This window comes from Halichoerus grypus, chromosome X (genome assembly GCF_964656455.1).
Source record: "Halichoerus grypus chromosome X, mHalGry1.hap1.1, whole genome shotgun sequence".
NCBI classification, from domain to species: Eukaryota; Metazoa; Chordata; class Mammalia; order Carnivora; family Phocidae; genus Halichoerus; species Halichoerus grypus.
The window spans coordinates 2,721,572-2,823,868 of record NC_135727.1 but is presented as its reverse complement, the minus strand read 5'-3'; the positions used below and the strand labels follow the sequence as shown (position 1 = coordinate 2,823,868).

At 47.6% G+C, this 102,297-nt stretch overlaps 1 protein-coding gene across 4 annotated transcripts; it reads left to right on the top strand.

The window, feature by feature from the left end:
- Positions 1–5,751: 5,751 nt before the first annotated feature.
- Positions 5,752–79,818, top strand: ZNF185 (zinc finger protein 185 with LIM domain). 4 transcript variants are annotated; one of them, XM_078063893.1, is made up of 23 exons: positions 5,752–5,830; positions 31,889–31,967; positions 32,094–32,217; positions 32,611–32,676; positions 34,663–34,701; positions 34,804–34,881; positions 35,488–35,577; positions 36,455–36,541; positions 37,508–37,591; positions 37,903–37,944; positions 39,191–39,274; positions 44,864–44,950; positions 47,712–47,816; positions 48,875–48,973; positions 53,271–53,360; positions 58,419–58,616; positions 68,061–68,258; positions 71,003–71,107; positions 72,115–72,195; positions 73,901–73,972; positions 75,601–75,703; positions 76,521–76,619; positions 77,539–79,818. In XM_078063893.1, the coding sequence occupies exons 2-22, from the start codon at positions 31,934–31,936 to the stop codon at positions 76,617–76,619; spliced, it is 1,965 nt and encodes a 654-aa protein (XP_077920019.1). In that variant the 5' UTR covers positions 5,752–5,830; positions 31,889–31,933; the 3' UTR covers positions 77,539–79,818. The 4 variants fall into 4 exon arrangements, with proteins under 4 accessions (XP_077920019.1, XP_077920020.1, XP_077920018.1 ...); XM_078063894.1 differs by lacking the exon at positions 5,752–5,830 and adding an exon at positions 18,226–18,382 and having other exon boundaries at positions 37,906–37,944; XM_078063892.1 differs by lacking the exon at positions 5,752–5,830 and adding an exon at positions 18,226–18,382.
- The last annotated feature ends 22,479 nt before the right edge of the window (positions 79,819–102,297 follow it).

Below are 102,297 nucleotides of genomic sequence, written 5' to 3'. Positions count from 1 at the left end.
CAGGATCCATGGACATTTTTTTCCATATGAGTACCCAGTGAAGTGATGTTGTGTCCTTGTAAAGGTATCATCTAGGGGCACCTGGGTGGCTCAGTCGTTAAGCGTCTGCCTTCGGCTCAGGTCATGATCCCAGAGTCCTGGGATTGAGCCCCGCATCAGGCTCCCTGCTCAGCGGGAAGCCTGCTTCTCTCCCTCTCCCTCTCCCCCTGCTTGTGTTCCCTCTCTCGCTGTCTCTCTCTGTCAAATAAATAAAATCTTAAAAAAAAAGGTATCATCTAGATGATGTTAATTTTGATCACCTAGTCAAAGTGATAGCCAAGTTCTCCCCTGCGTAGTTACATTTCCCCTCCATGCAAATAATTTTCACAAAACTTGCCCCCTCCCCTTAGATCCAGCATCCATTGATGATTTTTGCAGTGATGATTGCAAAATGACAAGAAAAGTGTTTTTAATATCATGTTATAGATAATGTTTATTGGAAAGTCCATCCTCTTCTGGTGGTGCTAGCATTTCATTAGGTTCTCCAACACTTGGTAAATCTTCTATTTTCACAATAAGAGAGCAGGTCTCAGCCTTAAAGCATTCATAAAACTACAATATTTTAGATAATGTGTCATATTATTCTCTTTTTATTGTAATGTTTCTTTTTATGGCTACCTTCGATTTATGACAAATGCCTAGTTTCCTATTTGCAATAGCAATATAAACTTTGCCTTTTATTTAAATATATATGAGTTTTAAAGAGAGGCAATTTAAATAACACATTTTAAGTAAATAATTATATATGTGGTACTTAGATATGGCAAAAATTGGTGAAGATAGCACACAAGTAACTAATGGGTGGGGAATACTGACCCCCTGGTAACATGTCCTAGTTCCACAGGTACTTTCCCAGGCTCACCTGTGACACCATTCCTTATCAGACACATACTATAAAAGAACTACATTTACTATGTTTCAGGAAATGAATGAAAAACTCAAAAGATATCTACAGGGAACAAGATTGAAATCATAGAGAGTGTACCCTCTGACAAGAGTGCAAATAAGGTACACAATGATAATAAAAACATAGCTGGAAAATCTTGGCATGTTTGGAAATTAAACAACATACTTCTAATAACTATAGGTTGAAAAATCATAATAGAAAGTTGAAAATATTCTGAATATTTTAATACAGAAAATACTACATATAAATTTTTTTTTTTGAGTGGAGGTGTATCAGTCAGGGTTTAAGCAAAGAAACAAAATCAGTAGTAGCTGTATAAAGAGATTTATTACCAGGAATTGGTTTACATCATGGTGGGGGCTGACTAGGAAGCCTGAAATGCATAGGACAGGCTGTGAAGAAGGGCAGGCCTCCTGGGAATGGCAACTTCAGCTCCTGCTAGAGAGTTCCAGCTCTGCTCTTAAGGCCTTTCAGTGTTATTGAATCAGGCCCACCCAGATTATCCAATGTAATCTCCCTTAAAGTCAATTGACTATGGCTTTAATCACATCGATAAAATGCCTTCACAGCAGCACCTAGAAGAGTAACTGGGGATGGTAGCCTGGTCAAGTTGGCATGTAAAATCAACCTTTATGGGATAGATGACTTTTAATTGCTGATTCAATTTTTAAAAGGTTATAAGACTAGTTGGACCTTTCTAAGTTGCATTTTTTTCTATGAATTTGTATTTCGTTTCGAACTTCTAGATTATCCTGCAATTGCAAACCAAGTCTTGCAGGGTCAGCTCATATTAATGTAAATGCTGAAATTCAATTTGAGAACAATAACACACCAACAGTCAAACTTTCTAATGAAATGCATTTCAAATAACATCCTTCAATTACCTTCATATCCTTGGTGTCCTTGACACCTTCATGCCCCAGGACCCGAGGCTGACAAACCGGGTTGAGGAAGGTTCCCAGCCCTACAACTGCTCTAGCCCCACCCCTGCATTATTCTCCTGAAACTCCCTACCCCACCCTGGTGCCTTACTCAGGAGCCACAGTCCTTAATCTTTGGAGTGCACCTGAGTCTCTGGGGACATTTGTTATAAATGTCAATAGTCAAACCTCATGTCAAAGAATTTGGAGCTCTAAGAATAGAGCCTGGACATGTGTATGTTTCAAAGGTTGTCCCTGCCCCTCCTGCCCTGCACCTTCAGAAAGGTTCCTCTCAAGATAACCTTTGACCTTCTGTCTGACAGAGGAAGTAGAATTTGTCAAATATAAAGTCTCTTGGCACCCCACCCACACAAGAGGTGTGCATCCATGTGTGTGTACTGTCCCTTGTAGGGCTTTCAGAGCCAGGCCGCTGAGTTTCCTGGGGAAAGTTAGTGGGACCCAGCAGAGAGTTTTTTCTGAAGGACTCTGGCTACCTTGGATTGCTCTCCAGGCTCACTCACTCCTGAGTGGAGTGGCCTTGGGCAAATGACCTCATCGCTCTAAGCTTCAGTGTCATCTGGACTATATGTAGTTCTCTTTCTCCTTGCAAGCAGCGAGATGGTCAAGGTTGGGCTGCCCAAATGCAAGTCATCTGATCTTTCTAGAAATACCCAGCTAAAATCCAATTACATGCTTTCTTTCAAATGTGGATTTCTGCAGATGTTTAAACTCCGGCATCAGCAGCAAGTTGCATCAGCCTCTCTTCTATTTAAAGCCCGTACAATTCCAATAATTTAATTTTGACCAAAGGAAGAAAGTGTCCTTACAAAGTGGCAGAGAAAAGGGAAGCCAAGGCCCTCAAGAGGATTTCCCCAGGACATCTAGTAACAGAAGCACTTAGCATTGTGTCTGGCACATAGTAACCCTTCAATAAATATTAGTATCACTAGTGGTATGACTAGTGCAGCTCCCACAAATGCCCCCAATCTGGTTCCGCGTTTACTGGCTAATCGAGCTAATAGAAGTGGAGGTTAGGAGTCCAGCTCCACCACTTGCTAGCTGCGTGACCTTGGGCCTTTATCTCCTCACGTGTAAAATGAGGACAATCGTAGTGTTTACCTCACAGGGTTGCTCTGAGGATGAACTGAGATGATTTCTGTACAGCTCTGGGCACAGTGTCCAACAGAAAAGGCATTAAATAAATGTCAGCTATTGTGTACCACTGATCACTCTCATCAAGCAAGCCTTGCCCATCCATTAACAGCATCTTGGGCAGGTTTCAGAAGTTTCTCTTCTCTTTCAGTTATCAAAACCGAAGCAGATTCAAATGCCAGTCTCAGACTCAATTTAATTCTCCCTTCCAAGTGCAGCCTCCCTGAGGTCCTCTCGCCACTACATCCTCTTTGAGAAAATTAGGGACACTGGCTCAGGGCAGAGTTGTGAACTCTTTTGGGGGTTCTTTGGGAGCCTCTCCACTGTCAGTCCCCTGCCATGCACCAACCAGCTCCTGCTCTCCTTCCTTCCCTAGTGGGGGGAAGCAGCAGGGGCTAGTGACAATGGCAAGGCCTGTATTGCCATCTTTCGTACATCCTGGGCATTTTTAGCTGGTGGCTAAAATAGTGCTTGGCTCTTAGTGGGAACAAATCATTCGGGAATTGCTCCTGGTGCCATTTTGGGAGCAAGCAGGTGAAACCTAGTGGGCATCCTATTCCCTCTCTGCCATACTCACTCCCTCCCAGATCAAGTTTCTGTTCCTTGCAACAGGATGTGTTTTGGAATATGTGACTCCTGGTTCCTGATCTCTGACCTCTTCTTCTCAGGCTCCTTCCTCATAAGGAATTCCTTTTGGTGGAGCTGGTCAGGGCTCCTCCCTGACCTTCCTTATCATTACATGCACTCAACCGTTATCATACTGCCTAAGTGATGCCATGTCTTCTGTGGCCTCCAGGGTTCATTGAAAATTGCCTCTACCCCAACAGGCCTCCACCCTGGACAGTCCTTCTGAGCCTCAGCCCCATAATATCCTGCTGTCAGCTCATCTTCTCCACTTGGCTGTCACATGGGCCCTTCAGTCTCACTATCTCTCAAGCCATGTTTATTATGTGCCCCTCAGAAAGGCAGTCCTAAATTCCTACCCCATTCCCTTCCCATTCCCTTCCTCAATTATTTCACATGAATAAATCTAATTCCCAAGTAAAAGATTAGTCCAAATAACTGAAGCAAGTAGGCACCCTCTCTCTTTCTCATTCGTAGCCCAAACTCCCTCCCGGTTAAGCCCATTCCTTATTCTAACGAACAACAAACATCCTCTTTGTGCATAGGCCTAACAGTTTAACCCCTCTAAACTGAGGGAGGAGAGGGCTACTGGGGGTCTCCCTTGTCCAACCTGGGAGTGGCAGCCAGGGAAAGGGGAGATGAAAGTATATCAAAGTAGCCACAGATGAGCTAATAAAAGACAAACGAATGTGAGTCCACATTTACTTAGCTTTATGTGGAGTTCTGACTTCATGTGCCATTTTCCCGATCCCCTCCCCTCCTTCCCAAGCTCATGGAGCAGGAGGGCCCCCTCTCTCACCCACCCCCATTTAGGATTGGTTTATGGCATTTAAGATTCTTATCTCTTCTATCATTTTTTTTCTTCCTTCTATTATTTTGAAACACATGCTGACCCTCTCTCCCTCCCCTGCCTTTTTCCCTAGGGAAAGATAATAAATGAACAAAGATGTATTCATCCTGAAAAAAACTGCTGTTGAGTCCAACTTTTACACATAGGGAATGAGCTGCAAAGAACCTTGATCTGATGGTGGCATTTCACTGATAGGAGATTCGCTCCTTCCTTCCCTCTCTCCCTCTCCTTTCCCTCTTTTTGCAAACATTGACAGAGCAGCCTGTGTCCCCTGTGGGCACAGCCAGGAGCTAAGACCTGTGACCTGAAGGAGGTCTCAGCCACCCCAGGAAGATATGACTTCACCTTCTACCTCTGCCTCCTCCTTCCTGAGGCCTGAGGCTCTAAATGGGTATGGTCTCTGCCACATCCAGGCTCCACTCCAGTCTATTCTTTCCATTTTCCCCAAACATCCCTCTGTCCTCTCCCCACTGGCTCCCACTACATCCTTGCCCTAGTCTTCCAGGACTCAATGGCTTTTTAAGCCTCTTAGGCACTTTTGTATCCCCTACCAGACAGAGCCACCTGGGACCAGGGCCTGGCCCAAAGCAGGCACTCAGAACATATGTGTTGCCACGTGAAACCTGCCCCTGGATTCATTACCCTCTGTCCTGTATCACGGGGAGAGGGGCTAAGGGATGAAGCTCACGGAGCACCTTCTGGGGTGACTTCATACAATCCTATACAATTTTGTTATTTTACAGCAAATATGTATGACTTTTAAAAGAACTTTAAAACACAATTGAACCTGTTTTAAAAACACACCAAGTCCTTACTGGGCTCCTACTTGTGAACAAGTATTATCCTCATACAAATGTTAAGAGTGGCCAAATGTAATCATGGAAGGACAGCTAAAGGCTGGTAGAGGTGGGGGTGCTCACCATGAAGTCCCACCACTGGATTTCAGTTTTTGTTTTGTATGGCTGTTTTATTAAGGAGAAAGTATATATTCAAGAGCGTCACCTCCAACAAGCCACTCCCTGGAGAGGGACCCACTTGTCAAAGGAGGTTATCTCGGTATAGAACCCAGCAGTTTGAGCCAAGCCCTTGTGTTACCTGCTTGGTGGGCATACTGGGACAGAGCAGATTGGGCAGTGATGTTGGGAGGTATCCAGCTATGACTGTCTACCTGGAGTTTTGGAACTTGGGTGTTTGCAAAATGGCATCTTTGTTTTCTTTCTTCTTCTTTCTTCTTTTAATGTAGGCTCCACACCCAGCATGGAGCCCAACATGGGACTTGAACCTACAACCTCTGAAATCAAGACGTGAGCTAAGATCGAGAGTTGGACGCTTAACCAAGTGAGCCACCCAGGCCCCCCTTTGTTTTCTTTCTATATTGGAGATGATCCTGTTCCACTGTCCCAACAGTTACTGAGCACTTAGTGTATGCTAGGCCCCATGCCTGTTACAAAGAGGCAGGAGAGGAATGGGAGCTGGTCTTTGCCTTCTGGAGCTTGTGGGCTGTGGGGGAGACAGAGGAAAACCACATGATGACCACATGATACACCCCATGGAGGGACTGAGCTACATGTGTTGACGTGGTAGTCACCCAGAGCTCAGAGGGGCTGCCGTGAGGAGGAAGCATCCCCTTCTGGTGGCTTTCAAGAAACTACAACTGTGGACAGTCCCATTGTAGATCCAGTCCCTTTGTGAAGTCTTTGTTTGTTTTAGGTCAAATTAATTCTTTCTCAGTTCAGGATGATTTCTGATTCTGCCATCCAAGTGTGCTGTAAATGAGTTCATGTTCACCATCTCTACATCTTTCTGATTTTGTAGTATTTATTTCTTCCTAGCTCTGATCTTTACAGACTTAAAACTGCTTTGTTAGAGACACAGGTTTTCATTATTGGAGCTTGCCCACCTCTGACAGTCCGTCATCTCCTTGGCTGTGTTAATGATTTCTCTCTGGGCCCTCTAGGGGGCTGGCCTCTCCTTCCAGCACAGAGGGTGGGGGAGCCCACAGCCACAGGCTTTATGGGGGTGACACATTACTTTTGGCTCAAGGCAGCACCCAGAAGCAGGAGGAACTCTTTCTTGGGCAGCCCAATAACTGGCCCTGGCTCCACAGCTTGAAAGCTCCCTGGCCAGAGGAGGTCTGGCACGACTTAAGTAGGTTCCTTGTGGAGTCTTTGGAACCTCAGCAGAGCTAGGTGGGGTGGGCTGGGCTGGGCTGGGCTGGCAGGGCTGGCTTGGGTGTTAAGAATAGCTCTCTTTTCTTTTTTGTTTTTATTAGTGTTTTTTTTTTATTATTGAAGTAATACACTGTCATAAAAATCAAAGAGTACAGAATGGAATAAAGAGAAAACTCAAAGTACCTTCCCACTCGGCCCACACAAACCCATTGCCAAGAAGCACTGGTTCTGATCAGTTTCATGTGAAACCTCCAGATACTTTCTGTCATATACAAACAGAAATCTAAGAATGTATTTTTTCAAAATCACTCTTTTAAAGAAAAAGGAGATACGTACACTTAAAAAGAATCAACATTACAGAAAATTTAGAAAACAAAGTAAAGGTAACCCCAAATTCATCTCCTAAAGATAACAAGTATTAACATTCTCCAAGGTGTTTCTCAATTCCTTTGAACAGTTTTACAGAAATGAAATCACACTATACATGCTGTCATGTACCTTATGTAAACTGCTTTCCCCCTCTTGTTTAACAATATATTATAGGCATTTTCCATGTCCATAACTAGAGACCCTATAATCATCATCTTGATCAGTCATATATTATCCTGTTGTAAATTTTGAAAGTACCCATTGATGGAAATCTAGATTGTTACTGGTTTTTTCATATCATAAACAATGTTACAACAAATATACTTCTACTTTGTCCACCCCCCCCAATATCCCATGCAATAGCCACCTGAGGATAAATACCAATAATACAATGCAAAACCACAAAAAGCTAACACTTCGTGTCTACTACTTTGGCAATACTAATACATCTGACAACATCAAGGGTTGGCAAGGATGTGAAACACTAGGCACTCTCACACACTGCTGATAGGAATAAAAATCAGTGTTCTCTTGTCAGGTAGAACATGTGTGTATCCTATGACCCAGCATTTCCATTCCTGGGTATAATATACCCTAGAGCTATAGATCTCCAAGTGTAATTTCCCCAACAAGTAGCATCAGCATCACTTGAGATCTTGTTAGAAATGCAGATGGATTCCAAACCAAATCAGGAACTCTGGGGGTGAGGTCGAGCACTCTGGGTTTTAACAAGCCTTCCAGAGGATTCTGATGTCCACCAAAGTTTGAGAACAGCTCATATAGAGAATTTCTTGCCTGTGTGATCAGATGTGTACACGAATGTTCAGAGCAGTATTGTTCTTAACAGCAAAACAGCTAGAAACTCACCAAATGGTAGAAATGAGAAGTAGCCAGATTTCTGGATATATTGAGAAGGTGGGAGAAGGTGGGGCTGAAGGATTTCCTAATGGATTGGATGGGAAGAGTGAGAGAAAGTGAGGAGTCAAAGATCACACCAACGTTTTTGGCCCGAGCCACTATGCCTAATAGATATTTAAGTGGAGATATTGCCTAGGTCTTGTGATATATGAACCTGGAATTCAGGGGAAAAGCCTTGAGTTGGAGATGTAAATATGGGAGTTATCAGCCTTCAGATGGTGTTTAAAGACATGAGAGTTCTGGGTCCCTCCAAAGTTAAGTTTGACAAGGTAGGGGTGATGGGGAGAGGTCAAAGGAAACTTAAAAGGAGCCAGTGAAGTAAAAGGGAAACCAGGAGAGTAAGGTGTCCTGGAAGCCAAGAGAAAGTGTTTCCAGAAGGAGTGTTTCTTGTGTCAAATGCTGCTGACATGTCTGGTAAAATGAGAACTGAAAACCGTTGAATCTGGCAACATGGAAAGCACGGGGAGCTTTGGCAAGAGCCATCTGTGTTTAGTGCTGGGAGTGAGCTAGAAGGGAATCAGACACAGGGAGTGTGGGAAGAAGGGGAGAAGGGCAATAAGTGGAGAGTAGCTGAAGAGAAAGATGTGATCAAGAAAAAACTTTTTTGTGGTGGGAAAAATTATAGCATATTCGCATGCTGATCAGAATGATCCAGCCAAGAGGAAATAATTGATGACCCTAGAGAAAGGGTGAAATGTTAGCGGGATGTTCCTGAGTAGGTGGCAGGAGATGGGATTAAGAGCACAAGCAGAGAAGTTGGCCTTTCATCCCAAGCCAGCACAGGTCATCCTGAGTACCAGGACTGAGGACAGAAGGCATAGATATGATGCTGGCTAGTGGATAGATGTTTATCAGCAACACATTTTATATAATTTACATACATACATATGTACACATATGTACATATGTTCAGAGCAGTATTGTACATATGTACATATATACATATACACCATTATATATATCAGATAATAAAAGGGATTTTTGAATGTTAGTATTGCTGGGTCAAAGGGAGTCTTCATTGTTCATTTTGTTATATATTTCTAGATGGCCATTCCAAAAAGGTTGCAGCAATGAATACTCTCACCCCTAGGGCCCCTGGGGCCTGAGAGGGACCATTTTCCCATACCCTGTTTTCACTTTTCCATATCTGAGGGAGGGATTGGAATTTCTGACTACATTTGCATATCCTTCATATGTTAATGAACTTCTTTTGTGAATTGTTTGCTCCCTTCTTTGCCCCCTGTTTTCCTATTGCTTGCTTTGAAAGGAGTCCTTTTTTATTTTAGGAAGATTAAGCCTTTGCCTGTCATATGTGGTGCAAATAGCAAATAAGTCTTCCTCATTTGTCATTTGTCTAATGACAGTTCTAGTGGGTTTTGCCATACAGAAGTTTTCAATTTCTCTCTCTTTTCTTTTGTGATTTCTGGTTTTCATGACATACTTAGAAAGGCCGTCCACACCCCAGGATTCCTTCTAGTACTTTTATGGTTTCAATTTTTTTACATTACATTTCTGAACCATCTGGAGTTTATTTCAGTGTGGAGTGCGAGGTAGGAAATCCAGCTTGTTTTTCCACACGGCCAGTTATCCCAACATCATCTATTGAATGATATACTTTTAATCCACTGATATGAAATGCCACTCTGATCATACATTGCATTTGAAATTAACCTTTATCCCTTCCTTCATTTGGCAAATATTTCTTATGTGCCCACTTGGGCGCTATACCAGGTGCTTGGGTGAGACACTTAACTGGGTCTTGGAGTGACAGAAGGAAAGAGGATTCTCAAATGGCACCCCAGTTTCCAGCTTGGACAGCTGGGTGAATGGAGTTACCTTATCACTCAGACTGACAGCATACAGGGACATGGTTCTGGATGACTTGTGAGTAGAGCAAGGGTGGAAGCTGGGAGACATGGAGGAGGTGAGTGAGGACACTGGCTTGGACTAGCGTGGTGGTGGCAGTAGAAATGGGCAGACATGCTCAGGGTTTGGGTATATTTTCATTTTTTTAAAAGATTTTATTTATTTATTTGACAGAGAGAGACAGTGAGAGAGGGAACACAAGCAGGGGGAGTGGGAGAGGGAGAAGGAGGCTCTCCCCAGAGCAGGGAGCCTGATGTGGGGCTCGATCCCAGGACCCTGGGATCATGACCTGAGCCGAAGGCAGACGCTTAACGACTGTGCTACCCAGGCACCCCGTGGGTATATTTTCAAAGTAGAGCTGCAATCAGAACCTACTGACTGGTTGGATGTAGAGATGAGGGAAGGAAGAAAAATCAAGTCAGCCACCTAGTCCTTTGACCTGCACATCTGGAAGATGCCACTGATGAAGATGAGGAAGACTTAGAGAAGAGAGATTTGGAGGGCATGGACCTTTGTTTGAACATGTTTAGTTTGCGGGCGCCTGGGTGGCTCAGTCGGTGAAGCATCTGCTTTCAGCTCAGGTCATGATCCCAGGGTCCTGGGATCCAGCCCCACATTGGGCTCCCCACTACGTGGAAAGCCTGCCTCTGCCTGCCACTCCCCCTGCTTGTGCTCTCTTGCTCTCTCTTTCTCTCTCTCAAATAAATAAATAAATAAATAAATAAATAAATAAATCTTTGAACATGTTTAATTTGAGTTGACCTTCAGACATTGAAAGGGAGGAAAAAGATTTCCTTGGCCCTTTTAGGGTCTTTTTTGGGTCTAGAAATTAGACTGACACAGACAGAATAACAAGAGAGAAACATACACACTTATTTAAAGTTTTATGTGACATGGGAGCCTTCCTAAGGAAGAGAAGACCTGAAGAAATGGTTAAACCTGAGTGTTTCCATACCAGGTTTGGTGAAGAGTGGAAAGTTGTGAAAAGATATGATAGGATAAAGAGTTGGAGCTAAGTGCAGTAAACTGCGGGGAAACTTAGCAAGGCCTGTTTGTTCAGATACTTCTTGGGGTCCGCCTTCCCCTTGGATGTTGTTTTCCTCAGGGTATATAGGGAGGGCACCTCTCACATGAGGGTCTTACAATCTGCTTCGGGGGTAAGGGTGGGGCGGGGGAGAGGGGGAAGGTCAGAAAGCTTCCTGCTTATGCTGTTCTCTCAAACTCCATCTTAATATTTAATATACCAAGGTGCCATGTTTTAGGGTAGCATGTCCTAAACCCCATCCACAGCCATATGGTGATTTCATTGACATGTTTCCATGTATATATACCAAGAATAGAAACTCTATTTTTTTTTTAAGATTTTATTTATTTATTTGAGAGAGAGAGAGAATGAGAGACAGAGAGCACGAGAGGGCAGAGGGTCAGAGGGAGAAGCAGACCCCCCGCTGAGCAGGGAGCCCAATGTGGGACTCGATCCCGGGACTCCAGGATCATGACCTGAGCCGAAGGCAGTCGCTTAACCAACTGAGCCACCCAGGTGCCCGAAACTCTATTTTTAGTACTTCCCATGTAACCTTTACAACCCCAGGAGGCAGATGCTGGTATTCTCACCTCTATTGTATAGGTTAGAAATGGAAACCAGAGAGGGCAAGTAATTGGCCCAAGGTCACACTGCTATTAATTGGCACAGCTAGGATTTGCACCCAGACAGTCCAGTTCCAGAAGCTGTGCTCCTAACCTTCAATACCTCCAGATAAGTGGAGTGTCAGGGAGGCCAAGAGCAGCATGTTTTTCCAGAATGAAGGTGTGATCAACTATGGTTAAAAGGTTAATAAAGCAAGGGCAGAGATGTGAGCACTGGGTTTGGCAACATGGAGATCATTTGTAACCTTGACATTTTAGGAGAGTGTTAGGGTTGAAATCCTAATGGAAATGGGTTTATGAGACAGTGGGAGAAGTAGAGACTATGAGTCTAGACATCTCTTTCACAGAGATTTCCTCAGTAGAGGAGCATAGAAAAGGGACATGAACTGGAGATGGGAGTGGGTTAAGTGAGATTCTTCTTTTATTTTTTAATGTTGATGGGAATGCTCCAAATGATGCAAAAGAGAAAAGGGATAATTACAAAGAGGGGAGTCCTTGTGAATGTGAGAAAGGGTAAGATCCAGAAATTTGTGTTGATACTATTCTGCATAGTTGTGTGACCTGTGCCAGCAGCATCATTGTCTTGGGGAAGGTATGAAGAAAGCAGATGTCTACATTTGTCCAGATTTAATGCCATGTCAAGTGGAGGTCAGAGGGACAGTGCAATAAAGGATATTCAGGTGTTGACAAGAGAGTTGTCAAAGTGATGGGCCATTGTCTCTAAGCTGTATAGGGAGAGAAGTGAACAGAGGAAAGGGCTAATGAACGGGGATAAGGTAGAGGAGCAAACGGGTGGGAGGTCCCTGCGATCTGGAAAGATAGTTGTTGCTATCTTTCCTCGAAAGTCGATGAACAAGCCTGTTGGAAAGAGAAGAGGTAGGGGTCAGGAAGTGGAAGATTCCAGAGGTGACAGGATGCAGGCTGCAGTGGAATTGACAGGGTCTTCAGAGATGTCAAGGTCAAAGAACTGGGAGGCCTGAAAGGTGCTGACGAATGGTCCACAGGCACGGATGCTGAAGTCACACATTTATTACTCACATCCAAGTGATCTGGGTGGAAAAGCAGGATGAGCCAGGTGCGAAGACTTGCCTGAAGGTTGAATGGTGTGTTAACCAGTTGGCCTGACCTGTGAAGGAGAACTTTTCAGCCAAGGGCAGACTAGTCTATCTAGAGGTAGATGGGGTGTGGGAGAAGAAAGAACCTCCACAGGGTGGGGCTGCAGGAAGACTTGTTTCAGTTAAGGAGGTAGGGGAGAGCTTCCTTCTAAGGAGAAGTGGAGCACCTAGAGTGGCACCGTCCAATACAGAAAGTTCTGTCTACAGGAGCTGCTAGCCACATGTGGCTATTGAACACTCGAAGTGTGGCTATTGTGACTGAGGAACTGAATTTTCAATTTTATTTCATTGTGATCAATTAAATTTAAATAGCCACATGCAGCCGGTGGCCACTCTAATGGCCAGTGAAGCTCTAGGAAATGTGCTGCTTAGGGAGCTGCAGTCCTCAAAGTCACGTTTGGGCAGGTTGGGAAGCAAGGGAAGGGAAGGGAAGGGAAGGGAAGGGAATGGGCTCAGGACACGATGCCGGGGAGCCTAGAGCCATTTGGTCAAGGTATAGGTACAGGTTACTGGGGCCAAGTAGAATGGACAGGGGACAGGTATGCTCCACATCCTGGCTTTTCTGATCCCTTGTAATGAGAGCCAGACCCTTCCCGCTATGCTGAGAAGATGTGAGTTGCCACCAAAGAAGGCTTTGGCCAGCAGCACCTTGATCCTGCTCAGGCAGCCTCTGAACTTTTCCCTCCAGTCTCTCAAAGGCTGTTCCCCTTGAGGAGATCAAGTCAGCTAAGCGTCCAGGGAGGTTTCCAGAAAAGACTAATAGAGAAGCATACATCCTGAAAGAGGTGAGTCACAGTAACCTGGCTCTCCTGTGTAAAAGAGTTTCAAGGATCCACTGCATTTCCCCTTCCCAGGTGGGCATTTCCCAAGTGCAAGGGCAATGCTTAACCAAAAGGAACAAATCAGAAACTCTTGGAGCTGGACAGACCCTCAGGTTGCTGTGGCCTCAGCTCTGCTGGCCAGTCGTTTAGCCAGGCCAGGCTTAGCAAGGTCCCTGAGTGAGCTCCCATCCTTGCCAGACAGATCTAGCTGTTCAGAGGCCAGTTTTCCCTTGCAGCCTGCATCCCCCTCTGCCAGGTCTCCCAGCCCTGGGCACCAGTCAAGTCAGAGGCACTCCACACACCCCAACACCAACTCTGGCCTTCCCGTTTTCTGAGCAGGTGGTAGCTTCCACACCTTTTTTCTTCTGGGCCAGTGCTCACAATGCAGTGGAAATCGGTCTTTCAAGTGGGTCCTGGGAGCCTGGACTGCTTCTGGGGCATCAGCATGGCTTCTAGGGGGCAGGGCTTGGGACTGGCTTGGGGGAGGGGCTCCCAGCAGGGCCAGACAGCTTCCAGATTCCCCAGTCACTGGGACCCTCAGCATGGCCCCTTGCCCAGAGTAGCTGAGCTTGGGGATGAGGGGGGACTGGGCAGGGAGCCCACTGTCTCCTCCTCATGACTTCCCTTCCTCCTCATCCCAGGAGCCTCCTTGCCGGCCAACTGTACTAAAACTCCGGAAAACCATGGCGGGGAGGTTTTCCAATTAGAACATTCTTTTTCCGATCTGTGGATGATTCTTAAAGCAGCAAAAAGCCATTCTTCAGGGCATTCAGGGATTATCTGCCAGCAAGGCCTTGGCTCAGCTTGTGCACTCGTGCTCTGGAGGCCTGGCCTGGGGCTGCTTCAGAGCCAGAGATGAGAAGCAATCTGAGTTCTGGGGCATCAGGTCACATAGGCCAAAACTGATGGCAGAGTGTTTCCTGGACTTATTCAAAATAGTAGATTCAAAGGGCAGTGGAGAGTCCAGCCTGTAGGGGTGGGAGATGTCAACTTGACCTGACCTGCATGACCTGACCTCCCTGCTCCCGGTGGGGCCACTGTCCACGGAGCAAGAAATCCCAAGGCATGGATTCTGCCCCTTGGAACTGAACTGGTCTGCCTTTCCCATCAGACTGGGAGCTGCTCCAAGACAGGACTGGGTCTGACTGGTCTCTGAGTGGGTGGAGGGTGTGGCAGTGTGGTGGGGAACAGGAGGCCCAAAGGGGACACTTGGTGAGTGAGAGTATGCATTTGTGCCAGGGAAGGGGACCAGCCCCTTAGCTGGGAATACAGGCCGAGGGCAGGGCGGGCCCCTCCCCCAGGGGCAAGACTGGGCAGGCAGGGTCTCACCGACAGATTGGATCAGCTCCCAGTATCCTGGAGAGCTGGTTACAGATTCAGAGGTCTGGCCTTACAGGTTCGGAGCTCCGTAGGGGCTGCTGTGGGTGCACCCATGCCTGGGGACCCCTGCCCTCAGGTGACCCATCCTGCTCGGAGCTGGCAGAGTCACCCAGCAAGTGGAAACTGGTTGAAGAGCTTAGGAAGATGAGGCAGCAGGGTGAGCACTGGAAGGAGGGAGGGAAGAAGAGGATTAGGGCGCAAACAGGAGCCCAGCCCTCCCCACACGTGAACCTGAGCACCCTAGCTGGACAGGAGCTCCATCCAGAGTAACTGAAGACCTGGCTTTAGTCCTAGCTCTGCCTCAGACTGGCTGTATGGCCCCAGCTAGATGCCATCCCTGCCTGGGCCTATTTCCCTATTTATACAATGGCAGAGTTTGGGTCAGTGCTTCGTCTCCAGTTCCCTCCAATATGAGGACCCCCTGCTTGAGGGTTGGCTTTGGGGCCTGACAGCTTTCAGAACCCCACCCATTATCCCCCTCCCAAGCCTGGGAACTCTTTGGCTACAGTGGTTTGCCCGAGTTTTGTTCCCGGCCCTGGAGCCTCCCTAGAGCTTAGGAGCACTGCTGGCCCGTTCTTTCCAAAGAGCCACTTATCCCCCTACTCGTCTGCTTACTTCAACCTGGTCTCCTAGAGAATCTGTCTTCTTGCCTGCTCATGGGCTGTGACCTCCCTCCACTTCGGAGGGGTTGTCACCTACCCTCTCTTGCCTCTACCTTCCAGGCCTCTTGCCTCCCCAAACAGCCCAGCCTGGCCCCACTCTCAAGCCCACCCTAGTTAAAGGCTTGAGCTGAGAATAGAAAGGGACAGGGCCAAACTCAGGCCAGGCAGAGGTAGAGCCCAGTCTGGAGGCAGCCAACAGTCACAGGGTCTTGGCCCTCAAGTTGTAGGCTAAGGTGAAGTTTATGAAGAAGCCCTCAAGTTGTAGGCTAAGGTGAAGTTCATGAAGAAGCCAGTGTTGTGGCTGAGAGCGGGTAGAAGGTCACTACCAAGGGGACATCTTGTGCAGGGGCTCAGTGGTATGAAAGCACTTGCTGTGTCTGGGCCCAGGTGTCTGAGGACAAAGAGTCAAAGAAGAGGCTGATGAAGTTGGCAGGGGCCTTGAAGCCTGGCTGAGGTGGCTGGGGGTGGCCCTGGCAGGAGTGGGAGTTCTGTTGGGGCAGTGAACAGGGGGGGCAAGGCAGGGCAGGGTAGGGCAAGGCAGTTGCCATTCGAGTCAAACCCGTTCGCAGGTGAGATCAGCTGCAGGGCCTGGCAGTCTGGGAGGGAGGGAGGAGTTGAGGAAAGGCTGGTCTCTTAGGCTGGCGCTGTTGTGGCATATCTGGCCTGGGCAAGGGCTGAATCACCTGGGACATGGGAAGAGCTCAAGGCGCCAGGGCAGCCCAACCCAGGACAGCACTCACTGAGTGGCCATTGGTGTCCTTGGACCCCACTCTTGCTTGTGCTCTCTAGCTGGCCCACCCACACTTAAGGCTCTGGACCAAGATTGCCCTTTCCCACTGGTGGCCTTGGGAGGCAAGGGCCACCCTCTTCCTCACCCTTACATCTAACCCATCACCGTGCCCTCCACATTCTACATCTTTAGGCTAGGGGTTTTTGAAAGGGAAGGGGGCCCAGAAAGGGGATGTGACACACCCTAGGTCATACAGTGGGTGTATTTAGGAGTTCAGACACCAAGCCAAATCCATGGCCACCAGCAGCCCAAGGTGGGGGACGAGAAGGCGTTAGATGCTGGTCACCAGACTGGAAGCAGAAAAATGCTGACTGGCAAGAGACGGATGAACCGAAGTGACTTTATATACAATTCCCCCATCCCCACCCTCACACACATAGTCACACAGACACAGGGTCACCTCCTTCCCACCTGACAAAGCCCAGGAAGAGAACATAAAAATAGATTCCAGAGTTTCAATCACCTCTCAATCCCCTCCTTCTGTAATTCCTCTCTGACCCCTTGTGCTTGTCTCTATGCCCCAGTGATGACTCAGATGGGGCACTGCCCTCCTGGAGCTCACCATCTAGAACAATAAAGGGTGATGTCCACTATGCTAGATCAATGTCAGCAGAGGAAATGGGGAAGGAAGCAATCTACTTGCCTGGGTGGCCCATGCAGTCAGAAAAGGATCTACAGCCACTTGAGTGAAGGTTTGGAGAATGTCTAAGACAAGGGGACAAAGAACATTCTAGGGAGTCTGAGTGCCAGGAGCAAATGCCACAAGGAGATAGGACTTGTGATATATTCAAAAGGCAGAAGGAAGGGAGTGTGGCTGGAAATGCAGAGAGAGGCTGGCGCCACCTATCCTTGGGCTCTCTTAAAGTTTGGCTTTTATCCTGAGAGCAATGGGAAGCCATCAAAAGAGTTGCAAGCATGTAAACTACTAAACTGACTTCTGTGTGGAGACTGGATGGAAAGGAAGGCAAGGCCAGAGGCAGGGAAACCAGCAAGGAGGCTGGCCCCATAGTCCAGGCTTGGACTAGGGTGGTGGCAGTGGGCATGCACAGAAGTCTACAGATTGGAGGGCCATTTGGGATATAAACTTGAGCCTGTCATCCTGATAGGCCAACTTTTGGCCAACTGTATACCTCTGTTGGACTGATTTAACTGTCTCTTGTATCGGAGGCATTCCCTGGACCCACAGGTAGGGTTGGGGCTTCCTTCCTAGCCCCTAGCCCCGTGCCTTGCACGTAGCAAGTACTCAGGAAGCATGATTCAATGACACAAGTACTCAGGAAGCATGAATGAATGACACTTAATCAGACTGCACTGGCCCTAGGGGTCTGGGTGTGTCACCTGTGAGGCGGCCCGGCTTGCTGAGAAGGTGCTCCCAGCGTGGCTTTTCAGGCTGAGAACTTCCCTAGTGCCGCCGGTGAGCCGGGCTCCCTCACTTTCTTCTCCTCCTTCCCAGCCTCTGGGACTTCCTGTATGATCTCAGCCTCTGGCCCCTCGGCCCCCCTCCCCGCCCCTGTCTGGGATTTTCATCTGTAAAATGGATCTAGGAACAGTAGTTCTCAACAGAATTAACCCGCAGCATCTGTGGAAGTCATTGGCCCCGAGTGGGGGCCAGAGCGCGTCGGGTGCGGGCAGGGGCGCAGTGGGCAGCCGGCGCCCTTCACGTGGCGGAGACCTCCCGGCCGAGGGCCGCAAGCCCGCAGGAATTGGCCTGGAAGCTTTCCACCGTGGCAGAGCCTTCTGGAGCTTGCTCTGGGCTCGGCGTGGGGAGCCCCGGCCTTGATTTCTCCAGCAGCCCCGCGGGGCGGGGCTGGGAAGGGGCGGGCGGGCCGAGGACACTGGCGGGAGAATGTGCGGAATGTGCCAGGCGCATCTACCTACCCCAAGAGCGGGCAGAGGAAGGGGGCCGGCCGAGGGGAGGGGCGAGGGGCGAGGCGCTGGGCGCCGGTGAAAACCTGTTTGTTCTCCTGCGGGTGGAGCCCAGTCCGCGCCTTCTCGCTGCGCTGCGCGCTGTCCGCTGCGCTCGGCGCCCGCCGCCCCGCACCCGCCGCCCCGGCCCGGCCCGGCCCGGCTGGGCGCTGTCCACCTGAGGGAGCCCGCGCCCCGTGCCCGCCCTGTCCTCTGCCCGCCCCGCGAGCCGGGCACCTGTGCCAGGTAGGGCTGTCGAGTCGCCGTTGGTGTGGCCCGGTGGAGAGGCAGCGGTGGGGGGCGGGGGGCGCCTGGCCCATGCCCAGCCAGGCGGCAGGGACAATTCGGGGCCTCAGTTTCCCCTTCCATAATCCTCACCCGCGCCACGCATTTCTCCCGGGCTTCCATCAGGAGGCAGTGCCCTTGGTTTTCTGGTTTTCACTGTAAGCAAAGATACTAACCTAGAGAGGCAAAGAAGTCTGGCCTCCTCACCCCTTCTGGAGGAGAAGGTTTGATTGTTAGTGAATGGCCTGGAGCCAGGGTGCTCTGAGAGTTGATTGCAGGCAAAAGAATCAGGACATTTCAGATCAGCTAGTTCACTGTGTCCATTTTATAGGTAAGAACACTGAGATCCAGAGGCTGGCTCACCCTGAAGCCCAGAGCAGGGGGCTTGAGGGTTGTTTGTGACGAGGATATGCTGGGCACAGGGCAACCTCCTGGAGGGCTACCAGAAAGGTAGCTGCCCCAGACAGAAGGCGCCGAATCAAGTGTCACTGGGTGTTATCAACAGGATCTGCAGCAAACTGGCTCTGTGGCTGAATTGTTTGGATGGGGGCAGGGGAGCCAAGAGCCTTGTCCTCTTTGGAAAGGCACAGTGATACCTGGCCTCAGGAAGACTGAATGCTCAGCATCTCTGACTGCTCTGCCCCTTCTGAGCTGGGGGCATCTGGGCAGCTCATCAGTCCAAGGAGGTAACACATCAGGCCTCCTCCCACCCAGGGCTGCTGGGGGCTCAGATGTGTTCAGTGTGAGTGGGACTGGGCTCTGGAACATCTGAGGTATGGTAGGAATAGTGTTCTCACTGAGCTGTTGGCACCTAGCTTTGACATTGTGGAAGGCTGTGCATCTCAGGATCACACTCTGTGAACCCTGAGAGAGAGCCCCCTCACACCCCATTCAGCGGTGGTTGAGACCTCCCTCCCCTGGACCCACTCTTGCTTTGGTCTCATGGCCCTTTAGATTTCTGGTCATGGTACCTGGCTGGGGACAGGAAGCAGGGTCCCATGGGCTGATTGATTAGCCTGGGCAGTGGGGAAGGGCTCTGGGTTCCTGCTCCCTCTTCACCAGCTCACATCATGCAGGGAAGGGGAAGAAGGGGACGGTCCTGCCTTCCCCAAGCCTCCACTGCCCCATCTGAAAAATCAGAGGCAGCCCAGGGGCCAGCTCAGAGGCCCTGCTTGCCACTTAGAAGCGTCTGGCCAGGACTAGATGCACAGACCAGGGGCCTGTGCTGTTTGTCTCATTAGCCCTGGGCCATCCCAGGATGGGAAGGAGCAGATCCACCTCACTTGCCCTACGCCCTCCTTCCACCAATTATGAGCCCCAGCCCTTGTGCCTTCCTGGCCTGGACTTCAGATGCTCTGGCCTGCCTGGAGGCTCTATACCCAGCTGTGGGAAGCTGATGGAAGGTACCCAGATCTGTTCATTTCCACCCTTTGGACATTCAGAAGTCGGCAACAGAGGTGGCCCATGACCATATTGGGTGCTGCAGCTCTGAGTGGCATAAACACAAGGGGCTGTGGGAGCCTGGAACAGGGAAGCAGCTCTGACTTGGAGGATCAGGGAAGGCTTCTTGGAGGAGGAGGGCTTGGAAGCAAGGGGAGGAGCTCAGCAGCTGTCAGGTCAAGGTCTCCATGTCCTTTGAGGCTGCATGGGTCTAGCCTCCCTCTTGTTCCTGAAAAACCAAAACCAGTTCTTCCTAAGCCCCTATATGTTCTCCCCAGAGCTGGGCAGCAGGGGCCTGGAGAGAAATCAGATGCAGGCCTTGCCCCAAGGAGTGACAATCTGGCTGGGAAGGTGGACAGCCACTCAGTAGGGAGCTACCACCAGCATCGAAAGTATCCACCTCACTTCCTCCTCAGTCAGAGTCCAGATTTCAGACAGTCCCCCACCTGAGGGCAGTGACCCCAGGGGTGGCCAGTGTTTCACCTCAGCCTCCCTTAGCATGCCTAGTGCCCCTTGTGTTTCTGCCTAGTGCCCCTGTAGCCTCCTGAGATCTAGCAGGGCAGAGAGGCATCAGCACCTGGTCCCCGAACTGTCCTCAGTCTCATGCCAAGAAAAGTCCCAGATCTGGCTCAATGTACTCTGGAAGCTGGAAGCCTGCCTTCTTCCTTCCCCACTCAGCTTCCACGGGTGACTGACCCCTTTGGTCCGGATCTTGCTTCGAGCCACAGCCCATAAGGTGCCAGCTCATGCATAACACCAGCTTGCTTTCTGCTTGCTGAGCCCTGAGGCTGCCCCCACCGCCGGGCCCTCCTGCGATGGGATAGAACCATGGCTGGAGAAGAGGAGAGCTGTTTTCCATGGCTTCAGAGCTCTGAACAGCAACCCACATGGTGCCCCAGGCCTTTGGGCTCCTGTGGTTGGGAATCATCAGGGACTCTGCATTCATGTCCACTGTGCCTGCAGAGAGCTGGCTGATGGCAGGACAAGGGCAGTGCACGCGGGGGACCCACGTTTCTGAGAGTGACGTTCGGGGGAAGCTGGCTGATTCGGGGAGTGTCTTCTGATTACTTGCCTGTGTTGGGCACTGGGGACAGCAGTGACTGAGAACTGAGAAGCGTGGGGGTAGGAAAGCAGGAGGGACAGAACCGTTGCTTCTGAGAGTCAGTGAGCTGGCAGGAGACTCATGAAGTGGAGCAGGGAGATGAATGGTAGTAGAGTGTGTGATGGAACAGGGAGGTGCCTCTACAGCCTAGTGGTAAGAGAGCAGCTCAGAGGTCAGATTGGGTTCCAACCCCAGCTCAGCCACCATCCAGTTGTGCAAACCTGAGCATATCACACAACCTCTGGAGGCCTCGGTTTTGTCACCTCTACAGAAGGGAGGCTGAAGCTGGGAGCACAGATTGAGCCAGGACCACAGGCCCCAGGGTCCACGGTGGCCAGGGTGAGGTCGGGGCCAGGCTGGGAGGAATGTGGGCTCCCCACCTAAAGACAAATGGTTTAAAAACCACTGCTAGTCTGTTCCAGTGATGTGGATGGTGTCTACCCACAGTTAAATTATTTGCCACAGAACACTTAATTCTTAGATCATTTCTGGATGCGTACTAAAATCTGATTTGCTTTCTTTTTTAATGTTTGCTGTTTTCATTTTTAACTGTTTATCTTGGATTGATTTAAAACTCACAGAAAAGTTGTGAGAATGATACCAAGAGCTCCCTCAAAGCCTCATCTGGATTCCCTGTTGTGAACTTTCCTGATGGTTTTCTTTAGGAGCACTTGTGTGACGGTAACATTCGTTGAGGAGTGGCCATGGAGGGATCAGGAAGTGGGCAGGGCTGGCGTCAGTTCTTTTTTCCAAAAGGGAAACTGAGGCACAGAGGGGCACTCACTCAAGACTCATTTGAGGATTAGGAATGGAGCCAGGTTACCTTGTCTCACAGACAAGCATGTATGCATTTGGTGAGTGTTTTCTGATTACTTGCCTGTGTTGGGCACTGGGGACAGCAGTGACTGAGAACTGAGAAGGGTGGGGGTAGGAAAGCAGGAGGGACAGGTCTGGGTGGAGAAGGGCCTGGAAAGTGAAAAGTTAAGAGGCCCATTGTCAAACTCTAATGTGGGGAGACAGGAACCTACAGCTTAAGCACATGTCCCAGGAGTTTTGGATTCTAGAGGGACCCAGAGGCCACTTTCAGAAACACCGTCTAGGTTTTTCCCATTGGAAACATGCTCACTTCCCACTTCAAGAGAGAGCCAAGAAGCGGAGCCATTGGTGGTGATGATGGAGGTGGCTGTGGGGCCCCGTGGCCCTGCCCTGGGTCAGAGAGGAGACCTGGCCTCTGGGGCCAGTGGTGGGCAGGCCCCACGCTCCCACAGGTTGTCGCTGATGGTCCTGGCCTTGGACCCTTTAGTCTGGTTCCAGTGATCATTGGCTCAGCACACCACTTTTTGATGACTAGGTCAGTTTTCCAGAGAGCTTGATGTGACAAGGGGCTCCAGGCACAGGAATGGGTGAAAATGCTTACGTCAGGCGGTGCCTGGTTTAGGCTAAAAAAACACAACAAAGACCCAGGATTTGCCTCACCACTTCTGCCTGCTGAGTTCCTACTCATTCTTTCATTCTTTTGGGAGGGCCTGAGCCAAGGGCACTTCCTTGGGAAATGCAGCAGTCTGGCAGTGCCCTAGAAGGGCTGCTCTAGGTTCCTGTCTGTCGGTCGGTCTGTCTGCCCAGCACCCAGGCTGGCTGCCAACTTTCCATAAATGGTTGCTGAATAAATGAAAATGTGGCCTTGGGCAAATGCTTTCTCCTCTCTGAGTCTCCGTATTCTTATCAAAAAATGGGGACAGTGATAATAGGTGGGGGTGGAGTGCAGGAGACTCTGGGTCTGGGGCACACAGGAAGGGGAGAGAACAGCTGGGAGGAGGCCTGTTGGAGCTCTGCTGGGGTGGGAGGTTTTGTTGGGTAGGAGAGGGGGCTGGGTACCTCTTTTCCTCTTGAGCTTTACTCATGATCACCTGTAACGAGGACAAAAGGAATTCTTTGGCCAATGTTAGTCAGGAGCAAGTTGGGGGGGATTTCCCTGCCAGGCTGACTAGGGGGCAGCAGTGAAGGTACAGGGGTATTCCTGAAGAGGGAGTTGGTTGAGCTGGGGGTGGGCTCCATGACCCCTGAGTCCCTTCGGCTGTCTGGGTGCAGATTGGGATAGCATCTCTGCCCCACTGCGATAGGCTTAAGACCAGCTTGGTTCCCAGGCTACAAGGGTACAGGGAGTGGAGGACAGAGCCAGCCCAGGCCCTGAAGGAGAACTCCCACTGTGGGAGGTGGAGGCCCTGGGATCAACGGGAATAATTCATATAGGTGGTTCTGGAACGGGGTTCTGTTTGGAGTGAGGCCTCCTGGGCTCTGCTATCCCCCATCATTTTAGCCCTGCCCAGACCCCTGGTCTCTACAGAGCATCTCAGAGGACCCTGCCCAGAAGCCCTTGCTGGCCCTTGAGGCTAAGCCATCTCTGAAATGGCTCAGTCACCCCAAGCAGTCACTTGTGTCCAGCCTATAGAGAACTAGAAAATGGGCACAGGAGAGCCAGGAGAAATCCCAGCCCCTCAGGAGGAACAGGCGGCCATGGCTCTCTTTGCCCCCTTGGGGCTTGAATTCTTCACTGCCTCTGGAAAGAGCTGGCCCGCCTCAGACCCTCAGACAGCTGCCTCCCAGGGCCTTCCAGCACTGACGCCGAGAAGTCTAGATTCTGGGATGTTGGGGGTGGGCTGGGGGGGAGGTGAAATTCCAGACTTTCATGTAGAAGTCATTTACCTGTAAAGCACATTTACAAATACTCCCCCCCACACACACACATGCATTCTTTTTCCATATTACATTTTTCCCTCTGTAATCCAAGTCTCCTCCAGCTCTTTCTTCCACGTGGTGCGCCTCCTTCCTCCTGCCCTATTAGCTTCCATGCAGGAGTCCCTGCAACTGCAGCATCATGTGCAGGTCAAGGTCCCCTGCTCTTCTGGGCTCCTGGGAGCTGCATGCTGAGCAGCAGACTGGGGGCTGGGGGAGCTCTGACATGACCCAGCCACTCAGCCATCACTCTGGCAGGCCTCTGAAGGGCCCCCTAGTCCTGAATTGCTGCTGAGACCCTCTGGATCCTGGGTATCTTTGGAGCAACAGCTCAGTGCCTGCTCCACCCCTCCTGGAGGAAAGCAACCTGTCTGCGTACTGTCGTCTGGCCACTGAGACTGGGAATCAGGATGTCCTCATTCATGAGACCTGGCCACAGGTGGCTGCTTCATAAAACATTTGATCATTCCAGCCCTTGGCTGCCTGAGTGTTGGCCTGGGTCTAAACTTAGACATTAGGCCAAGTACCTTCAGAAAGGATCGGGTGAGGGCACCCAGGCAGGGGGTGGGGGTCACACTCCCTGACTTTTGGTGTCCCCAGCTCCTTCACACTCCATGCTGTATCCTGCCTGTGGTCTCACTCCATTCGTCTCTTTGTCCAGGCCTTTTTCAGCCTGGCATGTGGAGTGCCTGCCAGCTCATCCTTGGACTTCCCACTGCAGCCTCCTGGGAGAGCCTGCCCCATGGCCTGGGCACTCCCTGAGATGCTGGGCTTTCGACTCCAGGTGATGTTCCAGAGGGAGGACAGAACAGGGCGAGAAGCTCCCTGAAAACAGCACTACATGGGGTCCCATGCCCTGGTGATGAGCACAGGAGCTGCACTGAAACTCATGCCTTCCCCTCCATGACTAGGGACTTCATCTGCAGCCGGAGAGTAACTGACATGTCCAGTGACTTGTTTTGACAGAACTAGGACTTGGACTCCTTGTCTAATGCTCTTTCATTTGCACCTGAGTTAGAAGAGACATCATGGATGTGTGGCTTCTTGGCCTTGGCCAAGTCCTCCACATCTCTAACAGCATGAGTGTGCCCCTCCCATGAAATGACACATAATGAACGCAGCTGGCTTGGCTCTACAGCTTTCTGAACAAGCATTATCTCTTACCCCCTTCTTAGCTTCTGTTTCTGCTGCTTAGAGGGAAAAGGTAGGAGGCAGGGTTCTCTAGCAGGCAGGTTTCGACTACTTCAGCATTACCCTTCCCCCGGTAACCCAGATCACCCCAATCTTGGTATAGTTCATTACCCTGAAGAAACTTGAGTGGGAGGCTCTCATGGGCATTTATGCATAAGGGAGGAGACTTACCTGGAAGCTCAAAGGCATTTGCTTGGAACACACCCAAAGAGGACCCAGATACCCATTCTGGAAGGTGGATCTAAGGCACAGGGTCTTTTCTTTGAGTCTTTCCCCCCATCCTGGGGCCACTGATGGCGGTTTGTCCAAAGGGAACATTTACAGTGAGAATGAGCAGGAGCCTCGTCCCCATGCTCAGAATCCCCCATCACCAGTTGGGCCAGAAGGGAGGCATGGAGGGACTCTGGTCAGGGGAGCTATGTGGGCCCTAGCAGCCCAGAGCCTTGGGGTTGTAGAGCCCAACTCAGGCTGTTATAGGAAGGCAAGAGGGGACAGGTGGGACAGGTATGACAGCTGTGGTCCTCCTTGCAGGCTTTGTCTTTCCATAATTTAGTCAGTGACACCCTCACCCGATGATGGGGAGCCAAGGTTCCATGGCAGAAAGGAGTCTCCTTCCTGCTAGGTCAATTGTCTTCTGTGAGAATGCCTAACAGTGCCCAGTGGAAGGACCACAACTGGCTGGGTTTACCCATCTTAGGAACAAGTTGCTGGGAGACAAGGGACTTTTCATCATTTTACCTCTTCCCTCATGACCCAGATGGGAGCACTTATATTTTTATTGAAGTGACTCTTGGGTTCTGCCTCTATTAGGGCTCCCTGCTTTGGAGCCCCATGAAAATGCTCACAGACAGAATTTTACTCAAACGTGGCCTGAAGTTGGCCCAGCAACCGGCCCATGCACTGGGTGGTGCAAGGCCTTGATGCCTTTGTCTAGATGGCACTTGCCACATCTGTATTTGGTCACTGGACTTGACTGTATGGGCCATGTTTTGGGTTGTGCCCTCTTGTCCTGTCCCACTGCTTCCTCAGCCACCCCTGACTTACACTTAAGGGGTCAACCCAGAGTTGAGCTGTGGGCTCGGGTTCCAAAAGACAGAACTACATGGGATCCCTGCTGGCCAGGGATGGGGCTCACAGAAAGTTGGTACACATAGGGAAACACAGCCGGGCTCCCTCTCAGCCCTCTGGGCACAGATTGTCAAAACTCACCTCTGGGGAAGAAGTCATGCCCCTTGCTCTTGTGTCTGTGGTGTGCCCACTCATGCTTGCTCACTGTGGCCAGTGCCCAGCGCACACACATTCAGACAAGCCCCCACACCTGTATCCTTTGGCTGCGGCTCCTTTGTGTGTGAAGCTAAGGGTGTTTTGTTCCAGCACTCCACCAGTCCCCAGCCACCCACTTGCTCAGCTTGCTGTCTTCTTGCACATAAGCCCTTGGCACAAAGATCCCGGGCCAGGGTCCCCGGGGCTGGGGTGGGCCCATGGGGCCGAGGGCCGGGCTGCCTGTGTTCGCAGGCCCAGCGGCCTTGCCCCCTCACTGGTGTTCACCCAGTTGTCTGGAAGAGTCCAGCCTGTCCCAGCTGTGCGGGGGGCGGTGGGGAAGGGCATTTCAGTCCTGGGCAGGCCGGCATGGGGGCAGCTGCAGCACCGGAGTAAAGGCTCCAGGATGGGTGATACTCGGGGTTCAGAGACAGCCACCAGGGCAGAGGCTGTGCTCTGATTGAGGTGGGCTCTGTACCTCTACACCTTCCTCTCCTATGGTTCCCTTTTCCTTCCAGGCTAGTGGGAAATGCGGACATTTTTAGTGCAGTGTGACTGAGAATGAGACCAGGCTGTGTTCCTCAGCCAAGGAGCTGTGGGACTTGAGGGCTCCTCTGGGACATGCTGCCTGGGCTGAGGCTCAAGGCCATCTGGCAAGGAGGTAGCTGCAAGGGCAAAGACACCGAAGTCTGTTTGAGAAAAAGGGCGTGCACAACATGGAAAGTCAAGCAGGGTGGCAATTCTAGAAAATTTTCTCTGAATTAGCCTTCTCATCTATGAGGCAGAGCACGCCCTGTCCTTGGGGGGTGATGGGACACCCCTCCTCCTGCTGCTTCTCTCTCCATCTCTGTCTCCTTGTGCATCAGCCAAGCCTTTGCGTCACTGTCTTCCGATTCCCTGGCTCCCTCCCTCCTGCTAATCTGCCTGCATCAGCTCCAGCTCCACTCCCTGACCACACCGGGCTTGCTGTGGCCTGGGGAAAACAGGCTCCTTGCACTCCCTCATTGGCTTTTTGCTTCTCTCTATCTAATCAGGGCCAGAGGCCCCTCCTGGGAGGTTGCTGGAAAGCCTTTGAGAGGCTTCAGCTGTAGGAAGGTGCATTTGGAGGCCATCTCCATCAGGGAGGGCCTGTCCCCATCTCCCCCACTCATTCTTGCTAAGGATGCTCCCCCTGGTTGCCCCAAGAGACATCTGTGGGCTAATGGGAGGGTAGAAAGAAGGATGTGAAGGGCCAAGCGGTGGGCTGGAGGCACCCATCTAGTGTCTGAGGTGGCCTGGCCTGCTCAGGAGGATTTTGACCTAGTCCTGAGCTGCCCTGGGACAGGCTGGTGTAGTCTGAGTGTAGGGCCTTGCTTGGATTTGGCACAAGGAGTTGCTCTATGAGGGATAGCTAGGGTGAAAGGTGGCAGATAAGCCACCTGTTCCTTTGGTGGCCCAGGCTAGGCCCCTAAGCAGGGCATATGGCAATTCCTAAGGTACCGGCAGACTTTTTGTATCAAGGTAGAAACAGGAGCTGTAGTACTGAAAAGGTGCAGAGTGGTTGTCCTGACCGGAAATGCACTCACACGTGCCATTTAGGAGACGAGGACACCCACCAACATCATGACACCCAAACTGTGGGGTAGAAAAGAGCTGGCACCAAAGTCTAGGCAATGACACGTGCTCTGGCTTAGTAGGTCCACTTTACAGATGAGGAAACTGAGGCCCGGACAGTGAGACAATGTCACAGCCATGTGAAGCCACTTAGGGATGAGGAGCAAAGATGTGAGCTGTCAGGCCAGGTGGCCCTTCTGGATGGCAGGTCTCACGTGCCAGGGGGGCCTAGGAGGGTCTGAAGGAAGCGCAAGTGCCCAGAAGAAGAGGAAGACTAGAAGTGGGGTGGGAACGTGCCTGTTCTCCCCCCCACGGGAGCTGTGGGCAAAGAGGACCCAGGATCCTAGAGGAGGTCGTGTGTGTGCCTGCAGGTGGCAAGGCTCTGCTCAGAGCAGCACAGAGGGTCCCTAGAGGCCCAAGGTACACCCCCCCCCCCCGCATCCAAGATGCCTACCCTGGGGGAGGGAGAGAATTCCCGCTGCATCCGTTGGCTCTCCTCACTTCCCAGTCCTTCCTCAGCACTGCTCACCTGGCATCAACTTCTGAGATCCATCATTAGATATCCAAGCAGCCCCAGCTCCCGTTTCCTTTGGTTAAGCCACTGTTTGTTTAGTCTTTATCACACAGGCAATGCACATCCATTATAGGAAAAATAGAATACACAGAAGAGCAAAGTATTTTGGTATATATCCATCCAGATGTTTCTTTCCCTGTGCATCGTAATGTACATAGATTTTTAAGTAAATGGCACCATCCTTCACATCTTTTTTTAAAGATTTTATTTATTTATCTATTTATTTAGAGTGGGGGAGGGGCAGAGGGTGAGGGAGAGAGAAAACCTCAAGCAGACTCTGCTCTGAGCATGGAGCCCGACCTGGGGCTCAGTCTCACAACCCTGAGATCATGACCTGGGCTGAAACCGAGAATTGGACGCTTAATCAACTGAGCCACTCAGGTGCCCCTCTACACATCTTTTTTTTTTAAAGCTTTCTTTCACTTAACGATATAAGGAAACCATATATAGGAAGGTTTGTTAAATACCACTATATATCAATATCATTTGTAATGACTACATAGTAGTTGCTTGAATAATGGATCAGAATATGTTTAAATATGACTGTTGGGAATTTAGATTATTGCCTAATTTTCACCATTATACTCAGCACTGGGATAGCACCCCTCTAGTATACTTTGTTCTCCTTACTCATTTGTGTCCTTAGGAGAGATTGCTGTGACGGGGAGCTGAAAGACCAATGGTCTTACCCTGTCTCAGGCTTTCAGTACATATAGAGATTTGTCCTCTGAAAAGATGTGTTCATTGACCTGTCCGCCAACAGTGCGTGAGAGCTGCCTGTCTGTAGTGAGGGTTTACCCAGCTGTCCATTGACTGGGGATGAAGGGGATGGTGGGTCTGAGAGGAGACCTGGGTCCAAGGAGGGGTGGCAATGTTTGGTTAGCCAGAAGCATGGCTCCTGCCAGCTTTCAGTGCAGAGTGTGTTTTGGTGGTGTGAGGGGGGTGCCTGGGTTCTGTCCTTGCTGAGGCTGGTAGAGGGAGTAGGTCTTGTCTGGGAAGACTTCGATCAACAGTACCAAGGCACTCAGGTCAAAAGAGGGGAGAGCCCAGTAGGAGCAGGAACAGGCAAGACAAGTGGGCCCTCCAGGAAGGGGCAGGGCTTAGCTCAGCAGGAGGAGTTGGAGGGCATTCTGGGCGGGGGGGGGGGGGTACCAACATAAGCAAAGGCATAGGGATTACCATGGCAGGGCCACCTTCCAGGTATGTTGAGAGACATTGTCTTCTTGGAGCACAGTGTCAACATCGAGGGACACTTGTGAGAAAAGTGGCTGGGTCAGGGGACTGGGGAGTTTGCCCCCAGGCTTAGAGACAGTGGAGAGCCAGCAGAAGTTGAATGAGAAACGAGGGCTGATGTGGGCCAAGGTGCAGGAATGAAAGCAGGGGTTCAGGGCTGTGTGGGGCAGGGAGAGGAGGGAGTGGTGAAGTGGAGGGGAAAGGCAGCTCTGTAGTTGGGACATGAATTCAAACCGCATGTGTCCATCTGTCTGTCTGGGGTTCATCATTTTAAAGGCTCTCCAAAGAGCTGCCTTCTTCAATCCCATGGGAAGACACTATTTCCTCCCTCTTTCAGATTTACTATCCTATCAAAAAAGGACATTAGACTTCTGAGATGTGGCACAGGCCTGCTCTTTGTCTGGTGAGGTGGGGGCAATAAGACTTGAGTCTTGTGATTGGGGTCTTAGCTGTAAAGATGGGACCTAAGACAAGTCCAGTCCTCCTTACTGTGGGCTCTTACACGTGTCCCTGCCCTTTTGGCCAAGGAGTTCCCAATGGCCCCTCTGCCTCTGTCATTCTGCATGTGTGTGCATCTGTCCTGATTTTGGAGGTAGCTGGTTTGGTTCTGATTTGGCAGAAAACTTCTAGGCAGTGTGGGCAACAGGTTTGTCAAGGGGAAACTGAAGACTTCCTGAAGGAACCTAAAGACTCAGCCGTAGGAGAGGCCCTGAGCTGGGGCCCAGAGAAGGTAAGGGACTTGCCCAAGGTCTCACAGTCAATCAGAAGCACCGGCAGACTGAGGGGCCAAGATCCCAGGTGGCAACTCTGTCTGTGTGCCCGGCCCAGTGGAGCTACTCCATGGGCTGCTGGGATGGGACAGTTGGACCTATGAGGTCCACAGATCACCTATGGAATGAGTTCCGCTCAATAGAAATCTGACGTGGCAGCTTTGGGCAGGGGCTGGGCAGTGGGGCAGTGATGAGGTGCCGCTCCTGGCAAGCAGCAGCCTTGGGCCTCCTGGGCTGCTCCTTCAGTGTGGTTTATGGGAAAGCCAGTTCTTGCTGATGCGGCAGATTCGGTTTGCTCTTGGCCCTTGCCTTACCTATTTTCGTGTGCCCCTGACCTCTAAGGAAACATGTCCAGGCCTTGCCAGCTGGCAGCAGGGCCTGGCCACTCTGGGCCTGGCCCTGGAGAGGCCCCGAGGGTGGCAGGCTCCTAAGAGGGAGACTGCTGTGCCTCAGGACTGTTCTGGCAGGGCCACGGCCCCTCCTTCCCATCATGCCCGCTTGCCTGAACCTCCAGCCCTTCTCTTGAGCTCCAAGGGGCCAGCTGTGGCAGGCCAGGGCTGGGATTAAACTCACAACATGGGCCTTCCATCTCCCCGAAGCACTGTGCCAGTCCCAGCTTGGAGAGTTGGCTTCCTCACCCCAGCCCCTTCTGGGGCAAAGACCTTCACGGTGCTGTGAAGGCCTCAGAGACCACTGTGGTCCACCCCTCGCTGGCCACAGGACGGAAGCACGTGGCTCAAGGGCAGAGAAGAGGCAAGGAGGGACAGCAGCGTAAGAATACGGAGAGGAAGAGAAAGAAAGCAGAGCGTAGCAGCAAGTCCTTACAACTAGCCAACCCCTGAGCCCTCAGGCTGTGCTTATACTGACTGAAGACCACTGACGGTTCCCTCTCCCAGCGAGGACAGGTTGAGAGTCACTGCTGCTTGGCTCCTGTCCAACTGCCCTGAGATCTTTGCCGTGCCAGGTGGTGCCAGGCATTTGTAAGAACATTGGTGCATTCTGCCTTCATAGCAGTCCTGAAGGGTAGACTTTTTACAATCCCGTTTTACAAATGAGGACACTGAGGCAGACTGGAGAGGTGAGCTGACCAGCCCAAAGTCCGTCAGACAGCAACTAATGAGTGAGAGAGATGGTCCGGCCCCAAAGCAGCTGGTCTCCCAGCCCCCACCCTTCCCCTAGTCCCTCTTTCGGAGTCCACCAGTGCCAGCCCTCAGGAAGCCTGACTCTGTGGCGGCCCCACCGCTGCCACTCTGTCCCCTGCACTCCCCTGGTCCTGGAATCTGGCCATCAGAGCTCTCTAGGAGGGTTCGTGGCCTGCCCTTATCAGCTATCTCTTGAACAGACAGCCCCGGCAGCCCATGCCGTGTTCCCCAGGTGAACAGCTCTGGGCAGACAGGGGGATGCACCACCTGACAGTGGCAGATCCAGTGTGTGCTCACTCCCTGGCCTCTGCCCACTACCCAGAACTGCACCGACTCTTGCTTCCCAATGCCGAAAGGACAGTCTGGATGGTCTTGCGAGCCATTATAAATGCATCAAGTGACAAGCCATGTGCTTGCCTTTGCCCCCAGGAGCCCTGTCGAATCAACTGAGAAGGGATCTGCAGAGCAAACACCATGAGTATCTCAGCTCTTGGAAGCAGCACTAAAGGTGAGGCCTGGGCTCCCTCTTGTCCCAGGCTTTGGGGGAGCGGCACACTGGGAGGACTGGAAGGGAGGCCTCAGGGTTCTGGGGCTGGGCTCCCCTTCTGAGGCTGCCTGGCCTTGCTCCTTCCAGGGAAGCCCCTACCACCAGGTGAGGAAGAACGCAATAATGTCCTCAAACAGATGAAGGTTCGAACCACACTGAAGGGGGACAAGAGCTGGATCACCAAGCAGGATGAATCGGAGGGCCACACTCTGTAAGTCCAGGAAGCTGGGAAGCCAGCAAAAATGGGGTCGGGTGGGCCTGTGATCCACAGGGGCCTGTCAGTACCTGGGGATGCTGAGGGACTTCTACCACTCAGACCTCTGCCGGGCCACGTGGCCACAGGCCAGCTGGGGAGGGCGGAGCGCGGGAAAGCAATCCAGCTGAGGCCACACTCACCCTGTGACTTTGGGTGCTGAGTGGGCCTGTGGAATGTGAAGGCAGGGCCAGGGAAGGCGAGCGTGAGATGAGAATGGTGGGCCAAGTTACTGAGGTGCACATGCTGCACCCCACCTCACCTGCTTTGAGTCAGCAGGCAGCCTCTAGGATGGAGGCTGCAGGGTGGCTGATGGTAGGGAGCCACTTTTTCACGACTCTTTTTCCCCAGAGAGCTGCCCTCTGGTCGGAGTCGTGCCACATCTTTTTCATCAGCTGGGGAAGTCCCGAAGGCCAGGTAAGAGGTGGTGCCCAGATGGCTGGTGGGTGGACCTCATGCTGCAGTCTTCAGGGGATAAGGAGGATCCCAAGCTTGGAAGAGATGTCAGGGTCTGCAGTGAGTCATTTCAAATGCATAGGAAGGACAGGCTTTTCTGCTCTGGTCCCCCTTGGGAAAGGGAATGCAGGAGTCACTGGGTTCAGGTGCCTGGCCTTGCTGTGTGACCTTGAAGCTGGCTGCCTAAGGGCCCTCCATGGTTCCAGCTGTCTACTAGACATTGAGAAGCCCCCGCAGGGGGTGAGACAACATCTCTGAGGTGGTTTAGGCAGCTTTGAGAGTCACACTTGACTCTCTCCCATGGGGAGCCCTGACTGCTGAGGATACTTGGTAAGCAGCATGTCACGGGACACTCACACATTTGTTCCAACTGTCTCCCAAGTTCAGGATGACCTATTTTGACAGCTAGCCAAAGGGAACAGCCCATCACGTCTCTACTCTGAGGACTTCCACATATCGGTGTCTAGGGATGCTCTGGAGCTCCTGAGAAGCAAGAAGGTTGGCAGGTCGTGGTAGAGGCAGTGGTCACTGTTAGGTCCCAGGGGCTGCCTCTGATAATTACGGACTTGCCCATCACCATTGTTCACTGACTCAGCACCCACTACCAGCCAAGTCCTGTGCTTGGCACACAGGACACAGCTCTCCCCTCAGGGAACTGACATCTTAGCGGGGAACACAGGCATGACCCAAGTAGAGAGATGATCATAAAAGAGAGAATTATGGATTGTGATTGCTGCAGTTGGCAAAGTTGCTGAAGACCTGAGGACGGTTCGAAGATAGTCTACTCACTGGGGGGCTTGTTTACTTTGGGTGGCGCAGTTCTCACCCTGAGCCTCTGTTTGGAGGTATGTTTGGAAAGCACATCCCGGGGCACTGTGACTCAGGGCCTAGAGCAGGGATACCTGAAAGTCTACATAAACTTTGGCTCTCATTCTCTCCTAGGCACAGGTATTTTAGCCAAAAATGGTTGTGTGGCTAGATGGGGGGAAAGTGACCTTTCTTTCTCAGGTCCCACCCCAAGTGTTCTTGCAACTTTGTCACTTCCAGGAGAGGCTGTCCCTATTAAGGACAAGGATCTGTCAAGATGGAGAACACTGGGGCTCTGGGCTGTCCTTCCCACCTGCTTGCATGGGGTTCCCTTAGACCCACTCCCCCCACCCCTGCTCCAGCACTAAACTCTGTTCCTACACAGAAGGGCCATCTGCCGAATCCTTGTCTCCTGCCCCTGCACCCCAAACTCACAGCTCTTGGCTGCCTGACACTACCAGTCCTCTGAGCCCCCCCAGTTGCTCCCAAGGAGGAGGTACCCAGCATGTGCAGTCTGTTTTCCAGCCATGCCCTCCAGTCCCAAACTTTCATCAAGACAGTGATGTGGGCGTCTTAGGAGCTGCAGGAGGGAAGCCCCAAGGAGCAGGAAGGAAGGGGTATCTGGCTTTAGTTCTACCCCTTGGGCCCTCGTGAGCCTCTCCAAAGGAGGCTGTGCAGAGATATCAGGTCAGAGACCATGGACTCTCCCCGCCATAGGCCTCTGACCACGGAGCCTCCAGTTCTGAGAGTAGAGGGTGAGAGGGCTGTCAGCAATCCCAAAAGACCTCTCACGGGAGTGTTGGGCCCTGGCAGGCCAGGAAAAAGCTGGAGTTTGGAGGAGAACCCTCTTCAGCAAATGCTCAGCCATGGAGTACAGCTTCCTGGGCCCTTGGTGTGAGCCAGGACCATACTGGGCCAGTCCTGGAAGAATCAGCCATAGGTACCTTTCCTGCGGAGCATGGGAGAGATGGGCAGAGCGGAACAGGCACCCTGGCTTGGGGTGAAGGGGTGGCTGCCCCTCTTGCTGCCCTCATTCTGACCACACTTGGACACCCACCAGCCAATCCACTTTGCTGTCATTGGGTGCAGGAGAAAGTAGGGCATCTTTGCTTCACTTCATACCTTCTTTTCCCTCGGCAGGCCTCCAAGCACGAGGGCTCCCACTGGCTATATCATCCGGTAGGTGACCACAGGACCCTGCCCACTTCCCTATGTCTACCCGCACTGTTCCCAGGCTTCTCACAGGGGAGCTCACTGGACTACTTCTGGGCTCTCTTTTAGGGGAGTGTTCACCAAGCCCATAGACAGCTCGTGTCAGCCCCAGCAACACTTCCCCAAGGCCAACGGAGCTCCAAAAAGGTGTGTGTCCATGGGGTGAGGGCCTAGGCCAAGCAGCAGGTATGAGGGCCTATGCCAAGCTCGTGGCAGAGAGATTACTCTTCCTGTCACTAAGGGGAGCGGGCAGGAAGGGTGGTAGGTGGGAGCTCTCTGCCTGTGTAGGTCAGGGCCCTGGATAGCAGTGCTGGGACAGAAAGCCCCCAGGTGGATGTGTGGTCCGGTTTGGACACTTGGGTTTCCCAGCAGCCATGTCTCTGGGAGACCCTGCGCCACCACCCAACTGGCCCTGGTCACTGGGGCAGAGACACAGGGAGGAGGCTGGGCAGGCTTCACAGCCGACCTGCTGGCTGACCGCACCGAGCTGTGTGCTTTAGTCCACCTTCTTCCCAGCAGACTGAGGTGACACATCATCATCAAAGCACCCTGGTGTCAAGTTGAACCTGGGCTCCATCAGAGAGGCAGGGCCAAGGGACCTGGGCCTACCCATGGCAGGAGAGCCTGGGTGTCTGGCAGGGCCGAGAGAAAAGAGGAAAGGCCACCGGCCACATGCCTCCTGGGCCATGTGGGCAGATTTGGAAGCAAGAGGGGGCCTGGGAGTGGGCACATGGGAACTCCTTTCCTCTCCAGTGCTACCGGTCTACTGAGAGCAGCTCCTACTGGGCCTCCCCGCCCCTCCTCCTCTGGCTATAAGATGACCACTGAGGATTACAAGAAGCTGTAAGTACGCAATTGCAGACCCAGCTCAGTTCCCTCCTCCAAGGACCAGCCCAAACACCAGGCCAGCTGAGGGCAGCTGGTTGCTTGCCTCTGAGCATGGCCCAGGAGTGCCAGTCCTGCCAGCCTGACATTCCTGCCAGTTGCCACTGTGACCTGGAGCTTACCAAGGAGGTGACAAACCCCAGAAAGCCGGACAGCTGTACACATTGCACTTCTGATCTGAGGCAGAGCACGGGCTGTAAAGAAGCTTATTGAAGGGGCCAGTGGGTCTGGAGAAAGCGTCACGGATCATGGCTCTGGGGCCGCTGCTGGTTGGCTCTGTTTCCTGGACATGCCTCTGCACCCCTCGGGGGTTCAAGCTAGGCTGGGCTGGGGCCTTATGAGCCCAAGCGTGCTGATGGCCCTGGCAGCCTATCCATTATTGGCATTTTGTGCTGAAATCTGAGCTGCTTCTTGGATATAAATCTTTGGGGCTCCCCTTCTGGCCCCTATCAAAGAAGCCCCCCACTATGTGCCCAGGGAGGGGGGATTCTGGACAGAAGTGTGGGTTGTACCTATAGTTCCCAGGGGCCCCCCATTTATATATTGCTTTCTATCCCTTGTCACAATCATCCAGTGACATGGAGCAGCTAGGAAATCTTTCTGGAGAAGGGGAGAGGCTTGAACTGGGTCTTGAGGGACAGTTAGGGTTGGCATAAGGAGAGAAAAGAGGGCTGGCTCTTGAGGAGGAAGAAGTGGTGTGAACAAAGGCTCAGAGGCAACAATGCTGTAAGTCAGGAAGCCTTACTGGGGGTGGCAGCCCGTGACAGGGAGCAGGGGCAGAGGTGGGGGGAGGGGCCACAACCAACAGTGTGCTCAACCCCTCCGCCTCCCCCAGGGCACCCTACAATGTCAGGCGGAGCTCAGCATCAGGGGCTGCTGAAGAGGAGGAGGTGCCCTTCTCGTCTGACGAGCAGAAACGGAGGTAACGGTGCCTGCTGGCCGTCCCACGGGCAGGGCAGGGGCCCAAGTTTGCGTGGACCAGTGACATGGGCATTGTGCCAGCTGGGGTGACGAAATGCACAGCATGTATAATATCAGTGCCGGCCTGTTTCCTGGAGAAGCAGCGGCCAGCAGCAGGTGTCATTTACTGAGTCCCAGAACCACCTCCTCAGTGCTGGGCCAGCTCAGAGGACCCTCTTATGAACCTTTTAGGGAGCAGAACCTAGGTAACGAGGGTCTGGGGACAGCCTCAACTGTGGGTGGACAGACTGGAGGGAGGGAGGTGCTTTGAGACTTTATATCAATTTGTTTAAAAAGGGTCCTGAGCAAATTGGATCCAAACCGTCCATGCCCCCGGGAGGGGCTGTTGGTGTGTGTTGTGCGTACAGAGTCCGGGCAGAGCTCCAGACGTGCCGGTGCCCCTCACCCCCACATGAGGCCCAGGTGCTTTGGCAGCAGCTAGGCCCTGAGGAAATAAAACCCCTGTGGGCTCAGCCTGACCCCGATCCCAATGTCTGTTGGGCTTCGTGAAGCTCCTGTGCTGAGGGTCTGGCAGATGGGCAATCCTAAGGGCAGAAGTCCCCGGGCCTGGGAGGTATAGGGGAATAGCCAGAAGCTCCAGAGCCAGGCTGCTGGGCATTGACTGTCCACTGTGCCACCGGCTAGGAGTGTAGTCTCTAAAGTCACTAAAGCTCCCTGTGCCTCAGTTTCCTCATCTGTAAATTGTGGGTGAAACTAGCACCTACCTTCCTGGGTTGTAAGCGTTCAATGAGACACCATGGATGGGCAGCATCCAGCACAGGGCCGGGCCTCATATGTCTCTCTGTTTCCTTTGAATAGTTCTGGGAGCAGGTGCTAATTTGGCTTCATGTGCTTGCCTCTCTGGGCTATGCTAGCAGACTGAGTCCTGCCTTATGCCATTAGATGCCCCCTCCCTGTGCCACCCCAGGTCAGAGGCTGCAAGCAGTGTGGTGAGGAAGACAGCTCCCCGGGAGCACTCCTACGTTCTGTCGGCAGCCAAGAAGAGCACCAGGTGAGTTACACGGCAGGAGACACGGCAGGGCCTGGCTTCTGGGCCGGCTCAGCTACCAAGTGGCTCCCTTCCCGTCAGGGCTCCAGGGTTCCTTTGGCTAGTCAGGGGTTGATCGAGAGAACCCTCCTAGCCGGACATTCTGGGATCCTCAGATGTACTTTCTGGAAAACTGAGAGGTCTGGCTCCTGCCATCAGGAATAGTGAGGTACTAGGAATGAGAGAGAAGGCCAGGTCCCTGTAAAGCAAAGTGGTCATGATATCACCTGTCCACGGGTTCTGTCCAACACATTGCCTTTCTGCTTCCTTTTCAGCAGCCCTACCCAGGAGATGCAGGCCCCATTCATGGCGAAGAGGTAAATGTCAGCAAGCGAAGCCTTGGAAGCCTCTTGCTGGCTACAGAGAAGGTCTCCTGCCGGCAGGGGTGGATTATGGGCGCCATGGAAAGCAGGCGCAGAGTGGGAAGTTCTGAGGGGCTGGTGGCTTCTGTTTAGAGGCCAGGCGAGCAACTGGGTGGCTGTGGTGACACTTCCATTTGCTAACAGGGCGAGGCTGCTGACCCCCAGTAGAGTCATAGTGTTTCCAAGGGCCTCTGAGGTTTCGAAGGAAATGTAGCTACCAGGCTGGACAATGCCTTGGCAGGAGGGATTATTGGGCTGGGGTCCAGAGGTTTGTCACTGGGAGCCTCTGCCTGGCCAGGCCCTTGGAAGTGACAGTAACATTAGAGATGGGCCCTAAAGGGTGAACAGGGTTCAACAGGGAATGATCAGGATGTTACGTCACTCCAGCTGAATGAGGGAGGAGTGTCACCATTAGTTGAGACAGAACATCTTCTGGGAGAGAAGACTATTTGGGGAGCACAGGGAAGAAACTTCTGGAAGGTTGAATTTTAGGGGTATTCCCTGAGGTAAACAAAGAAGGCATCTGTGATGAGGTGGCATAGCGAGCTGAAGACCGGAATATACCAGGAAAGGGCAGTGACAGATAAATGGTGTGCTCTTACTGGCTGTATTAGGTTCCCGGGGCTGCTGCAACAAAGTACCACAAACTGGGTGGCATAGGCCCCAGAAATGTATTGTCTTCCAGTTCTGGAGGCTAGAAGTCCAAGATCAAGGTGTCAGCAGGATTGGTTCCTTGTGGAGGCTGTGAGAGAGAAACTGTCACAGGCTTCTCTCCCAGCTTCTGGTGACCACAGGCAGCCCTTGGCATTCCTTGGCTTGTAGACACATCATTCCATTCTCTGCCTCTATCATCTTATGAACCTTTTCTCTGTGTGTCTGTGTCCAATATCCTACTTCTTATAAGGACACTGGTCATTGGATTTAGGGTTCACCCTACTCCAGTGTGACCTGATCTTAACTTGATTACATCTTCAGAGACCCTATTTCCAAATAAGGTCACATTCACAGGTTCAAAGCCACACTATTCAACCTGATATGCTGTCCTTATGCCAAACTGGAGTTGCTAAGCCTCCAGGCTGAACCACCTCCTGGCCATAGACACCACTGAAAGAAAGCATGTCCTTCACGAGCCGCAAGTTCTAGGGCAGCTGAACACACCACAGGGGACAAGCAGTGCATCTGTTTTTCTTCTTGCCCCAAGGGTTGAGGTGGTGGATGAGGACAGGCCTTCTGAGAAGAGCCAAGACCCACCTACTCTAGCAAGATCCCCTCCTGGCTCAAACAGGTAAACAATCAGTCATCTCTGCCTGGTGCTGGGGGCTTCAAGGCTTGCCCTGCTACTGTCACTGTAGAGCTTCTGCCAGGTTACCGCCTTGCAGGGCCTCAGGGTCACTGTCCCTATGTGCCCAGTGACAAGACGGGGCACAGAAATCAGTAAGAGCCTGTCTAGCTGGATGTCCTAGGGCTGAATGGAGCGAAACAGTCTGGTGTCCAGGGAGAGTATGTCACTCTTGTCTGCTTGATGCAGTACTAATCGTAGGGTTTGAGAGGGCCTACCATCAGGGTCCTAGCCCTGCCATTCTTGGGCCTGTTTATAGCTGCGCTGTAAGTTGTCCAAGTTCAACCCGCCAACTGTGTCCTCTGCCTCCTCTGGAGGAGGAGGCTCCACAGTCCCCAGCCCTGCTCACAGCTGCCTTCTTTGCCAAAGCGTCTCGGGCGATTTGGATTGAGTGCATGCCGAGTCTGCCCAGCCCTGCAGGGAGCTGGGAGCCCAGGTGGGTGCTGTGAGTGGCTCTGGCCTGGGAGCCATTCAGATGGGATGGTCTGGGACTGGGGTGACAGGGCAAGGGCAGGCGCTCACTGGTGATCTCACTACATACGGGGCCCTGATTTGCTCTGATTTCTGAGCCCTGAGTATCTGAGCAAATTATGGTGCTCACTTGTCTGCAAATAGAGAGCAATCAATACCTCCTTGTACTTTGCAGTGAATTGAGCTAAGTCCTGTTGAGAGCAGCACTTCCCAATTGTTGCTGCTGTTTGAAGCTCCTGCCTAGACTGGGGGCTTTGTCCAAATCCAAGTCTGCTAAGTGGTGTGTCTCCATGACACCCTTGGAAGATCCTGTGGCTAGAGGGGCAGAGCACCTGTTCCTACAGGTCACTTTCAGGGACCCCATGGACTGTTCCAGCTCTCATAATGCCAGTGCAAGCCCCTATTCCCCTCCCCAGTTCAAGTCCCACAACCATTTGTATGTGACCATGGTCCCTTGGGGCCACCTCCTCTGTGCCAGGAGGAAGGTAGGGCCACCTGCCATAGCACAGACTGGTGAAGAGAGCAAGGCTGCAGACCTTCTCTGCCCAGAAGGAGCTGGGAGTGTGAGGCCATCCTGAGGTCATAGCCCCAGCAGCAGGACTGCCCCCTCTTCTTCACTCCCTCGCTCTCTTGCTCCTATTTGTGTAAACTTTTGTCCGTAAGAACTTTTAAACAAGTGGAAGATTTGAGAGCTCTTCACAAGGCAGCATTGATGGGACTCGGGGGCTGTCTTAGTTTGCTAGGGTTGCCAGAACAAAGTACCACAAATTGGGTGGCTTGAAGAACAGAAATGTATTGTCTCCCAGTTCTGGAGGCTAGAAGTCCAAAATCAAGGAGTAAGCAGGGTTGGTTCTTTCCGAGGGCTGGGAGGGAGGCCTCTCCTTGGTTTGTAGATAGCCGCCTCTCCCCGTGGCTCTTCACGTGCTCTTCCCTGTGTGTGTGTCTGTGTTCTGATCTCCTCTCCTTATAAGGACTTCGGTCATTTTAGATTAGGGGCCCACCCTACTCCGGTATAAACTCATCTTAACTAATTCCATCTGCAATAACCCTGTTTCCAAATAAGGCCCCAATCTGAGGCACTGGGGGGTTAGAACTTCAACATATAAATTTTAGAGGGGACATAATTCAGCCCCAAACAGTGCAGATCTCTGATTTTTCCTTATTTGTGTTTTGTGTTAAAAAAAAAAAAAAAAACAATGAATGGTTTCAGATGTTTTTTAAAAAAGAGAACATAGAAGAATTAGGTTGTGCTGTAGTATGTATTTGAGAGGCATTTTAACATTTATTCCAGAAAATTCCTTTGGATGTTTAATACCCATCAGCTGGCTGTCATAGCTAGGGCAACAGTAACAAAGTCCCACAAACTGGTGGCTCGAACAACAGAAATATATTGTCTCACAGTTCTGGAGGCCAGAAGTCCAAGATCAAACTTGCCTGTGATGCCCAGGAAACTGGGACCAGATTATGGAATGTTCCAGGCACCAAAGATGTCTCACAATGGGGCAGCCTCCAACGGGAAGGAAGGAGTTGTCATCAGAAGTGTGCAAAAGGGGCTGGTCAGGGAGGCTCAGTGTGCTGCTTCTCATAGTATTTCTTCCCTCAGATTCTGCAGTCACAAAATATCTGCAACCCCCCAGACAGCTTCCACGTGAGCTGCTGGCTGGTCCTGGGTTGCCTTCCTTTCTGACCCCACTGGTCAGGTCAGGCAGCCACCATCAGTTCCCCACACCCAGCTTTGCTCTGCTTGGTTATTTGAGAATTCCAGGCCTGGATGTGTCCTTGAAGGAGCCCAGCCCTGTGGGACACTTACTCAACCAAAGTCTGGGTTCTGTAGCACTTCAGAAAAAGCTGGTTTATGGCAGAGTGGGGCAGGAGAACATCACAGCCTTGTCCCCAGCTATGGCCCTGCTGAGGTTGCCCCACACCCCTTGGCTCAAGTCTGAGGTAAGTTCCCCATCTCACACAGTGGGCCAACCAGGAGGGAGGCCCTTGTTTTAGGTGCCAAACCCTTTAGGGCCTTCAGGGAGGGCTGAAAGTTTGGGACAGAAAGAGTGCCACACAAGGACACCCACAGGCTATATCCTTGGGGCTGTCCAGCTGTCACTTTCCTTCCATTAGATACCAGACCTGCCTAGCATCCCAAAGGCCTCTCAGCATCGAGTATCCACATCTGAACTACTTGTCTCTACTGTCACCCCCACCACCTCCCTGCACAACTGTGGAAGGGGCCTTCCCTCATGCACCCTGGGGCTTGATTTTCTTGGGTTCATCTTGTCTTTAACCTTGTCATTATGGGTAACTCTTACCCACCTTCTGGACTGAGCTTATTGAAATACCCTTTTCCAGTGAAACTGGCTACTGTCCCCATTACAGCACTGGTCAAGCTTCCTTGGCTTTCTGCCTCAGCCAATCATGGCAAGGCCTGTAGGCTGTGCCCCCGCATGCTGCCTGGCAGAGTAAGCTAGAGAGCAGTAAAAGCACAGCTTCTGGCACAAGGCCTTGTACTTTAACCCCCTGTGCCTCAGTTTCCTCGTATATACAGTAGTGAGTAGTAATACCTACCTCCTGAGGCTGCCCCAGATTCTAAACGGGCTAATGCATATAAAGTCCTTGGCACAGTGCCTGGGTGCTCCCAGGTATAGGCTTGCTGATTTGCAGGGCCTTCTTCAAATGCAGAGACCAGTATTGCCACCTTTCTGGCCTCTGAAAGGAAAATGTGGTTGTGGGTACAAGAGAAAGAGGCAGCTGGGGCCACACTAGATGAGTGCCCGTGATTTCCAGCAGCTCTCAGGCTAGCTGGCAACTGAAGATTGGACTACAGAGCTGTCTGTGGCTGAAGGTCTGGTAAGGGGATGGGGCTGGTGGGCTGCTGCAGGGGAAGAGAGGCTGGAAGGCTCCTGTATGAATTTGCTTTAATAAGTTATCACAAACTGGGTGGATTAAACAACAGAAACTTAATCCTCTCACAGTTCTGGAGGCCAGGAGTCCTAAATCAAGGTGTCAGTATGGCTGTGTGTTTCCTCCAAAGGCTCTGGGGGAGAATCTGTTCCAGGCCTTTCTCTTAGCCTCTGGTATTGCTGGCAATCCTTGTTGGTTCTTAGCTTTTAGATGCATCACTCCAGTCTCTGCCCCTGTTTTCACATGGCTATATTCCTTCCATGTGTCTGAGTACAAAGGTCCCCTTTTTATAAGGGCACCAGTCATATTGGATTAGGACCCACTCCTCTCCAGTATGACCTTAAGTTAATTACATCTGCAGTGGCCCTATTTCAAAATAAGGGCACATTCACAGATATTGGTGGTTAGGAGTTTAGCATATCTTTTAGGGGAACACAATGCAACCCATAACAGCCCCCCTGGAAAAGGTGCCATTTGAGCTGGGTCTTCAAGAAGGCATTGAAGGAGAGGCACCAGCTTAGACAGGCTTGGGTGATACTTTGTTCCTATTTCCTCTCTGACATAACAAAAAAGACCAGTGAAGAAGTATGTTTTATTTGCCTGTGATGTTCTCAAGTGGGGTGTGTCCCAGCCAGGTGTTTTATGCTGTCATCATTTTGCTATCATTGGAGGACACAGAGATCAGAGCTGCCCCTTGTGCACCAGGCACCCTGTCCCTGAAAGCCCTTCCATTTCCCTCTTGTCATCTCCAATGTGCTAGGTCTCAGCCAAGTCCGAGGAGGGACATAGACAAGCAGCCCACTGACCTGGTCTTCTAAAGCCTCCTAGTTTAGGTTGGAGCCAGATGTCAGAATCAATTCTGAGGTGACTTTCCAAAGAGAGCAGCCAAACCACCATGGCTGACCCAAAGTGAAGACCACCTACCTCCCGGCCTTCACCCTGGCTCCTCCTTTCCTCTTCCTGGGACCCCAGAGGGGCCTTTCTAAAGTGCCAGTCTGATCATGTGAAGCCCTTCACCCCCCACGTCAAGCGCATTCTTTGGCCGGATCTGATTTCAGCATTTAAGTCTCCTGCCAGCTGGTCTCCAGTGGGGCTATAGCTCCGTGAAGCTTCTCAGGTGTCCTTGCGCCTGGATTTGTGCACAGTCTTACACTTTAGTAGAGTCAGGACCCATGCCACTGTGCCCCCATTTTGCCCCCCACTGGGCTGGGGGCTTCACCAGGGCAGGCCTGGGCCCCACCCCCATCTGGACTCCTTGTCTCTACTGTCCTAGTACCCAGAGGCAGCTGAAGAAAGGAATTAGTTGCTATAAGTGGGCTGGGTCTTAAAGGATGGATCTTAAAGGGTGGGTCTTAAAGGAGCTGGGGAGGTATAGTTTGGGATGCAGAGGACCCCCCACAAAGCCAGGGATCTCTAGATTCTTTCTGGTTCTGCCCATCACCATTGCCCAAGCCTACTGGGTATCAGACCCTGCAGTGGAACCAAAAAGTACATCAGACTTGGAGGGATGTGTGTGGTTACTTGGGGGCCAGGTTCTGAGCACAGGAATCCTCAAAGGGGCCCTCTGAGTGCTGAGAATATCTGATCCTCTCTGAGCTCCAGCTCACAGGCACCTGGTCACTTGCTTTCATGCCCCAAGTCTCTGATATCCTACACCCACTGGCCCTCACTCCAAATTTGGTCTGTAGGTTTCCAGAGTATCTTGTTTGTCATCAGTCCCCATCAGTCCATATACCCAGAATTCCCACTGGCCTCACAAATAGCCACTTTGGACATTCCAGAGGGACCACAGCCAGGGCTCACCTCTGCAAGTGGATAGTAGCCTCATGGCAGCAGCTATAGACAGGGCAGTGGAGCTGGGCGGTCCCGTTTCCACCCAGAAGGCCCCTTGCTGTGCCTGAAGGGGTCTGGGCTCATGGGTGGGGGATCAGTAAAGGGGTGTTTCACTCTCCTTCCTCTGGCGCCTGGAGGTCAGTGGCTGTAGCACCAAGAAAGCCTAAGGCCAAAGAGGAGACAAGAGGGGAAAAAAAGGCAACGGGTCTGGGTGTCCCACTGCATTAGCCAGGAGGCTCCTGAGGGAGAATGCCCTTGGACCCCTGGCACAGATGGGGAAGAGGGGGAAGTTTTTCTTACCATCAACTCCCTGGCTCTCTTCCTTGGCTACAGTACAAGAGGTGAGGAGATTGTCCGCCTGCAGATCATGACACCTGGGGCAGGACTTCGCCTGATGGCCCCAGACCTGGAAGGAATGAGGTATGGGGGCCCTGCTGGGCTCCTTCCATGCCATTTTAGAGATGGGGTCAGTAGGGAAGGGATGCAAATGATCAGGCCCAGGGGCTGGTTGGTGAGAGACATGGTCAACCTGAGTCCCCTACCCCCATCTCATTCTTTCCACCCCAGTGGTGACTGTCCGCTGGCCAGAGATGTTAACCATCTGATACACCTGGTGCTGGGGAGGGTGAGGGACAGGGGGACCACAACCAGCAGGGAGCACAGAGGGCCTAGTCCCTGCCCCAAGACAGGAGGAAGAGATTCATGCAACAGGCAGGCAGGATGGTGAGGTGGAAGGGAGCTTGCAGGGTTTGCTAGGAGCTGGGCTTCAGGGAAGCTGGGGTGGGGGCAAGGGGAGATCTGAGCAGGGAAGGGCCAATTCTCTTTGGAGGGACAGGTGGAGAGAGGGATCCTGCAGCGCTCTGTCTTCTATTCATTTAGCTATTCACTCAGCTAATATTTACTGAGCTCCTGATTCATACCTGACCCCTGTGCCAGGACCTGGAAGGCAGCTGTTAAGCAGCCAGACTGAGACCCTGCCTTATGAAGCCCAGAGTCTAGGGAAGGAGGCCAGAGTGTATGCCCACTGGGGCAGTGGGAGCTCCAAGCAGGGGCCTGTCACCAGCTAGAGGTGGGGATGGTTAAGAGAAGGCTTCCTGGGGGAAGTGGCATCCAAGGTGAGTCCTGATGGGTCTCCAGTTCTCTTTACTCTCCTCTTTGACTCCTCCTTCTCCACATCCCTACCCCAGTCAGGCACTGAGTCCTACCCATTTTACTTTAGGGATATTTCCTATTCCTATTCTCCTATTGCCCCATCCCTAGACACTCCACATCTCTACCTGGATGAGATTTCTAAAAGGCAGAAGTAATCATGCCAACCCCCTGGGGAAAACCCTGCAATGTCCCCCACCTGATTGGGCTCTGCAGCCTGAACTCACTACCCCTTATATATCCTCCCTCCTTGGGCCCTCAGCTCCAGCCTCCCAGGCCTCCATATGGTGCCTGTGCACAGTTGTCCACTCATAGATCAGTCTTCCCCAAGAACTCTGAGCACCTGGAGGGCAGGGGCTGCAGTTAAGTGTTCCGTACATTCCCTTTGGCCCAGAACAGAAATGCGGGAGTGTTTGTTGCTGTAATGATTGAGGATGATCCAGTGTGACGATTTCTTTAATAAGGCAGTATTGCAAGCTGCTTCATTGATTTCCTCAAGGTGAACAATCTATGAGAAACAAGGGCAAAGTGACCCCAAGAGATGCAGGAGGAAGCCAGGCTGCCTCCAATGAACATCCTTGCTGTGTCTCCTGTCTTCAGAACCCACAAGGCTTCTGGTACTTTGTCTGGGAGTGGCAAAGCTACGATAACCCATTGAGATCCCATGGGGTGCCCCTCCCCCACTTTCCAATGGGAGAATCAAGTTGGGGGAAGAAGAAAGAGGGAAAGCTAGAATTGACCAAGTCCTGCCCTGCCGCAACAGCCTAGCAGGTATTCCCATGCAGGATGTAAATGCAGTCACTATGTCCATTTTACAGATGTGGAAATTGAGACCCTGAATGGTCAAGTAACTTGCTCAAGGTAACACAGCCAAGAACAGGCAGATTCAAGACTCCCACCCAGGCTGCTTGACTCCCACTCTGTGCCTTTTGCTCCATAATTCAGTACACTACTGGGGACCAGGGTGAAGGGGCAAGAAGGGGTGATATAAATACTTCGTATTTTTTAATAAATATATGATGAGTTTACTTGTGGGCATCCAAATGCAAATTGCCAGGAGGCATTTGAGGGTTTGTAGTTGAGGTTTTGAAAAGAGGTTAGGGCTCAAGAAATTTCCATGTTATATGCAGACAGATTAAAGTGAAATAACGGGATTCAATGTCAGTGTTTACATGGGGTACAATGTAAAGGGAATCAAGGAGAGAAGAGCCAGCAGGCTGAGCACAGATCCCAGTGTGGAGGTGGCAACTGCCTGGTCATCCCCCCCTGAGGGCGGCTGGGGATGGCAGTCAATTCTAGCCATGTTGAAGATAAGCTGTCTGAGGGCCAGTCTGAAAGGCATTGGAGGTATGGGTCAGGAACACAGAGAGGTGGGAACAAGTAGAAGTCACTGGCTTGAAGGTAGTAGTTGATGCCATGGGAGCAGAGGAAGTGGGCAAGGTGGTGGAGCATGCACATGGAAAGGAATGCTGAGAACACCAAAATTACAGGGCAGAAGAGGAGAAAAAAGTGAAGGAGACTGGGAAGGTATGGCAAGGGAGGTAGGAGATGGTGTCACAGAGTCAGGACAGACAGATGGGGGAAAGAACGCAGAAGTGGCCCACTAGGTCAGAGAGAACAGAGGGAGGTTGAATTAGGAGGTTAGGAGCAGTCTTAACATCATGGAGGATTATAGTCCAGAACTCTGCAATCAGACTGGGTTCAAATCCTAGCTCTTCCCCTTGTTACCTGGGGAACTTGGGGCAAATTGGTTGGGCTCTCCGTGCCCACATTCACTCATCTGGAAGGTAGGCATGGATAAATACAGTGCCCATATCCTGGGGTTTATGTGGATGGTTAATGCATGCAGAATCATGAGATTGGAGTCTGACCCTCAATCAACAGTCGCTATTAGTAATGAGAATTTGAGAATTGGCCAGTCCAACAGATTTTAAGTTCCTTGGAGATAGTTGGCATTTAGGGATGAGGTAACTTCCTTCATCTGAGTGTGGGTGGCTTGTGGGTGGTTAACTTATGTTTCTTTCCTCCATAGTTCTTCCCCAGGCTCCAAAGACAAAGAGGCTCCCAGCCCTGGAGAGGCCAAGAGAGACTTGTTTGGTGAGGAGGCCTGCAAGAGCCCCAGTCCAGACCCTGAAAGGTAACTCAGTGCAGGGACATAGAGCCCATGTGGCCCTTGGTCTAAGTCAATGGATGGAGCTGGGACCAGGACTGTCCAGTTCCCCACTGTGTCCCCAGTGCCTGAGGCAGGGCAGGTCCTCAATGAATATTTGTTGAAAGAATAAATGAAGGAATGTATGAGGCCTGGAGAGGGGCAGGCCCCTGCCAAGATCCCTCAGGGAGCCAGTTGCAGAGCTGGACAAAACTCTAGGCCAGACCACCCCACCCCAGCCTTTGGCCCAACTTCACTGTGCCTTTGTCCCCATTGAAAGCTGTCCTGCTGATGGCCAGGGCAAGCAAGGCTGCCAAGTCAGCAGTTTAAGGAAGTCAGTGACCAAAGGATACATGGGCCTCAACAGAACATCTAGCATGGACTTCCAGGATGGCCTGTGGATAAAGGCAGACATGGTAGAGGCTGGCAAGGATGTGAGGCAGAGCCAGTGGGGGATGATGAATCCAGAAGGGATGGTTGTGCCCAGCCATCCTATGACCATCTCATTGAGTTGTCCTCCAAGCCAGACCAGGGAAGCCTGGGTGTGGTGAGCAGCGGCTGAGATTTAGACAATTTTTCAATGGGATTCTGGTAGCCAGTGATGGATAAGAGCCCACAACCTTGCCTGTCTGCCACCATTTTCTCAGTGTGGAGTTCTGGATCCCCAGTGGGGACTCAGCCATGGAAATGAGGGAAGGGGACCCAGGATGTCTTGGGGATCTTGTTTCTGCCCTGGGCTCTGGTTTATTAGTGGCCCCAAATGCCTTGGCCCTTGTTCTTTTCAGCCATTGATCCCTCCATTGTGCCAGCCTCCTCCTGAGTTGCCACTTTGCTCTATTGTTTTGGCTTCACTCTTGCTCCTGGGCCATTAGGTTTGGAAGAAAAGCAGAAATACTTGCTGGGGTCAGGTTGGCTCTAGTTGGAGCAGCGCAGGGTGGCAGCCGAGAGCCTGGGCTTCTAGTCCTTGAGGCTTGCTCTCAGGACATCTTAGTTATATTAGATCAAAACCTAATCAGAGTCAGCAAATGCTTCTCTTCCCATAACAGGTCAAGCGCACAGTCAAGCGATGGCAATGTGGGATCCAGAGCCATGAGCTTCCTACCTGAAGGCTTGACTGGAGCAGACATTGGCTCTGGGAGAGGAGGGTAAGCTGCCCGGGGAAGGCAGGTGGCCTCAACTTATTGATTCTCTCATGTTCCGGTGACAGGCCAGGGTCAAGCTGCCAAAACTGCTTGGGTTGCTGGGGACTGAGCACTGTCATTTCCCATAGTCCTATGTACAGCTTGCTTCTCCGGTTGCTGCCACCACATCCTTTGTCCCTGGGCTTTCCACTTATGGGAATTGCCGATGCTCGAATCTTGCTCCTTCTACCTTCTGCCACTGGCTCTCAAGATCCTACAGAGCAAGCACAAGGGCCCACTTGCAGCCGGAGGCCCAGCCCTTGCCTGGGCAGGCATCAGGAGGTAGGATGAATGTGTGGGGAATGAGTGAAGGGACAGACTAACAAACAAATGACCAAATGATGGTCATTTGTTTCTTCTTGGCTGAGCTCTGAGGACAAGCTGAAGGAGGTCCTTCATCTCTGCTTTCTCCTTTCCCTTCCAGAAGCCCCAAAGCTCCTTTTTCTGCCCCACCAGCCTTTCCTGGCCAGTTATGCTCTTCGGTTCAGTGAGAGGAAAAGCAGTGGCCCCTCTGAGAAGACAAGCATGTCTGGCTGGGCTCAAATTCCTGGACCTGGGTGGAGTCAGGGGCCACTTTCTCAGGTGATTCAGGAAGTGGCAAGGTCCCACCTGTCCCCAAGTGGTTCCAAGCCAAGAATGAGTCATCCTTGGGGACAAAGAATAAGTATGCTGATGTTGGCACAGATAGTTCAGCTCCAAGTTGTGCTAGCGCCCTTATGGTTCAGAGCAAATGGACAAAGAGGAATGACAAAGCCAGTGTCTGCCGAGAGCCACAAGGGCATGCAGATACCAGGAAAGGCCACTGGGCTGGAGCCTTGGCTCTTTGAGCTGTCACTAGTGGGGAGGACTCTCCGAGAACCCAGCACTTGTGCTATTAAGTGAATTTGCTGGTTGCTGTTGTAGACTTCTGCTTCATGTTTGAATATTCATCCAGATCATCCTTTTTGCTTACACACCTTCAGAAAGTAAAATCTTTGCTTTCTGCTTTCAGTTTCCTTAAAATAAAGCCAAACATCAAGTTACCTTACAAAATAATCTGAAGAATTGTCTAGATTTTTATGACTTTTAACCTTTCAAGATTCAAGACTTTTATACATTGTCTTATCTATCCTTATTTTGACAGTGATTTTTAAGAAACTTGCCTTTATTATATTTCCAAGGAAAATCTTTCTTTTTTTTTAAGATTTTATTTTTAAGTAATCTCTGCACCCAATGTGGGGCTTGAACTTACAACCCTGAGATCAAGAGTTGTATGTTCTACCAACTAAGCCAGCCAGGCACCCCAGAAAATGTTCTTTCTTTCTTTTTTTTAAGATTTTATTTATTTGTCAGAGAGAGAGAGAGAGAGCGCACACACAAGCAAGGGGAGCGGCAGGCAGAGGGAGAAGCAGGCTCCCCGCCGAGCAAGGAGCCCGAGGTGGGACTTGATCCCAGAGCCCTGGGATCATGACCTGGGCCAAAGGCAGACACTTAACCGACAGAGCCACCCAGGCATCCCAGAAAATGTTATTTCTTTTTTTTTTTTTTTTTTTTAAGAATTTATTTATTTATTTGACAGAGAGAGACACAGCGAGAGAGGGAACACAAGCAGGGGGAATGGGAGAGGGAGAAGGAGGCTTCCCGCGGAGCAGAGAGCCCGATGCGGGGCTCAATCCCAGGACGCTGGGATCATGACCTGAGCCGAAGGCAGACGCTTAACGACTGAGCCACCCAGGCGCCCCCAGAAAATGTTATTTCTTATGCAGAAAACAATCACTCCTTTTCCATTCACTTTTTTTCTCATTCACTTTTATGAGTTTAATAATTGAATTTAGTAATTATGGTTGGAAGTACAAATGGGATAAACAGATTTGAGAACAAACATGAGGAACTCTTAGTGAACATGCTACTCAAGTGCAGGCTTGCACAGGCGATGAGGTGAGCTGTGACTGCTCAACATGCTGTGAGCATCAATCTGCCTGATTTTTTTTAAATTTTATTTTATTATGTTATGTTAGTCACCATACAATACATCATTAGTTTTTGATGTGGTGATCCAAGATCCATTGTTTTCGTATAACACCCAGTGCTCCATGCAGTACGTGCCCTCCTTAATACCCATCACCGGGCTAACCCATCCCCCCACCCCCTCCCCTCTAAAACCCTCAGTTTGTCTCTCAGAGTCCATAGTCTCTCATGGTTCATCTCCCCCTCTGATTTCCTCCCCTTCAGTTTTCCCTTCCTTCTCCTAATGTCCTCCATGCTATTCCTTATGTTCCACAAATAAGTGAAACCATATGATAATTGACTTCCTCTGCTTGATTTATTTCATTTAGCATAATCTCCTCCAGTCCCATCCATGTTGATGTAAAAGTTGGGTATTCCTCCTTTCTGATGGCTGAGTAATATTCCCTTGTATCTATGGACCACATCTTCTTTATCCATTCATCTGTTGAAGGGTATCTCGGCTCTTTCCACAGTTTGGCCATTGCGGACATTGCTGCTATGAACATTGGGGTGCATATGGCCCTTCTTTTCACTACATCTGTGTCTGTGGGGTAAATACCCAGGAGTGCAATTGCTGGGTCATAGGGTAGTTCTATTTTTAATTTTTTGAGGAACCTCCACACTGTTTTCCAAAGTGGCTGTACCAACTTGCATTCCCACCAACAGTGTAAGAGGGTTCCCCTTTCTCCACAACCTCTCCAACATTTGTTGTTTCTTTCCCTGTCCATTTTTGCCATTCTTACTGGTGTAAGGTGGTATCTCAGTGTGGTTTTGATTTGGATTTCCCTGATGGCTAATGATGATGAACATTTTTCCACGTGTCTGTTAGACATTTGTATGTCTTCTTCGGAGAAGTGTCTGTTCATGTCTTCTGCCCATTTTTTGACTTGATTATTTTTTGGGGGGTGTTGAGTTTGAGAAGTTCTTTATAGATCTTGGATACCAGCCCTTTATCTGTAGTGTCATTTGCAAATATCTTCTCCCATTCTGTGGGCTGCCTCCTTGTTTTGTTGACTGTTTCCTTTGTTGTGCAGAAGCTTTTTATCTTGATGAAGTCCCAAAAGTTCATTCTGCCTGCTTTACAGAGAGACAAAGAATGCAGCCTACCCTTGGGAAGACTGGTAAGACAGCAACCCATTCACTCAATCTGTATCCAGTTGATGGATACAGATCGACTGCAAAGGGATGCTGCTTCTATAAATGGCCACAGGCCCCAGTAATAATAACAGGAGCAATTTAGCACATGCTAGGGCTTAGGCATTATTCTAAGTACTTGCCATCTATTAACTCATTTACTCTTCTTGGAAAACTTATGAGGTGGACACAATTATCATCCCCATTTCACTGATGACCAAACTGAGGCCCAGAGAAGTCAGGTGATGTGCCCAAGATCACACAGCTGGGAGGTAGCAAAGTGCTGATTTGAACCTAGGCAATGCGCCTGCAGGGAGCATACACTGCCCCAGTGTCAGGCAGTTGTGGGCTCTAAGTGATTATTATGCCCTGAGCATCTGTTTGAGCAGCCCTTCAGCTCTCATCGGAAGCCATCCTTTGCGGAGGGAATAGACATACAGACACAAAGTCCTTAACCCAGACCAGGCTTGGACTCCTTCCACAGACTGTGCTCAGCTGCTGGCTTCCCCCCATCTCCTGGATGATCAGGATGTGTGTGGTTCCAACTCTCAGCCTTGCAAGCCCAGCACCTACTCACAAGGACCCAAGCTGAGGTGGCAGAGGGGATGGCATTGGGAGACAGAGCTTGGGAAGAGACCTTCCTGTAGGGACTGCAGCTCAATCCAGCAGAAGTCAGGAGGAGGAATCCCAGGGACAGCCAACCAGTACTCGGAGGCTCAGTCCCAGGAAGCACATGGAAGTGGTTGAGGAGTGCAATGGGAAGGGGTTGTGCATTCCTACCCAGCAGGCTTCTGCCTTATTTCATCTACCAATCCACCAGTAGGAGTGGCTAGTTTGCTGTGGGTGTGTGGAACATTTAGTAAGGAACAATCTTCCTGTACTCCCACACAGCCCCAGGAGATGTAGATCAGGCAAGGATACCGGAACCCAAAACCAAGAGCTGATCAGGAGCAGTGCTTGATCTTGAACTCAGGTGCTAAGGCCACAGCTCATAAGATGTTATCACACACAGTGGCAGGACTGAGATGCCATCCTTTAATGGCAGATGTTGGTCTCCCTTTCCTGTGAGAAGGCAACTGGGAAGGGCCCCGAGTCCTCTTTGGTCTGAGGCCTCATCAGGCATGTGTGCTTTCTCCCTCAGCTCCAGTGCCACTCTGGCCTCTGCTTTACCAGCTGACTGGAAGAGTGACAGTCCAGCAGACCTGGATGACAGGGAGGCACACCTGAAGGGGTAAGGCATCAGGCAACAGTGCTGAGCTTCTGAGGTGGAGAGAAAAATTCAGGTATGCATTAGCCTTTGGCTTGGAAGGTGAGGCCAGCAAGGCCTGTGAGCTGGTCCAAAGCATGTGGCAAGAGCTGAAGCCCCAGCTAGAGCCCTCTAGCCTCTGCCTCTGCCGCCACAAAGCTTTCCACTACACCTTGTTGCTTCCAGCCAGGAAGTCTTCCATAATCAGGAAGTCACCCACTCTTTCAATCAACAATCACTCGAACGGCACCTGCCCTGTGCTGGAGGCTGGGGCACACAGATATGGCTGATGGGAGACAAAGCCTGGCCCAGACTGGAAGAATACATTATGCTGGAGCAGGGAAATGGTGGGGGGGGGGCCAGGACAGCTTCGTGGGGGAGGTGGCTTTTGAGCCGAATCTTGAAAGGTGAATAGAGGTCCTTCAAGCAAAGGAAACAGGATACACAAAGGACCCCAAACAACCTGCTATTTCCTGGGCACTGCATGTAGTTGAGTGTGGCTAGTACTGAGGGTCCTTGTCAGGGACTGGTGAAATAGAAGGCTTGTCGGGGTATGAAGGGGCTGATTGGCCTTTAATACCAGATATTGTTAATGACCACTACAACCACTTAACTTTGGGTCACCTACTGGGTGCACAGCCCTTCACTCACTGTGTCTTATACAGTGCTCCCCACAATCCTGTGAGTTTTGCACCTAATTAGAATGAAGAACAAAGGTCTGGAACATAGGTATCTGTGCCTCCTGGGAAGAACAGTGCTCTGAAAGAAATAGCCAGGGTGCTGATATAGAGTGGTGACAGTGAAGAGGGCTACTACTTACATGGGGTAACTCAGGCAAGCTCCTCTAAGGAGGAAAAGGAACCAATTCTAGGAAGAGCAAGGAGAAAAGAGCTGCAGATAGAGAACTGCAGACAAACCCTGCAGTGGGAATACACTAGAGTGGCTGGAGCCTAGCCAATGACAGGGACCATAGATGGACCAGGGCTTTGGTAAGCTATGAGGTATGAGACCGTATTATGTGGCTTTTTGGGTTCAAATTGCACTGACAGTTAACAGAGTGAAAACAGTAACTGACACCTATAGTGTGCTCTGCTGGATGCGTTACAATCTTTCCAGCAACCCCATAAAATGAATAAGCAGGGAAACTGAGGCACAGAAAGGTTAAGTGATTTGCCCAAGGGCTTACAAGTGGCAAAGCTGAGTTCCAGTGCAAGAGCCTCTTAAAAAAAAAAAAAAAACACTTAAGGAAAAACTTTAAAAAGCTATTTTATGAAATCTGTTGTGTGAAGCCTATTCTCAAGATCCAGAACCAGTAACTCTCCGCTAGTTAATGTGTGAAGCACCCTGTCTGCATGATCTCATCTAATATTCCCCAAACCTGGGGCAGGATCTGGCTTCTTATTATGCAATATGACAATGGAGAAAACTCTGGCAGCACTTGAGAATCACCAAGAAAGTGTTAAAAAAAAAAAAAATTCCTGAGCCCCATGCAGAGGTTTAGATTTAATTGTTGTGGGGTGGCTTACACCATCCATGTCTTTTTAAAATCTCCCAGTCTATTTTCACGTCCAGTCTAGGTTGAGAATCATTGCCGGCTTCGCGCCTGGGCTTTTGATTGGCGCGCGCCTGTGCGCGCGCGCGCCTACTGGAGCGCGACACCGTCTTCTGTGCGCCTGCGTGGCGGGGGCGAGCCCACTGAAGTCTTGTGCGCCTGCGTGCACCGCCATTTCCTGCATCGGGGAGCTCGGGTCGCAGTGCCTATCGGGAAATACGACCATGCACAAAGCGAAATGGCTGCCCAGGACTAGAAAGGCCTCAGTGTAGCTTCTCCTTCTGCCGTGCTGGTTCCGGCCGCTAGATGGCGCGCGAGGATCACAAATGGGCCGGGTCGTCCGTCTGGGGCCGCCCTGGGCTCTCACTGTCCTTGCATAGATGGCCTGGTGGGCGCTGGTGGTGTCACCGACCTTGGGGTTGCAGCAGGCCCCTCTGACCCGTGTGGACCATCGCCGCAGTCCAGGCAGAGGCGGGAGAGAGGGAGCGGGCTGGGTGCCCGCAAGGAGCCGAAAGGGGCTACTGTGGCCCCAGCCTGTTTGGCAGGGTGCCCTGGCCTTGGTCGTCTCTGGCCTCTGGCCACTGATCTTCAGAGCTGCCCGGGGGCAGGGGCTGTGGACTCACGGGGAGGGCTGCCAATCCTCCATCCATGAGGGACCACCTGGGTGGATCTGCCTGGGCAGGGCTCTAGGGCCCTGGAGAGGCGGCTTAATTCCCAAGAGTTGTGTGAGGAAGGGTGATGGGGGTGGGCAAGGAGATCCTGCAGAGCAGTCAAACTGTCCCAAAACTTGAGGAACTCTTCCCTATTCTAACTTAGTCTTGCTTCATTACATGTGCAGGAAGAGTCGGTATAGTATGGTGATCAAGAGCATTTATTCCTGTGCATGGGCTCACACTGAAGCTCTGTCATCTACTCCCTATGTGGCCTTGGCTATCTTTCCCATCTCCTCTTCTAACTGAATCCAAGCTCGTTCTGCTTACTGCAGGACAGGCCAGTAAGTGGAGAGACAAGATGTTAGGGTAAGGAAAGCAACTTTATCCAGAAAGCCAGCAAACCAAGGAGATGGTAGACTGTTATCCTAAGGAACTACCTCCTCTTGGCATGAAATTTGAGCTTCATAAAAAAATCAAAAGAAAGTTAGTTAAAGGGAGGGAGCAGGAGGGGGTGGAATTAAAAGGTGACTGACATCTGTAGACATCCCAGGAAGGTTGTGTAACTTCTCTGTCCTTAGTCAGTTTATCTTTGTTTACAGGAATCTGGTCATGTTGTTCCTGTAAATCTTAAACATAACATAGTCATTTGTGTGCATACTTACTTATCTCCTTGGGTGAGGTAAGTTTTGGGTAAAGAGTGGTCTTTGCAAGTCTTAGCTGTAGCATACCTACGTGCATGGCTAAACTAGAAGTTTCTAAGCTATAGGTCACAGTAACAAGGAAAATAGAAGCAATATGGAGTCAAACATGCAAAGTTTGTTCCTATTACACTCTGTGTTTGAATTTCCTTACCTATAGAATAGTGGTAATAATAGTTCCCACCACACAGGGTTGTTGTGAGGATTGAGTTTGTTTGTATAAAGCATGTAGGACATTCCCTGGCACAAAGTACTATGTCAGACTCTCCTTTTATAAAAACTTGAAGCTAAATAAAGCAGCCCCAAAGGAATACCTCCTTCTACCAGAACACTGGGAAAGCTGCTGTTCCCCTCTACAGTTTTATTGGCCTGATTTCTTTTAATAAGACACAGAGTAGTTCATCCCCTCCCCACCAAACTTTGGGTATTTTTACATCTAAAACATAGAGTTTTCCTCTTTGTTATGTTGCAAGCCTGGGCTTTCCACATTTATGTTCTTTCTGCATGAGGAACAGGTAAACTTTAGGCACATGTATTCACTGTGGACAACCATTATCAACCAGCAGAGGAGTCTTTTGGAGGTAGTGTAAGAGTGGAAGGGGGTGTTATCTTCCATGTGGGAGTGTGATTGTGTCCAGAATAGACAGTAGCTGTATTAGGCTACTGAGTCTTTGATCTAGTTACAGCCAGAAGTATTACTTTGCCTATCTCTAAACACTTGACTTACAGACAATTCATTAGAGGCATGGGAGACCTCTGGGGTATTACATTGCTCAGCAATACTTCCTGTGACTAAGATTTCCTTTTTATAGGTCAGATGGATTACACCTCCTATAATTGTAGTGACTTTGCTCTGAGGCCTAGGGCAAAGGAACCTTATTCATCCACTTGTCCTTGTGTTGCAGTGGACCCCCAAATTACTCTTTTCAGAGAATCTTGACTTGATGCACAAATTGATGAGGACAATCTCTGTTACCATAATTCTGTAAAGGACAGGAGATGGGACAGGATTCTGATTAAGTCCATGGCAAAGCTAGTTCAGGGCTTACAGAGGCAGGAAACAAGCTCTTTAGGCTTTCTATGTTTGTCTTTGGCTCAAGCATGTATGTCACATGTAGGGTTGGGGTGGGTGTGTCAAGGTATCCTGCTGGCTAAGGGACTGGCATTATCTGAGCAGACCACTTTTGGTATCTGGCTGGGCTGCAGCAGACCATCAGGGTAGAAGCAGCACAGAGAGGGATAACACCCACTTGCCTGCCCATTTGCCTGGGCAGCTGGTAGTGGTAATAAGCTTATTATCCCTGCTAGGGTACTTTGGTTCATGTCACTTGAGGCTGAAAAATCGCATTGCTTTCAGGGCATACTCCAAAAACTGTGGTCACTGCTCCACTTGTTATTTCAGCTTGAAGACAGGGAGCATACCTATTATGGGATTAACTTCTATGAATAAAAAGTCCCAGGGCTAGAGGTAACTGGTAGTGTGATCTTCTTATCCCAGGGTAGCCCCGCCAGTGATTGGAGGCATGCTGCTGATGTTGGGAGACTTGAGTTCAGGTTAAGCCAGGATCCGGGTGATGAACTAGATTTTTATTTTCTAGAATGCTGGCTTAAGCTCTCAATAACCCGACTCAGTGTCCTTGGCCTAGTGGGCATATAACATCTTTGAGGCCTCTGGGTAGCAGCACCATCACACATAGAGGTCATGGGGAAGGCACCAGGAGAAAGAACAAGGCCCTTGGAAGCACCTCAGATGGGGATGGTGATGGGAAAGGTGTTCAAGTGTAGGTGTGGCATGAGGCCAGGGAGGAAGATCTCCCAAAGAGCTTGATGTGGGGGATAGCTGAGAAGCCACTTTCTCCTTGCCAGATTCAGGGGATGGCAAAAGCATCTGAGGTTCAGGCTTTCTCTAGTATGAGTGGGGACTGCTTTTGTCAGTGGGAGGGGGAGCAGTGGTACTGGGATTCTCCCAAAGACGAGAAAGACTGGTCTCCGTGTGGTGGGGGCCATGCTGGGCTCTTCTCTTCCCCATCTTCTGGAAGAGGAGCCCACTATGGCCACAGGAGGTGACATCAGCAGGCAGTGGGTAAAGAAGGACTGGTCCCAAAGCACTTGCTCCATAAGGATATTTATTCTTTCTCAGCACCTTGGCTGGTTCTGAAGAGAAGAATGTGGCTGCCAAGGTGGGAGAGACCTTGCAGGAGAAGCCCACGGCCCTGAGAGGTGGCCAGGGAGACCCAGCTGTACCCTCCCAGCAGCCTGCAGCCCCCAGGACCCCAGAGCCACAGAGCAGCCCCAGAAGACCTGAGCAGCTTGTGGAACTGAACACCCAGGCCAGCAGGTAAGGGTTATGCTGTGCTGGGCCCCCTGCCTGCCTGAGGCGAAATTTTGTCAGGGGCCATGACCCAGGTAGGACCCACTTTTTAAAAAAGATTTATTTATTTATTTTAGAGAGAGAGACAGAGAGACAGAGAGAGTGTGGGGGGGGAGGGGTAGAGGGAGAGAATCCTGAAGCAGACTCCCCACCGCATGTGGAGCTCGATGTGAGGCTCGATCTCATGACCCATGAGATCATGACCTGAGTTGAAACTAAGAGTCAGGCACTTAACCAACTGAGCCACCCAGGTGCCCCAAGTGGGATCCACGTTTATCCCATGTTCACGCCAGTGCCTGGCACTCACACACCCAGGAGCTCAAACTCCTGCCCCATGAGTGGAGTTGGGATGGTGACTCCCTGAGTGTGAAGCAGTGTTGAGGGGCTTCCTGTGGTGCACGTAGCTGGGATAGGGCCTATGATAGAAGTAGGTGTATGTACCCGGAGGTAAGAAGCCCTGGCTAATTTCTGACATGTGGAGCAGGAAGGTCTCCCAGGATGGGGGTCCCAAGTAGGATGAGGGTTATTTGTATGTATAAAATGGCACTGTCAGAGAATGAGAGAGAGAGGGAGATTGAGATTGAATAATAACTGACATTTTCTAGGCATCCTCATCCACTCTGTAGCCCCCAGTATAATCTTCACTCCACTCTAGACCTGTTTGCTCCATGGCCTACTGGACATTGTTATCCAGATTCTCTACAGGCACTTTACATTCAGCATTACCCAAATGACCTTATTATATCTCTGCATGGCACCTCCCCCCAACTTCCTTGCTGTCTCTCAGCTTATTCTTTCCACGATCTGGAACCATTACCATCCACCCAGTTGACCAATCCTGAAATCTTGGAAGAGACTTGGCTACCACTTCCCTTCACCTTTACCTTTTATAAACAACAAGGCTTGTGGCCTTATCATCTCTCCCTTGGCTGAGCATTTTCCTAACTGGTTTTCTGCATCATCTTACTTTATACCCCCTGGCCTGATTCTCCACATGGCAGCTGAAGGGAATCTTCATACAAGTCATGTCTGGTCTGTTCATGATGAATATAACATATTAATGTTATTAATGTCAGTTTTGTTGTTGTTTAATGGATATGGAGTTTCCCTGGTCTCTTGTTTATACTATTGGCCTCCCTTCCCCTTCCTCTTCTTTTGGGCAAGAATGGCTTATTGGTTAACAAATTGGGAACAGGAACTTCATGAATCTAGCTTGGCCAGTAATTCTCCTTGTATTTGGAAGCAGATGGCTTCAGATGTACAGCAAGAAGGTTCCCCTTGAATTCTTTGCTTCTGTCTACAAGCCCCCAGGGCCAGTTGTCCAGCCAGGCTCTTGGCTGGGTGAGTAAGGACCTGTGGTTCAAGGATGCAATAGGAGCCCTCCTTTTTGGCTGTACATGTAAAGCCATCTGCTTCATCAGCTGACACTTATCTCCATTTTCTGTTCTTTTTTCGTCTAAAAAAAGAGGTGTTAATTATTGGCCCCCTAAAACTCTGAGTCTATACAATGAAAAAAAGGAAAAATAAGAGAGAAACAAAGGCAGATGCGTCAGAATTCTGGATAGTAATATTGAAAGGTCTTTTAGCAGAAGAGGACCTGAAGAGGGGTACTGAGAAGGAAAGTTTTGGATAAATGGAAGAACCTGGAAAGAGTACCATCATGGAAACCAAGCCAGGCTGAGCTAACTTTCCAGTATGCTGTGTACCCTTAAATAAGCCCATAGATTTGGTAAAATGGAGTTTATGGCTGCTTTAAGCAGGGGGCAGATCACAGGAGTAGAAAGATTGTGGTTGACTTATGATGGATTGAGGAAGAAGTGGGCAGTGAGGTCGTGCAGTTGGTGGAGGTATACAACTCTTTCTAAAATGTTGGCCAGGAATTGATGGAGATTGGATGAATGAGCAGATAAACACAGCCACAGGATGTTGGGAAGGGCTTTTTAAAGTGCATGCTTATGTGCTCAGGTGAGGAAATACACTCTGGGTAAAGAGAGTTTGATATTTGAAGAAAGAGTGAGCAAACCCAAAGGTGAAGGGTCACTGAATTTATGGTAAGGGCTTAGGGTGGTAGGTTCTAGAGTCTTGGGAAGGAAGGAGATGGCTCTGTCTTAGAGACAGGAGGGAAGGATGAGTGCAAATGTAGGTTGGAGGGCAGTGGAAGGAATATGCAGAGTAATGTGGGCTCCTTGATTTTTTTCTGTGAGTTAATGAGCCACACATTCTATAATTAAACCAAATTTTACTTAGTGACTACCAGCCCATGTACTAAGCATTGGGGATACTGACAAATAAAATTTGGTCCCTGACCTCAAGGAGGTATGGATAAGATATAATGGCAGCATAGTAGGAGTATGTGACTTGATTGGCCTCATTGAATCACGGAAGGCTTCACAGAGGTGACAGTTAATGTTCCTCTTGAAGAACTTTGTGAGAAGGTGAAGGAGGAGTTCAGGAGTAAGGGGACTCTCCTGTGCTAAAGGGTAGATTAAAGTGTTGCATGCTTGAGGAGCACCCTGTGGTTTGATATGGCTGTAGTTTATGGTGAGAAGACAGTGGAAAAGTTGATGTTGGGCAGATGGTGTACAGACAAAGATTTTATTTATTTATTTGTCAGAGAGAGAAAGAGAGAGCAAGAGAGCACAAGCAGGGGGAGCAGCAGGCAGAAGGAGAGGGAGAAGCAGGCTCCTGCTGAGCAAGGAGCCCGATGTGGGGTTCGATCCCATGACCCTGGGACCATGACCTGAGCCCAAGGCAGACGCTCAACCACCTGAGCCACTCAGGTGTCCCTTTTACAGACAATAGTTAACCTAGCAGGCCAGAGACTGCTCTCTTTAGAAAGGGCTGCTTGTGAGGCACCTGAGTGGCTCAGTCAGTTAAATGTCTGCCTTGGGCTCAGGTCATGATCCCAGAGTCCTGGGATCGAGTCCCGCATCCAGCTCCTTGCTCAGCAGGGAGCCTGCTTCTCCCTCTGCCTCTGCCTCTCTCTCTCTCTGTCTCTCATGAATAAATAAATAAAATCTTAAAAAAAAAAAAAAAGGTCTGCTTATAAGATGTGCTTCTGGGAACTTGAAAAGGTAAACAGTTCTCTACACTGATATGAACCTTTCCCTAAATGATAAGAGATAAGGCTTTCCACCTGGATAACTAGTACAAATAATGTACTTTATGCTGACTCTCTGCTTGCCTCCTGGGAGTTGGGAATTTCGGTATATGCCAGGCAGAAAGTGCCTATGTGACCGTCTCCAAAAATAATCCTAGGCTGTGAATGAAAACACTGCCTTTTCCTTTCACTGATTTTGCTTGGTATCCTTTTATGGTCATAAACCTTAGCCTTAAGGATGACTACATACTTAGTCTTGGGAGTCCTCCTAGTGAATCACTGACCCTGGGGGTGGTTTTAGGGACACCAATACACCATATCAATCTAATAAAGGACAAAAGCCACATGTTCACAGATGGGCAGGGTCAGATCCTTATGCCTTAACAAGGACTTGGACTTTCTCCAGAGGACGAAGAGAAGTCAGGAAAGTTTTTTAAAAAAATCATTGTCCACAATAGCCAAACTGTGGAAAGAGCAGAGATGCCCTTCAACAGACAAATAGATAAAAAAGATGTGGTCCATATATACAATGGAATATTACTCAGCCATCAGAAAGGAGGAATACCCAACTTTTATATCAGCATGGATGGGACTGGAGGAGATTATGTTAAGTGAAATAAGTCAAGCAGAGAAAGTCAATTATCATATGGTTTCACTTATTTGTGGAACATAAGGAATAACATGGAGGACATTAGGAGAAGGAAGGGAAAAATGAAGGGGGGGGAATCGGAGGGGGAGACGAACCATGAGAGACTATGGACTCTGAGAAACAAACTGAGGGTTTTAGAGGGGAGGGGGGTGGGGGGATGGGCTAGCCCAGTGATGGGTATTAAGGAGGGCACGTACTGCATGGAGCACTGGGTGTTATACGCAAACAATGGATCGTGGATCACCACATCAAAAACTAATGATGTACTGTATGGTGACTAACATAACATCATAATAAAATAAAATTTAAAAAAATCATTGTAAAATTCACACAACATAAAAATTACTATCTTAACCATTTTAAAGTGTGCAGTTCAGTAGTATTAAGTACATTTATGTTGTGCAACCCATCTCCAGAATGCTTTCTGTCTTGTGAAACTGTAACACTTTCCCCATGAAATAACTTCCCAGCCCCTGGCACCCACCAATCTACTTCCTATTTCTATAAATTTGAGTCCTCTAGGTTCCTCATAGAAGTGGAATTATGCAGTATTTGTCCTTTTGTAACTATTGCCTTTCAGTTAACTTAATGTCTTCCAGTTAACTTAATGTCTTCAAGGTTCATCCATGTTGTAGCATATGTCAGTATGTCCTTCCTTTTTAAGGCTGATTAATATTGCATAATATAGACACTGCATTTTGTTCATCCATTTGTCAATAGACAGTTGGGCTACTTCCACCTTTTGGTCATTGTGAATAATACTGCAATAAACATGAGTGTACAAATATCTCTTTGAGATCCTGCTTTCAGTCCTTTTGGGTATATACCCAGAAGTGGAATTGCTGGATCATATAGTAATTGTATGTTTAAGTTTTTTGAAAAAATGCCATGCTATTTTCTACAGTGGCTGTTTTCTATCATTTTACATTCCCACATACATAGAGCCAGAAAAGTTTTAAGCAGGGGAGTGATATGGTCAGAGTTGTGATTTAGGGTTATCTCTATGGTGGCAGTGTGAAGAATGAACTGGAAGTGGGAAGAGTGGAGGCAGGGGGAAGAACTACGAAGTGGTTCCAGTCCACCAAGTGAGAGATGAAGGGGCCCCAACTAGGGTAGTAGCTATGGATATGGAGACAGAACTGTTAAATAAGTATAATGGACCTAGAATTGGGCAACTGATAAGACTGGGGGGAACAGTGAGGGAAGGGGAAGTGTTAAGTCAGAAAGCCATATTTGTGGCTCATGTAGCATGGTGGAGTGTGTGACCTCTTTCGGCCCAGGTTGTGGGCAGGTTATCTCCAAGCTACTGCTTCACTGCCTGGAGCCAATAGAGCAAATGCCCAGTCCATGGAGATCCCAAGCCAAGGCAGCACACTCAAACAACTTGGCAGACAAGGGCACCTGAGGCAAGGCTCTGGCTTTCACATGATCCGAAGGGGTACGTGCACCTCAATGTTTATAGTAGCAATGTCCACAATAGCCAAACTATGGAAAGAGCCAAGATGTCCATCAACAGATGAATGGATAAAGAAGATGTGGTCCATATACACAATGGAATATTATGCAGCCATCAAAAAACCCGCCATTTGCCACGACGTGGATGGAACTAGAGGGTATTATGCTAAGCGAAATAAGTCAATCAGAGAAAGACATTTATCATATGATCTCACTGATATGAGGAATTCTTAATCTCAGGAAACAAACTGAGGGTTGCTGGAGTGGTGGGGAGTGGGAGGGATGGGGTGGCTGGGTGATAGACATTGGGGAGGGTATGTGCTATGGTGAGCGCTGTGAATAGTGTAAGACTGATGAATCACAGACCTGTACCTCTGAAACAAATAATACATTATATGTTTTAAAAAAAAGAAGATAGTAGGAAGGGAAAAATGAAGGGGGGGAAATGAAGGGGGAGACGAACCATGAGAGACTATGGACTCTGAGAAACAAACTGAGGGTTCTAGAGGGGAGGGGGTGGGGGGATGGGTTAGCCTGGTGATGGGTATTAAAGAGGGCACGTAGTGAATGGAGTACTGAGTGTTATACGCAAACAATGAATCATGGAACACTACATCAAAAACTAATGATGTAATGTATGGTGATTAGCATAACAATAAAATAAAATAAAAAAAGATTACTGAGGAAAAAAGAAAGACCATTAATCTTTTATTAGGAGCAGGCCAATGAGCCAAGAAAATCCTTTTTTTTAAGATTCTATTTATTTATTGGGGGGGAGGGGCAGAGGAAGAGAGAGAGAGAATCCACACTGAGCGCAGAGCGCAACATGGGGCTCAATCTCACGACCCTGAGATAACGACCTCAGCCGAAATCAAGAGTCGGATACTCAACCAACTGAGCCACCCATGCACCCCAAGAAAATCTTGTTATTTTAACAGAGAGAAAACCAAATTTTAGTTTTGTATCAGTACAATACTTGATACTAGAATTCTTTCTGAAAATATTATAAATAATCTCATTAAACTTTAGTAAATTTTGACCACAACAAATAAAATTTATTTTCTGTAAACATTTTATAGTTTAGAAATATCCATTTACATTTCATCTTGCAAAACTTTTGGAACCACTGGTTAATTTAGGACAAAACTTCTATTTACAAAAATATATTATTTATATATAATGTATTTATATTTATAAAAATATATTATAACAAATATATATTTATATAACAAAAATATATTTGCATACCTTGCATACAAAGTTGTTCTCCTTTGCCATTATTACTTTTAGTAGTCTCATTTATACATACTGATTATAATTTTTAACTATTAGTAACTTCTGTTTTACAGAGAAAACTAGGAGGTAGATCATTTTGAACTGTTTGTCATACACCAGCATTTTACAGTAGACTAGTAAAGCTTATGAATATATATCTCATAAAATTTTATAGTTACATACTTTTTTATAATATAATTTTTCAGTGTGGACAAATGAAGACATTTATTAACAAATCTATCTACAGCCGCTCTGTACTATAAAAAATAAGCAGCAAAAAGTATATAAACTTAAACTTAGGCTTAGTAACTAATGTTTCAGTATTTTATCTTACTTTGAAATGATCTAAGTATTTAGTGAGTATCTGTTAATTTAATTTAGCATGAATCTAAGGTTTTAAATTTCCAAAAAGATCTTGGAAACTGTCTTTAAGCTGACATATTATAAAACATAATTACTGTTGAAATAGAGTTTGTCAGAATAATGACTCAGTTTGATTAAAAGCAAATGTATATTTTTGTAATCTTAAACACCTAGTAGATGTAATACTAGCTTATTGTGCTAGTAAACCCATTAAGTTTAGGAAGATTATACTCAAGTAGAATAAAAATATGTGCTTGTAGTAAGGTTGATAACTCATGAGACATAACTGTTCTTATTAAACTAGGAATATTAAGCTAGTCTTATTTGCCAAAGATTTAGCTAAATGTTTTGACCTTGAATTTTTAAAACATTTGGGTTAATTTTTGTAAGAATACTGGTTTTTTATACTCAAAGTTTAGAATTTATTTATTTAATTTATGAAAGTCTTAGGAATATTTAATTTGTATAAGTGCTTATTTATCTCTAAGCCATTTGGAATAGAGGATAAGGAACTTTGTAAGTGAATTTGGTATACTTCCCAGAGATAGGAAAATATTACACATATATAACATACATATATACATAAACATACAGATAGACACAAAAAGAGAGATTTCATGGCTTTAATTCTAAATTTTCAGCCATGAGTCAGTTATAAACACACAACCACGAAACTCACTGGTTTTATAAGTGTTGTCTCTCATCTTTGCCCCACTTAATTTTTTTATGAGAGTTGTGTTTGTGGCAGATGGGACAAATTGAGGTTACCTGCTCAACATGAAGGCTAAAGCTTCCTACTAATATTTGTAGAGGAAGCTTTTAAGAAATGTTTTTGTCCTGATAGTAATCTTATGGAGACTGTAGACTAAGTTTGGAGTGACGGACCAAGGAGAAACAGCCCTTGGGGTGTCTCTAAGGTTTGTCTACCTGGATAAAATATCCAGAGCATTCAAATTAGGTTTTTCAGCTTCAAATGGTTGCTTTTTTGATCCCCGAGATCCTGGAGAGCCCCCTTTGGGGGCAGGGGCCTAAAGGACCACATAGTGGCGCTAGGCACAGATAATTTGGGATATTGGGAAGCAGTAGTAGCTTCAGGGGAAAGTTGACAAGGAAAAAGGAATGAAGAAGTCACAAGAGTGAGTGTAGACAGCTCTTTCATAATGTTTGGCTGTTGGGGGGGAGGAAACTGAGGTTGAGAAGGGCCTTTTTGTTTGTTTGTTTGTTTGTTTGGGACGTTGAAGTAATGAACTCTTGCTCTGCTTCCACCCCAGTTCCATCTCCACTTAGTGATGGAAGTGTAGAGCTGGCTATATGGTCAGACTGAACCCCGGGAGGGAACTGAAGTTCTATCTTGATTGCCATTTTTTTTAAAAGATTTTATTTGACAGACAGAGAGAGAGAGAACACAAGGAGGGGGAGTGGTAGGCAGAGGGAGAGGGAGAAGCAGACTCCTCGCTGAGCAAGGAGCCTGACACGGGGCTTGATCCCAGGACCCTGGGATCATGATCTGAGCAGAAAGCAGATGCTTAACCCACTGAGCCACCCAGGCACCCTTTGATTTCTATTTATGAGCTGCAAAGGGACCCTCACCCCAGATTGTTCATCTGTAAAAAGGGGATGAAAATGCGATTGCCTCGTAATAATAGCTGTGATTACTTAGCAATAAAGGACAAATACTCCTAACTGTGAAAATAAAGCTGCCACAACAATACGTATGTGCCTGCTTGTGCGTGTGCTGAGCTCCTACACATTTCAGCATGTGTGCATCCGCGTGTACCGCCATTTCCTGCAGCCAAGAGCTCCGACCACAGTGCAGCTGGGAAAGGTGACCATCAATAAGGAAAATGGCTGCCTTGGGCAAGATGGATCTTGGCATGGTTTAAGCTGCAGTCTTGTCCCGCACCATCCACTAGATGGCGCGCGAGGATCACAAATGGGCCGAGTCACACATTTCTGGTCTGGCTGGGAGTCTTTGGGGGTTGGTGACCCACTGTGGGGTCACCAGCCTCTTTGAAAATTAGTGAGCATAATGGTACTGTTTCCCTTTTGTCACCCTCACCCAGCCCGCCAGGGGAGCCTAGGGGAGAAGCTCCTTCTGAGAGAGCTGGGCCCCTGCGGGGCTGCCTGTGTTCTTAAGTCTTCTGAGCACCAGGGCCTGGGGAGAAAACCAGATGGCTTGAGGCTTTTTAGGCAGGACAGACAGACTGGGACTGAGAAGGCTTGGAGAAAAGAAAGATGGCAGTGGGAGGACGGGGACAGGAATGCCACTGTTTGTTTCCAGCTAGAAGACTGTCTTTTAAAACCTCATTGAAGTCATCATGTGTTCTCAGAGTCTTTGTCAAGTCTTTGTCTCTAGGCTATGGGCCTAGAGAGGAGCAGTGGTACTGGGATTCTCCCAAAGACGAGAAAGACTGGTCTCCGTGTGGTGGGGGCCATGCTGGGCTCTTCTCTTCCCCATCTTCTGGAAGAGGAGCCCACTATGGCCACAGGAGGTGACATCAGCAGGCAGTGGGTAAAGAAGGACTGGTCCCAAAGCACTTGCTCCATAAGGATATTTATTCTTTCTCAGCACCTTGGCTGGTTCTGAAGAGAAGAATGTGGCTGCCAAGGTGGGAGAGACCTTGCAGGAGAAGCCCACGGCCCTGAGAGGTGGCCAGGGAGACCCAGCTGTACCCTCCCAGCAGCCTGCAGCCCCCAGGACCCCAGAGCCACAGAGCAGCCCCAGAAGACCTGAGCAGCTTGTGGAACTGGACAGCCAGGCCAGCAGGTAAGGGTTATGCTGTGCTGGGCCCCTGCTACAGCCCAGGTTTTTTTGATGGGCCACCATGCAGAACAAACCGTAACGTGTTAGGCAAATCTGTTACTCTCTGCAGGTGTGAGTGGCTAGGAGGTAGTGGGAAGGTGACCAGCAATGAATGCCCCAGGGGTAGGTCTTCATGGGCTTCAGTTTGGAGCTATAGCATCCAGTCTGTTAGACCAAGCCTGGAACAGAGAAAGTGCACAGAGTATTATATTTTCTGGCAGCCCTTTGGAGCATGAAAACCTGGGTCAGGAGAGGATATGGAATGCCTTTGCCATTAACGGAGATGGAAGGTCTCTGAGGAAGGTGTGTCCTGGTGTGGATGGGAGCTCCCCGGAGATAAATGATGTTGGATGAACTCTTCCACTGCCACCACTGCCAGCCAGGGTGGCCTTGCATGGCAACATTTGGGTGGTCCCTTTGCTCTCTGGAGATCTTTCCCCAAGGTGGCCATGAGTTTAGAAATAACCAAGAGCTATGGGCCTAGAGACAGTATATAAGTATCTCCTGTGAGCCACATACACATTGAACAAGAAGGCAAGGGCCCTGCCCGCTCACCCTCAGGGAGCACATGGTGCACCAATGAATAAACACTATAGCAATAATACCGTAATGATAACCACTAGCATTTGCTGTGTACTAAAAATGTGCAGGCACTGTTCTTGTGCTTTGTGTGTACTCACTTGATTCTCACACCAACCATATGGGGGGGTACTATTATTATCTCAGATCTATAGAACAGAAATGGAAGCAGAGGAAGGTTGAATAGCTTGCCAATAGTCATTCAGCCAGGTAGTGGCCTAACAGGGACTAGAAAGCAGAGTCCAGAGCCTGTACTACTTATCACTGTGCTGTATCTGTTGCCTCTCCATTGGTGATAAGCCCAGAAAAGAAGGAAACTGGGTCCTCTAATGGAGAGAGGCCAGGACAGGGGGTATTGTAGCTAGGATGTTCAGGGAAAGCTTTTCTGCGAAGAAGGGGACAGTGCAGTTGAAACCTGAAGCACAAGGAGGCGCCAGACTGGAAGAGAACCTGGGAAGACACAAGTGGGCAGCATGTACAAAGACCAAGATGGGAGAGGGAGTTGAGGAGAAGAGATTGAAAGAAGGGCTCTGTGGTTGAAAGGTAGGAAGTGAGGTGAGGAGGGGGAAGGAGACCAGGTGGGCAGGGCCAGGGCTGGATCTTGTAGACTAGGAGTAGGCTATGGGAGAGAGATGGGATGTTACCTGACCAGGGATAGGAGCCCTCCTGGTGGATGTCTGTCATTGCTCACGTTGCAGTCCTAGAAGGATCCCCATGGGATATTTTCTTACCTTGCCCCCTCAGTTCTACTGTCCCTTCAACTCTTGTGCTGGGTGTGGGCCAGGATGCCAGACGCTTGCTAGTTGTTCCTTCCTCTTGCAGTCATTTTCTTCTCACTCTCTGGCTTTGTATTTTATCCCCTATCATCTGTCTTTCCAGGTTCCCGTGGGGCCTCCCCTCCCAGCTAGTCCATCTCCTCCAGTTTCCATGGTTCATTCCTATATCATAAGGTGACATAGGAATAGGCACAGGATGACTGGGCACATGGAAACAGGGTACTTCACCCAGCCTCGGGTGAGAGAGCAGGTACTCCAGAAGGGCTTCCCAGAGGAGAAGGTGGTGTTATGTGCAAAGATATGAGAAAGTCAGTCAGTATGCCTAGAGATTCAGGTATATATGACAAAGTTTGAGAAGATGAGACTGGGGAGCCAGGCAAATGCAAGATCATGATTGTTTTCCCCCCTCCCCACTCTTAAACTAGTTGTGTTCTTGGGCACTGGATTCTCTAGCAAGGGAGTGATGCCCCAGAGCCCGGGCCAGGTGGAGGCAGCCACATTCAGAGGTTGGTCTGAGCAGCAACATGTTGGAAAGAAGCCAAATTCAGCCCAGGACAGTATGTGCCCATAGAGCTGTCCCAAGGCCACTGGAGAGTAGGTATATGTAAAGTGGATGGCACACAATGGGGGGGGCAGTGGTGGTGCCCAACAGCATGCCCTGACCTACAGCGGGCAGAGTGAGAGCAAGTAAGGGCCTGGTCAGAGAAAAAACTTGTGAGCCAGCTAGGAGGTCAGATTCCAGGCCAACGGCTGTGTGTGCAGCCAAGTGGTGGATATTCAGAAAAACTGTCATACGTGTCAGTTTCTTGCCTCTGCTCATGTCAAATGCCTTCCAAAACGAGGTGCATCCAAGTCTCTTCTTTGGTGCTGCCTAAATTTATTTGTTCCTCTCTCCCTTGGTGTTCTTTTCTCCAGAGAGTTCTCTGGAGGATGAGGGGGTAGAGTTGATCCTAGGAAGGGGCTGTCCCATCCAGCAAGGAGGTGAGCTGGACTGTGTCTGTCAAGGCCCTGGTAGCCCCCATGCTCTCCTCAGACCAAGTGAGTCACAGGCCAAGGCCTTTGGCTGTAGTGGGGAAGGATGCTCTAAAATTAAAGTCTTACCACTGACTCACAGTGTTACCTGGTCACTTCACCTGGGTTTTCTTATCTGTAAAGTAAGTGGTTCCACCCACTGATCTCAAGAACCTTGTAGAACACAAGCTCAGTGATCTGCATGGGTTGTTTACAAGCATTGGCATATTTTTAAACTCCCTGAAGTGGCAGTCTCAAGAGTAGGCTCCCCAAACCCTGTTGTTGCCGGAAGATGTCAGCTCTCAATGTTTACACACTCACCCCTCCCTTTACTTCCTTCAGAGTGACAAACCCCTCGAGTTGTGTGGTCACTGTTACCGCCTCTACTGAGCAGCCTCATGTTTACATCCCAGCCTCCCCGAGTGAATTGGACTCCAGTTCAATCAGGTAAGAGGAGACAACCTGGGAAGTGTTCTCTGGGCTATATCCTCCCTAGAGCTAAAGGACTTGGTTTTTATCCCATGTCACTTCCCTGATGTTAGCTCTAGTACCACCCCCAACTCCCAGCATCCCATTGGTCAACGGGCCACATAGTGTAGCCCAAATCTCCCCAACATAAAGTCCTGTCTGTAGGCCTGGGCAGTCTTAGCATATCCCCAGTGAGAAGCTGAGGTGGTACTTCCTGGTGCTCTGCCATCCGTAATAATATCTTTTGAGGAACGTGTGTGGGAAGGCCAGAGAAAGCCCACTGAGGCCAGGGCCCATGTCTGTCTCTCTCCCATTACACCCACTGCTTCACCTGCAGGAGGCTGAGGAGGTGGGGGGCGGGGCAGGGAAATCAGAGGGCCCTCTGACAACATCAAGCCAGGTTGATAAAGGCCAAATTCAGGGCCACGGTGAGCCCAACATGAGGCAGACTTCCAGTGTTGCCAGGGACCTATCTAGGACTGAGAAGGGAGAGATTAGATTGTTGGTGGAGATTCACACAGAGCGGCAAGGACCAACAGTCTATGTCTGCAGCTTGGAGGCTATCCTGGGCCAGATAAAAGGGAAAGAAAAGGCAGTCAGAGAGGATGGAAAGTTCACTGTACTGGAGTCTGGGGAGGTGGGGGACAAGCCTCCCATAGCGTAGAGATCTGCGTGAAGAAGGAAAGCATATTGACATTGGCTCCAGGGAGCCTTTTTCTAGGGTTCTCAGATCTGCACATAGCAGGCTTCAATTTCAGCCCAGTCCACGGTGTGCTCAGTGGGCAGCAGCTCCTGTTTGCCATTTTCCTTGCCTGGCGGTAGCTAGAGCCCATCAGCACTTCTACTCCCGGGATTTACCATGAGTTCCTTTACTTCTTCAAACCATGTGGGAACCCTCCTAGCCCTGGAGCCCTCCTTTGGGCCAGGCCCAGTCCCCTGGAATCTTTCAGTATACCTCTTTCTGTTCTACTGTGCTCCTTCCACAGCAAAGGGATTCTCTTTGTGAAGGAATACATGAATGCTAGTGAGGTATCCTCCGGGAGGCCAGTGTCTTCATGCTACAGCAGGTAAGAGCACGTCCCAGATCCTTCCATGATCCTGGATCTCCGGTACCTCGTCTGGGGCTTGGCCCAGAGTTGTTTCTGTATAATCATTTATTGAATGGGTGAATGATGTAATTGCCCACAGACATGATTTATGAATTTCAAGCTGTTCTACCTAAGTCAGTGCTTTTGTGTTCCCCCTCTATTAATTCATCCTACACCCCACTTCCAGTGCCATCCCTTCCTGCCTAGCTTTGTTTGTTGGTAGACAAGCTTTCTTTAGTAAAATTCTGAGAGCATTGCTCTTTACAGAGCTGACAAGGCCCTTAGGGACTTTTTACCTAGTTAATTCCATCATGTTTCCGAGCACAGGCACACATTGAACACACGTTTGACTGCAGATCCTGATATATGCATAACTTTTCAGTCATCATCTTCATCTGGTTGCTTTGTGATGCCACGTGGAAAGATACCTTCATGCCACCTCAGTTAAAAAGTAATGCGCACCGAGACAGCATTCCTCTGGGAATGTTTTTTTATGACACATCATCTCACCGCTAGGATGAGGATTTTAGTAACAGAGAGGAACACCCTGGCCTTACTTCAGGATTGGGCCTCTGGGGATTCTGAACCAGCTTTCACTGGTACTGTGGAATAATGACCATAGGTGTCAAGTTCAAGCCCCAGCTTGACCCCATTGGTTGGGTCATTTTTGATGTTCAGTCTTCCTGAGCCTTAGTTTCTTCATCTGTAATTCCTTAGGGTGGTTTTTGTCAATAACTTTATTGAGATACAACTCACATATCATAAAGTTCACTCTTTAAAGTATATAATTCAGTGATGTTTAGTACATTCACCATGTTTGCAACCATCACCACCATCCAATTCCAGAACTTTTTCACCACTCCAAAAGGAAACCCCATACCCATTAGCAACCCCCCACACCACCAGTCTCTATGGCTTTTTTTTTTCAGGGAGCTGTCCTTGCCATCTAGCATTTGTGTCTATGAGTGTCACTTGATTATACTCTATCTCCTGGTTTTTCTCCTCCCATTCCCACCATTCTGTTAAGTTTAATTCTTACACAGTCTGACAATTAAATGTATTTTAAAATTGAATTTTACATTCAGTTAAGATGTTATATCTTATGAAAAAAGCAGTAGAGTTTCTTTATTGGAGGATTGTAGCTAGTCACATTTTCCTGGCAATAGGATTTTATTTTTTTAACCATTTGTATTCATTATCAAAAGTCATACTACTGAAAAATGAAGATACAAAAATTTAAAAAAAACTTCACCTCAATCCCCCCTGTAACTCAAGCACAGGTAATATGTTAGAATGTTTCCTTCTTTTATTTGTTCCCATTCCTAATGTCTGATTTCTGCTGTGTGGGCTCCTGGTGACTGTCACATTGTAACGCAGACATGTATGTGGGGAGAAAAGCCCTGATCCCATCCTACTGATCAGTGAATCTTATCTTCCTCAGCATGGCAGGTATTCTTTGCCCCCCATTGGAAGGGCTCTTCTCCAAGAGAATTATGCCTCTCTGGCATGAAGTTCAAAACTTCCCCTGCCACTCAGCATAACAGATGATGGTGGGTCATGCAGAATCGTGTCTCAGCTTATGGCCACAAGGTTAATAATATTAGCAAAGCATTTCCACTCATGACCGTGGTAGTCATCTTGCTTCCATCTTCTGCCCTCCTCTTCCCCATCGCACTCTCTGCAGTATTAGATGCACTGAGGACTCATGTGACATGGAGAAGAAACCTGCATGTGACAGCTCTTTGTACTCTAAGAGGTAAGTCTACAATCTTACCAGGGAGCTCTCAGGTCTACAGAGAAGAAACAGCTGAGGGACATTTCCACACAAAGTCCATTTGCTTTTGTCTTATGCTTGGCTGCTTCTGATCCACTTGCAGATCTGTCACACCACTACTTGGGTGATGCTTCCCTTATTGGGATGTTACAGTTGTGGCAACCTTTGAACCCAGCTAAGACCAGAAGGCAAACTCAAAGGGCTGCTAAGAAGGGAAATGGTGGTGTCTGAAAGCCCAGGGAGCTCATGTCAGCAGGAGAGGCCTTGGGATTAGAATGTAAATGATCACTTAATAAACCTGCACATATGACCAGAAAGGAAAAAAAAAAACTAAACTACAAAAGACAGTGGTGGATGGAAAGTTAAGAAAAGTGGGTTGCGATCATCAAGAAGCCAGAGAGAGCCATTCATTTGAATTGAATGAGGCTACCATTCAGCAGTTTCAAAAGCTGTCACTACATGACAGTGGTCACAGAATGGTCTTAATGATAAAGAAGTCCTATTTTAAAATTCTTGAAACAGAAGAGAAAGGAGTCTTAGAGATGGAGTTCACTCAGGTCACAGTGGAGGAAACAAGCCTGGAAAGAATAAATAATATGTCTTATGTTACACAATGAGTTAGTGGCAGAGCCAGGACTAAACCCCGGGTCCCTGACTACTCCTAGGTCAGGGATGTTTCTACTGTATTATCTGACTAACTGTGAGCTGAAACTGGTGATGGTAGAATACATGGGGGAGGGGGGAACAGGGCTTTGATGAAGGCAGGAGTCTTTAGCAACACTGTCGAGAGACTGAGCCCTGGGCCATCAGCATGATGGAGGGACCAAACCTGAGATGCTCACAGTAATTCTGAGCCCTTGAAGGGAGGAGACTATGTGGCTTCAGGTTGGTAGCACCACCCCTAGTTCCTGTCAAAAGCATACTCAAATCTCTGGAAGAAAGCACTCACAATTTACACCTGAAGGATCAGGGCTGGACGGCACTTTCAGCAGGTTCTCTCTGAGGAGGAAAAGCAGGGATGACTCTCAGGAACAAAGGCAGGGATCCTCAAAGTGGGGAGATACTCACCCTAGAAGTTAGAATCTAGAACTTCAACATGAGGTCCCAGTAGGCTCTACAGCCGTACTGTCTTTGTGATGGTCCTTGGAGTGTAGGGTCTGAGAGGCAAGGTTTACTGGTCCCAGGCATGAAGAGAAGGGTCATCAAGACAGGGGGCCAGGTAGGGCATGCAAGGGTATGTCTCCTGTAGAAGAAGACATGGGTCTTCCTGTTCTAGAGGGGGGTAGTACCCCCAATATGCTAGGCAAAGGGTCAGGGAGAGGCAAGCTGCCTGGAATAAGAATCATACCAGGAGGTCTTGTGGTCCTCATATGATTTGCAAGTAGGGTGAAGCTACATGACCAATTTCTGGAAATATCATGAGGGTCTACAGTGGGCTGAGACCCAGTCCAGCCCAAGGATATGCAACCAATTGCACACTACAGAAAAAGATGGCAGGCTGAGAATCTGGGCATCTAGGCCTGGCTGTGTCAAACCAGAAGGTCTGACTGCATCACATCAGTAGTCTGCATGTCAGCCTGACTGCCAAGTTCTTGTTTTTCATCTCACAGAACAAGTGGAAGGATCTGTACTTACTGCAACCAGGAGATCAGAGACTGTCCAAAGATTACTCTAGAGCATCTTGGCATCTGCTGCCATGACTACTGCTTTAAGGTAAGGAAGAAGGGTGGTGCTGCTAACATGGTCCAGAGTTAGGGAGCCTCATGGATCAGAGTGTAAAGAAGGCTTGATCTCTGTGTGATTGTGCTCCATGTCAGAGGCTTGGCAGGACTGGGAGCTGAATGAGCAGAAGGCTTAGCCCAGGGCAGGCTTGGAAATCATTGGAGACCCAGACACCTGGGGACTCATGACTTCTCTTATTCAAGACTGTCTGCAGGAAGGCCTGCTGCAGATAGCTGGCCACTCTTGTCCTTTAGGTGCCCACTAGAGTGACAGGTATAAGAGTCATGAGGAAAGCAGAGCTACACTCCTGTAATAGCCTTCCCTTTTATTAGATTTTCATATCACCTTCTTTGGACCTTAAACATCACAACTAAAGTCCCACAGCCCTCCTATAACAGCAATGACTTACTTTGTGTATGACCCCAGGTTGAATACCCTATGTGGACTACCTCACTATATCCTCATGGTAACCTGCCACTGTGCCTGTTTTATATATGAAGAAATAGAGGCTCAGAGAGCCTCAGTAACTTGCCCAAGCTCACCCAGCTAATAAGTAGTGGACTTAGGGCTCAAACCCAGGCCCATTTCTGAAACCTGGGCTCCTAACTACTATGTGATCATCCTACCTGGTAGTTTGTGTGAGTTTTTTTGTTTGAGGTTTGTCTCGGTTTTCTAACCCTTTTTTATTGTCTGCTTCAAAGTCCAGGATGTGCCATCAGCTCAGTGTCTGCTCAGGTGCACCCTCCACACTCCACCCATTTATGTTGCTTCATTTGCATGTTGACCTCTAGCTTGCTTTCTCTTTCAGTGTGGGATTTGCAGTAAACCAATGGGTGAGCTCCTGGATCAGATCTTCATTCACCGTGACGCCATCCATTGTGGGAAATGCTATGAGAAGCTCTTCTAGGTGGGTGCCAAGTAGCCAGGAAACTTAATAGGGAGAAGAAATGTGCCCTGGTCTCCCCCTGAGTCTCAACCCAGGATACTGTTATCTCTCTTAAGCTTTATGTTTAGGGAAGCCCTATGAGACTTTGAAGTTTTAGGTAGCACAGATAAAGACGCTCCCCCACAGACACTTCTAAGTTGCAGGGGTCATCGTCTCTTCCTGTCAAGAAACACCTTCCATGTACCACCTCAGGTGAGCCCTCCAGCTGTCTTGGGGTGCTGGCCAGGCCTGTGTTGTTAGCCTCATTTGAGGACAAGCAGATAAAGACCTAAAAAGGAAAAGGGCCTGGGGAAACACCTAGCTAGTGGATGACAGAATCGGGATCTAACGCAGGACTTTGAATTCAAATCCAGGGCTCTTTGCTACATTCCCTTGGACCACCTCCACCATTGCTTGTATAGCATCAGATCAGGACTCAAAACCAAGGTGTTCAATAAAACAAGATACAGGTGGGGGGCCAGGATAAGGGGGCATGTGTGGGAGGGGGTGGTGCCATCCTGGGGCTGGCCTGACCAGGAAGGGCTACTTGGGCACCTTTGGACTGCATTGTCAATACTGCTTGAAGACAGTGTTGCATGCTAAAAGCCAGCAGAATTGACCCCAGTGTCTGAACTGCATGGGGCCTGGTGCCCCCAGGACACTACCTTTCCAGGTCTTGGCAGCTAGAAGCACAGAGCAGAATATCTACCTTGAAGGCAGTGGGAATGGGTAGCAGTCAGGCTCTCCACCAGCTACAAGCCTGTTCTGCCTTCTCTCTAGAAGACACATTAATCTGGACTATTACTCCTAATGCCTGGAAACATCAACCCCAAGAACCTCTGACTGATTATTGGATTGGGTGTGTATTTCCAATCTCATAGCTACTACTATTTTCTTTTAGTTCTTCCAGGCTGAGAAGAAGCTGATGACTCCTGGACAAGTTTGGCTGTCCCCAGTTGCCCCAAGTTGCTGGCTTCTCTTCCCTTACTTTATCCCTGCCCATTTGATTTCTTCGTGCTTTTGCCCCTCTCAAGTTGAACTGCTTACATCCAGTAGAGTATCTTAATGATGCTATGATAATTACTTGTGTTTGTAGCTTTTTATAACTTAGAAAGCACTTTATGTCCATGATCTTATTTCAGGCTCAAGAAAAAAGGATTGAACAAGAATTTAATCTTAGCTTTCCTAAGACAGGTTGGCCTCCTGATGAGTTTAGGTGGCCTGGTACAATAAGCAGGAGCATGGGTTTCAGTGTGTCTTGACTTTTGGGACAGAGAGCAAACCCACATTCTAAGTGTACCTTTGGGACTTGAAAGCGGGAGATGCCCTAAAGCTTCTGAGGAGCCAGGTTGAAGACTTGATGATGTCTGGTGGGTAAATTGCAGACATTGAATGCTAGGGATTGGCATAGGCTAATATTTGGATTGTATTTTAACTTTCCATACACGTTTAAAAGTAGTTAGTTGCTTTTGATTGAATTATATAGCAGATTTTAATTATCTTCTCCTTCCCACTTTTCACTATAATTGAGGTGGTTGTTTTTTTTTTCCTGCAGGCATGTGGGCATGTATTAGTAAGTCACACAGTTAAGTTTAAATTCTATAGGATGTGATTCTTAGGAGGCCACCGACCAAAGAAACATCTGTGTCTGAATTTTGATAGTTGATTAATACCTTTGCCCTCAATTCCCAATAGTTACAGGAAACTCTTCTAAAGTAGGTTTTAGGGTGTATAGACTCCAGCAGGATTAAAAGGGGAGAAAAGCAGTTAACATTTCTCAAGGCCTTACTACGTATCAGGCATTATCACAAAGTGATGGCATTAATTCCTATACCAATTGTATGCAGAGGGTATTCTTGTCCCCAGTTTACAGATGAAGATCTTGAGGCTCAGAAGGTGGTCATTGCATTATGTGGAATCATTGCTGTCTCTCTCCAGAACCCATGTTCTCTTCAGTAACAGTAACCACAATACCAAGCACTGTGCGGAGGTTACCTCATTTTACCAGGTAACACTGCCCTCCTCAGGCCTCCCCTGAGGCATACTCTTCTTACAAAGAGATGAAAGTATTAAATCATGCTTCTCCTCTGGGCATCCTAGGTCTCCCTATAAAGTACCACAAATGCCAACTGACCGCCTTCCCTCTCCTCCCCTTTCCATGAAAACAATTCTGAACTAAGATGCTCTTCTGAACTCAGATTTCTCTGCTGGGTAGAGATTTGACTCACAGACCTTCCCAAAGAAGAGCTTGTCAACCCAGGGAAACCCCAGTAAGCTAGCTGATCTGAGTCCAGGGCCTTCAGTAACTTATTTTTCGCTACAGACTGTCCCAAGATAGCAGCAACTACTGGGGTCCCAAGTACCTGGAACACAGAAACCTGTTGGCTGTCTAAACAGATTGCAGGCCCATCCATGCAGTCAGCTGATACTCTGCTCAGGTTCGACTAAGCTCCTCTGCCTTTGGGACCAGCATCACTGTGTAAGGTCCTTGAGAGAAAGAACAACCTGAGAGTTTTTCTGATGAAAAATGAGGGTCTCTTCTCTTGATTTAATTAGAAAATGTCTCCGTCTCTCTCCAGTTTGTGAGTCCTATGCACACTGGGTGGTGGATTTGTCTTCCCACCAAATGATCGGAGAGGAACACTCCATTTATTTGCATAGATGTGCATTAAATTTGCTCTGGAGGGGAAAAGTGGTAAAATATGTCATGTGCCAACACTAAATGTGAGCTGGTATTCCTCAAGTATAGCCCACAGCATGGAACTCAGCACATGGGAGGCACTGATACATAGGTATCAGTATCTGCTGAATAAATGAGTAAAAGGGAAAAAAAGGCTGCTCCTTAGTGTGGGAGGTGCCAACCCTGAATCAGTATAGGCCCAGTTGATGGAGTACAGGATAAAGAGGTCCAAGATAGGCTGACTTCTCCACCTTTAAGATACACTCTGCCTTTAAAGGGGTTTTAGAATCAATATGCAAGAAATTGATAGAAAGCTTGTAAGATCAGTATTGATTTCTATTCAGAACAGCCTCTTTCATGTCTAAAAAGGCACAGAATTCTGCAGACTTAAGAGAGGTGGTTGCATTATACTTTTGCTTCTTTTTAATTGTCTAGTTTTTTAATCACATTTGCTTAATCCAGATTAATGTACACAATTATAATAAATGTTGAAGTATTAGATGTGTCAATGCTGTCAATGTTAAGGTTTCCTTTTTTTAAGTGTAATAACTTGGTGTATTTGCCTGTGTAATTTATTTTCTCCTATTACCTGAAGCCACTCTTTTTTTTTTTGAAGATTTTATTTATTTATTTATTTATTTATTTATTTATTTATTTATTTATTTAAAGAAAGAGAGAGTGATCAAGAGAGACAGCACAAGCTGGTGAGGAGGAGGCAGAGGGAGAAGGAAACTCCCCTCCGAGCAGGGAGCCCGATGTGGGGCTCCATCCCAGGACCCTGGGATCATGACCTGAGCTGAAGGCAGTTGCTTAACTGACTGAGCCACCCAGGTGCCCCTAAAGCCATTATTTACAAAAGTAAATAAATACTTTAAGAAATATCAAATATAAAGAGAAGAAAATAGCATAATCTAGAAATCATACGTGCAAGGAAGTGTGGAATTCTAGACCAGTCAGGTCTTAATAAAGAATATTTTATTCTTTTGGGTCCATCCTCCTCTTCATTATCATTGCAGACAGATGGCCATCTAGTCTTTATCACACACTTGCAATGACCAGCTCAGTCCCGTACAAGCTCATTCTGTCTGTGGACAGGTCCAGTTTCAGAAAATGCATTCTTCAGTTGAGTTAGAATCTGTTTCCCTTTAACTATTGCCCACTGGTAATCTATCATCCCTCTCCTATATGCCAACCCCTAAGTTAGATGACGATGCTTATTGGGTTCTCCCTTCATCAACTCTTCTCCCATTTAAACACCCCTGGCCCCATCAACTCTTCTTTGACAGTAATTCTAAATGTATGTATCTCTCAAACCCCTCTCAAAGGTGCTCCCACAGACACACATCCAAACCCATTCTTCCAGATGTGTACCAATAGTCAAGACTTTCATCTTGCTCACTAAGGCCAGTGCTACAGAATCCTGTTGAATTGTCATTCTGCCTGTCAGTGATCCATGCTTCTGAGTTTTGTATCCAAATACACAATTTGCATGCTCTCTATGTCTTGATCCAGCCCAGAGACAAAAAAAAAAAAAAGTGATCAAAAAGTCAGTCTGGGGGCACCTGGGTGGCTCAGTCGGTTAAGCATCTGCCTTCGGCTCAGGTCATGATCCCAGGGTCCTGGGATCGAGCCCTGCATCAGGCTCTCTGCTCAGCGGGGAGCCTGCTTCTCCCTCTCCCTCTTCTGCTCCCCCTGCTTATGCGCTCTCTCTCTGTCAAATAAATAAATAAAATCCTTAAAAAAAAGTCAGTCCAAAAAAAAAGTCAGACATGATGGAGGAATCCTTCCACTACTGAGGAGGGACCTTGGAACCCAATGTTCAATAGCTATTGAAGTAGTGTCCCTGGATCTACTTTCTCACCCCAACCTCAGTCACCATCTTGGGTATATGAGTACAATTGGGAAAGGAAGAAGAGGTTTTACTACTTCAAAAGACAAGGACTACAGCAGTAGCTCCTAGCCAGATATTTCTAGGACTCTGTTGGTGACAGTATAGACATAAATACCTAAAAGAAAAATACAGTAGTGTTATTTTGAAAAATCACTTAGCATACCAGGTTTCCACCAAGCAGGGATCAACCTGTACTTATTCTTAGTCTGGAAACCTGGAAACTTAGTACTTAGTCTCCTCCCACATAGATCTACACTTGTGAGGGCCCCCAACCCATTCATCCTCATGTGGTGTCCTCTAAGGACTCTGCTTATGAATGTCTTCCACTTGTGAGTCTCCACAGAATGCATTCCTCTTGTGATGCTTCTTTGCACAATATTGTCTCCCTGTGAAGGTCCCAGGGAGGAAAGCTTTCACTAGGGGAACCAACACTGGTTCCATTGAATAGAAAGTTAGACTACCACCTGGCAATTTGGGGCCCCTCATACCACTGAACCAACAAAGAAGAGGGTTACTGGGTGGTTGATTGCTTCTGATTATCAAGGGGAAGTAGAATTGCTGCTACACAGTAGGGGTAGGAAGGACCATATCTGCAACCTAGGAGACTGATTCTCTGAGATTGTCTCTTAGTGTTCCCTTGTCCAATAAGAGAAGTTAATGGAAAACTATAGTGACTCATGCAGGCAGGACCACTAAGGGCTGAGATTGATCGAGAAGGAAGGTTTGTATCTTCCCACCAGGTAAACAACCACAACCACCTGAATGAGGTCATGGGGAACTTGAAATACTGGTGGAAAAAGGAAGATATAAATACTATGACCTCATGACCAGCTGTAGAAATAAGAGCTATAAAAGCTATGCATATTTTGTCTTGCTTTGTTATTATATATTTGAATCTACTAGCCCAATTTTTCCTTCTCTCATTTATTAATCTTCATTTAAATTGTGTGGATGGTGCTTAATCTTATAGTCTATGGATTACAGCATATCAAAGTGTAATTGTGACAGAACTACGAAAGGAACAGACATCCCCCAGATAATGAGAGTGTGTCTAATGGGATTTTTGACACTCCTCCTTGGAGAAGGTGAAGTCACAGTCACCTATATGAAGGATGCTTGCATTTTGCTAATCAGAAGCATAGTGTTGCTATTGATCATTTAGGGGAAAATATGGATAGAAGAGTATTATGGGTGATGAGTGGTCAAAGAGGTGGGCCATGCTGGACTGACTGTTAGCAACTATGCAGCATGCTTTCCTCTTTGTACGTTCTTTCCTCAATATAAGGGAGAATCCTGAGAAATATGCATCCCAGAATCCATCATTAGAGTGTTTCTGGGCTCAGTCCTCCCAGTACTCAAGTACTCTGAGAGATACTTATACCAGATTTGGAAGGCAGAAGAGAAGAAGCCCTTATTCTCTGGCAGCACCAATGGACACTATGGGGTGTCAAAAATAGGGTACACATGTTTTTTCTCGGTGGCTTCTGGAAAACTTGCTGAGGATCATCTATGACAGTCCTTTAGGCAGCTGCAATCGTTGGGTTTTCTTCCTTATGTTCCAATGGCAGCCTCCCTGATCTTTGCTGCTTCAGCCTTATATTGATTGTGTAAACCACTGATTTCCTGTTCTCAAGCCTTGCTGCTTGAGAAAGACTGGCACTGCTTTCCTGATGGGCTTCCCTGTTAACACTGTCTCCACCGAGCCTTCTTCTACATGAATGGCCTCTGCAACATGCTCTCTGCCTGTGAATGTTTTCTACCACACTATCTGTTCTGCGAAAGACCCATGCTCCAGGCTGTCCTCGCTATGCACTATTTTTGAACACTTTCTGCACAGTGCTGTCTCCCAGGGAGCAACTTGTGTGCCAGGCCTGTTATCTAACACCATCTCTAGGATTCCTTTCCCTCTGAATATCTTCTGAACACTGGGCCCTGCCCATGAATCCTGCCTGTGACCCCAGGAATTCCTTTTGTCTGCTGCATTCTTCATAATGTGATCAGCACAATTTCTTCCTCTGGGTGCCTTCTGTACCTACTTCCTGCTTGGAAATATGTGTGTCTCTCTCTAAAGTTTTATCTGGCTGTGAGAGATGACTACAGAGCATTTTCTGTGAATATTGTTTGCACATTCATACTTTTTATTAGTTTCAGGGGTAGAATTTAATGATTCATCAGTTGCACCTAACACCCAGTACTCATTACATCATATGCCCTCCTTAATGCCCATCACCCAGTTACCCCATCCCCTCACCCACCTCCCCTCCAGCCACCCTCAGTTTGTTTCCTAGAGTCAAGAGTCTTATGGTTTTCCTCCCTCTCTGTTTTCATCTTATTTTTCCTTCCCTTCCCCTATGTTCATCTGTTTTGTTTCTTAAACTCCACATATGAGTGAGATCATATGATAGTTGTCTTTCTCTGACTGACTTATTTTGCTCAGCATAATTCCCTCCAGTTCCAACCATGTCATTGCAAATGACAAGATTTCATTCTTTTTGATGGCTGAGTAATATTCCATTATATATATACATACACACACCACTTCTTTATCCATTAATTTGTTGATGGAAATCTGGGCTCTTTCCATAGTTTGGCTATTGTGAACATTGCTGCTATAAACATTGGGGTGCAGGTGCCCCTTCGAATCACTATGTTTGTATCTTTTGGATAAGTACCTAGTAGTGCAATTGCTGGGTCATAGGGTAGATCTATTTTCAACTTTTTGAGGAAACTCCATACTGTTTTCCAGAGTGGCTGCACCAGTTTGCATTCCCACCAACAGTGCAAGAGGGTTCCCTGCATATTCATATTTTTAACAGCTTTATTAATAGACATTTAACATATAAGAAGTGGCACATATTTTAAAAAGTGTACAGGGACGTGAGCAAGATGGCAGAGGAGTAGGAGACCTAAATTTTGTCTGCTCCCAGGAATTCAACTAGATAGGCATCAAACCATTCTAAACACCTACAAACTCAACAGGAGATCGAAGAAAAGAACAGCAGCAACTCTCTGAACAGAAAAGTGACCACTTTCTGGAAGGTAGGACGTGTGGAGAAGTGAATCCAAGGCGATATTCGGGAAGATAGACCGTGGGGGGAGGGAGCCTCCATCAGCCGGTTACTGGCAAGTGACAGAGCAGCGGAGCACAAAATCGGAACTTGTAGAAGTCTGCTCCACTGAGGGACGTTGCTCCAATGGCTAAGGGAGCAGTGGAACACTCGCCGGGACAGTGTGGTCTCAGGACCCTCGGGGCCTCTGCAGAGACAGAGCCGAGGAGTGGGATCTCAGCTCAGGGTTGCCATAAACCGTGATCCATGGTGCAGTCGGAGGGGGGCCGTGACCTATGGTCTCTAGTGGCCGTTAAGACATTCCTGTCTCTGTTGTCATTCCCTCTCTTCGATGGTTTCAGTAAATGCTTCTCTTCAATAAATTTCATTGCATGTTTCAGCTGAGTCTCGTCTCTGCTGTGGGCAATCGCCGGAAGGGTCTACTGGGGTGGGAGTGGGCCAACAGTTGCCTGTTACTCAGAGTTGGCTTTGATGTATGGGCAGGTTAGGGTCCAAGAGGGGCTGTGGGTTGCCTCATTTGCAAAATTTGTCACCCTGCAGAGAGCGGTGGCTTATGGATCCAGTAAAGGGACTGAGTGTGCTGGATTTTGCCAGTCAGCAGGAGTCTGCTGTGTGGGCGCAATGGCTCGTTGGGTCGCCAGGGCATACACCGAACACCTTGGAAATAAAACAAAGGACAACATGCAAGATGAAATCGTGGGTTGATGCTCTAGAATAGATATATATTTAAGAGCTCCTCAGTTTATTCTCATATCTATTCAGTTACTACACCTACTGTGGTAGAGGCTTAAAGATATCTGCGGGAAAACCGGAGATTCTCGGTTGGGAAGAAAAAATGGTGAGATTCCACCAGTCTTCCAAGGGTCCGCGCAGCGGGAACACCAAGTGCTCAGCTTCGCGCGGGCACTTGTGATTGGCTCCTAGTGGAGCGCGACACCGTCTTCTGTGCGCCTGCGTGGCGGGGGGGGGGGGGGGGGGGGAAATCACACTGAAGTCTTGTGCGCCTGCGTGCACCGCCATTTCCTGCATCGGGGAGCTCGGGTCGCAGTGCCTATCGGGAAATCCGACCATGCACAAAGCGAAATGGCTGCTCAGGGCTAGAAAGGCCTCAGTGTAACTTCTCCTTCTGCCGTGCTGGTTCCGGCCGCTAGATGGCGCGCGAGGATCACAAATGGGCCGGGTCGTCGGTCTGGGGCCGCCCTGGGCTCCCACTGTCCTTGCATAGATGGCCTGGTGGGCGCTGGTGGTGTCACCGACCTTGGGGTTACAGCAGGCCCCTCTGACCCGTGTGGACCATCGCCGCAGTCCAGGCAGAGGCGGGAGAGAGGGAGCGGGCTGGGTGCCCGCAAGGAGCCGAAAGGGGCTCCTCAATTACTAAGTAAAGAACCTTTTTTTGCGGGGGGGGGGGGGGGCTCTTGGTGTTTTGTGTCATCAGTCTTGACATCCAAATCAAATCTTGGGGGGGGGGTCTATCTATGTCTTGGGAAACCATACCACTGTTAAAAGCCATATGAAAGTCTATGCTACTGCAACACCCGCCACACACGCAGCCAAGAAAGTGAATTACAGGGTCACAAGAGGCATGGTGGAGATTAGAGCCACTCTTAAAGATCTAAAGGATGTAGGGGATGGTGGTACCCACCATATCTCCATTTGCTTTGCCAGGCTGAATGACTCTATACTTAACTACCCAGAACTTCACCAACTAGTAGTTCCAGTTATAGATGCTGTGTGCTGGACATGGTATGATTGACCAAGCAGATTAATGAGGCCTTAGGTACCAAAACAACCAAGTATAAAAGCAGATGTTGAAGGGTGCCTGGGTGGCTCAGTCAGTTAAGTGTTGGACTCTTGGTTTCAGCTCAGGTTGGGATCTCCCAGTGGTGGTGGAATTGAGCCCTGTGTGGGGCTCTGTGCTCAGCTCAGAATCTGCTTCTAATTCTCTCTCCCTTCCCCTCTGCTCCTCCCCCACCCCCACGTTCGCTTTCACTCTCTCTCTCTCTAAGATGGATAAATAAAATCTTTTTTAAAAAATAAAATAAGGGGCGCCTGGGTGGCTCAGTCAGTTAAGCGTCTACCTTCGGCTCAGGTCATGATCCCAGGGTCCTGGGATCGAACCCCATGTTGAGCTGCCTGCTCAGCAGGAAGCCTGCTTCTCCCTCTGCCTGCCACTCCCCCTGCTTGTGCGCACTCTCTCTCTCTGATAAATAAATAAATAAACAAATAAATAAATAAATAAATAAAAAATAAAATCTAAAAAATAAAAGCAGATGTTGGAACACTTGGGTGGCTCAATAGGTTAAGCCTTGGACTATTGATTTCGGCTCAGTTAATGATCTCAGGTTGTGGGATCCAGCCCCACATCTAACTTCCCGTTGAGCGTGGAGCCTGCTTGGGATTCTCTCTCTCCCTTTCTCTTGCCCCTCCCCACCCCACGTGCAGGCACTCTCTCTCAAAAAAAAAAGCAGATGTTGAAGCCACTCTTTCTCTCGTGAAATTAGGGCATGTCTCCACCTCAGGAATGAATCTGTTTCTGGATCTTTTTGGTGCCAGTGATAGTGGTTAAGATTTTTGTTCTTGTTTGTCGTAATGTTTCAACTGTTACTACAAAATAGTTGTGGAATGATAGCTTTATTTTAATTCTGGAAAGCAAAAAGACATAACTAAAAACCCAAGGATATTTTAAGACCCATATGTCAACATTTATTGAATGACTTATACATTTTCTTTTTGTTTGTTTTTTTTTTGTTTTATTTATTCATTCATGAGAGTCAGAGAGAGAGAGAGAGAGAGGCAGAGGCAGAGGGAGAAGCAGGCTCCCCGCCTAGCGGGGAGCCCGATGTAGGACTCGATCCCAGGACCCTGGGATCATGACCTGAGCCAAAGGCAGACGCTTAACCATCTGAGCCACCCAGGCGCCCCTACATTTTCAATTAAAAGTTCTTAATTAAAGTAAAATAAATTTATTTATACTTTTGTTTTAAAAAATAAGGCCTTAGGTACATGGTATATGGCCATTGACCTGATAAATGCATTCCTTTCTATCCCAAGCAATCAAGAAAAGGATAAGGAGCAGTTCTCAATCATGTGTACAAACCAAAATCTTTATTTACAATTTGTTCCATGGTGAAGTTTTTAGGAGTCCAGTAGTCAGGGGCATATCAGGATTCCACCTCCAAAGTGAAAGACAAATCGTGCCTTGAATCCTCCACCACAAAGAAGGAAGTAATGTACCTGGTAGGTCTCTTTGGGTTCTGGGGACAAAACATCCCACCCCCAGGATTATTGCTCTCGCCCATATATCAGGTGACATAGAAGGTTGAAAGCTTTGAGACAGGTGTGGAACAGGACATTAATCTGCAGCAGGTGCAGGCTACTGTGCAAGGAGCCACTTGGACCTTCTCATCTGGCAGACTCCATGGAGTCAGAAGTGTCAGTGGTGGGCAGGGATGCAGTATAGAGTTTGAGGCCTGCCTGTGTAGGAGAATCACCACCCTGGCCCATGGGGTTCCAGAACAGGGCCGTGCCATGCACCTTAGAGAATTATATGCCTTTCTATAAACAGCTTCTGCTGTATTTCTGGGCCTTGATAGAGACAAAATGCTTGACTGTGGGACTCCAAGTGACTGTGTCTGGAACTTCCTATTACGAGCTGGGTCCTATCAGAGTCATGAAGTCAAATTCAGATGGCCCATCAGCAATTCACTGTAGAATGGAAATGGTACACGTGGAGTACAGCCTGGACAGGAACAGAGGTAAGAGTAAGCTCTATGAGCGGTAGCCCAGATACTCATTTTATCCACCACAGTTACACTATAGCTTCTCTCTCAGCTCACACCTATGGCCACATGATCCCATATTGGCCTGGTATTTGGATACCAGTTGAGAGGGGAACCCTCTTACACTGTTGGTGGGAATGCAAGTGGGTACAGCCACTTTCGAAAACAGTATGGAGGTGCCTCAAAAAATTAAAAATAGAGCTACCCTATGACCCAGCAATTGCACTCCTGGGTATTTACCCCAAAGACACAGATGTAGTGAAAAGAAGGGCCATATGCACCCCAATGCTCACAGCAGCAATGTCCGCAATAGCCAGACTGTGGAAAGAGCCGAGATGCCCTTCAACAGATGAATGGATAAAGAAGATGTGGTCCATATATACGATGGAATATTACTCAGCCATCAGAAAGGATGAATACCCAACTTTTGCATCAACATGGATGGGACTGGAGGAGAGTATGCTAAGTGAAATAAGTCAAGCAGAGAAAGTCAATTATCATATGGTTCCACTTATTTGTGGAACATAAGGAACAGCATGGAAGACATTAGGAGAAGGAAGGGGAAAATGAAAGGGGGGAAATCGGAGGGAGAGATGAACCATGAGAGACTGTGGACTCTGAGAAACAAACTGAGGGTTTTAGAGGGGAGGGGGTGGGAGGATGGGTTAGCCCAGTGATGGGTATTAAGGAGGACTCGTACTGCATGGAGCACTGGGTGTTATACAAAAACAATGAATCGTGGATCACTACATCAAAAACTAATGATGTATTGTATGGTGACTAACATAGCATAATAAAATAAAATTAAAAAAAAAAAGAAAGTGAATGGCTGCTACATTCCAGATATACCCAGGGATATCCCTGAAAGACAATGGAAAAGGAAGATCCTCCCAATGAGTGGAGGTAAAAGGGATATACTTCATCATTTTTTTGTGTAAGTAACCCAGGATAAGATTATATACAGATTCCTGAGCAGTGGCCAATGGCCTAGCTGAGGACCTAGAAGAAAAAGAACTGGAAGATTGGAGACAAGGAGGTCTGGGGTAGAGGCCTATGAATATATATATATATATATATATATATATATATATATATATAGAAAGTGGGCATGGAGGGAGAATAATTTTATATCACATATTAATGCCCACCAGAAAGCAACAACAATTAAAGAGGAACTTAGCAGCCAATTACAAAAAAATGATTTTTGGGGACTCCTGGGTGGCTCAGTCAGTTGAGAGTCTGCCTTCAGCTCAGGTCATGATCCCGGGTCCTGGGATCAAGTCCCTCATTGGGCTCCTTGCTCAGCGGGGAGCCTGCTTCTCCCTCTGCCTCTGCCACTCCCCCTGCTTGTGCGCTCTCTCTCTGACAAATAAATAAATAAATAAAATCTTAAAAAAGAAAAAAATGACTTTTCAAGTTGATGTTAGCCGCCCTTCATCATTATCCAGTCTGGAACTGACACAATAGGTACATGAATGGAGTGGCCACAGTAGGACAGATGGACACTACTCATGAGTCCAACATCATTTAATCCTACTTACCAAGGCCTATGTTGCCACTGCTGGTTCTGAATATCTATTTTTCCAGCAACAGAGACCAATGTTGAGACCCCAATATGGCACCATTCCTCCATGTTGACTACATGTGTGTCCCTTCTATCTTGGAAGGAACATTGGTTCTTATAAGAATAGACACCTATTCTGAGAATGGTTACTTGTCCTTCTGGCAGAGCTTCAGCCAACATCACAATCCAAGGACTTCCAGAGTGCATGACCTGCAGGCCTGGAATCCCACACAAGATAATATACTACCAGGGGATATACTTCAGAATGAAAAATGTGTGCAATTGGGCCCATAAGCATGGGATCCTCTGGTATCACCCATTGTATTACCCAGAAGCTACTAGCTTGATAGAGTGTCAGAATGTCCTGCTGAATGTGCAACTGAAGCACAAGCTTAGAAGTAATACTCTGCAAGGATGGAGTACCATCCTCCAGGATGCAGTATATGCACTGAATCTAAGACCTCCATATAGCACTGTGTCCCCCATAGGAAGAATACATGGATCTGGGAACCAAGGGATGGAAGCTAGATTGGCCCCACTTTCTATCTTGCCCAGTGACCTATTCGGAGGTGGACCTTCCCATCTCCTGAGCGCTGAACTCTGCAGGGGTAGAGTTTCTGGTCCCTAAAGAGAGTGCACTCTTACTAGGTGATACAGCCAGAGTCCTGTTGTGCTTTAGATATGGCTGCTGCCTGGGCATTTTTTGTTTTCTCTGTCCAGAAACCAGCAGGCAGGAAGTCACTATTTTGGCAGGGGTAATCAACATTTATCAAGGGAGAGGTAGAACTGCTGTTACGATGGGGGCAGAGAGGAATATGTGGGGAACCCAGATGATCTTCTTGGTTGACTCTTGGTACTCCCTTGCCCAATTATGACTGTAAATGGGCAAGTGCAACAATTCTAGCCTGAGAAGAGTATGGATACCAGGTACTCAGACCCCTCAGAGATGGAGGAATGTCACCAGACTGAAGAGGTGATAGCTGAGAGTTAGGAAACCTATAATGGATAGTGGAGGAGGAAAATAATGAGTACCTGTTGCAGTTACAGGATGAACTGCATCAATGGGGTTGTACTTTATCCCACAAATTTTTCTTCTAAGTTTACCCTCAGGAAAAGAAGCCCATGGGAACCATGTAGAAACTGCTCCCTGAACATATATGGAGTCGTGGGTCTGTGTGACACAAGGGGTAGATCGTGGTAGCTATGGAAGTTCACCACTTAGATGCCACTTTAAGAGAGGAGTGCAGTCAGATGCCTGCATTTGAGCAGAGGCCCTGCTATTCCCAGGCAGCTCCCTGTCAATGACTTAGCACAGCGGGGCTACTAGAGTCACTGCTTAATGTGAGACTCCTCTATGGGTCATCTTTGCACCAGATCTCCCTGTTGGGCTGGCCAAGATTTTCTCAAAGCAGCACCACAGTCTGAGGTTCTTTCTTCCGATCCTTTTTCCATCTCCCTTTTCTTCCACAGGTGTGAGAGTTTCACTGTGGTCTTAAGGCTCTTCCTGCCCTCTCACGTGCCCTCTCCCCTTTATATTTATCAGTAAATCTTTTGCACTTCTAACTCCATTTGGGCTTTCTGGAGGACCCAAATTGACACATTTGATTGGGAGGAGGTAGAGAAAACCCCTCCTTCTCTTCCTTCATGGAGAAAGTAGGAGAAAAACCAACATACTCTTTTCTCCCACAAATTCCCTTTAAAAATCATCTTTGAAATATGTGATCTTCTCTCAATTAGCCTTGATAGGATGGTGCTTGCTGAAGTGGCTTTGCCATCTTTTAGTAAATTCAGCATTGGAGGGGGTTCATTTGAGGGATTTGGGGCCTGATAAAGAAAAAATATATGACCATGAGAGGCAGTCACACACAAGCTATCTATATTGGGCTGCACTTGGACAAGGTTGCACACCCTTCATAGCATGAGACCATCCAGAGGCTTATGGGTGGGCTAGGGGGACACCACCCAAAAAGGGAGGAAGCCACCACCCAGAAAGGGAGGAGGCCAAGGTAATTTCCAAGAAAGAGGGCATCACAGAGGGGGTATAAGTGTCTTGGTGATGGTAGAAGGTCTTTGGAATCAGACAATTCTGAAGGGCAGTAGTGGTTTGGGGTATTATAACCACAAGCCTCCATTTTATCAATGGATAGCAGATGTGAAGTAAGGTATCCTGGGATATGCAAAGCAGGCAGGTCCTAATTGGCTAAAAATCTGTTTGTTTTGACTATTTTAAAAATAATTAAATGTGTAGAAATTGGAGTTTGGCATCAGTGGGCTTTTGAGCTGACAGGTCTCAGCCTGCAGTGAAGAAATAAAAAACCTAGAAGCCAATACACAGAGGCCATCTCAGGCTAATTCACATAACAAGCACTGTGTTGTTTTTCCATGGAGACTGGAGACTGTGCAGGAACTTAGCACCTCCTGTCCTCAGATTTGGGTTAAAATCCTGTGGGAATAGGCAACATTCCCTATAATATTCTACCGCTTGTGGTCCCTGCTGTCACAGAACCTTGAATTGCTTAAGGAATTGTACAAATGCATATGTAATCACTGTATTAAGTGCTTGGGAAGGGTAAGTACTACAAGAGTGTGTTAGAGATGGACCTAAGTTAGATGGGGGCAGGGGCACCAGGTGAGGCACCCTTGGTGAAGAAACATAAATGGTGAAACCTGAAGAATGAGTAGGAGTTGGCAAAAGGTGAGGGAGGTCATGCTCTGGCAAAAAGAACAGAATATGCAATGAGCCCAAAAGTGACCTCGACCTCAGCCACTCTCTCTCACTGTCATACTCCAGGCTTTGTCATCTCCTATAACTGCCTCACTTTGAGAATCAGTGATTCAATCTTCCCACTCTCTGACCACAGACACCAGCCCCCCCCACTGTGATCCTTTTCTTTTCTTTTTTTTTTTTAAGATTTTATTTATTTGACAGAGAGAGACACAGCGGGAGAGGGAACACAAGCAGGGGGAGTGGGAGAGGGAGAAGCAGGCTTCCCGCTGAGCAGGGAGCCAGATGTGGGGCTCGATCCCAGGACCCTGGGACCATGACCTGAGCTGAAAGCAGACGCTTAACGACTGAGCCACCCAGGCGCCCCAGTACATTTGATTTTCGCCTGTTAATCTGTCTCATGTCAATTTGATTCTTAGTCCACCTGGAGGGACCCTTGAAGGGGACAGGAAAAAATGGTGAGATTCTACCAGTCTTCCAGGTGCCCCACTGTGATCCTTTCCTAACCTTTTCAGGGCCTTCAGACATTGAATACTCTGGTTTTTCAATCTGTCACACCTCTCCTATTTTTCACCTAATCTTTTTATTTAAATGACTTTATTCGGGTATATTTGACATGCACATATTTAACAATTTGACAATTTGACAAATGTTGGTATATGTATATACCCGTGAAACCATCAACACAATCAAGATAATTAAGCATCTCCAGCCCCCACAAAGCTTCCTCATACCGCTTTGCAGTCCCTCCCTCCTTGTGCTTAAACTCACTTATTACTTCTAATAGCTTCTTTTTGTAAATTCTGAGATTTTCTACATAGGAATGTTGTCTACAGGTAAAGATAGTTTTACTTCTTTTCCAATAACAAATGCCTTTTATTTCTTTTTCTTACCATGATACACAGTAAAAAACTACTCTGTCTTAGAAAGGCTTTCTGCTTAGCTCCTTAGCTTCTTACTGCACACAACTTTAGAATTCAGCATAGGTCTTGAGGGGAAATCCTACAGTGTGACAGACTCAGTACCCTGGCTCTACCTTCTCATTGCAATCTTGGGTTTTTTTTAACCCTATGATCCAACAATTGCACTACTAGGTATTAACAAAAGAATACAAAATTACTAATTCAAAGGGATATACACATCCCAATGTTTATAGCAGCATTATCTACAATAGCCAAATTATGGAAACAGCCCAAATGCTCATCAATAGATGAATGGATAAAGAATATATGGTGTCTATATTTGATGAAATATTACTCAGCCATCAAAAATAATGAAATCTTGCCATTTGCAATGATGTGGATGGATCTAGAGGGTATTATGTTAAGGGAAATAAGTCAGTCAGAGTAAGACAAATACCATATGATGTCATTCATAGGTGGAGTTTAAGAAACAAAACAAATGATCATAGGGAAAGAGAGAGAGAGAGAGGGCAACCAAGAAACAGACTCTTAACTAAATATGGAGAACAAACTGATGGTCACCAGATGGGAGGGGGAGATGGGGGATGGGTGAAATAGGTGATGGGGATTAAAGAGTGCACTTATGATGAACACTGGGGGATGTATGGAAGTATTGAATTACTATTGTACACCTGAAACTAATATTGCACTGTATATTAACTAACTGGAATTTAAATAAAAACAAATCTTGGTCTCTTAAGTCTTTAATTTTGTCTCTCTAACCCCATGAGACTGCTGAAAGTTCTGTTGGTTTTTTGGTTCTCAGCTGTGGTTGTCTACCTAGGTGAAACCTGTATTCTCAACCTCTTGCTCTGCACCCAGAATTGACAAATGCCCCCAGGGGAAAAAAAAGCTGCAAAATGTCAGTTCACCTTTCCATGGCTCTCCTCTCCTGAATGTTGGTCCCTTAAATTTTGATCACTTCAGTATATCTCCAATGGCTTTAAACTGATCTTTTTGTCATGTTTTTTGTTTTTACTATTTAAACAAAGGTTTTGATTTGCATCTCCCTGATAATTAATAATGTTGAGCATTTTTTTCATTTGTCTGTTGGCAATATGTCTTCTTTGGAGAAAATGTCTGTTCAAGTCCTCTGCTCATTTTTAAATCAGATTGTTTGGTTTGTTATTGAGTTGTAGGAGTTCTTTATATATTTTTTGGATGTTAACCTCTTATTCGATATATGATTTGCAAATATCTTCTCCCATTCAGTAGTTTTTTTTTTTTTTAGTTGTATTGGTGATTTCCTTCACTGTGCAAAAGCCTATTATTTTGATGTAGTCCCAATTGTTTATTTTTGCTTTTGTTTCCCTTGCCTGAAGACAGATCCAGAAAAATATTGCTGATGTCAATGTCCCAGAGTTTATTGCCTGTTTTCTTTTAGGATTTTTATGGTTTCAGGTATTACATTCAGGTCTTTATTTCATTTTTAGTTTATTTTTGTGTATGGTGTTAGAAAATGGTCCAGTTTTATTCTATTGCATGTAGTCGTCCAGTTTTCCCAGCACCATTTATTGAAGAGACTCTTCCCCATTGCATATTCTTGCCTATTTTGTCATAGATTAATTTATCATATAAGCATGGGTTTATTTCTGGACTCTCTATTCAGTTCCAGTGATCTATGTGTCTACCTTTGTGCCAGTACCATACTGTTATGATTACTACAGCTTCATAGTATGGCTTGAAATCTGGAATGGTAATACCTCCAGCTTTGCTGTTCTTTCTCAAGATTGTTTTGAAGGGGATTAAGAAGTACAAACTTCCACTTATAAAATAAATAAATCACAGGGATGAAAAGTACAGCATAGCAAATATAGCCCATATTGTGGTAATAATTTTGTATGGTGACAGATCATAACTACACTTATCATGGTGAGCACTGTGTGAGGTAGAGAGTTATTGAATCAAAATATCATACACCTAAAACTAATATAATGTTGCATGACAATTATACTTCAATTAAAATAAACAATGTTTGGGGCTCCTGGGTGGCTCAGTGGGTTAAGCGTCTGCCTTCGGCTCAGGTCATGATCCCAGAGTCCTGGGATCAAGCCCCACATCTGGCTCCCTGCTTTGCAGGGAGTCTGCTTCTCCCTTTCCCTCTGCCTGCTTCTCTGCCTGCTTGTGTGCTCACGCTCTCTCTCTCTCTAAAAAAATAAAATAAAAATAAAATAAATAAACAATGTTTTTTCCTATAGTTAAGAGTCTCTCATGGTTTTTCTCCCTCTCTGATAACTTCCCATCAAAAATAAATAAATAAACAATGTTTTTATTGTTAAATATAGGATGTATAAAAAAGAAATATGATGTATTGTGTATATCAACTTTAAAGACTTTGGACTTTAAAGACTAATGGAATATTGAACACCCATGAATCCACCACGCAGGCAAGCTTCAGGTATGGAACTCCCTTGAGCCTCTTCATTTATATTCAGTTCTAGTCCCCACTCATGCCATTATCCTACATTACTGTAATTTTTAAAAACTCATTTAATTGAGATATAATTGACATATAACAGTGTGTAAGTTTAAGGTATAAAAAGTGTTGATTTGAAGGGTGCTTAGGTGGTGCAGTCAGTTGAGCATCTAACTCTTGGTTTCAGCTTGGGTTGTGATCTTGGGGTCATAAGATCAAGCCCTGCTTTGGACTCAGTGCTTAGCAAGGAATCTGCTTCAGATTCTCTGTCCCTCGTCCTGCCCCTCCCACTCGAGCTCTCTCTCTCTAAAATAAATAAATATTTTTAAAAGTGTTGATTTGATACATTTATATATTGCAATATGCTACCACCTTAGCCTTAGCTAAACCTCTATCATGCCACACAATTATCATTTCTTTTTTGTGGTGGAAACACGAGTCATATTTTAGTGTGATTTTCTTGTTCTCTATACCCTACCACTTATTCTCATTTCTTCTACCATCAGCCTAGTTCAAATTATGACCATAACTCCCATATGTTAGCGCAACAGATTCCTAAATTGATTTTGCATCCACTTTGCCTCCCTCTTATGCATTCCTCATATAGCAGCCAGAATTATTTTTTAAAAAACAGATCAGATTATGTTACTTCCCTGCTCAAAACCCTTCAATTGCTTGCCACTGCTTTCTTAGCATAAAATGAAAAACACTGTTAATAACAACAAATGGCATTGGGGCGCCTGGGTGGCTCAGTTGGTTAAGCGACTGCCTTCGGCTCAGGTCATGATCCTGGAGTCCCGGGATCGAGTCCCACATCAGGCTCCCTGCTCAGCAGGGAGTCTGCTTCTCCCTCTGAGCCTCCCCCCTCTCATGCTCTCTCTCTCTCATGCTCTCTCTCTCAAATAAATAAATAAAATCTTTAAAAAAAAATAACAACAAATGGCATTTGCTGAGTTGTGGTAATGCTCAATGTATCAAGCACTACATCATTTGACTTTCACAGTAATGCAAATGATTATTTCATTTCCATTATTTCTCTTGTTTATACTGATGGGTAAGCAGAAATCTGTATGGTTTAATGTAATTGCTGAATGACACATTTAAAAGTGGTGAAGCTGGAATTCCAGGCCGGGCCTTTTCAGTTACAGAACATGTCTTTGAAACAGAGAGTCCTGAGTGAAGTGACTTATTTTCTATATTTTCATCTCTGTTTCTCTTCTACTATTCCCAACAGGGAACATAGAGATAGAGATCGGAAGGAATTGGTTCATACAATTGTGGGGTGGGGGCTGCCGAGTCTGAAATCTTTAGAGTAGGCAAGCAGGCTGGAGACTCTGGGAGGAGTAAATGTTGCAGCTGAAGTCTGAAGGCAGTTTGGAGAAAATTTTCTACCCTTTTGAGGCACCTCAGTCTTCTCTCTTAAGTCCTTCAACCGTTTGGATATGGTCCCCCTCAGATTATAGAGAGTAATCTGCTTTATTCAAAGTCCACTAATTTAAATGTTAATCACATATAAAAATATCTTCACAGCAACATTTGTATAGATGTTTCACCAAGCAACTGGGAAGTGTAGCTTAGTCAAGTTGACACATAAAATTAACCACCATATTCCCTGACTATATTTTCACGGTAAAGAATTAAAACAACAAAAGGCATATTGAAGAAATACTAAAAGTCATACTCCCACCTCCATTCCCTTCCCTCCAGAAAAGGTGAGCACTGTCAATGTCTCAGTGAGCATCATTCCAGAACTCTGCCTATCCCCTTAACATTTATACACATAAACATATACATATATTATTTTATTTTATTTAAGTGGAATCATTCTATAAGTATTGTTTGGTGTCTTGTTTTCCCTCTTGAATGATAATTCATATATATTCATCTTTTTTGTAACTTGGACAAACAAAACATTTGTTTAATGTTTACAACATTGAATGAAACCATTGGATAAAGAGCAAAAGAATCTCTTTGACCCTTTCCTGAATCTCACTCTTCTCCTCAAAAGTAAATGTTGTTATCATTTGGTATGTACCTATGAAAACTGTAGACAGAATATAACATACAGAGGTGACGATGGCAGGGTTTGACTCTGTCTCCTTTTTTTTTAAAGATTTTTTTATCTATTTGACAGAGAGAGAGAGAGAGCAAAAGCAGGGGGAGGGGCAGGCAGAGGGAGAAGCAGGCTTCCCGTGGAGCAGGGAGCCTGATGCGGGGCTCCATCCCAGGACCCTGGGATCATGATGACCTGAGCTGAAGGCAGATGCTTAACTGACTGAGCCACCCAGGTGCCCCTGACTCTGTCTCCTTCATGTGTTTTCTTCCTCTCCATTCTCACTCCTGCATAAATTATATCCAGAATGGCATGATATGACATTGAGATTATGTCATATGACATGATTTATATGAATAAGGGAGAAGCTTGTTTGACTTGCACGTGTGCCACTGTGAAGCATGTGAAAAACCTAAGCCCATTCCTATGCAGGACTGTCTGACAGCTATAGAAATCAGACAAAGCTGGAGTCAAGTACTATAAGCTCCCAGATTGGAGAGGTATATAAAGGTCAAGAATAATTTTTCAACCAGAAAGCCAAGACTTTGATTGTGTGGATTTATTAGACAATTATCTGCAGGAAGTTTCCAAGAAAAGTACTAAGGGAAGGGAGAGTTGGGCCAAGTGGGTTGGACCAGAGCAGGGGCATGAATTTGGACCTGTAGCAGGCTGAATAAAGACCTAAAAAGATAGCAGGTTCTAATTCCTGGAACTTGTAAATATGACCTGATTTGGGAAAAAGGATTTTGCACATATGGTTAAGGATTTCGAGATGGAAAGATTATCCTGGGTTATCCAGGTGGGCCTTAAATCCAATCACAACTGTCCTTAGAGAGGCAGAGGAGATCTCTCTATGTCACACACACACACACACACACACACACACACACACACACACACACACGGGGCGGGGGCGGCAGCAGGGAAGAAAGTAATGTGGAGGAGTAGAGAGAGATTAGAAAATATGGACCTAAGATTAGACTGATGTAAACACAAGCCAAGGAATGCTGGCAGCCACCAGAAGCTGGAAGAGGCAAGGAAGGATCCTTACTCTTTTAGGAAGCACTCCAGGGGAAAGACTTGCTCAGAGGTCAATGATTCCAGGGAGCATATTACTGAAGTCTTAATTAGTGGCACTCCAGCTGACTCTTGGAGCTGGAACGTATCTACCACCAGATTGATATACAACAATTCCAGGGGACATGAAATGGTTGTGCATGGCAGGATGCTGTATAAATGGACACAGAGACTGCCTGGAGGTCAGGGTGACTTAGACAGCCCATGGCTATGTGTAAGGCTCAGGGGAAGTGGGAAAGGCATAGAGTAATATTTACTGCTATTTGTACTTTGTTTAGAGCTTTTTTTAAATCAGCTTTATGAACTGGAAAGCAACCAATTAATACTAATAATTTTTAAACATTTTTTGAGTATAATTGACACACATGTTATGTATTTCAAGTGTGCAACTTAGTGATCTGACAAGTTTATACATTATGCTATGTTTACCACAAGCGTGGCTACCATCTGTCCCGTTCCATCACTATTACAATATCATTGACTATATTCCTTACACTGTGGCTTTTATTTCCATAGCTTATTTTTTTGGGGGGGGGGATTTTTATTTTTCTTAAGTTTTTATTTAAATTCCAGTTAGTTAACATAGAGTGTTATTATTAGTTTCAGTTGTACAATATAGTGATTGAACAATTCCATACATCACCCACTGCTCATCACAGCAAGTACACTCCTTAGTCCCCACCACCTGTTTCACCCATTCCCCCACCCACCTCCCCTCTGGTAACTTCCAGTGTGTTCTCTATAGTTAAGAGCCTGTCTCTTGGTTTGTCTCTCTTTTTTCGCCCATGCTCATTTATTTTGTTTCTTAAATTTCACATATGAGTGAAATCATAGAGTATTTGTCTTTCTCTGACTTATTTCATTTAGCATTATACTCTCTAGTTCCATCCATGTTATTGCAAATGACAAGATTTCATTATTTTTTATAGCTGAATAATATTCCATTGTAGGTACACACCACACCTTCTTTATCTATGCATCAATTGATGGACACTGGAGCTGCTTCCATAATTTGGCTATTGTAAATAATGCTGCTATAAACATAGTGGTACATGTATCCCTTTGAATTAGTATTTTTGTATTCTTTGGGTAAATACCCAATAGTGGAATTATTGAATCGTGTAGTATTTCTATCTTTAGTTATTTAAGGAACCTCCATACTGTCTTCCACAGTGACTGCACCAATTTACATTTCCACCAACAATGCATGAGGGTTCCTTTTTTTCCACATTCTTGCCAACATTTGTTATTTCTTGTCTCTGATCCTAGCTGTTCTGACAGGTGTAAGGTGATATCTCATTATGGTTTTGATTTGCATTCCCTGATGATTACGAATGTTAAGCATCTTTTCATGTGTCTGTTGCTCATCTGTATGTCTTCGTTAGAAAAATGTCTATTCAGGTCTTCTGCCCATTTTTTAATTGCATTATTTTGGGGGGTACTGAGTTTATAAGTTCTTCATATATTTTATATATGTTGGATATTAACCCCATTCAGTACATTATCTTGTTGTTTTGTTGTTGATTTCCTTTGCTGCCCAAAAGCTTTTTATTTTTATGGGGACCCAGTAGTTTAATTTTGTTTTTGTTTCCCTGCCTTAGGAGACATATCTAGAATCTTCTAAGAGTTGTATGGTTGCAAGTCTCACATTTAGGTCTTTAATCCATTTTGAGTTTATTTTTGTGTATGGTGTTAAGAAATGGTCCAATTTCATTCTTTTATGTGTAGCTGTCCAGTTTTCCCAGCACCATTTATTGAAGAGACTCTTCCCCATTGCATATTCTTGCCTATTTTGTCATAGATTAATTGACCATATAAGTGTGGCTTTATTTCTGGGCTCTCTATCCTGTTTCAGTGATGTATGTGTCCACCTTTGTGCCAGTATCATACTGTTTTGATTACTACACCTTTGTATTATATCTTGAAATCTGGGATTGTAATACCTCCAGCTTTGTTCTTTCTTAGGATTGTTTTGGCTATTCAGAGTCTTCTGTGGTTCCATATAAATTTTAGTATTATTTGTTCTGGTTTTGTGAAAAATGCTGTTGGTATTTTGATAGGAATTGCACTGTATCTGTAGATTGCTTTAGGTAACATGGATGTTTTAACAATATTAATTCTTCCAATCCATGAGCATAGAATATCTTTCCATTTGTTATGTCATCTTCAATTTCTCTCATCAGTGTTTTATAGTTTCCAGGATACAGGTCTTTCACCTCTTTGGTTAGGTTTATTCCTAGGTATTTTATTCTTTAGGGTGCAGTTGTAAATGGGATTGTTTCCTTAATTTCCCTTTCTGCTACTTTGTTATTAGTGTATAGAAATGCTACCAATTTCTGGGTATTAATTTTGTATCCTACAATTTTACTGAATTCATTTATCAGTTCTACTGGATTTTTGGTGGACTCTATAGGATTTTCTACATATACTATCATGTGGTCTGCAAATAGTGACAGTTTAGCTTTTTCTTTACCAATGTGGATGCCTCTCATTTCTTTCTTTCTTTCTTTTTTTTTTTTTTTGGTCTGATTGCTGTGACTAGGACTTCTAGTATTATGTTGAATAAAAGTGGCGAGAGTGGACATCCTTGTCTTATTCCTGATGTTATAGAGAAGCTCATGGTTTTTCACTGCTGAGAAGAATGTTAGCTGTGGGTTTTTCATATATGTCCTTTATTATGTGGAATTATGTTCCTTTTAATTTCCCTTTGATGAGAGTTTTTATCATTAAAAGATACTGTATTTTGTCAAATGCTTTTTCTGCATCTATTGAGATGATTGTGTGATTTTTATCCTTGGTTTTGTTGATGTGGTGTATCATGTTGACTGATTCTCAAATACTGAACCATCCTTGCATCCCTGAGATAAATCCCACCTGATTGTGGTGAATGATATTTTTAATGTATTGTTGTATGTGGTTTGCTAATATTTTATTAAGGATTTTTGCATCTATGTTCATCAGGGTTATTAGCCTGTAGTTCTCTCTCTCTCTCTTGCTCTCTCTCTCTTTTTTTTTTTGTGGTGTCTTTGGTTTTAGTATCAGGGTAATGCTAGCCTCGTAGAATGTATTTGCAAGCATTCCTTTCTCTTCTATTTTTTGGAATAGTTTGAGGAGAATAGATATTAACTCTTCTTTAAATATTTGGTAGATTTCACTTGTGAATCTATCTCATCCTGGACTTTTATTCTTTGTTGTTTTTTTTTTTTATTACTGATTCAATTATATTACTTGTAATCTGTCTGTTCAGATTTTCTATTTCTTTCTGGTTCAGTTTTGGTGGTGTCGGTTGTTTCTCCTCTGTTTTTCTTTTCTGAATTTATTTATTTGCACCCTTTCTCTTTTTTTCTTGATGACTCTGACTAATAGTTTGTCAATTTTGTTTAGCTTTTCTTTTTTTAATTTAATTTTATTATGTTATGTTAGTCACCATACAAAGAATCACTGA

What these genes read in the sequence shown, in the direction of transcription:
- ZNF185 (XM_078063893.1), top strand. Translation starts at nt 31,934, where the DNA reads ATGAGTATCTCAGCTCTTGGAAGCAGCACTAAAG. An exon ending in ATTGGCTCTGGGAGAGGAGG is followed by an intron (nt 48,974 to 53,270) that starts GTAAGCTGCCCG and finishes TTTCTCCCTCAG; the next exon opens with CTCCAGTGCCACTCTGGCCT. An exon ending in AGCTCTTTGTACTCTAAGAG is followed by an intron (nt 73,973 to 75,600) that starts GTAAGTCTACAA and finishes TTCATCTCACAG; the next exon opens with AACAAGTGGAAGGATCTGTA.